Source organism: Erpetoichthys calabaricus, chromosome 9 (assembly GCF_900747795.2).
Source record: "Erpetoichthys calabaricus chromosome 9, fErpCal1.3, whole genome shotgun sequence".
Classification (NCBI taxonomy): domain Eukaryota; kingdom Metazoa; phylum Chordata; class Cladistia; order Polypteriformes; family Polypteridae; genus Erpetoichthys; species Erpetoichthys calabaricus.
In genome coordinates, this window is record NC_041402.2 from 93,164,502 (window position 1) to 93,293,341 (window position 128,840).

A 128,840-nucleotide genomic window follows, 5' to 3' on the forward strand; every position below is an offset into this window, starting at 1 on the left:
TAAAACTTCATATTCCCTAAAAATTAGATGATTTTTATTTAATTGTGCGTTTTTTTCTTTTCACAATTTATTGACTTATTGATTTATATCACTGTGCTGTACATTATTTTAGTAGCCTAGTTAGCTGTGTGTAATTGTAGGCTAAGCTACTGAAGAGTTATTTTGGTGTTTGTATACTTGTATAGTATATTTTTTATTTATTGATCTTTTTAATTTTAGCATCATTTATTGCACAAAATGCAATATTCACTGGTGCATGTTGAATTTTCTGTCTGCATGAGCCCATGTTCTTACGGATACCAACTTACAGATGCTTAATAGCTACCATAGCTCGGCTTAAGGTAAGATTTTTCTCAGGATTTATACATATAAGTTGCCATTTCACACCCATTTGCACACATACCTATTCACACTCCCAGTTATACTAATTTGGACCCGCCAGTTCATCTATTATTTGCTTATTTAATGTGCATGTATTTAGGGATGCAGAAGGAAACCCCATGTTTGCTCTCAGTGAACATAACAATTCAACACAAACAATGACACAAGATTCAAACCCCAGGGCGGTAGATCTGTGATTCTGCAGCACTACTGTGCCTCCTACATAGCAGCTGTTCATCTATACAGGAAAAATGTTGATTACTAGTGAAGTAAATCTTGTAGCTATGTAGGGGGGCACAGTAGTGCTGCTGCTTCACAGTTAGTCAATAAAAGGTGTCATTTTGCTTAACTTCTCATTGCATCATTTCGCTAACACTATTCAGACAAATTTTTCCTCATGCTAAACATACTTCAGATACATGTGGTTTCTTGCTATTTTATTTCCTTATTTAAATGTAAACTCCACCCATGCCACTATCTGTGAGCAGACGACTGAACAATGAGGTTTGCTTAACCCACCAGTAAGTGCCAAGAATCAATAATAAAAGTCATTCCTTTTGTTGTCATACACATACCTCAGAAAAGCAGAAGGCATGTCTCTGAAATCGAAACCCTTGCTGTTTCAAAGTGATTATATTTGGTAACTTTTTGTTTTGTTTTGTTTTTCTATCAAGACCAACATGTTTTGAGCCTACTGCTACTTTATCAGGGCCAGACACAAAATACGTGAATAAAATACTGTCGCCATCCATGAAAGAAAAACACATCCTAAGTTTTGAAATGGGCATGGCTGTGTACCAATGATACAAAGTGTTGTGCTTGTTAAATTATCCACACTTATCAACACGTATGGGCAAGAACTCACTGGACCTGTCTGTCAAGGGTGAGTCCTTTCATTTTTAGAGCGTCTCTTCCAAAGTATTTGCACTCTTGATTACTGTTTCCCTCCTTGACTTTACTTTCAACCTCTTCAAGCATTGGTATCGTCAATTGTCAACCCCCATTAGTTGATTCCAACATGTAATTGGGTAACCCTCTACATTCTCATCAATCACAGCGCTGATTCCCACTACACCAATTTAATTCATTTACCAAAGCCATTTAATTGAATTTTAGGGTTGTAAGAATCTGTTTTGTATTAGTCATTAGTTAATGAGAAAACCTGAATTTTATGGATTTCACACAAGGGGTAAGAAGTTATGAGCGACAAAAGGGGTGAGAAAATGGCACAGAAATAGGAAATAGCCAAGTGGGGCAGATAGGCAGAGGTCACTAGAGGGTGGGTAACCCCGCAACATCAGAAGACAGGCCATATATTAGGATTTATCTGCCATCATCACAGTCAGAGACGGGATATTCTAAAGAGGAACAGAGGGAAGCATCCAAATCCCTACCCTTATACTGTATGTTTACACGAAGATACAGCTGAAATCTGAAGCTCAACATCTCCCATGTTTTATATTTATGACAAAATAACATATTAAAAAAGCAGGAGAGAAGATTTACACTTCCCCATGCACAATATATTAACCTGAGGTTGCTGAGTGTGCCCGAAACAGAAGCAAAGTAAAAATAAGCATGACAAAATAATACCAATACAACCAGCTTGTCTTGCTAGGAGTGTAGGACTCCAATATGTCTTGATCAGGGGTCCTCGATCACAGTCCAAGAGGGCCGCATTGGTTGCAGTTTTTTGTTCTAACCTTGTTGCTTAAACAGAAAGCAATTCTTGCCAATAATTTAATTTCATGGCTTGTTAGTGCTTTAACTCTGCTATGTCAGGCACCGTATATACTGGACTCACGTATAAATCGGGTCTTGAAACCTGAAAACTTGATCAGACCCCGACTTGTACTCCCATTCAAAAATGCGATACTTACATGTTTTTTTAACATCTTCTTGCCTCCTCCAATCTCTCATCAGTTTCTCAGACACATCGAATTTTGTTGCAGCACCGCAGTTACCAATTTCTTTCACTACTTCAACGACGTTTAATTTAAAACCAGCATCATATTTTCTTCTGTTCAAATGCTCCATTGTAGATAAGGGATGCTCTTACAATAAAGGTGTATGAGGGTGTGAGATACCCATCCATCCATCCATTTTCCAACCCGCTGAATCCGAACACAGGGTCACGGGGGTCTGCTGGAGCCAATCCCAGCCAACACAGGGCACAAGGCAGGAACCAATCCTGGGCAGGGTGCCAACCCACCACAGGACACACACAAACACACCCACACACCAAGCACACACTAGGGCCAATTTAGAATCGCCAATCCACCTAACCTGCATGTCTTTGGACTGTGGGAGGAAATCGGAGCGCCCGGAGGAAACCCACGCAGACACGGGGAGAACATGCAAGCTCCACGCAGGGAGGGCCCGGGAAGCGAACCCGGGTCCCCAGGTCTCCCAACTGCGAGGCAGCAGCGCTACCCACTGCGCCACCGTGCCGCCCTGGTGTGAGATACGAAAAACACAAAACAGTGCAAAGTTGCTTCGGAATAGTTTGGGTATTAGCGTGTGGTCACGTAGGCACAATAGAGAAAGAGAAAGGGTTAGGAGCACACACTGATACAGCGCATTACAGCACCCATGTTTACTCTCTCAGGTGGGCGTTAGCACATCATAATCCCTTGTACCAATAGCGTGAGTTTTCCGCATTCAACTTATATGAGCGACATTATAAAATACCAGAAATTATACTGTAAAATCAAGTGCGCACTTATCCGCGGGAGAACTTATCTGCGAGTATATCCGGTAATTCTCATATCCTAGATTTTCTTCCCCTTTCTAAGGATATCATCCAAATGATTTGAAGGCTAAAATGGATGAGCAATTCTCAGTCCTTCACTTTCCTCCCAAGAATTTAAATAAACCCAATAGTGCATGATAAATACACACAGGTGTAAATGGTAACAAGCTAAATGGAGAAATGCTGGTCTCTTTTATCATTTGCAAGTTATTGCTAATTAGGAGCAATTAAAAACTAAGAATACTGTACAGCTAAAATAAGCAATAAGAGTTCAAAATCTTAACGAGCGACACAACTAAAATGAAGTGTTACTTGAGCAACACGTGCTTCTTATTAAGCAGTTGGGTTGGAGCAAAAACCTGCAGCCACTGCAGCCCTCCAGGACCGTGATTGAGGACCCCTGCTCTAGATAATCAGGTGGAGTTTCATCTTGGTTTCTGATCTGGTGTGGTCCCTGGATGGATGGAATGAAAAAGAGAGAAAGACACTGAGGCCTCTCTGTTAGCCTGAATTTAACTTATACCGGTATTGTGCTTCCTTGATGTGCTTCTTCGACCAATGAGACAATAACAGTGTGGAGCCGACTCCCCTTTTATCTTCAGACCTCATGCCCTTTGACCTGTCCTGTTAAGGCCAAGTTTCAACCAAGACAGCGTTTCACTGTACCCTCTGGGCTGGGTCCAATGTGTTTGTAGTCCTTGTATGATTATGTAGATTTCACTAGTTCTTAGTTCATACTGGTTTTGGTCTGGTATTCTCTGAATAGAACAGGGTTTTCGTAAGATCTATTACTGGTTAACAAGATCTTATCTTTATCTGAATGTAAGTTTTTTTTTCTTAGTATATACTTTACCCTATTTTTTTGCGCAAAGTAAGGGAGCAAATCACATCACTCTTATGGTTAACTGTTAACTGGCAACAACATACAGCCCAGAAGTTATGGTTATCCCAAACAGGGAAAGACAAGACCACAAAAACACCCTGCTTAATACGAAACATTTATTAATTTAAATAAGGAGCAAAATAAAAAACATCAGTGTTTAATTTTTTTCTTTCCTCTGTATTTTTCTCATCGTGTGTGCACACACTGTGCCACAGAAAGCATGTAATGCTAAATGTTGATTGGTGTTGCCAACTTAGGAACCACATGCAGGTGGCCAATGACGCTGCAGGCTTTTTTAAAAATTAAAGGTTTTAACTTGAGGTTGCTGCAGGTATTAATGGTACTTGCTTCATGGGACTTCCACTTAACCTGTAAGTGCTTCTGAGGGCCAGTGCTGTGGCACTGGACGTACTCCTGGGTCTTAGGCAAAGAAAGCAGCTGTTTGAGTCAGAGTTGGGAGAGAAGCGGGACGACACTTGATGGAATGGAGGGGAGTTTAGGGGGGATATACCTTGATGATATATATATATATATATACACACACAGAGAGACCTGTCAAAAGTAGTTTATAAAATAAATGTTTGTGTTTGAACCCAGGACTGTGTTTATGAGGTTGTGTTTGGGGTCTGGCATACATTGTTAGGCCCAGTACTGGTCACAGTTGTTAATTGTTATTATTAGAATGCAATTAACAGAGACAAAAAGCTGAACTAATAGGACAATGACAAAACAGAGATAAGTGCTACAGCAAAAATTCTGATGTTTATTATAAATTTGGATCTCATAGCACTGTGGGGGAGTAATGCAAAATAAAAGAAGAAAAAATAAAAGACTAGCTAATAAAACAATAAGATCAATCCAAGGTAAAATGACTGAATAATTGTGAAAACCTTCAGGACTGAAGTTTGGAAACACAACCTTGTAGCAGCACTACAGATATTGGACTCCATTTCCCAGCTGACCCGAGGGTATTTCCCTGATTGGATGTCTTCAACAGGAGCAGTGGCTGCTGGGGACAGGAAGGGCCGGTGGGAACTTTAAAAGGGAGCTGGCTAAGCAGCAAAGGACCCCGTTGTCTGTGTTTGTGTTCACCCGTTTGTCTCATCTGCCATAACCCCTGTGAAAAATCGTTTATATGCTGGATTGTGAACCTGTAAGGATGTAAGGGCTGTCTCATGCCTGCCTGTCGTGTGAGTAGTTTTGGATTGGTCATCAAGCTTCATTGGAGGGAGTGCTCCTCAAAATCTCATCACCCCTCACCACATCAGGACTACAGATAGGACTGTTTATTACATTACTTACGGAAAGCTGTTCGCGGGATCGTCGTCTTTTACTCCATACCACGTCTTCCGTTACTGCTGTATTGGGACTGTATTAAGGACTTTGTCATGAGTGTTTATTGTTAGGTGTTAATTGTTGTGTGTAAGTATTTGCTATCATCATAGGGGAAGGGGAGGGTTACTTGTTTATTAGTTGTATTTATTTCCTTGTCATTCAATATATAGCATAGTTATTTATTCGATTTACTGTTAATTAGTTTCTCTTTGTGTGAGTGGTGTGAGTCAGGCCAAGGCCGGGTGCATTCCTGGAATCCCCACCAAGAAAATAAACAAATCACTGTCCTGTCGACGGTGTAAATCTGAGCAGCACAGGACCGCTACAACCTTAGGAGATGCAATGCAAAAATGACAGGCAAATCTGCTTACCCATGATGCATATTTACTTAACAGGTCCTCTGCCAAAGTCACTCGATATATGGCCAGTCACCTTTCTGTGGTGCTCTTGTGAACCATCTGTTGGGCTGGGATCAGCACACACCAACTAACTTGTGTGGTGCAAGCGAAATTGGATAAGCAGCAGACATTTCTGGGTGGCAGTCGCAGTACATCAGTACTTGTGCCGAGCTCGGCTCGTCATCATTCACCTCAGGTTCCTTGTCCCGGTCACTGCCTACCCAAGTGCTATCACTGCCAGATGAGGTTTTGTTACACAAGCACTCCACTGGCAGACGTTTAGGTCAGCATCTACTGACTGGCTAGCTGATTAACTGAGAAAAATGTGTTCAGTGGCCAGGAGCCAAATGAATCAGAAATCGCAAACCTTTTTGGAAAGCCTGCAAGAGCCTTGGCTGCCTACAGTATCCCAGCCATGAAGTGCAGGTGGGCCTTTAACTGTAGACTGCAGAGCAGCAGTAAACAAATACATTTTACTAAAAGTCTGGTAGATTTATTGGAGGAATTTTATATGGGGATCTTTTTTCATGATTGTTAACTGAAAAAAAAATCCATAAAACATCAGCCCTCTTCCAAATCTGCACTATTTATTGTATCCTGAGCCCATCATTTGGTCTCAGAGCAAACAAATTTGTCAGACGTGAATTCAAAATGTTAAAAGTGCTTGACAGTCCATGTTGACTGCAGTGTCACTGCTATGCCACACACACAGAAAGTGCCAGAACATTGTGTAAATAGCACTGTCAGCTCATGCCATGCGGTCACTGGCTGAGCTGTCATTTCAATGGGAAAAGAGGACAGACTCCTTGGAAAGAGACAAGGCTGCAAGTTCATGGTCATGATTTAGAGCAGTGCTTCTCAAACTGTGGGGCTCGGGAATAAGTTGTTTTGATAATTCTACAAGTTGAAAGCGAGAGTCTTAAGGGATATGAGGATGCGGAGTGCAGACTTCCTAGAAGGCTAGAACAAGCTACCCTTTCTCATCTCCTCTCTTAGTAGTGTCCCCTCTTTACCTCTCTGTGGTTCTCTCACTTGGCCTTTAGTTTTTCATTTTGATTAAAGTAGAGTTTAGTCTCAACACAAAAGTGAATCAGTGTGTTTAAAGCCCGATTCTGATGGGATGAGTGCCTAAGGCTGTTTGACGCTTTACAATCATTTAGTTCCGTTAATTTATTGGGTGGGGAAGGGGGCCATGACGATTTTTTAGGGGACCTTTGAATAAAATAGTTTGAGAAGCACTGAATGAGCTGCCTCCGTGATTACAGACCTACTTCTGTTACGTGAGTTCTAATGAAAACATTTGAAGTCTGTTTACTCGACTCACTCCAGTTTGCAGACAGGGAACACAGATCTGTGGATAATGTCATAAATCTGGGCTACAGCATCTGGACTGTAAAGGAACTTACGCCACACTACTGTTTGTAGACTTCAGTTCGGGTTTTAACACTGAACTAAACTTCTACAAACAGTAAATAGATTTACAGTTTTGTTTCTTTTGACAAACAAGATGGGCTCCCACCTCTCAGACTGTGTCTATAGGTGCTTTCCCACCGCAGAACTTTTTTTCAGGAACCAAAGACTTTTTAGAAACTTAGGGACTACTGTAGGAACTTGGGTCATTTTTAGTTCCTGCTAATTTTGTTAGCTCCTACTTCAGGGTATGTAGTTTTCGTTCAAAAAGCAACTATTGCAGGTTGGGCTTGGGAGATGAATTGTGATGATGGGTTGACCACAATCACTGGTGCCATCTTACAAATGTGTTAGTAGTTTAGACTTTTCAGTGAAGATGGAACGTCGCACTTTGCAAAAAATCACTTTTCATAGCTGCCTCCCTGGTGTGCCACGCCATACAAAGCATCAAAGCAATAATCCCACCCATGAAGTTGTGTTTAATACTGTACCATAAAGCTGGCATCCGTCTGTCCTTTGGGGGATTTCCCCACCCCTGTGAACACTTGAATGTGCCTCACTTCACACCGCATCACTCTTTTTTGCACAAAGATTACAGTTCCTGTTATGTGGTGGGAATACAACACATGAAAGTGGCCAGGGACCACAAGGGGCCGAGAATCTACATTGTAAAGGAACTCAATGACTCCTGAAAACAAAGTTTCCAGTGGGAAAGGGGCTTATATCAGCACAGGTGCCCCCCAACACTGAGGACTTTCATCCTAACTCTATTCATTGTACACCATTGAATGTACGTCTTCTGACCCTCCAGTAGAAATCATTATGTTTGTTGATGACACCACCGTTATTGGACTAATTACTAATGATAATGAAACAGCATATAGAAACGAGGTACACCAACCAATACCTTGGTACCCAATAGCACCAAGATGACGGAAATGGTAAAAGGCTTTTGCAAAGAACAGCTTTTATGTATTTATCTGTTTAAGTATTCACCTATTTAAAGAGCTTCTGCAAAAAAAACTAATTTCCCCCTGTGGACAAATGAAAGTTTTATCTATCTGTCTGTCTGTCTATCTATCTATGCTCTCCCACTAGAAATTCATGATTCTACAGTCAATACAGTTGAATCCTTTAAATTTTTGCTGGGTGCCAAACACTCTCAGTTGGGACATTAATGTCACTTCCATCACTAAGATGGCTCAGCAGTGATTGTACTTTTTTACGGCAAACAAAGAAATTAAATATTTACCGGCCCATCCTGTTACAATTGTACAAAGTGATAAATGGAAGTGGGATCACATACTCCATTGTTGTCTGTTTAATTTCAGCAACGGTCAACTCCAAAAATAAATAGCAGCGTGTTGTGAGGTCTGCTGAGAAAATAATTGGCTGTGCTCTTCCATCTGTTGCAGACCAGTAGGAATCTCACATCACTAACCGTGTCATAAAGATCACCGCAGACTCATCTCACTCTGCTCATCACTTGTTCCAAAAAACTCCCCTCTGGTAAACACTTCAGGCCAATTAAAACTAAAACTAACAGACACCTCAATAGTTTCTTTCCCAGAGCCATAGCCCCCTCAAACCAATAATGTAATCGGTCTTACAACACTTATTAATGTGTCGTTTGATATTCTGTATGACGGTGTATATACAGTATGTGTACAGTACATGTGTGCATGTGCATAAACACACATATTGCCTTTATATTTGCACTATTTCGCAACCGTATATAAGGTCTGCTGTTTGACATATGCTATTTGTATGTGTTATGTTATAAGCAGCTCTGAAGTTACCAAGGTAAACTCCTGTACATTAAGCACTGGCAACTGAAAGTGAACTTGATTCTGATTTAGAGAATTGGGTTTTCACATTGACGAGAACTGATCTAAACAAAATGGAATCCTAGTTAAACACATTATACATCTGCACTGCCACACCACAAGTGGCCAAGCCCAGACACTGGATAAACAACTTCAATTGGCACAGCATCGAAAGAGTGTGCCAAACTTTTTTCATAATTAAGCCTGTCAAGAAAAATTTACAACTGAAATGGTGTCTCATAAATCTAATTTTAATAGGACCAATAAGCAATTTCATAAAGTTTTTTCATGGTTGCTACAATAACACAGGCTGGAAATTAGAGAGGCTTCTTGCATTTTAAAAGCCATCCTTCAATCTGATTCACTTCAGTATCTCTTGTGCAAATCATGCATTTAATTGCTTCTTGTTCTGTTTAGAATTCTCATTTATTACACAATATTAAAATTGTCAAAATAAAGCAAAGCCTCCATTCACGTGAAGTAACACATTACAGGCTTACCCAAAGCTGCCAGGCAGTCATTTAAAAGTAATTCAGGGAAACAATTACAAAAATGAGGATTTCCATAGAGAAAAAAAGACCAGCTCTGTGTAATAGAAAGAACTGACCGTTTAAAATGAATGTACAAAAATATACAGCTCTGTGTTTAACTGGGAATAGTCTGTGAACGGAGTTTACAAAATGACTTGTCATTTCTTACCATCAGCCACAGGGCTTGCAGCTGGCCGGGTCGAAATCTTCTTGAATTCTGGCGTAACAGTTAGGGTCTTGGACTGTAAACCACTATCATCCAGTCATTATGTGACCCTAAACTGGTCACTGTACAAGCTGGTCTCCAGTCGCAATAAACATACAAAGGCCTTTAAGCTGAAATGTCGACATCTTGTACGTAGTTATGCCCTTCCTCACTCTGGTTGAACCACCTGACACAACAATTACAGCAGGTCATCTTTTTGGACCAGTTTTTACTGATTTTCCGTAATATGATGGGACAGGACTTGCTCAGTGCTCAGGTTGTGCCAAGCTAGTTGAGGAGCAGTGGATGACAGCAACTTGTAGGTCTTGTCACAGACGTTTGATGGGATTGTGTTCAGAAGTCTTGCTGGGTCACTTACATTTATCAATCTTGTTTATTTTAAGCCACTGCAGTGTTCCTCAGGCAGCATGCTCTGGGCCATTGTCCTACTGAAAGTCAAATTTTCTCTGCCTGGGGTCTGTCTGTATTGTGCAGCATTCATCTTCCCGTCAGCCCTCATCAGATTGCCAGTCCCTTCAGCCGTAAGGCATCCCAACAAGATGATTCTGTCATCACCACAGGCAAGATGGATTTGCCTTGCTGCTGTACGGTGTTAGATTTACAACTGGTATGCCACTTAAGTGTTCCTGCTGAAAAGTTCCACTTCATTCTCATCAAACCACAAGAATGTGGGCCACATCTCTGTAGCATCTTCCATTTTTTATGTTTCAGTCAGGGCTTTTTCTTGGCCACCCTTCCATGAAAGCATTATTTGTACAGTACCTTGGAGAATGTTGAGCTGTGGCCATCCTCTCCAACCGCAGTCACTGACTTCTACAACTCGGTGCATGTGACAAAAGCTTCTATGAGAAGTGTCATTCTTGTTAGGCAACTAAGTTTAAACGGGTAGTCTGACCTCAGCAGTGTCGTTGTGGCTTCATATTTTTCCTGTTCCGTTTGGTGGACTGACTGCACTGAGCTCAACGGTATACAGTCATATGAAAAAGTTTAAGAACCCCTCTTAATTCTTTGGATTTTTGTTTATCATTGGTTGAGCTTTCAAAGTAGCAACTTCCTTTTAATATATGACATGTCTAATGGAAACAGTAGTATTTCAGCAGTGACATTAAGTTTATTGGATTAACAGAAAATATGCATCATAACAAAATTAGACAGGTGCATAAATTTGGGCACCCCAACAGAGATATTACATCAATACTTAGTTGAGCCTCCTTTTGCAAATATAACAGCCTTTAGACGCCTCCTATAGCCTTTGATGGGTGTCTGGATTCTGGATGGAGGAATTTTTGACCATTCTTCCATACAAAATCTCTCCAGTTAAATTTGATGGCTGCGGGGCATGGACAGCCTGCTTCAAATACCCCATAGATTTTCGATGATATTCAAGTCAGGGGACTGTGACAGCCATTCCAGAACTTTGTACTTCACCCTCTGCATGAATGCCTTTGTAGATTTCGAACTGTGTTTTGGGTTATTGTCTTGTTGGAATATCCAACCCCTGTGTAACTTCAACTTTGTGACTGATGCTTGAACATTATCCTGAAGAATTTGTTGATATTGGGTTGAATTCATCTGACCCTCGACTTTAACAAGGCCCCCAGTCCCTGAACGAGCCTCACAGCCCCACAGCCAGCCTGATAGAACCTCCACCAAATTTGACAGTAGGTAGCAGGTGTTTTACTTGGAATGCGGTGTTCTTCTTCCACCATGCAAAGCACTTTTTGATATGACCAAATAACTCAATTCATGTCTCATCAGTCCAAAGCACTTTGTTCCAAAATGAATCTGGTTTCTCTAAATGAGCATTTGCATACAACAAGTGACTCTGTTTGTGGCGTTAGTGCAGAAAGGGCTTCTTTCTCATCACCATGCCATACAGATGTTCTTTGTGCAAATTGCGCTGAATTGTAGAACGATGTACAGATACACCATCTAAAGATGTTCTTGCAGGTCTTTGGAGGTGATCTATGGGTTGTCTATAACCATTCTCACAATCCTGCGCATATGCCACTCCTGTATTTTTCTTGGCCTGCCAGACCTGCTGGGTTTAACAGCAGCTGTGCCTGTGGCCTTCCATTTCCTGATTACATTCCTTACAGTTGAAACTGACAGTTTAAACCTCTGAGATAGCTTTTTGTAGCCTTCCCGTAAACCGTGAGACTGAACAATCATTGTTTTCAGATCTTTTGAGAGTTGCTTTGATGATCCCATGCTGTCACTTTTCAGAGGAGAGTCAAAGGGAAGCACAATTCGCAACTGACCATCTTAAATACCTTTTCTCTTGATTGGACACACCTGTCTATGAAGTTCAAGGCTTAACGAGCTAATCCAACCAATTTGGTGTTGCAAGTAATCAGTATTGAGCAGTTACACACATTCAAACCAGCAAAATTACAAGGGGACCCAAATTTGTGCACAGCCAGTGTTTCACAATTAATTTCATACAACTAAATACTGCTTCACTAAAAATCTTTGTTCGGAAAACACCCCAGTACTCCGATGTTCCTAGGAAATGAAAGACATACCACTGTTATCTTTTTTTGTTGAAAGTAGAGTCAATTATTATGCAGGCTGAGAGGGGTTGCACTCTGCCCTTGATCTTTACTTCTCTAGATTTATAATGCTGACTTGTTTTGTCTTCATCATGTTCTACTTTGTCAATTAACTAAAAACAGCTGATCCACCAGGTGGAGAACATCAACCAATTGGGTGAGTTGGCGAGTTTGCCTTATATTTACAAAGGGAATTTTGACTTTTCTTTTTCAGCAAATTGTTAAGAGGCTTTCAATTTCTTTCTTTTCATGTGCTATGATGTACACGGTTTTGCAGTTCAGATGGAAATAACATTCTTACTTTAACACTTTAAAAAGTTTAGAATCCGAGACCATAAAATATCTGAATATTTTTTCAAGGCACTAAATATGGCACTTCAGCACAAATAGTATTCTAAAGTGCTGCAACAAAGAATAAAGACAACATAAAATTCTAACAAATGAATAAACATGGGAGCTGGGATTGATTACTAGAAAGGTGGAAGACTCATTATGGCAAACAAACAATGGAAGACCCTAAAGGAGGAATCTTTACTCACAGTCCGTTGGGGGGGTGCTGCAGATTTTCATTTCCAAGCACAAGATTCCTATCTAGAAGACAGTTCTTGCTGATAATTAAACCTGATATTTAACTATACTGCATGTTAGACCAATTTTAAATACATTGTAGAGTTTCCTTTATTGAGAACATTATCTGTATGTTTTACGAATCGGCACAGATTTCCACTTCATAATTCTCCCCTTATCACTCCCATTTTCTATAAAAACAATTTATAAAAACACATACTTTCTGATTTACAATCACATTTATAAATGTATCCAAGTTAGCTAGAGAGCTGGGGTCTGTTCCTAAAAGCAGATTAGGGCGAAATCCAGTTAAAGACAACATTCACTGAAATCGGGCTAAATCCGCTCCAGAAAACCTGGATTTAGCCAAACCTCCATTTCTGGAACAGATTAAGCCAGAATTATGTGATCTGTGAGGCCAAAGATGCAAATAACTGACTAATTCTGCTTTTTGGAACAGGCTCAGGATTTTGCCTGTTAAAGAAAGATTTGATGAAGTTGCTGGGGTGACCAATGCTATGAAACTTACCTGCAAATAGCAGGTTTAATGTGAAGGATTAACACTTTAAGGTCATAATAATTATGGAGTAGAAGATCCAATCCTAAAATTAAAAGTCATAAATGTCTTGTAAGAAATGCTAACTCACGCTGCACTACTTAAGAAGCAGAAAAAGGCGAACAAATGTTGAAAATGTTGTGTTCCTTTCTGAACAATCAACAAATTCTGTCCAAAAAAATAAAATCAGATTGTGATCAGACAATCTGGAATGAGCAACCTCCTACGAGTAAAACATGACGTGGCTTTTAGCCGACATCAATGCAAATCATGGACATTTACCATTGTAAAATGGGGTAGTAAAGGGCAGGGTAGTTTTTTTCTCAACATTAGAGATGCCACACATTGCAAAGAGATCACAAATTGTGCCCAAATTTGAAGTTGGATCCGTTAACACACACGGGCTGCCTTAGAGTGAGAGAAATTAATAACGGCCATTAATGAGGAATCCCACAAGTAGGGTAGTTTAATTTAAACAACTGTAACATTTGTGAGCAGTAATAACTTATGATAGACGTCCTGGTGGAACAAGTTGCCCTCACCTTTTAAAGATACCTGTATCCAACATGGTTATTTGTACAGTTATGATTTGGGGTTTTTAATGCAATACGGCAACAATATCAATTCTGTATTGCATTGTAGTTTATTTGGCTGACTACTTTTATGAATAAAGCGCAAGTACGTATATGAAAAACTCAATACAAATATCAAAGTGTCCCATTATGCATTCTTAAAATAATATGATTATTATATAATTACTGTACCAGGCCAAATATCTGGACGTTTAAACAAGGTAACCATTTAAATAGTGTGCACTGTGAGTCTTCTGTTGCAGATTTGTACATGACAGTAATTAACCTTTGCTTTCTTTTAGATGTAATTACCGGACAGTACAGGGTTTAGTGCAGGCAGGATAACGTTCGACATTTCTCAAAGTAACAACTAGCACAACTCTAAGTATGCTGAACACTTAATGTCATGAGTCTAGACTTTTTCTGAGGAAATCTGAATACAGTGCTTACTTGAGGGCATTATAACCTAAGTAGAGAAATACTGTCAGAGTTACATGTTGCACAGTGCCACAATTTACTACACATAGCTTACATGGATTTCACTGCTTAACTCTTTTACACATTCACTCTGTTAGTGATACTCCTCCACATTATTTCCCTTTCTTTGACAGCTACTGCTGCGGTGTTCCCTCCTCTTTGGAGGATATGCTGGTAATCCTCACGCACTACCGCCAGCAGAGCAAAAGGAGCCGTTATGAAGGTTGTTTAATCACAGACTTGTAGTCCATGATTGATCAGCTGTTAAACACTCGACTCAGAAGGGCTTGCAAATTTTGCCATGAATGTGCGTTAATCAGGATCAACCTATTCAGGACTGTATGAGCCGAACGAAATGTGGTGTTCTGGAACTGGCTAATCTGCTGGTGCAAAAAATGTGCTAAAGCAAGCTGGTCTTCATTCTGAGATCCAGGATTATTAGGTCCAAAAACCACGTTGCTTTATCAGCAAAGAAATGGGTTCTAATTAAGAAAGCAATTGCATTGAGAACCTCCAGCCACTGCTGCCCTCCAGGACTGAGAGTGAAAATCCCTGCTCTACAATGTAATTAAAATTCGTCTTGGATGAATGAATGCACTGACAAGCAATATTGTTAAATACCAAGTTTCATTATCACCAAGGACTGTCTTCTAATTAGGAAACTGCCCACTGGAATGAAAATCTGCAGCCCTCCAGGATTGTGAGAGAAGATCCCTGCCCTATTATGAAGAAGACTTAAATACAACCAGGTTACAAATGGTGTTGGCCAACATGCAAGAGGATACAGACAGATCTCATTGTGAATAACAGAATGGGGAGGTCAGAAAATAAAAACAGGTGTGTGTCCAGCCATGACTTGAATGCTGGGAAAGAACAAGACTGCCTAACATACCAAGGATGGGAAACTGCAGGAGAAGTAACAGTGAAATAGAACAGCTAGGCAAATCACCTCTTTTCACCTTCTGTAGGTATCTGCAGTGCATTTTTGAAATGCGTTTTCTAAATTGGTTACAATGTTGAAGACTGAGGGAAACCCGCTAATGTTAGGTACAGGAGGAATACCAAACAAGAGGTTAACTGAGAAATAATAGAAGGACTGGCTCTGTACATTAGTCAGAACCTGGCTAGGATTTAGGGAAGTCTGTATATTGACTAAATAACCAGACTTGGATGCCATTCTATCACTGGGCTTCATTACTCACACACACGGGTTAATTCTGAGTCATCAGTCAACCTACGTTATACGGAGCAATGCCTCACAGACATATGTACGCTGCGTAAACACCAAACAGGGAGTTCACTGGTTTTGAACCCCAGAATCTGGAGGTATAAAGTAGCAGTACTAACCCATGTGACACTGTATTACTAATTCTTTGCAAAAATGTACAAAATGTTATGTTGAATTTTATGCCTTCATGCCCTCATTTTAAAATAACACCTTTAATTCCCTTTATAATTTTAAATTAATACACTGCTCTCTAAAACTGATCCCACTAAATCAGTCATGCCTTGTACGTCATACATACCCTTCACTCCTAGAATAAGTCTGATAGTTTTTTTATGGAGTTGGTCTAATGCCGTTTTGAGATTAGGGAATGATTAATGATGAACATTAAAAGCTGATTTCCTCCACTTTGACAAAGACTTTAACTCCAAGAAAGGAACAAAACAAACAACAAAATAACTAAATATAACATGACTCAGTGGTGCAGTTCATCTCTCATATTCTTATTTTCTTCAATCTTTTCTTTAACTTGTGGAACAGTGCCATCTTTGAAATGAAGATAAAGAAAGAATGTGACAGCAGGAGATATTAATAACTCTGACTGAGCTGGGGTTTAAAACTATGAGCAGCGTCAACTCAAACCATTTTACTATAAATCCTCTCAGACAGCCGCCTCTTAGGATCATGGAGCAAAATTATCAGCTCTGTATTAGTTATAATGTTAAAATATTTGTATATATTCCCATACTTAATTATATACATTTAACAGAAGTAAAAATAAAAGTTTAAATGTCCTGTAAGGAAAATGTTTCTGTGTATTTTGTATTCTTGAATAAAAATTAATTCTCTCAGATGAAAAAAATCATTCTTCAAACCATGACCTTGTCTGTCTCTGTGCACTCTAAGTCATCAGGTTACGTCACTGCACCAGTAAACCCACAAAGTCAACACTCTGAGCAGGCCTGGCTGAACCAACTGGACCAAATCCTTAAAAAAAAGAAAAAAGAAAAAGAAAGGCACCAAGGACAACAAACTGTTTCTCATTTTTGGCAATAATTATCCTTTAATCACATTTACAAATTAACAAACACTTGTTTTACTTTACATGTCATGAATAACCGTTATATTACAAAGAAATGCGGAAGGACTAATTACAGTGGATTGCAAAGAAAGGATTTGGATTAACTGATGCGTAAGGAGATGAGACTGGTGGGCGGCAGATAAACCCAAAAAAAAAAAAATAATAATAATAAAAAAAAAAAAAACTGTAAAAGAGGAATTGCAAGAGCTTAGTGGTAGGAACTGAATAAAATCACAACTGGGATCACTAGAAAGGTGGAAGACTCGTTCCCGTGATCAGACAATGGAAGACCTTAGTAGGATGAAGACCTGAAAAATGGCCAAGGTACAAAAGAAGCTGATCTTAGTGGTTAAAAATGTAAGGGCAAAAAGAAAAACTGCTAAGCGGAGAACTGGAGCACAGACAAAGAAGGAATAGAATTAATTCAATGCTGCTTCATCCTTTCTTTAATTAGACCAGTAATGGCCCTGCTGTACCTTAGTTCTTAGAGCACCCAGTTTTCCCAAAGAGCACACACTCACAGATTACCTCAGCTCCTTTGCTCCAGTTCCCCTCATCCATTCATTCTGTGTCTCTTTCCAGACCAAATGCATCTAGGAGAGTGTCAAGGTCTCGTTTATCAGCTGCACTGTAAAGGTGACTTTCCCCCATCATGCTAAGTGCCATGCGTAATGTACTCCAAATGTTCTCTGATGTTGTACCTGAAACAGTTGCCCCCTCAGCCTGCAATCCATCCAAACAGGCTGAGCGCTGTAAACGAAGGGCCTCTAGGAAGTGTTCAACTGCTTCCCTACAGAGGACAGAGAGGTGACATTTACACACATGATCACAATGCAGCATTTTTCAATGAGGAAAGTGCAGAAAAGCACATGATGACTGAAGTGCACCACAGATAAATGTGGCATTTTATGCTTATCCTAATCTCCATTTAACTTTTATTACAGATGCCGGGCTAAAAGAATATGTGTTTAGTGTACTACTGCTTAATTTTTTAGTTTTCTTGACCACATAAAGTGAACTGTCCAAAGATGACGTCAATATTACTACATGTACCATTCACTTCTGCACTTGGTGCCACTGCCATGCTGATCAATGCGCTGCTCCCGGCTAGAGGCTGCGAACCTCTGGCTTTAACAGATTCAGACACGACATCAAAATGTCAAATGACTGTACGACTGGTACACTGCAATATTGTTGGATGCCTTGATGCAGGATGGCAGCCAGGTGAGTCACGAGAGGTTTAAGCCAACGCAACATTTCTGTGGCTGATGTTAATTTCTTTATGTACAGTATGTGGCCATATTACTTTTCATGTACTGTATATGCAGTTAACACTGGTTTATTTATATATTTAAAAAAAAACAAAAAAACAACATAAGATGGAAAATCATTATGCTAGATATATGCATCATGTAGATGGGTAAAAATTACTTTTCACCCTGGATGAATTTTTCTAATGTGTGGAAAATGCACTGATAATAATACAGTTCTAAATCTAGCAGGCCCACTATTAATACCATTACCCAATCATGTCTTTGAACACTTAAATTAATCCAATGTCAGCTGTTTGTTTATTATGGCCTTTGTAATATTTCAAAACTAATATTTTTAACCATAAGGACAGACTATTATTTATATATGTGTATCTTAGAGAACTGAATACGTTTTTTTTTATTTCTATACATTTCAAATAATTGTGTATTCAAATTAGATATTTCAAAATGCTTAACATAAAAACATGAAGTTTAATTCCAATTTATTAAACAATTCCCAATAAAAACACAAGTCCCAACAGTATCTACTAATTAAAACTAATGAAAATGACTACAGTTGTTATTAATTACATGCCTCAAATTGGAGAAACAGTGGGAAAATGAAATCTGTCTCTCCCTAAATTCAGAAAAACAGTTCTTTTATTACGGCGAGAATTCTGAAAATACCAAACCCAACATTCAACTTTGAATAGCTTGAAGTTTACTGTGGCTAACTAGTGAGTTTATTCATTTGTACCACACAGAATTGACTACTATTGGGCAGTACACTTAACTTATTCACTTTTTACCGTAGAGATAAATAAAAACATGACAGTAAGGACCCTAACTATAAAAGTATGACCATTCAAGTCCACCTATAAACTGATACTGAATAGTAATGACGGTTTATTCTAGCAAATTTTTCTAAAACCCAAAGATGTGTTACTGAGAGAACATAATTTCTTAGCATGCACACTTTGAAAATGAGGGATGAGGTGGAGAATTTAGGATAAATGACCATAAACCAGCTTGCTGTGTTCTTACCCTGCAATAGGTGGATTTTCTGCTCCAGTTGGTTCAGGAAATGGATGGCTGAATGGATAGTGTGTAGTTCCAGTTATACGTTTTTATAAAGCGATTATTATACAGCTATAAATATGACATCAGAGTAGGATTTGTTTTTCTTCAGGATTTGGGCCATACTGCATTTTTTGTTTTACTCATATCCAAGGTGTTTGTGCTGTACAACTTTTTATTTGTTTGTATATGTATTTGACTTTTTTGACTGGTTCAGCATTTTACCTTCTGAGGCCTGGTAATTGGTCTGAAACATACAACAATAGTAACATTAAAACCACAATATATTTTACTGTATAAAAATACCTGTTTATAAATTCTTCAGACTAAATCATGTGTTGATCAATTTGTGTTTTATTTTCTGTGTATGCTCTTTTCTGTGTGATTTAAAGTATTTTGACATGTTCATAATATTTATTTATGTTTAATATTTCGTAATGATTTAATTTTGTTTCCACATATGGTCACATGTCTTATTATGTCCCTTGTGCTTTGTGGGTGGTCCTCCAAAAAGGCGGGGCCACAAGTCTGCCTACATCTCTGAAACCCCACCAGCCCCATAAAGGCTGAAGAGACCCACTGTTCAACTGTGCTTCACTTTGTACTCTGGATTCAGTATTGGGACTTTGATTGCTTTTGGGCACAACCATTTTGCACTCTTTTGAGCATCCTTCTGTAATGAGCATTTTCTTGGAAAAATTAAGTATTTTTTATTTGTAAAAATGCTTTGCCCATTTTCAGCAGTAAAAGGTTTACAGTAATCCTTTCGCTGTTAAGGGCATTTGCAAGTGCTTTGGGACTTTATAGTTTTCACTTAAAAGGCCAACTCAACTGAGAAGCCAAAAGGAACCAGGCTGAGGTTAAGTGCACTTCTGCAGGGTGCTGCTACAGTCCTGGCATATTCCTCAGCTTGTCTGGAGGCCTTTGTGAAGATTGTGGAGAACTCCCTGATCCAGGACACCATGTCCTAGAATATTCAGTTCATTATATGGCTGTAGTCAAATCAATGACTACTTAGGAGTGCATTTTAGCGAGCTTTGTGTCTATGGCACATCTGACAGCAGATGCCACATGCAGCATTTTTTCCTAAAACCTAATGTGCAGGAAGTGAAATCAAACATTTAGAATGTTTATTTTTTGCTGATATGGTATGTAAATCATTGAAATGAGATGTGAAATATTTAACCAGTTAATGTAATTCTGTCAAATGTTCATTCTCTGAATATGAATAGCATAAATGTAATCTGTCTAATATATTATCAGTTTTTAATGTTTTCAGTTAGATCATACCCTATGCAGTTGTAAAGAAGAGTTTGTGAAATTGATCCTAAAATGCAGTCTGCTCTGCACCCAAGTTATACTAATAGAAAAAGTCTAACTAGGTCAAAGAGCACACACATGGTTGTACATACATTGTCATATCTTTATTGAATCTACTATTCAAATATTCAAAGTCAAGAATAACAACAAATATGAACTTATAAGAAAGAAGGAAATTGCAATCAGATGTTGTAATCAATGAGACAACATTCAGGAGAGCCCTGTGCTATAAATTAAATGCCACAATTTTGGTTTCTGCACTTCATAACAGAGATCTGTTGAAGCACAGCACAGCCACAGGTTTCAGAGGACCTCTGAAGAAAAGCTTTGAATCAAACAAAGATGAAAAGGCTACAATTTTTATAAGATTTTTAAAGACTTGCCTGGGTCACCTTTACCTCACCATCACTAAGAGCATGCCTCCTGAAAAGGTTGTTGGAAACTGAATAACGCTTTAAGGAAGTAGCAAAGAAGCCTAGGGAGACAGCTAAAGATCTATAGGTGAGGTGTGAAAATTCTGGATGTTCCAATACTCCTAATTCTCACTCTGAGCCCCCTCAATGGGCTCAAAATCAAAACTTTGAAGGGAATGGGCTTTTGTGGTTGAAAATACATTTTAAAAACATGCTAGAGTATGATAAATCACGGAGTATAAAATCACTGGGAGTTTTTTTTTTTTTTGCCTGCTTTACTATCAAAATGACCTGCTTGGCTTAGCACACTAGAGCAGAGGTACTAGTCTGTGGCAGGGTGGCATTTATGACATTTGGCCTTTTGGCATTTCTGACATTTCATTTAATCTAACTCCTCTCTGAAATGAGGAAAAGAAAACAAAAGTTCTCTACTTGTTAATTTTATACTAACATATAAAAACGTCAAACAACAAACTGTCTCAGATTTCAAGCGTACATTTTGTTGCACAGCAAATGATTTTTCAGCTTCTGCTGTTCCATAAGGTGGTGTGGCTTTCACATGAAGATTGCATACCCTTGTATAATGTGATTGGCCAGTCTTCTATGCAGCTAATTTTATATTCCACAGTACCAGAGTAAAATTTCAGTGTACTGCCAAAAATAGAGCATACTGTCTGTCTACAGGTGCATTGTACATTTGATAACAGCTCTCCCTAAGAGTATCATCTTCTTCTTCTTTCGGCTGCTCCCGTTAGGGGTTGCCACAGCAGATCATCTTTGTTCGCATATTAATTTGGCAAAATTTTACACCGGCTGCCCTTCCTGATGTAACCCTCCCCATTTATCCAGGCTTGGGACCAGCACAAAGAAGCACACTGGTTTGTGCATCTCCTGTACAATTTAGAAAAAAAAAAAGGCTACCACATAGGAAAGCACAGCTCTCCAAAAGACTTCCCAGGTAGAGAAATGAACCAAAATGAATCTGCAAAGTACATTTTTAAACACTTTAGATAACTACCTGATAAGAAGCTACAGGAGGTGTTTGGTTCCGTGTACTACTACTAAAGGGGGTTCCATTAGTTTCTATTGTAAATGTAAAGGCTGTATGCTTTTTCAGTACTTTGCTTTCAGTATTTATACAAAATGTGTCTTTTTTGTTTAAACAGACTGTCTTCATCAATTGTTATAACTTAAATAGGATTCAGATCATAATTAGGAACCACTGATGGAGTAATTCAGAAAGGACTCAATTTTTTCCTCATAACTGTATGGCACTAAATGTTTCAGTGTTTTAAATGTAAACCATACCATGCATGTAAAAGACAAATGTGGACAATTACATTATTTACATCTAATAAATGTCTGATAAACATGTGATTGAAATGTACTTTTATTTCTTCTGTCCACCCTGGCCGTGCGATCTTATCATCAAACTGTCATTTAGAAACTAAAAAAAAAAACAACCACAACAACATCTCTATTTAGGACTCTACTTCACTTAATTATATATCTTTCTTACGCAAGTGTGCATTATTTATCTATCTTTTGTGTACTATTTATTTGTTATTATCCTTATCTAAATGTTTTTCTTTGCATGTAACTAATTCTTTGACCTTTTGTAAAGTACTTTGAGGTAAACCCTTTTTATGAAAATGTGGAACCCCTATAACCCTACATAACAACCTGCAAAGCATCCTGAAGGGAACAAGTATGTTAATTTCACACTTCCTCTAACTCTGCAGTTTCCTGGACTGAAAGTACCAAGCTTTTTTATCCGCTTAAATAAGAAAACAGGTGTGGTTGCACATTCATCGTTTACAGTTGGTCTTTCAGATAACACACCAACACTGAACTCAAATCTGACAATCCATCTGTTGTCTCATATGTGAATTGTATAGTTTTAGACTAACCCTCCAACTTGCATCCCACAAATCACACTGCAAAATTCATTATCCTATTTACACTTCGTGTCCTCTGTATACACAGCCTACTTGTATATAATGATCATGCCACTGAGACCTTTACATCGAAATTGATATGAAGTACTTAAAAGTTCCAAACACTGCACTATATATGAAATATTTCCCTACCTATAATTTTATGTTCATGTTTGCCTGATAAAATTGTGAAAAATCATTTTTCACATTAATTTGGAATTCCCTTATTATCAAACATACGGAGGTACACTATCACTATACAGACTTGAAAAAATGTTTAATAAAAAGCACAAGATTATGGTTTAATTACTAAACAAAAACTATTTATTCCAAAATGTGTTATACTTGGTCATGTAGTTTACCTTGGAGTGATCTTTAACTAATGCCAAAATAAAAAGCATCTTATTTTCAAACTGACAGGAAAACTACAAGTGCAGTTCTGAAAGTACATCTGCTATAGATCTTCAAATAATAACCTGCTGCTTTAATGGCCATTATTACAGTCAGAAAAAAAAAATGACTTCCTGATCTTTAGACTTGAATGGAATAAACGAGAGGCAGCATTTTGCCCAAGATCCTTTAACCTGCTGCAGTTGAGAACTTCCATGTGTCAAGATTCTGACCAAACTGTACAGTCCTTCAATAAATGCAACAATTTCTTCTACTTGCATAAGACAAGCTTATAAGTCTTCAAAAACCAAGCTACGTGTCTTGACTCAACAAACTGCAAGCAGATTTATGATTTTCAAGACAGTGACTTAATAAATGAAAACTTACGACACTGGCTTTATAGACTAACAATAACTTTTTCATTTTAGAGTTTTAAAAGGAAAGCAAAGATTAAAATAAACATAGATAAAAAAAAATCAGGAAACATTATGTCAAACCAGCAATAAAACTACTTAGTATCTAGCTCTGATTAACAAAGGAAAAAGCTAAATGTTGTTTAAATATAAAGTTAATCCCAGTTTATAAGTGAAAAACTGTTTAACATAACACATATAAAAAACTACTGAGTAGCTACAAAATTAATATGGAACTATAAACAAACACTCAAGTTTAAAGTCTGTTTTCACTCAATAGTGATATTATCCACTGTTATCCTTGTCGTTATTGTTAAAATGAATATAGTGTACCACTACTCAATACTGTCAAATGAAAATTAGACAGGGAAAATGTGCTATCATTTCTTAATTTAATTTGCTAAAAAATGGGGCTTTTTTAAAATTGCTGTAGAGCTGCTAAAATGATTACTTAATAAAGCCTGATTACATGATGGAAGCAATACCTGTGAGCACCAAGGTTAACACAGCTGATCCCAAGATTGTACCGTGACCTAATGAAACCAGGCTGTAATTCCAGGGCACGTCGATAAGCTTCCACTGCTTCCTCAGAACGATTGCCATTTGCAAGAGTGGCTCCCAGTTTATTCCATAAAAGGTAATCCTGTTAAAAAAACAAAAAAACAAAAGGAATTAATTAATATAGTACTGAAACACTGATAAAGACCTTGTAGCTTGTTCTTATCTTTCAAAATTACTTACATCAGGTCGAACACTAAGAGCTGAGTTGAAGCAGTCAATGGCTTTGTCAAATTCACTGCTTAAGTTAAATAAGACCCCTAAACCACATTGCACATCTGGATCAATTTGTGAAGGGTCAGAATGTACTGCCTCCATAAAAAGTGATTGGACCTCTGAAAAAAGAGAGCTATAGGACACAGGATAGCATTTTAGAACTGGATTAGCTCAGTGAAGGACGCTCAAAATGGAGACGCATGCAGACTCTCTTTTGTATTAAATGTACACTTACTCAGGTAGAAGTGTGCCAAATGCTCTCCTGTCTGGTTTGCTATTTGCGGTTTCTCGCTCCTTCTCCTCAACTAGTGTAGAGTATTTGGGGTTATACTTTAGCCAGTCACGCAATGTTTCACAAGCCTGCTTATGAAGGGATTCGTTAGTAAAACTTACTGCCAGGGCCATGAGAGCTATAAGGTTATCTGGCTTTAAGTCCAAACACCTACAAATAAACAGAAAAAAAAATAGTCATCATACTATTTTGTTAAATAATATCAACTTTAAAATGTAGCCTGACATAGAAAATATCCATCCATCCATAAATCAGACCTGGTTAATCTAATCAGGGTCAAGAAGTCCATATTGGCAGCATTAGGGGCAAAGCAGGAGGGCAACAATGAAAACGCATCTTCTTCTTTCGGCTGCTCCTGTTAGGGGTTGCCACAGTGGATCAATTTCTTCCATATCTTTGTTCTCTGCATCATGTTCTGTTACACCCTTCACCTGCATGTCCTCTCTCACCACATCCATAAACCTTCGCTTAGGCCTTCCTCTTTTCCTCTTCCCTGGCAGCTCTATCCTTAGCATCCTTCTCCCAATATACTCGGCATCTCTCCTCTGCACATGTCCAAACCAACGCAATCTCCTCTCTCTGACTTTGTCTCCCAACCGTCCAACTTGAGCTGACCCTCTAATGCACTCATTTCTAATTCTGTCCATCCTTGTCACACCCAATGCAAATCTTAGCATCTTTAACTCTGCTACCTCCAGCTCTGTCTCCTGCTTTCTGGTCAGTACCACCGTCTCCAACCCATATAACATAGCTGGTCTCACTACCGTCCTGTAGACCTTCCCTTTCACTCTTGCTCATACTTGTCTGTCACAAATTACTCCTGACTCTTCTCCACCCATTCTACCCTGCCTGCGCTCTCTTTTTCACCTCTCTTCCACAATCCTCATTACTCTGTACTGATGATCCCAAGTATTTAAACTCATCCACCTTCACCAACTCTACTCCCTGCATCCCCACCATTCCACTGACCTCACTCTCATTTACACACATGTATTCTGTCTTGTTCCTACTGACCTTCATTCCTCTCCTCTCTAGAGTATATCTCCACCTCTCCAGGGTCTCCTCAACCTGCTCCCTACTATCGCTACAGATCACAATGTCATCCACAAACATCATAGTCCATGGGGACTCCTGTCTAATCTCGTCTGTCAACCTGTCCATTACCATTGCAAATAAGAAAGGGCTCAGAGCTGATCCCTGTTGTAATCCTACCTCCACGTTGAATGGATCCGTCGCTCCTACCACAGATCTCACCATGTCACACTTCCCTCGTACATATCCTGTACAACTCTTACAACCATACTGCTGTTCACTAATCATCACCTCACTTCTTAACCTAGCTTCCACTACTCTTTCCCATAACTTCATGCTGTGGCTCATCAATTTTATTCCCCTGTAATTACTGCAGTCCTGCACATCCCCCTTATTCTTAAACATCGGCACCAGTACACTTCTTCTCCACTCCTTAGGCATCCTCTCACTTTCCAAGATTCCACTAAACAATTTGGTTAAAAACTCCACTGCTATCTCTCCTAAACACCTCCATGCTTCCATAGGTATGTCATCTGGACCAACGGCCTTTCCATTTTTCATCCTCTTCATAGCTGTCCTTACTTCCTCCTTGCTAATCCGTTGCACTTCCTGATTCACTGCCTCCACATCATCCAACCTCGTCTCTCTCGTTCTCTTCATTCATCAGCCTCTCAAAGTACTCTTTCCATCTGCTCAACACATTCTCCTCGCTTGTGAGTACGTTTCCATCTTTATCCTTTATTACCCTAACCTGCTGCACATCTTTCCCATCTCGGTCCCTCTGTCTAGCCAATCGGTACAGGTCCTTTTCTCCCTCCTTAGTGTCCAACCTTTCATACAACTCAATCACACGCCTTTTCTTTAGCCTTCGCCACCTCTCTCTTCACCTTGCGCCTTAACTCCTTGTACTCTTGTCTACTTTCTGCATCTCTCTGACTATCCCACTTCTTCTTTGCCATCTTCTTCCCCTGTATACTCTCCTGTATTTCCTCATTCCACCACCAGGTTTCCTTTTCCTCCTTCCTCTTTCCAGATGTCATGCCAAGCACCCTTCTTGCTGTCACCCTTACTGCATCTGCTGTAGTTTCTCAGCTGTCTGGTAACTCTTCACTGCCACCCAGTGTCTGTCTCACCTCCTTCCTAAACTCAACCTTGCAGTCTTCCTTTTTCAACTTCCACCATTTTATCCTTGGCTCTGCCCTCACTCTCTTCCTCTTCTTGATCTCCAACATCATCCTACAGACCACCATCCTATGCTGCTTAACTACACTTTCCCCTGCCACCACTTTGCAATCTTCAATCTCCTTCAGATCAACTCTTCTGCATAGGATGTAATCTACCTGTGTGCATCTTCCTCCACTCTTGTACGTAACCCTATGTTCCTCCCTCTTCTTAAAATACGTATTCACCACAGCCATGTCCATTCTTTTGGCAAAATCCACTATCCTCTGACCCATCACCTCCTCGTCTCCACTGTTCCCTTCACCAACATGCCCACTGAAATCCGCTCCAATCACTACTTTCTGTCCCTTGGGTACACTGTTCACCACTTCATCCAACTCACTCCAAAAATCTTCTTTCTCACCCACTGCAACTTGCGGCGCATATGCACTAACAACAGTCATCATCACACCTCCAATTTCCAGCTTCATAATCATTACTCTGCCTGACACTCTTTTCACCTCTAAATCACTCTTGACATACTGTTCCTTCTGAATAACTCCTACCCCATTTCTCCTCCCATCCACACCATGATAGAACAATTTGAATCCACCTCCAATCCACCTGGCCTTACTCCCCTTCCATTTAGTCTCTTGAACGCACAATATATCAACCTTCCTTTTCTCCATCATATCTGCTAACTCTCTCCCCTTACCAGTCATACTGCCAACATTCAAAGTTCCTACCCTCGTTATTTTCCTCCTCTCCTCCTGCCTCCGGACATGTCCCCCCCCCCCCACTTCTTCGGCCAACAATAGCCCAATTTCCGCCAGCACCCTGTTGGCTAACAGTACTGGTGGCGGTCGTTGTTAACCCAGGGCTTGACCGATCCGGTATGGAAATTTGTATTGTTGTCCGCATATTGATTTGGCAAAATTTGACACAGGATGCCCTTCCTGACGTAACCCTCTCCATTTATCCAGGCTGGGGACCGGCACGAAGAAACACACTGGTTTGTGCATCCCCTAGTGGCTGGGCAATGAAAATGTATACCCCTCCTAAATACCTTTTTTGCTTTCAGTGTGCCTAAGTAAGTTTAAATTACCCTATCAAAATTTACTAAAAGTAATATTTATTAAAACTGGAGAATTAGACAGTCCTGCCTATTTGAACTTTAACCTGTTTAAGAGCTGTGGCATGGTGGGCAAATATGCCACATTAAAATTCTAAAATATACTGAAGGAAAAAAATGCTTTTCTGTTTACATTTTAGCAGTTACACTGCTTACCTGCGGAGAGCACTAATTGCTGCATATTCCTGTTCATTCTCAGCTTGAGATGTTCCCAGGTACTGCCATGCCTTTAAAGAAACAGAGCGAGAAAACAGATTACAGCAAGACCCTAGACTTGCAGCATGAGCAGATTTAACCTAGCTGGCTTAGATGAAGCCAGACACACAGAACTGATGCTTCACTCAGGTTCATTCCATCGGCTTATACTGGCAGGAGGAGAAATATACTGGGAAGGCAGAAAAAATATGCAATTCTCACTTGCAGTCAATGTCACTTTAAGTGGCAATAGAATATTTTTCTCTTTTGCATAAATCAAAGTTTTTATCTTCTGTGACAATGCAGGGGTGGGGGGGGCAGATGCCACCCGAGAGGGATATCCTAGTGTGGAAATTCTTTTCCACCTTTAAGAGGCACGAGAGGCACTGCTGCCTGAACACTGACAACCATTTGTTTGCTTGATTAATCGGCAATACGACAACAAGGACATAAACTATGAATTTATCCAGCTGGGTTGAAAATGGCATGCCAAGTGAAGCTTTCAGACAGACTGTCCACTTTTCTTTTTCATCTAGTCACAAGCTAAATAAATAATAAAATTCAGACCTAAAAATCTGTACTAACCTCCATATGCTGAGAGTCTTTATGTACTGCACTCTCAAATGCTAGCACAGCATTGGGAATGTCTCCACGCTCCAGCCTCAAAAGGCCCTCTTGAAAAGGCTCTGGGTGATCAAGGAAAGGATTTTTTTCTTCAAAGTGGTATCCCTATTACAAAAAAAATTAAAGTAGTAATAATGCCTATTATTTTTTTTGTATTTATTGCCAATCTGTCAATTTGACCTTAACTTACTTTGTCATAAGATGAAGTCATAATCTCATCAAACTCTGATAACCACGGATGAGATTCTGCATCCCTTTTTGCCATCTCCTCCCATTCAGCCTGAAGTTTATCCCAGAAATCAACATCTGACTAGCAAACAAAATATGAAAATTATGTAAACATATAAATTGCACTGGATATTTGACAAAAATCCTTACAGCAAGGTACAGTAATGCTTAACACTAGAATCCCCGAAGTCTATGAAAAAAACTGCAATCCCAGGCCTCCTTAAATTCCTTCACACTGCTTCATCAGCATCTTTGTTTTGCAAATGTGTCAATCAGCACAATCAGCCTGCTATCCCATCCAACCCACCGATGCAGATGAAGTTCTCCCACCTCATTTAATGTGTGTTCCGTGTCTACAATGATCTGGGTAACTGTAAGATGACAGGAAATGTGAGGCAACAAATGCTGAACACATACCTAAAACAGAAACTGTTTTCCATGTTTATAGTAAAAATTAATAAAATGATGACGTGAAATGTATAATGTGTGAAGACTGAAGTCCAAATAAAATGCTTTCACAAAAAGGTAAAACAAACCAAGTGTGCTTTTATTCAAAAATATAGCCAAAGAAAAAGAAATTATTCAATTTACATGTTGCAGCCAACGTATAGAAACCAAAAAAAAACATACATTTGTTTTGAATCTGTAACAGCCGGTGAAAAGTTTTGCTACTTGTAAAAGATATCGCAGAAGCAATATAAGCAGACACACAAGCACTGGTGAATCATGTCTTTTTGATATCTACCTGTTACTTGAATTTTTTGTTATTCAGTTTTGTTCTTGAATAAAATCACACTTGTTTAGTTATACCTTTGTGAAAGTGTTTGTTTTACATTCCAGTAACCACTTGAATGATATCAAATCTGTCTCTGCCTCTCTCAAGCACGCATGCACACACACATTCATGCATGATAACGCAATTATTTGAAAACACTATGTCATTTGAACATGGTTTGTCATTTGAACATTGGACAATTGATCTTCACGTTATGGTTCATGGTACTGGGAATGCAGACAGACAACTTCTTTTTGGATGCATACATTCTCAGCATGGCATTGGCAGATCTAAACACCAGCATGGAGAATTGCACGCATACCGAAGTGAGTTTAATTGTAGGTGGAAATTCCTGTCCCACTTTATGGTGCCAAGCAGAGTTGTGTTGCAGTGCAGCAGTTTATTAGCCAGCGAAAGTGACGTGAAGAAGTTGTCAGTTGTTACGGTTCTTCCTTTTTCCAAAAATGGTTTAATGACCACAGTCTCAGAAAGTTATTCTCCTGTGGGATGACTGGGATCATTTATAAAGAGTGGCACTGCACATTTGTTGTTTTTACACACGTTCTGCATGGGTGTCTTTGTTGTCAAAGTGCAAATGCCGCAGGATAGTCTGATAGTGGTCACAGGGAATCATATCTTTGATTGCTGGTACAACAAATAGTTGGTGCTGTGAATGATGCCTGTTCAAAACTGTGTTCATTGCTGCTCTTATGAAAGGAATGTAGATAAACGCCATCAACTCAGAGAGGGAGAGGCAAGTTCGTTGTACCACGTGAACGTGACTGAGAGAATAAAACTGAATAAAAAACACCAGCTTTTACAAGTAGCAAAAATGTATAAAAATGTGTGTAAAACAGGTGTTACAGACTCAAATCAAATGCTTGTTTTTATTAAATAATAGTAATAATAATAGCAGCTCACTACTCAAAACGGAAAATGTAGGAAAGACCCGGGCTTGAACCTGCAACCACTTGGTTTAGAAGCAGCTATTCTTACCTTTAATCCACCCATGCAATTGATAAATGAGCCTTGGTTTTAACATATTGACAGCAACATGTAAATTGAATAAATTTGGTGTTAAAGCAGGCTGCTTGACACATTTGCAAAACAAAGACGCTGATGAAGAGGTACAAAGGAATTTAACGTTGGCCTGGATTACGACTATTTTCGTAGGCTTCAGGGATTCTAGTGTTAATATTATATGTGCCCTTGATCCCCAAAAGAGCTACAATTTGGTGTACAACTTTTGATAACCTTGAACTAAAACCTTTTCCACATCTAATGCCTTCAGAGACAGCAAAAATATATACCTATAAGAATATGGTGGCTAGGCTTACTATGCCTACCTGAGAACAGATATAGGTGTGAATTAAGTTTATGATAATAATGTTTTATAATTTATACTTGTGTCAGAATATGTCTACTTAAAACAAAACAAACAAAAAAAAACCTATTCCTGGCAATCTGCTGATCTTATGCAACTATTCTAGACTGGAGTACCACTTCAATCACCAACACACATACAAATACAAAGTTCTATTCACATTACTTCAATACACGTACCCTGATCATCACATAACATGGGAGGAAATGAGAGTCACAGAGAACCCACATGAATATTGAAAGTACAGTGGAACCTCGGTTCACGACCATAATTGGTTCCAAAACTCTGGTCGTAAACTGATTTGGTCGTGAACCGAAGAAATTTCCCCCCATAGGATTGTATGTAAATACAATTAATCTGTTCCAGACCATACGAACTGTATGTAAATATATATATTTAAGTTTTTAAGTACAAATATAGTTAATTAAACCATAGAATGCACAGCGTAACAGTAAACTAAATGTAAAAACATTGAATAACACTGAGAAAACCTTGAACAACAGAGAAAACTAACACTGCAATAGTTCGCGCTATAGCGCTACCACCCTCTGGCTAAAAACACTTTTTTTTTTTTTAATGAGTTTTAAGCACAGGGAAAAAAAATGAACATTTGAAAAAATCCGTAATTTAATAAACCACCAAGAAAAGTAGCATTGCAACAATGCACGCTATGAACCGATTGCTGTAAACAGAAGTGAAAACAAAAATCAAGCCCAGTGCATTCTTTAACTGCCTTCCTACCTGCGTCTCTCTCTCGCTGCCTGTGTGTGTGTGTGTTGCGCTCTCTCTCTCTTGCTCGCTGCACAGGAAATGCACAGGGAGAGACTGAACATGTACAAACCGAAAGGGAAACTGGCTTGTTTGCATACCGAGTGTGTGGTTGTGAACCGAGGCAAAAATTTGGCAAACTTTTTGGTCGTAAACCGATTTGTACGTGTGCCGAGACGTTTGTGAACCGAGGTTCCACTGTACATGCTAACTCAACAGAAAGAAGCGCGCAGTAAACACTAACCTGGAGCCAACGTCTGATGAAGCAGTGATACCATGCAACTTTTTTACTATATTCTTGGTCAGTCAACACCACTTGCATACTCAGAAAGGCCCAGCAAAGGCTCTCTTTCCCCGCCGAGGAGACTAAAGAACTTTGGGGTGGTAACCACAAAACACTAGTGACCTTTTACCACTGCACTACTGAAAGTATCCTGACCAGATGCATCATGGTGTGGTTCGGTAACCTGATTTGCCAGGATCACAAACTCCTATAAAGGATAGCTTCTAAAGTCATTGGGGCTGACATTCCACAGCTTCATATCATATACTCAACCAGATGTCTGAGAAGCTCATCCTCTGTTTTCACTTTTTCACTCACTCTACCCACTTTAGGAACAGCTTCTTCTACCAGGCCATAAGGTCACAGAACTCCTGGAACCCAATCCTACTTGCCCTAAACCATGTAATGTACCCACCTGCTGGTTTATACAGTATGTAATTGTACTGCATGTAACTTTTTACACTCTTATTTACTACATTTATTCATTTACTTTCTGCTACTCCTATGTATTTATTGTACTTATTTATACATCCCCTTCTCAAACCGCCACCTTATCGTGGTGGAGGGGTTTGCGTGTCCCAATGATCTTAGGAGCTCTGTTGTCCAGGGCTTTATGCCCCTGGTAGGGCCACCCAAGGCAAACTGGTCCTAGGTGAGGGATGAGACAAAGTGCGGTTCAACAGACCTTCTATGATGAATAAAAAATTTGGATGCCGTTTTCCCTCGCCTGGATGCGGGTCACCAGAGGGGGCCAGGCCTGGAGGTGGGGCTCGATGGCGAGCGCCTGGTGGCCATACTTGCACCCATGGGGCTCGGCCGGGGACAGCCCAAAGAGGCAACGTGGGTCCCCCTTCCCAAGGGCTCACCACCTATGGGAGGGGCCAAGGAGGTCGGGTGCAGTGCGAGTTGGGTGGTGGCCGAAGGCGGGGACGTTGGTGCTCCGATCTTCGGCTACAGAAGCTGGCTCTTGGGACGTGAAATATCACCTCTCTGAAGGGGAAGGAGCCTGAGCTAGTGTGCGAGGTCGAGAGGTTCCGGCTAGATATAGTCGGGCTCACCTCGACACACAGCTTGAACTCTGGAACCAATCTCCTTGAGAGGGGCTGGACTCTCTACTACTCTGGAGTTGCCCCCGGTGAGAGGCTTACTTATTGCCCCCCGACTTGGAGCCTGTACATTGGGGTTTACCCTGGTGGACGAGAGGGTAGCCTCCCTCCGCCTTCGGGTGGGGGGACAGGTCCTAACTGTTGTTTGTGCGTATGCACCGAACAGCAGTTTGGAGTACCCACCCTTTTTGGAATCCCTGGAGGGGGTGCTAGAGGGCATACCTTCTGGAGACTCCCTCGTACTGCTGGGAGACTTCAATGCTCACATGGGCAATGACAGCGAGACCTGGAAGGACGTGATTGGGAGGAATGGTCCCCCCGATCTGTACCCGAGTGGTGTTTTGTTATTGGACTTCTGTGCTCGTCACGGATTGTCCATAACAAACACAATGTTCAAGCATAGGGATGTTCATATGTGCACTTGGCACCAGGACACCCTAGGCCTCAGTTTGATGATCGACTTTGTGGTCGTGTCGTCGGACTTGCGGCCACATGTCTTGGACACTCGGGTGAAGAGAGGGGCGGAGCTGTCAACTGATCACCACCTGGTGGTGAGTTGGCGTCGATGGTGGGGGAGGATGCCAGTCAGGCCTGGTAGGCCCAAACGTATTGTGAGGGTCTGCTGGGAACGTCTGGCAGGGCCCCCTGTCAGAAGTAGCTTCAACTCCCACCTCCGGCAGAACGTCGACCACGTCCCGAGGGAGGTGGGGGACATTGAGTCCGAATGGGCAATTTTCCGTGCCTCTATTGTTGAGGCGGCTGACCAGAGCTGTGGCCGTAAGGTGGTCAGTGCCTGTCGTGGCGGCAATCCCCGAACCCGTTGGTGGACACCGGCGGTAAGGGATGCTGTCAAGCTGAAGAAGGAGTCCTACAGGACCCTTTTGTCCTGTGGGACTCTGGAGGCAGCTAATAGGTACAGGCAGGCCAAGCAGAATGCGATTTTGGTAGTTGCTGAGGCAAAAACTAGGGCATGGGAGGAGTTTGGGGAGGTCATGGAGAACAACTTTCGGATGGCTTCGAGGAGATTCTGGTCCACCATCCAGCGTCTCAGGAGGGGGAAGCAGTGCATTGTCAACACTGTATATGGTGGGGATGATGCGCTGCTGACCTCGACACGGGACATTGAGGGTCAGTGGGGGGAGTACTTCGAAGACCTCCTCAATCACACTAACATGCCTTCCAGTGAGGAAGCAGAGCCTGGGGACTCAGAGGTGGGCTCCCCCATCTCTTGGACTGAGGTCACCAAGGTGGTCAAAAAACTCCTTGGTGGCAGGCCCCCGGGGGTGGATGAGATACGCCCGGAGTTCCTCAAGGCTCTGGATGTTGTAGGGCTGTCTTGGTTGACACGACTCTGCAACATCGTATGGACATTAGGGACAGGTCCTCTGGATTGGCAGAACGGGGTGGTGGTCCCCCTCTTTAAGAAGGGGACTGGAGTGTTCCAACTACAGAGGGATCACACTCCTCAGCCTCCCTGGAAAAGTCTATTAGGGTGTTCTGGAGAGGAGCATCCGTCGGATAGTCGAACCTCGGATTCATGAGGAACAGTGTGGTTTTCGTCCTGGTCGAGGAACAGTGGACCAGCGGACCAGCTTTTACCCTTAGCAGAGTCCTGGAGGATGCATGGGAGTTCGCCCAACCAGTCTACATGTATTTTGTGGACTTGGAAAAGGTGTTCCGACTGTGTCCCTCAGGGAATCCTGTGGAGGGTGCTCTGGGAGTATGGGGTACCGGACCCCCTGATAAGGGCTGTTCGGTCCCTGTACAACCGGTGTCAGAGCTTGGTCCGCATTGCCGGCAGTAAGTCGAACCTGTTTCCAGTGAGAGTTGGACTCTGCCAGGGCTGCCCTTTGTCACAGATCATGTTCATAACTTTTATGGACAGAATTTCTAGGCGCCACGGTGGCGCAGTGGGTAGCGCTGCTGCCTCGCAGTTGGGAGATCTGGGGACCTGGGTTCGCTTCTCGGGTCCTCCCTGTGTGGAGTTTGCATGTTCTCCCCGTGTCTGCGTGGGTTTCCTCCGGGCACTCCGGTTTCCTCCCACAGTCCAAAGACATGCAGGTTAGGTGGATTGGCGGTTCTAAATTGGCCCTAGTGTGTGCTTGGTGTGTTTGTGTGTGTCCTGCGGTGGGTTGGCACCCTGCCCAGGATTGGTTCCTGCCTTGTGCCCTGTGTTGGCTGGGATTGGCTCCAGCGGACCCCCGTGACCCTGTGTTCGGATTCAGCGGGTTGGAAAATGGATGGATGGATGGATTTCTAGGCACAGCCTGGCTGTTGAGGGGTTCCGGTTTGGTGGACGCAGGATTGGGTCACTGCTTTTTGCAGATGATGTTGTCCTGTTTGCTTCATCAGGCCATGATCTTCAGCTCTCTCTGGATCACTTCGCAGCTGAGTGTGAAGCGGCTGGGATGGGAATCAGCACCTCCAAATCCGAGACCATGGTCCTCAGCCGACAAAGGGTGGAGTGCCCTCTCAGGGTTGGGAGCGAGATCCTGCCCCAAGTGGAGGAGTTCAAGTATCTCGGGGTCTTGTTCACGAGTGTGGGAAGAATGGAGCGTGAGATCGACAGGCGGATCAGTGTGGCGTCCGCAGTGATGCAGGCTCTGCATCGGTCTGTCGTGGTGAAAAAGGAGCTGAGCCGAAAGGTGAAGCTCTCAATTTACCAGTCGATCTATGTTCCTACCCTCACCTATGGTCATGAGCTATGGGTAGTGACCGAAAGAACGAGATCGCGAATACAAGCGGCTGAAATAAGTTTCCTCCGCAGGGTGTGTGGGCTCTCCCTTAAAGATAGGGTGAGAAGCTTGGTCATCCGGGAGGGGCTCAGAGTAGAGCTGCTGCTCCTCCGCATTGAGAGAAGTAAGATGAGGTGGCTCGGGCATCTGATCAGGATGTCTCCTGGATGCCTCCCTGGTGAGATGTTCCGGGCACGTACAACCGGGAGGAGGCCCTGGGGAAGACCCAGGACACGCTGGAGGGACTATGTCTCCCGGCTGGCCTGTGAACGCCACGGGATTCTCCCGGAAGAGCTAGAAGAAGTGGCCGGGGAGAGGGAAGTCTGGGTATCTCTGCTCAAGCTGCTGCCCCCACGACCCGACCTCGGATAAGCGGAAGAGGATGGATGGATGGATTATTTATACATCACTACAACTGTGGCACACGGGTTTCTCTTTGGTTTGCACTGTATGTGACAATAAAGATCTCTAGTCTCTAACCTAATGTAATATTGCATTGTTATCAAAGCGCAATAAATTTTGAATTGCTTATTGCCAAGTACCTCATTTTCTTTCTCTTGTTGCTGTCTACGAGGGCCTCTGGCCACCCATGTAGAGGATTTGTTGTTGCAAATGGAAAATAAAGTAAACTTCTTATTCAAACATTTAATTTTACAGCATTTCCTACAGATGCCCTTGATCTGCTAGGTAATTTCCACCATCCCACTGAGTATCTCCAAACCAGATCTGCATTGTCAGATATATTGTATTAAACTGAAATTGTCATTGTTTAACTGTGGATGGTCCATTTGACAATGTAGTTAACCAAGGACACCCTGCATATGGGTAATATACTGTACATACATGTATCCATCTACATACAGTGCATCCAGAAAGTATTCACAGTGCATCACTTTTTCCACCTTTTGTTATGTTACAGCCTTATTCCAAAATTGATTAAATTCATTTTTTTCCTCAGAATTCTGCACACAACACCCCATAATGACAACGTCAAAAAAGTTTACTTCAGGTTTTTGCAAATTTATTAAAAATAAACTGAGAAATCACATGTACATAAGTATTCACAGCCTTTGCTCAATACTTTGTCGATGCACCTTTGGCAGCAATTACAGCCTCAAGTCTTGTTGAATATGATGCCACAAGCTTGGCACACCTAAACTTGGCCAGTTTCGCCCATTCCTCTTTGCAGCACCTCTCAAGCTCCATCAGGTTGGATGGGAAGCGTCGGTGCACAGCCATTTTAAGATCTCTCCAGAGATGTTCAATCAGATTGAAGTCTGGGCTCTGGCTGGGCCACTCAAGGACATTCACAGAGTTGCCCTGAAGCCACTCTTTTGATATCTTGGCTGTGTGCTTAGGGTTGTTGTCCTGCTGAAAGATGAACCGTCGCCCCAGTCTGAGGTCAAGAGTGCTCTGGAGCAGGTTTTCATCCAGGATGTCTCTGTACATTGCTGCAGTCATCTTTTCCTTTATCCTGACTAGTCTCCCAGTTCCTGCCGCTGAAAAACATCCCCACAGCATGATGCTGCCACCACCATGCTTCACTGTAGGGATGGTGCCAGGTTTACTCCAAACGTGATGCCTGGCATTCACACCAAAGAGTTCAATCTTTGTCTCATCAGACCAGAGAATTTTCTTTCTCATGGTCTGAGAGTCCTTCAGGTGCCTTTTGGCAAACTCCAGGCGGGCTGCCATGTGCCTTTTACTAAGGAGTGGCTTCCGTCTGGCCACTGTACCATACAGGCCTGATTGGTGGATTGCTGCAGAGATGGTTGTCCTTCTGGAAGGTTCTCCTCTCTCTACAGAGGACCTCTGGAGCTCTGACAGAGTGACCATCGGGTTCTTGGTCACCTCCCTGACTAAGGCCCTTCTCCACCGATCGCTCAGTTTAGATGGCCGGCCAGCTCTAGGAAGAGTCTTGGTGGTTTCAAACTTCTTCCACTTACGGATGATGGAGGCCACTGTGCTCATTGGGACCTGCAGAGCAGCAGAAACTTTTCTGTAACCTTCCCCAGATATGTGCCTTGAGACAATTCTGTCTCGGTGGTCTACAGACAATTCCTTTGACTTCATGCTTGGTTTGTGCTCTGACATGAACTGTCAACTGTGGGACCTTATATAGACAGGTGTGTGCCTTTCCAAATCATGTCCAGTCAAATGAATTTACCACAGGTGAACTCCAATTAAGCTGCTTTCTCGATTTTTTTATTTTTAATAAATTTGCAAAAACTTCAAGTAAACTTTTTTCATGTCATTATAATGAATTTAATCCATTTTGGAATAAGGCTGTAACATAACAAAATGTGGAAAAAGTGATGCGCTGTGAATACTTTCCAGATGCACTGTATGAACGTGTTACATTCCTGCACTGGGTTTATCTTGATAATTATAAATGAGCTATCAGATTTACTGTACAGAAAAAGATAGAATATTATTTAAATAAATCTCACATGCAATAACTTTCACTGCTTTGCCACTTTAATATTGTTTAATGTCTTTTAACTTTGTTTAGTGACTTGTGTAGTGACTTGTGAAAGAACAGACAGGTGAGTCTTCACAGGGTGGAGTTGTGTGCACTGAAGGAGCTTAAAAAGAGGTGTGCTGAACAGTGCGGGTAAGTCAGAAAATCCAATTTGGACCTAGAAAAGGAAAGAAGGCAGCTGGTATGGTGTGAAGATTCTCTACTATACCCCTTGAAGAGGATGAGCAGCAAACTGACACTCTGACATAAGCAGCTGTTTAATGATCTTTGAAAGGACCGTTTATTTCACTTTAAGAATGGACCCTGAACAGTTTCAGCTGTTGTCTTTGAGAGCCCAATTCTCCCTCTTCCTCTTCATGGGGGAACACTGTCCTCTCGAATCTTCACACCGCACCAGATGCCTTCTTTCCTTTGCCAGGTCTAAGTTGATCTGTCTGATCTGCTGTGCTGATAATTGTACCTCTTTTAAATCTTGTCCCGTTTAAGGGCTATTATGATTATATGAAAATACAGAAGTTATGAAATGCACACGAGAGACACCGACAAACGAGATGCAAGGAGCTATGCTAATAAGCTATGAGACTATTAGAAAAACATTATACAGTACTGCGTTTTTTTTTCTTACCATATAATAATAAAGAGTACATACATATATCTGTAATGCATCTGTTTATCATAGCTTTTAAGTACATATAATGCTTACATGTACTGTACCCATACTTGGTGGGCAGTATAATCCATACTGTTTAAAACGCATGTGGTGTGGGAAGACAGACACGTGCACTACGGACATCGGACATAAGTTTGATCTGACTTTAGATCAGATATAAGATAGATACCTGCTACCGACCTCAGACGTAAGTACGACTGGACGTTACTAGACAGGATGATCGCCGATGGATACCTGTTAATTTCTTTGTAGATCTTGAAAGATGTTTGCTTAAGTTTTAGTATTATGCGTATATGTTCCTGTTCATCAACACAAACTACATTTGAAATTCTAGAGTGTGCATAGTAATAAAATACATTGAAATATTATTGTAATAATATTTTTAAGAGTCATGGCTTCCAAATTTTAATTTGCAAATGCAATGATCCATTGACTCCCAAATACAGACACCTTCTTAAAAGAAAAATCTGTTAATTAAGTGGAAGTAGCCTAGAGAGGAAAAATTGTGCTTTCACTGGCTCATGAACAAGACACAACATGCAGGACCACATTCAAGTTATTGATGGGAGCAAAACAACTCAAATCTTAAAAAAACAGTCACAAGAACTCACTGATAATATTGTACTTAATAATACAAGATTGCAAAACAGAGTGATGCTAGAATGAATTACTGTATGTAGGCAGTTCCTCAGATGAAAAAAAGAGTTTTCCTTTAATTTGACAGAATAATTTTAACACAAGGAATTCATTTTTCACAACCTGTAGGCTTTCCTGCAGCAAGTAGCACTTTTACACCTAAACTATCTACTGATGCACTCTGTTTTTCCTGAAACTAAATAAAAATTATTTTAATATGCAAATGCATGACTGATTATATAATCAGAAATTAATTACAAGGCATCTGTCCAATATGTAAAAAGAAAAAGAAGAACTGTGGGAAGATTTAATTTATGACTTGGCTATGAGAAACTATTACTAACAATACAGATCACCAAAAATATTCTGGTTTTCCCTAAGGTAAGTGATACATGACAAATGTCATCAAAATGAACATTATACCTCAAATTACAGATTTTATACGTGGGTACAGCTGTTTACTGTGTCTGTTAGTATTAACTGGCGTGCTGTGGGAAGGATGTATTGCATGTAGAAGATGATACAACCATCATTGGCTAGAGACATGGAACAAGCAAAATCATGAATTACCAGCTACAGATCAACAAAGTTTTGCTAAGAGATGGGAAAACCTTTACCAAGTCTTTTAACTTGTTTCCTCTGTTTGCACTGAATGAATTGTGTCTATAAAAAAGTTTTTACTCCTTATACCCAATTTGTGTTTTTGACACTGATCAAAAGAAAAAGACCATTTAAAGTTAAAGTGAAAACAGGTCTCAAAAGTGACCTAAATCAAGTACAAATATAAAACAAAAAATATCTGAACACATAAGTATTAACCACCTTTAACATGACACACGTAAATTATAACTGGTGCAGCCAATTAGTCTCAGGAGTCATCTAATTAGTTAAATGGAGACTATCTGTAGTCATGGGGTATCATTTGATTGTAGTATAAATGCACCTAATCTGGAGGGGTCAAGTTGTGGTGGGTCACTATTATGGCCTAACCTACAAAGTGCAGACAAAAGAACACACCAAGCAACTCAGTCAAAAGCACAAATCATGGGTTGGAGACAAGAAAATGTCCAAGTCACAGAACAGAACTGCAGAAAAAAAAAGTGATACAATCATGCCATTTAGCCCAACAAAGTTCACCAATCTTATCCACCTTATTTCTCCAAAATAACATTAAGTCAAGATTTGATGGTTTCTAAAGTCCCACACTCTCTCATACTACTTGGTAACTTATTCCATTTGTCTATGATTCACTTTGTGAAAAAAAACTTTCTAATGTTTGTGAAATATTCAACTGTGTCCCCATGTTCTTGAACTCATTTTAAAGTAACAGTCTTGAGTCACTGTACAAATTAATTCCCTACAGAATTGTAAACACTTCAATCATGTCACCTCTTAATCTTTTGTTTCTTAAATTGAAAAAGGTTCAACTCCTTTAATCTTCCCTCATAACTCATACCATGCAGTCCTTGAAAGAGCCTAGTCATTCTTCTTTGGTCTTTTTCTAAAGCTGCTGTGTCTTTTTTGTTGCCTGGAGACCAAAACTGCACACAGACTCCATCTAAGGCCTCATCAGTGTGTTACAAAGCTTGAGCAAAACTTGTACTCTACACATCAAGCTATATATCCTAACATTCTATTAGCCTTCTTAAAGCCTTCTGTACACTGCCTGGATAATAGCGACAAGTCTACTATGACTCCCAGTTCTTTCTCATTATGGGTACTTTGAAATTGCAGACCTCCTATTGTGTACTCAAATCTACCATTTCTACTTACTACGTGTAACACCTTAAATTAACTTACATTAAATGTAATCTGCTAAAAACCTGGGCAATTCTGTTTGCTGTCTAAGTCCCTCTGTAATGACACAGCGGATTCTTGATCAGCTGCCATTTCACCTAGTTTAGTATTATTTTCAAAGTTAACCAGATTGCTATTTATGTTCCTGTCCTGATCATTTACATATACTGAAAGCGGCAGCAGCCGCACCACTGACCCTTGTGGTACACCACTTTTAATATCACCGTGTCTCAATCCCCCTAATGACTAAGTCCCCGACTATAGGGTGGTCACAATACAAATATTTCAAACTTTGATACGATACTAAGTATTGAAATTCAATACCATTTTTAAGACCAAATACAGTAAATTAAGTAACTCAATAAAAACAACATTTAAATAAATTGCAATTCCATATGCATTAAAATCTTTACATTAATGAAAAATTATAGAAATTGTAGTCATTAAATTTTAATACTTCAAGTAGTGCAGTCTTTCATAGAAGGAAAAAGTTCAGTAAACAACAAAAAATAGAGAAGTTTAAATCCAGTCAACAATTTTTGTAAATCGATGAAAACAAAAACTGGTAGTACAATGAAATTTTTCAAATGTCATTAAATGTTAATTGCATAAATAGTATAGAAACCTTTTCTAAACAATACAAAAAATTTTTGAATCAAACATTAAACATTCAAGTGTAAAAGAATATTATAGTAATACGGACTTTTGTAAACAATTGTTCAGAAAATTAACAGACTACTAATGCACTTAAAGGTTTTACATAAATGCTGACAGTGCACCCTGCTTTTTTATATAAATAAACTATGATGTCTTTGCAACTTCCACATTTTTTGCAAAAAGACTAGCATCTCAACATGCTCTTTCATGAGACATGCTTTTGTTGGGCTACAAATGAGCCCTGACTTACTAAATACACGCTATGAAACATATTAAGTATATGAAAACATGAAGGAGTCATGCCACTGTTTACACAAGGAACACTAAAAAGTTGTAGCACCTTGCATTATATAATAAATGTGATGAAGAATAATTTTAAAATTGCATGTAATAAAATAAAAGAGTAACACGCTGTGGAACAACAGTTTAAAAATCGAGGGAACAAAGGTGCTCTAGTTATACAGACTGTTAGCTATTAATGAACAGCATAAAAAAGAAAAAAAAAACAAAAAAAACCAGAATAAAACTGGCCTGCAAGTAACTAACTGTAACTGCATACTCCTGTCTTAATGAGTTAAATGTTTATTAATTTTTATTTTTTTTTTATTTTATTTTTTTATTTAAAGTTTATTTAATATTTAACCTTAAAAAAAATTGACGTTACATTCCTACTTCAAATGCAGCAGATTAAAGTTTTACATTTATTAATATTTCTAAAATTTAGAAATAAGAGTTACCTCTAAAAATTTTTGCATTGACTTGCGTGTTATTCCTTTAAGCAGAACTGGTCAACCCATTAAGTGACAGAGGTGGTGGCCTAGGACAGTGTCTTCCGAGGGGGGCCATATAGGCAAGTTAAGGGGTGCACACCCTGGACACCAAGGGAAACCACTAACCCACCCCCTGCATAGAGCTCCACATTTCCTTCAATGTGCTTGTGTCTGACTGTAAACCACCTATCTATAGCTCTCTGGTCTGAAGTCTCTCCCCTGGCAACATAAGGAGTGCACATTATCTCCCAAAAAGATACCTGGGCTACATCCACCAATATTCTACTACAGAGCAGGCTAGTCACCACCTTCTCAAGTTCAAACAACCCTGAGCTCGAGACGGTGGATCGTCATATATCTTCTGCAACAGTAGGTTTTAAGAAGGCCCAACTCATCCAAGCTATGCTCCAGTTAGCCCAACATTTAACAAGATTTGCATTGCATTGGCCTCTATTAAAATTTGGATTTGGATTAGTTAAGTGCTCAACCCTTTTTTTATTAAAATGTAAATGACTTAACTATTATAACTGAGAAATTAAATATCAGTTTAAAGAACTTGCCGCAGTTATTTAACACCTGCTAGACCCTTATCTCCTATAATACTCCCACACCCTACTGTCTCTTTCTTTGAAGTTTCTAAACTTTACTTTTTCTCTGCTTGCTTACGTCCTCTGCTCACCTCTTATTGCTTTTTTATTTTCAAGCTCTGTCCCTGCGCTCACACTGTTTGTACTTAAAATGTGTTCCTCTCTATTTGTGAGCACTTGTGCACTTGCTAGAGCCAGCACAACTTGATATGAGTCCTGGTAATTCTTTTAACACACTAATTTCTGCTCACCAAAAATGTACTTACTGAATACTCTGCTGCTCCAGTTATTTACTTATTGACTTGATGGTTTCTACTACTGCTTGCCCTTCTCCATGCCCCTCTAATGTTGTGTTTTTCTTATGTTCTTGCTCTCTACTAGGTTCATCTGATTATTCTTTTTACATTTTAATATCCTTTTAAGAAGTAATCATGGCTACTTTTATCTATAAGTCGCTGGGTATTAGTCACTTTTCTGCTGGTTTATGCCTCTGCTTTTGGTATTCTGTGACCTTCCCACACTACAAGTTTGAACAAAAGCATCTTTTCAAACAGCTACCTTGGCTTCAATATGAATGAAAAGGAAAAACAGCAAAAAAAATCCTTCTAAAGGTAAAGCAGCTGTAAAATGTCCTGCATGGCCCCTTACTTGCAACTAACAACAAAATGTTTTGGAGCAAAAGATACATTTTAATTAACTCCCACACAGAAGCAGCACTCAACACTTCTACTTTAACACGCAAGAATGACATCAGTACATCAGTCTCAGTTAATGCTGTCTCCAGCAATATCCCTTAGAGTACAGTAAAGAAATCATTAAGTAATGGAAAATGTATGAAACAGCTATAAATCTGCTTAATGGCTGTCCACAAAAAAATACCGTGGAAGAAGAGGACTAGTGAGGGAGGCCACCAAGAGTCTTGTGCCAACTCTGAAGTAGTCACTTGCTACAATGGCTGATATTGGAAAAACTATGCAGACAACTACTGCCCAAGTGCTTCACCAACTGCAGCTTTATGGGCAAGTATAAAAAAGAGAAAACCACTGTTAAAAAAGCAATGAGAAAAGTGGGAGAAAATTTGTTTTCCAAAATTAAGAATTTGTTGTTGAATGCAAAATAGTTTACTCACAAACTCCATGTAGCCTGATACAGCTTAAGCCGTTTCCAAACCAAGAATGTAGAAAGCTGACAGAGACATGCGCACACAGACTCCAATATAAAACTGCTATAAGAAGTGCATCAAAAAATACTGACTTGAAAGGGTTGAATATTTGGGCAATCAGATATTTTATAATTAATTTAGATCAGTTTGCAGAGATCTGTTTTCATTTTAACATTAAAAAGTATTTTTTCTGTTGATCAATATCAAAAAAACAAACACATATTAAATACAATGTAATTGAACGTTGAATAAATTTACAATGTAAAAACTTCCAAGGGGTGAATACTTTTTAGAGGCACTGTATGCATCTTAGCTAGAGACTGATGTTCAAACCCTCCAGCTGTTTAACAAAGCTAGGCATGTACACCAAGATTCCACAATCAATAGGTATGTATGTACTGGATGCAAATTTTATTAAGAAAGATTATTATTAATACTGACAATACTCTGTTTACAGAACTACTTCTGTTATTGGAAATTCTTTTGGCTTTTGACCATGTATGACTATTTATTGGTCAGTAGGTATTGTAACCTCTTAGCTACCCTTTGTGGCCTTCCCCTCTCTCTTTTCCCTTTCGCTCCCTCTCAGTACGCAGAGCCTTAGTACCTTAAGAGAACCTCTGCATCTTCTTCAGAGGGTGTGAGGTATTCTTACTTCCAGGTCAACTACTATCACTACAGAATTTACCATACCCTGGCTGTGTCCTCCTTCCCACCCTTGTAAGGCAGATTTGCATTGTCTCTGCAAGGGAAGAGTATTTCTTTTTTTCCCATTGCAGGCAATCACATCTAACTGCTTGTGTATATTAGACAAATATAAAAATACAGCATATTTATAAAATTATGATCTCAACCTTCATTATAACCCCTCATAAAACTGCATTACAAAAGTAAATTACAGTATAAACAAGTAAAACAGAGTTGTTACTGACATAACCACTTATATGAAAAATTAATAATTTTAAATAAGTTGTACTAAATAAATGTGTTTGAAAAGATGCAAGCAAAATACATTTTGTAGAGTATATCTTATTTCGGAAAAATAAGGTTTAATACTTGTAAAAATGACTGCAAGAACAGCACTGCAGTACATGACATTTTATATGTGCTCTTTCAATGAAAATATAGTACCCTCTTGTGGTCAGATAATAAAGTGATGCATGACAATGTATTAGAAATAACAGAATAAAAAAAATTAATTTTAAAAAAGAACTAGAACGTTTTGTACTTAAAATATGCTGATAAAAATATCTGGGATATATAACCCTATATTTGTCAGTGGTGCAATCATGATCATTATTAAAAACATAGTCATTACCTTAGCAGTGAAAGTTAAATAAATGTTCATCTCATCAGGCTCATCAGCTTTTCTCTGCTCATAAACAGGGTATGTTCCCAAATTTAAAGGAGAAGTCTAACATTTTTGACATATGTGCATTGCAAGCCTTTTTAAATGTTATTTGAAACCCCCAACACACCCTCTATGCCCAAAACACTTTTATATATTTATCTTGGCTTTTTAGTAAATGCACTAAAATCTCATGTATTTAAAGTTGTACTAATAGTATATACATGTTGGTATAAAATTTTCAAAAACACACTAAGACATCAAAGGATACAAAAGTAATAAAATAAAATGCCATATGCTTTTGGTCTTCAAGGCATGAAGCTGTGTAGAGGCAACCTGACAAGTTTGTCACTTCCAAATGACTTTCCAACATTTAAAGTCATTCAATACTTATTTAATATTATTAAATAAGCATTAATAAATATATATTTATTTTCTACTTTAAAGGTTAAATATGAAAATAATAATTCTAACTGCAACAAGTAAGAAAAATAAATTGTGCCAATATTTAATTTACTAGGAAAACTGCAGCAACAGGAAGAAGTGTTGTGTTTTAATACAGTAATATACACAAAATGGTTTTCCCATTAAATGTTTTTGTTAGTGAAGAAATGGCTAGAAAAGTATCTTAAGCTTATTAAATTTGATCTTCTTTTAAAAACAACAGATATAAAAATAGTTTGAGGTATTCAAACTGACCCTGACAAGTGTTTTATTGAGCCCATACATTAAAAAGGGGAATTCTCCATTTTATAGGCCTGTGCTTTATAGCAAGTGCATTTGGAAGCATCTCTAAAAATTGGTACAGAGAACTAATAAATAAATAAATAAACAAATGGACACAAGCAATAACGATTTAAGATACAAATAAACTGAAATAGTGGAAGTCACAAGTTTGAAAACAGAATAATTTTTGTGCTACACTTAAGAGACATGACAAATTAAAAAAATTACACAAGATGTCTTCTTACACTATATGGTCAAAAGTTCATGGACACCTGACCATCACACCTATACGATCATGATGGCCATCCCATTCCAAAAATATTGCCATTATAATGTAGTTCACCTCCTATCTACAGTTGTAACAGACTCTACTTTTCTGGAAAGGCTTTCCAAAAGGTTTTGGAGCATGTCTATTGGAATTTGTGCCCATTTACCAAAAAATCATTTGCGAGGTCAGGTACTGATGTTGGATAAGAAGACCTAGATTGCAACCAGGGTTCCAATTTATTCTAAAAGTGTTCCGTAGGACTGAGGTCAAGGCTCAGTGCAGGCCACTCAATTTCCTCCACACTAAACCTGTTAAACCATGTTTTTATAGACCTGGCTTTGTAAACAGGGCACAATCATGCTAGAACAGAAAAGCGCCTTCCCCAAACTCTTGCCACAAGCCGTGCACAGTTGGATGAATATAAAGACATTTTAGACATCAGACTGTCAGATAGTGAAGCGTGATTTGTTAGTCCAGAGAACATGTTCATACTGCTTCAGAGTACTGTATAATGGCAGCATGTTTCATACCAATCTAGCTGATGGCACAAAGACCCTAAGCTTGTGTGCTGCTGTTTGGCCACGGAATTCATGAAGCTCCTGACAAAATGCTCTTGTGCTGATGTTACTACCAGAGGCAGCTTGAAACTCTGTTATGAGTGATGCAACTGTGGATACTCGATTTTTACATGCTATGAGCTTCAGCACTTGGCAGATCCACTCTGAGTTTATGTGATCTACTATTTTGTAGCTAAGCTGTTGTTGCTTATAGACACTTCTAACTCACATAAATTGCACTTATAGTTGACTGGGACAAATCTAACAGAGCAAAAATATCATGTATATTGCTTTCAAGGCAGGCGGCGCCACGCAGGCTGCGGCTGCACGGGCTCGTGATAAAAACACGTTCTTTATAGTGATTTAATATCACTCAACATGGAAATTCAGACATATACTCGTCTAAACCTTCTGTCATTGGTTATGGAACAGGATAAAGGACTAGTAAATCCAAATACCATGGTTCTACTGAAAGAATTTGGACTGCTGCGGACAAGCGGTGAGGCCAGTCTATCACCCATATTATCTACCTGTGCTATCCGCGCCTCGAGAACAAGACAGCGGCGGTGTACGCGTAAACAAAAGCGAGGTGTCCGCGGTGGGCTCAGCGTTAAGGCTAAAGCTAATCCATGCAGAACGCCACTACCATCGATATTGGTGGCAAATATCCGCTCACTGGAGAATAAATTGGACTACATTCGGTTGGATTTAACATCGAAGCGGGAGATTAAGGATTGCTGTGCTTTTGTCTTTATGGAGTCCTGGCTCACCGACTCCACAACCGACACTGCTATTAGCCTGGAGGGGCTAACGATTCATCGGGCAGACAGGAGCAGCAGTCTCAGCGGCAAAACACGGGGCGGAGGTATCATCGTCTACATAAACAACAGATGGTGTGTTGACTCAAAAATAATCCACACATGTTGCTCTCCGGACACTGAGTTTTTGGTAGTTAAATAACGGCCTTTTTATTTGCCACGGGAATTTTCCGTTGTACTTATAGTAGCTGTTTATATTCCCCCTGACGCTGACACCAAGGCAGCCATTGACACACTCTGCCACTATATCAACGATTTGCAAACCACACATCCAGAGGGAGTAGTCATCGTTGCTGGGGATTTTAACCAGGCAAACATGAAGAGAGGTTTACCCAATTTTTACCAACATGTGGATTTTGCAACTCGAGGAACCAATATATTGGATCATGTCTACACCAACATTAAAGGAGCATTCAAAGCATCCCCACGTCCCCATCTTGGCTCATCAGACCACATCTCTATTATGCTAATCCCAGCATATAGACCTGTGCTCATCAGATCAAAACCATCACTCAAACAGGTGAGAGTTTGGCCAGGAGAAGCCATGAATGCACTACAGGAATGTTTTGAATGCACTGACTAGTCTGTGTTCAGTGAGGCAGCTACCACAGATCAAAGGATAGACATAAATGAATATGCAGAGGCTGTGTTTGGCTACATAAATAAGTGCATGAAGGATGTCTGCGTCACCAAAAACATCATTGTCAGGGCAAACGATAAACCGTGGGTGACTGCTGAGGTGCGAGTTTTGCTGAAAGTGAGAAACTGTGCTTTTAAATCTGGAGATATAGCTGCCCTTAGAACAGCAAGAGCCAACCTAAATAAAGCTATTAGAAGAGCTACAAGGGCTCATGGAAAGAAAATAGAGAGTCATTTTCAAGATCACAGGAACAGCAGAAGATTGTGGCAGGGGATTAAATCTGTGACAGATTACAAAACAGTTTCTTACCCCTGTGATGATAGCTTCAACTTTCTGAATCACCTAAATAAGTACTTTGGACGGTTTGAAGCATTGAATGATACATCACCAGTGAAGGCCACCCCTCATCCTGATGAGAAGGCACTGTGTCTGGAACCGGATGATGTTCTACGGACTTTGAGGAGAATTAATCCAAGGAAAGCTGCGGGACCAGACCAGATACCAGGTTGTGTACTCAAAGGATGTGCGGAGCAGCTGACACATGTCCTTACGGATATATTTAACATCTCTCTGTGTCAAGCTGTTGTGCCATCTTGCTTTAAAACCTCAGAAATCATCCCAGTTCCGAAAAAACCCACAGTCACAACCATGAATGACTATCGCCCTGTAGCCTTAACATCAATAGTGATGAAATGTTTCGAGAGGCTGATCAAGGACCACATTACTTCTGTCCTACCCTCCTCTTTTGACCCACTCCAATTCGTCTACCGCTCCAACCGTGCCACAGAGGATGCCATATCTATTGCACTCCATTTTTCATTGGAACATCTGCAGAATAGAGACGCTATGGTCCGCATGCTGTTTGTTGATTTTAGTTCGGCTTTTAATACCATCATCCCTCAGAATTTGATCAGCAAACTGGGCCCATTGGGACTGGGCATACCTCTGCAAAACTGGATATTGGACTTTCTAATGGATAGGCCACAGTACGTACGGGTAGGAAAAAATAAATCAGATACCATCTCCTTGAGCACAGGTTCTCCACAGGGGTGTGTTCTAAGTCCCCTCCTCTTCACGCTCATGACCCACGATTGTTGTGCCAAGTTCAGCACAAACCAAATTATTAAGTATGCGGACGACACAACAGTGGTGGGTCTCATTCGAGGTGACGGGGAGGGGGATTACAGAGAGGAGGTGAAGTCATTTGTGGAATGGTGTGATAAAAAACAATCTGATACTGAATGTCGAAAAAAACAAAAGAACTGGTGATCGACTTCAGGAAGAAATAGCTGATACACATCCCGGTCTACATTAAGAACACTGCTGTGGAAATTGTGCAGTCTACTAAGTTCCTGGGAGTTAATGTGACGAACAACCTCACCTGGTCCCTGCACACCTCCTCCGTCATCAAGAAAGCTCACCAGCGCTTGATCTTTCTGCGGAGGCTAAAGAGGGCCCATCTCAGTAAGTCAGTCCTCACCACTTTTTACAGAGGGACCATAGAGAGCGTGCTAACCAGCAGCAGCTCTCTGTGGCAGGAGAGCTGCAGCGCTTCGGACTGGAAAGCACTGAGGAAAGTGGTGAGGGCTGCGGAGAGGATCATTGGAGCCCCGTTGCCAAATGTACAAGATTTGGCAAAACAACGCTGTCTGGCCAGAGCTGTGCGGATTTCTAGAGACCCTACTTATCCTGCCTCTGAACTCTTTTCCCTCATGCCCTCAAGCAGAAGGTACCGCAGCCTGAAATGTAGAACTACCAGGTTTAAAAACATTTTTTTTCCTACTGCCGTTCGTCTTTTAAATGAAGCATTTTATTGTAGGCTGATTTTAACTATGTGTTTTTATTAATGTCTTGTGCATTGTATTTTCGTTCTGCAGCACATCTTGGATGTTCTGCTGAATGACAAATAAAATTGAATTGAATTGAATTGAATGTACTGACTTGTGGAAAAGATAGCATTGTGGAAAACTCTGGGAAGGTTTAAAATCATGGAGCTCGTTAGTACAACCCATTCTACTGCCAATGTTTGTCAATGTAGTGTGAGAGACGGCTGAGACGCCTCTGCAATAGAAGGACAGGGGGAGACAGTGTGCACAGGGCATTACTTCCCCCAGATCCCTAGATGGCAGCCCCCATTGCAGAGGTGCTGTGCATTCCCACAGGGCATCATGGGACTTGGGGGTTTGCCAACTCAGTCCTGTTGGTTTCCATTGGAGTTGACTGGAGAGCCCTACTTCGTGGGGCTTCTGCCTTACTTGGAAGTGCTTTCAGACAATGCTTAAGGGACACAGAAGTACTCCTGGGTGTTACATAAAAGGAGCCATTTGCCTCAACTCCGAGAGCCAGAGTTGGGAGGAAGGAGGAGGCAGCAACTGAGAGAGAGAGAGAAGACAAAAGTATTGCTGTGTGCTTGCTGTTGTGCTTACCAATATTTGTAGCCGTGGTGGGAAATTCTTGGGGAAGAGTTTTCCAGAATAAAAACTCTTTGTGCTTTTACACTTGTGTTGGGTGTTTGCAGAGCTGGAATGCCCTCTGCTGGCCAAAGGAGACTACATGGTTAGGTGCTAGATTTCATGCTTCTGTTAACAATGAGTGTGGCTGAAACATCAGAACTCAAGTATGTGGGTTGTCCACATACTGTTGGCCATATAGTGTACTTATCCTTGTTACTGTTGGCATATAGAGTTAACAACAATGATGTATAGGAAATGTACTCCTTCCTCACTCACCTCAACAGCAGCACAGGTTTTTTCAAATTCTGGATCAGTAGAACCCCTTGTAGTGAACTCATCAACCCAGGCTTCTAAAGATGACTAGAAAGAGATTTAAAAAAATATCATAGTAATGTTAAGGAATAATCAATGACAAAGCAAAGGAATCAGAGAGAGAGAGAGAGAGAAGGGGAACTGCGGTGTCTTATACTGAACCTGAACATTCATGGTCCCTTAATCCCTGCTTATTAATTCTCTACATATGCCTGTACTCTGTTTCCTCAAGGGTCCTACCTCATTAGTCTGAGCTGCCCAGCACTCTCCCTGCACAGCTTGGCGCACTTCATTGTTCTCTATTGTCACATCGCCATCTCCGATCTGTCTAATGAACTTGAGGAACTACAAAATGAAATTGAATTAAAATTATTGTCTGTGTAGTAGTGGTGGATGCCTGTAAAATCTGGAATACTCAAGGTGGAAAATTTTTACTTTCTGAATAAAATGAGAAAGTTAAAACATTTCTCAGACTGGCCTCAGTTTACTTTGTTATCCAGGAACCACAAACACATAACTAGAAATGCTCTTTAACTGTCTGACAGTTCAGCTTGTACTGATGCTGTACATATTAAAAAAGTAGGACAGGTCTATATATACACATATATACATATACGCATACACACAACTCAATTGTTTTTGTGTTGAAAGGTGGCAAAATTAGAGAAACTGCATTAATCACCACAAAAAAACAGATATATTGAAAAACCAAAATATGGAAAATCCTAATTGGGAAGAAAAAAAAAACCACAGAAATTTAAGTAAAGAAATAGAGTAATCCTGAGAATCCATCCACAATCTAAAGCTGTGATTTTCACTACAGGACTAAGAACATGGAGCACATTAAACAGGTGCAATGCAGGATCTTTCCTGGACTGGATGATAGTCATATCATAGGATAAATCCCCTCACAAAAACACACTTCCTCTTTGACTAATTTCAAGTAACTAATTATCATAACATGCATGTTATGCTGTGAAACGAGGAGTTACTAAGTAAATTAAATATTTATAACACATCAGCATTTAAATCAAAGATTTTTGTAAAATGAAATGGTTAATTCTGTAGTTTTGAAGGTGAAGTTATTTTTGCACTATGATAGCTTCAACCTATTGGCCTCAGAAACCTGATGTTAACTGAGGCTCTGTTTATAAATTTATAAAGTCTTTCCCACCGTCTTACAATTATGAATAAAAATGTGTCAACTTCAAAGTCAAGAATGTTCTGGTGTGTTAATTGAAACACTGTATATGTATCTATACAGTGGGGGAAATACATATTTGATCCCCTGCTGAATTTATAATATTGCTCACTTACAAAAAAATGGTCTCCAATTTTTATGGTAGTTTCATTTCAATGATGAGAGACAGAATATCAACCATAAATTAAAAAACACCACATTACATAAAAATTATACATTGGTTTGCATTTCATTGAGAGAAACAAATATTTGATCCTCTACAACCCATCCAGAATTCTGGTTCCCACAGATTGGCTGTGTGCCCATGTGATTACACTCAATTAATCAATCAATTACAGATACTCATGATCTCAACTCCAGGGACTGAGATATTTGTGCATACAGTAAGTCTGTGAAAATAAAGAAATGTTCTGTGTTCTCATCTGGTCTCTACGACTGCCTTATTTGAAGATGGAGTAAAGTTTTTTCCACAACATAAATTTTGTGACCCCAACAAGATTAGAAAAAAGGCTATGCAGCTCCAGAGGACAAGACAAATATCCAGGAAATTGGCACAAAGTGACGTTGTACAAGGTAAGTGATTTTTCGCTATGAAATTGTTTATTGTCAGTTTCACAGGGGTTTTATCCTGCCAAAAGAGATGCTGTAGTTAACAAAATTTTTCTCAATAAAACAAAAGGGCAGGATATAATAGAAAATGTAAATGTGGAAATGTTACTTTTTGTAAATGTTAGTGTTCTAAGTGGATTGGTTTAAGTACTTTGGTGAAGTGATTGCCTGTTTTACATGTATTAAACCAATAACCAAATTGTTCAGAAAACGTGTAAGTTCATATTATCTGTATTACGTTTGTATATTCATTCTGGGCAGGATAGTGGTGCAGTGGTAGCACTGCTGCCTCACAGTAAGGAGTAAGTGACCCAGTAAGTTTGTTACCCAGACCCTCCCTATGTAGAGTTTGCATGTTCTCCCTGTGTCTGTGCAAGTTTCCTCCCACAGTTCAAAGACTGTTCAAATGTTTGGTGTATTCGTCCTTCAACGGATGAGCACCCTGTCCAGGGTTTACTCCTGCCTTGCACCCTAAGGCAGCTGGGATAGGCTCCGGCACACACAACAACCACCCTGGTTTGCAGTAAGCGGGTTAGAAAAATTACATGACTTGTTCATTCTCTTAATATATATTTTGTAATAAATTTGTTAATGTGACCCTGATACTGTGTCTTCATATTAGTTAATATAAAAACAGACTAACCCATTAATATTAGCAATTCTAAAACACTATGATTTGAAAACAAATTCCTAATCTCTTTAAAAAATACTCAGTATCGGTATCAGAAATCTGATACATAAAATACTTGAACTGGTATCGATTTCAAAAATAGTGGTATTATCCATCCCTACTATTAACACCCTGTAATGAGGGTATTGACTATTTAGACACATATAATAAACAGATCTAGAGTGAGCTGTGAAGTTACACAAGTGAGAAAGAGTGAGAGAGACTGCATCTGAAAATAATGAAAGATGAAAATGCTGCTGAAAGGTGTAAAAATTCAACTTTAGTTGTTTTACAGGGCAACATATTTGAGGAAAAATGTTGTGTGTGATTAAACTTGTTAAAAGAATGCTTAGTGTGTTTGAATATATATTATTAAGAAATGACATGTGAATGGGACTTTTGTCTGAAATATACTAGTGATAAACTGATTGTTCAAGCGTTTGCTGAATATATATATACAGTTCACACAAAATTAGAAATGTCCGATATAAATTTCCAGAGCTCTGAATCAATTTGGGTTAAAATATTTTTGAATAAGTGTAATATTTGGTATAATGAAAACATCTCCACTTTTGCTTACAAAAATGTTCATAAATGTGCAAAACATCTTTCCTTCAAACCCTGACTAAGCTTTAAGAAAAAATGTTCTTTTGAAAATTATAAAATACAAAGGAGACCATTTCTTTAACGAATAAAAATGCTACTGGAGTGTGTTTGTGTGCGAGTTTGAGTACACTGTGATGCTTTTGGGAAGTGCAGAATGTGTATTGTGCAAAGATAATACTAATTATGTGTGTCACCTGATTAATTAAATAGGATCCAAAAGTAAAGGACAGTTCAAGTGCATACATAGGATATTGATATTGTTTTAAACAGTTTGAACATGAGTCATTAGGTAATTTAAGAACTACTGGGGGGGGGGGGGGTGGTATGGTGGCACAGTGAATAGCACTGCTGCCTGGCAATACAAAATGAAGGTTCAAGCTTGGATGTTTTCTGTGTAGAGTTTGTATGTTCTCCCTTTATCTGTGTAGTTTTTCCTGTGACTGCTAACTTACTGTGGTTTCTTGCAAAATCATTACCTAGTTGTTAGATTTGTTCCTTTTTCCTGCTAACCCAGTTTGCCAGCGGAGTCTCCTTGACCCGGAGGCCAGTGGCGTGTGGAGATGAGCTGGATTGTATTGCATTTCATTAGGTTTTTGGAGTTTATTTCTTTGTTTCTTTTTGTGCACCAATTTGTTTCTTAACACAATGTGAAAATAAATACGTCTTATCATGCAGAGAATTAATGTAAAGTAAATGTAAGCATGAGAGACAATGTGTGTGTAAATGCTACAAAAAATAAAACTTGATTGAGTTTAAGTATGTTAAAGACGGTTTAAGTGACTGAGTATGTTATGCTGTATGTGAAAGATCTCTGTGACTGAAATATGCTGCTCAAAAAAATAAAAGGAACACTTTTTAATCAGAGTATAGCATCAAGTTAATGAAACTTCTGGGATATTGATCTGGTCAGTTAAGTAGCAGAGGGGATTGTTAATCAGTTTCAGCTGCTTTAGTGTTAATGGAATTAACAACAGAAGCACTAGAGGAGCAACAGTGAGACAATCCCCAGAACAGGAATGGTTTAACAGGTGGAGGCCACTGACATTTTTTCCCTCCTCATCTTCTCACTGTTTTTTTCACTAGTTTTACATTTGACTACGGTCAGTGTCACTACTGGTAGCATGAGGTGATACCTGAACCCTATAGATGTTGCACAGGTTGTCCAACTTCTCCAGGATGGCACATCAATCAATACATGCCATTGCCAGAAGGTTTGCTGTGTCTCCCAGCATAGTCTCAAGGGCATGGAGGAGATTCCAGGAGACAAGTAGTTACTCTAGGAGAGCTGTCCAGGGCTGCAGAAGGTTCTTAACCCATCAGTGGGACCAGTATCTGCTCCTTTGGGCAAGGAGGAAAAGGATGAGCACTGCCAGAGCCCTACAAAATGACCTCCAGCAGGCAGGTCACTGATGTGAATGTCTCTGACCAAACAATCAGAAGCAGACTTCACAAGGGTGGCCCGACGTCTTCTAGTGGGCCCTGTGCTCACTGCCCGGCACCGTGGAGCTCGACTGGCATTTGCCATAGAATACCAGAATTGGTATGTCCACTACTGGTGCCCTGTGCTTTTCACAGATGAGATCAGTTTCACCCTGAGCACATGTGACAGATGTGGAAGGGTCTGGAGAAGCCGTGGAGAACGTTATCCTGCCTGTAACATCGTTCAGCATGACCAGTTTGGTGGTAGGTCAGTGACGGTCTGACGGAGGTATATCCATGGAGGGACGCACAGACCTCTACTGGCTAGACAACGGAACCTTGACTGCCATTAGGTATCAGGATGAAATCCTTGGACCCATTGTCAGACCCTATGTTGGTGCAGTGGGTCCTGGGTTCCTCCTGCTGCATGACAATGCCTGGTCTCATATAGCGAGAGTATGCAGGCAGTTTCAGGTGGATGAACGAAGTGATACCATTGGCTGGCACCCACGCTTGCCTGACCTAAATCCAACAGAACACCTCTGGGACATTGTTTCGGTCCATCCGACGCTGCCAGGTTGCACCTCAGACTGTCCAGGAGCTCAGTGATGCCCTGGTCCAGATCTGGGAGGAGATCCCCCAGGACACCATCCGTCGACTCATTAGGAGCATGCCACAATGTTGTCAGGCATGCATACAAGCATGTCAGGGCCATAGAAACTACTGAGTACGATCCTGAGTTGCTGCAATGCAATTTTGTCAAAATGGGCCTGCCGCATCATCTTTTCACTTTGATTTTCATTCCCAAACAACGATGTGGCATCCTTTCATTCCTAACACATTACCTAGTCCATATTAGTATAGTTGTCCAGAATGATTATTTTCCCCCCATTGAGATGTGATATGTTTTCAGTATTCCTTTTTTTGAGCAGTTTACATTTGAAAAGAAGTTTAAGAGAGTCTGAGAATATGTTTGGATAATGTGTGAAAATATGTGGTGGTGTTTGAAAGGATGAAGCAGTTCATAAGGATGCATAAAACTGGGAACATGTACAGTAAAACCTTGGATTGCGAGTAACTTGGTTTGTGAGGGTTTTGCAAGACGAGCTAAAATTTTTAATACATTTTAACTTGATAAACGAGCGAGGTCTTGCTATACGAGTAGTAAGTCTACACTTTGTCCTGCAAGTGTCATGTGATCACAACTGAGCTGATGGTTGTTCTCTCTCTCTGGCTGTGGGATTGTGGGCAATTGTCTCCCATGCTCTGTCTCAGTCGACGTGCCTCACTCATATAGTCAACATCCATGCGCACATATACTGTTTACTATAGCATTGTGACCACGTGTGTGCTGTGACGTGTGAGTCCCTGTCTTGCACCCCAAAACACGAAGCGGAGTCTCAGTACTTTAGCAAAACCAGGTTTTAGGTTATCTATTGTAGCGGGATCTAAAACTCTCCTATACACAGACACAGCAATCAGTAAGGGTCGGGCCAAGTTAATGGCCAAGTAATTCTGTGCCCTTGCATTTATAATGTTCCGTGCATCACCCATGGATGGCAGGCGTTTATAGCATGACCGCAATCTTTTTGGATTCGCTTCTGTGGCGAACTGCAACAGCGCTGGGAGCCTTGCGGTTGCTTTGGGACGCTCTGCTGCGTGTTGTCCTGTTGGGGTGAATCCCAAAAGAGTTTAGAAACCTTACATTGCGTAAAGTATTTTTTTTATTTTGTGTCCAAGTGTAGTGACTCTTCAGACAAATGCAACTGTCACCTGATAGGTTCCTTGTTAAAGTCACATAAAAAGAAAAAAAGATTCCAGTGAGCCGACAGATAGCTGTGATTCCGTTAGAGTGAAAGTCGTCCTACACAATAACCCTCCTCCTCCTCTCCTCTCCTCTCCCTCACACCAGCCACGATTCTTTTCAAAGGCAAAGTGCAGGTTAATTTGTTTTATGTATTTTTACTTTATATTTTGTATTACTCATTTTCATATGAATATGTTTGGGTTGTGGAACGAATCATCTGAGTTTCCATTATTTCTTATGGAGAAATTCCCTTTGATATACGAGTGTTTTGAATTAAAAGCACGTTTCCGGAACGAATTATGCTCAGAAACCAAGGCACCACTGTATATGTTTGAATTAAAAGAGCCCTGAATTCAAACTGAAAATGATATGATTGGGTGCAATGAAAAAGTCTCCAGATTTGGTATAATGTGTGTACCATCTTCCTTTTGAGTACTGGCCATGCTTTACATGGAAGGTAGTTCTTTTAGTAATTTAAAGTAAAAGGAAACATTCTGTAAGATAGCAAGGACGTTGGTGATAAGCATTTGCCTCCAGTCCAGGTATTGTTCCATCCTAAGATATGCTGTATCAATAAGTGTAGTGTATAAATAATGCAAGAGAAAACTTTATCTAAAGTTGACTGCGCCTTTTCTACAGACCCAACACTCAATGTTGTTAAGCATAAATAAATTGTATATATTAGAATATTTTCTTGTTAGTTTAAATAACTGTAATGTTTCAGTGACAAAAAAAGAGCAGAACCTCCAATCTCAATATGAAATAGCATAATACACTAACTACTCTAAAGGCATTTTAAATACAAAGAAGAGTTTAAATTGTAAGGCATTGGATGCATGTAATATATTGATTTCTTATACCATCCACTCCTTGGGTTATAACTAATTTGTATACTTTAAATGTGAAATAGAACAGAATGTTATTGTTTGCATGACTACATAGCTGATGGAAGATTTATTTGTATTTTCCATAATTTGTTCTAATGAAACTTTCCACACACTTTGCTAAAATTCTAAAGCCTAAGTTAGAAATGCATGTGTTAATTTGATTAGTAGTTAAATACTTGCTTAACTCTTTCAGAACGGATTTCGACATGAACAATTGAGGGTGGAGATCAACATTAGTTAACATTCACGGGTAGGGGGCAATAACCAGCTGTAAACATCAACAAAGCCTGTTACATTAAAGTTTGACTCTCTTCGCTAGGTGGCAAGTTGGCCTTGTTGATTTGACCTAGATTCCCTGAGCTAACCTTAGTATCAAAGAGCAAACAACTGCAAAAATGGTATCAACATCTGGAGTGAGAGCAAAGCGAATGCGCAAAGCAAAACACTCAGCAGGTGTCATTTTGGGTATCATTGCTGGATCGGATCCTGATTCTGATAACAGGAATCTGGAGATTGAGATTGACAAGGGAAGCAATGTACTGGCATCAGATGACTGCTCCCCAGTTGATCGGCCCATAGTTGATTGCGGCGCTGAACACGATTGTGTAGCTGATGTGTCTACTGCAGCTGCGCCTGGCAGAACTTCACAAGATAACACGCCGTGCTAGTGAACACAACGAGTTACCAGCCGATCAAGTACTTCAGGCTTTTTTTTCCCCAGAGGATGCCTTTTATGATGTGAATTTCCCATTGGGATTAATAAAGTATCTATCTATCTATCTATCTATCTATCTATCTATCTATCTATCTATCTATCTATCTATCTATCTATCTATCTATCTATCTATCTATCTATCTATCTATCTATCTATCTATCTATCTATCTATCTATCTATCTATCTATCTAAGTTCATGAGTGACAAGATAAATAGGTACACTGAACAATTGTTTGATTTCCCAGCTCGTTACTCAAAGTGGAAGCTCATAAGCAAAGATGACATGAAGGACTATATGGCACTGCCGATCGAGATGGGATTGGACTAGTGCTATAACTACAGGGAGCACTGGTCTACACATGTGCTGTATCCTGGTGGTTTTGGAAAAGTAATGCCACATGACATTTATGTGATTCTGCAAAGTTTCATTCACTTTTGCGACAAAGAGAAGCACGTCCCAAGGGGAGTGCCCGTGTATACACCCTGCATAAAATTCAGCCACTGCTAGACCTTACTGTGCTGATGTACAAACAAGTTTATCAGCCTGGCCATGATCCAAGTGTGGACGAGTCCATGATCAAGGACAAGGGGCGCCTGTTTTTCCTTCAGCATATGCTGGACAAACTGACAATGTATGGCATAAAGCAGGCCTATTCAAATGGCAGCCTGCTTGCCACATGTGGCCCAGAAGCAACCTCTGAGTGGCTCAGCCCGTGGTCCTGCCAGGGCTCTGGACTGCAGGTAAAATGGTCTTAAATGCAGCTAAAAGCACTCTTTGGTGATTATCATTTCTATTTAGTTCAACAATGGCAAATGAAATCATCGAAACTTTAATTATATTGTAACAGATGCAAAAGTCCATTTTTTTATTGTTAAGCAGATGTGCTGTTAACATATGTGTCAGTTCAGGGTCCTCCTTGCAAATCCCTGAGCCACATAATGGCTGATTTATATCCCGTGCTAGGTGCGAGGGACTTGCGACGAAAATAACGTCAGACTTGGAGACACGCATGAGAACATATTTCTAAGTACACAGCACTGTAATTGGACAGCTGTGTATTCCAAATGGTGAATTTCAATGAGAGGCTAATTACGCTTATGCCAGAATAATGAACGAAAGGCTGAATATGACACAACCAGTCATCAAAACAAAAGTTAGGCATGCAAAACATTTGTAATTTAACTGCCCATCATATAGTTCCTCTGTTATGAATATATCTGTGCCCTGTGGAATTCAGCTGTCCCTTCTGATTTGGCATGGCACACTAAGGTGTGATTTTCACCAGCCTCCTTGTGTTCACACATCTTTGCATACCGTTTCTCTTTTGATTTAATGCATACTCCATGCAGAATGCCTGCCTGTCTGTCAGCAAACAAGTATGAGCAGTCGCCTGCCCGCTGTTTTGTCACACACAGTGATGTGATGGTCTGTGGAATTGGAAGGTGAAACTCACATTTTATACTTTTCTTGGATTCTGATCAGAAAATGTCCATCAGAATTTAGAGTTAACTCAGCCTGCAGACTTCAGTCAAGCATTTCCCCTTCCATTCGTTAATTTTCTTCAAAATACAGGCATTTCCTTCCTAGGCCCTTTTCTATCAATGAGAGTTCTGTTAAAAGGTGTAGTTTCCATTCCTTCAGCACAATGGCAGCGCATATATGTCACTGTTGCAGATATATTTAAGAACTATTATTAAGGAGTTTATAATTAGTTGCTAAAAGAAAAAAAGTGTCGCAGTCGTGGTTAACAAACACTAAATTGTTTATGTTTTTAGGAATGATATTGTCAAAGTCAATATTTACTTTGAAGATTTGAATTACAGAACCTTTGGAGAATCACTAGCTTTCACTGTGAGTTAATAATTAAGTTCACATAAAGTTTTTAATATGGTTGAATTGCTTTGTTTTCTGGAAACAGTATAAATGGCAATACATTCCTTACTTTATCATACTTTTTCCCTGTTACTGTGCAACTTCTTAACGAGAGTACTTTTTGCTTTTTTGTAGTTGTTCTGTGTCATATCTTTAAATTACATTATTAATAAATGTTAACATTAATGAATGTTTTTTTAAAAAGTGAAAGTAAATATAGATAAATACATTCTACTTGTTTTTTCTGCTTCTGCTGTAAAACTGTATTAAAACTGTAATACTCAAGTAGAGATTGACAAATATCCATAAAATGCAGGATTCTGCTGATATTAAATGACACTATCCATTAAACTGTTACATCCTTCGTCCTTTCAGTCATAATGCTCTGAATTAAGCTGGCTGTGCATTCTGTATAAACAAAGTAAACTGCATACTTGTTACACTAATGATGTGCCACTTTACTTTTTCTTGGCTACAAGTCCTTTTTCCTCCATGTGAGAATGCAACCATCCATCCATCCATCCTCTTCCGCTTATCCGAGGTCGGGTCGCGGGGGCAGCAGCTTGAGAAGAGATGCCCAGACTTCCCTCTCCCCGGCCACTTATTCTAGCTCCTCCGGAGGAATCCCAAGATGTTCCCAGGCCAGCCGGGAGACATAGTCCCTCCAGCGTGTCCTGGGTCTTCCCCGGGGCCTCCTCCCGGTTGGACGTGCCCGGAACACCTCACCAGGGAGGCGTCCAGGAGGCATCCTGATCAGATGCCCGAGCCACCTCATCTGACTCCTCTCGATGCGGAGGAGCAGCGGCTCTACTCTGAGACCCTCCCGGATGATCGAGCTTCTCACCCTATCTTTAAGGGAGAGCCCAGACACCCTGCGGAGAAAACTCATTTCAGCCGCTTGTATTCGCGATCTCGTTCTTTCGGTCACTACCCATAGCTCATGACCATAGGTGAGGGTAGGAACATAGATCGACTGGTAAATTGAGAGCTTTGCCTTATGGCTCAGCTCCTTTTTCACCACGACAGACCGATGCAGAGCCCGCATCACTGCGGACGCCGCACCGATCCGCCTGTCGATCTCACGCTCCATTCTTCCCTCACTCGTGAACAAGACCCCGAGATACTTGAACTCCTCCACTTGGGGCAGGATCTCGCTCCCAACCCTGAGAGGGCACTCCACCCTTTTCCGGCTGAGGACCATGGTCTCGGATGCAACCACACGGCTATTTCTAATTTTGTAAACCACCACATTGTGTATTGTTCAGATACCGGATCTGATGTTGTTTGGATTCAAGTATGTTTTAGCCATCTATACATTTTATGAAGCTGGCCCAAATGTACTATAATTACAACAAATCATTCCTTTCTCAACTCTCATCTCTCTCTGTTTTTCATTCTTGCTCTCATTATCTCTTGTTAATTTAATTCCACTTATTGCCAATTACCCTTAACTCTTCTTTGACACAAAGCAAATAATGGCCCTGGCCAGAGGTAACTTTAAACCTTATCCCGGGGTCAGTTCTGAGCCACGCTGTGGAATTACTTTTGTTTTCTTGTGTTCCCAAAGCTTTGTGTGTAGCATTTTAAAAGGCTCAGGTCTCTTAACCATTCTTCACCCTGCCTATTTCCCTAAATATATAACAATGCCCCACACACACGGGACAACTGACCTATGACCCAGAGACCCGACAGTCAACCGTCTGATATTATTTGTTGATTGCACACCCACCTACTTAGTTTACCATCACGGGGTACCGAGATTTTCCTAATCACACTTTGTTCAAGCCAGTAAGGAGTTCTGGATGATGCACCAGGACATCACAGGGCACACTTGCATATACACCAACACATTTTCATTATATAGCTTTATTTGTAGATACTGAATTGTAAAAAAATAATGTATGTATGTATAGTACATTCATTTCAAATACATGGAGCAAGATTTCTAATGGGTATATAGTAGCTGATAAAACTAAAGTGTCAATATTGAATTTTGTAAACTACAAAGTATTGAAAAGGATACCTTCTCCACATAACCATAATAAAAGGTTAATGATAAATGACTTGGAAAATGGATGAAAGCATGAAATGTTAATACTTTTTCTATTTTTTGTTTCCAATTAGGCAGTGATACAGTTATCTAATCTTGGAGTTTATGGTTTGGATCATCAGTGATGTCAGTAATAGAGCTTGCTAGGTTGGAGTCTGATTTAGTAGCCATTACTCTTATATTTTCTGCACAAAAATACATTCAATGGAAAAATAAAGAGTAACGTAAATACAGATGGACACCATGAGCCTAATGTTCATAATGCAGTTTCCAATGAAAATCACCAAGAGTTTGGTTGTTTGGGAGTAAACTTTGGATTTGAGGTAATCCTTGATATTTTTAATGAACACTGCTTTTCTCTGCAAAAATCAGCCTATGGAGGATTATCCATGCCAAAATCAAATGCAACCCAGCATGTAAAATATACTGAAAAGTATATTTGTGTCATGCCTGTAATTTTCACATACTTTTTTCACAGTTAAAACAAAACAAATGTAATACATTGCTTTTTAAAATGGCAAGCAAGGAAGTATAATGCAATTCGTTCCTTGACCGTGCATGATTAATTCTAAAACTAAATGAAATCAAATGACTACTCGGCACAAAGGAATAAGGGAAGGGGTTTCAACAGCAGAACTGTTTGTAGCACCTTGTTGAATTCATGGCATACAGGCAAATAGCCAGTACCAGAGAGGTGAACCTAATGAAGTGGTCACTAAGCATTGCTTATATTTTGTTTATATTACTTGGGGAAAATGCTTCAACAAGAGGTCTGTAACTGAAATTCAGTATTATTATAACTAAGATAAAAAAAAAAAAATTATTTAAGCATTTTTTTTCTACATTTTATTTGTAAGCTGAAGATGAAACCCAAAACATATAGTCAATTCCTACAGCTTCACCGAATGTTGAGATGACCAAGAAGCTTTCAGTTTGATGTTGTGACAGACATCAGCCCACCACCAGCATATGATTAATTAAATCTAGAATGCTCCTCATTGTCACAAACAATAAAAGGCTGTAATGCAGAGTGCCAGTGGTTTTACCGGGGTGCTCTGTGATTGACGGCGGACAGTAAACTTTGTTAACATGGTATCAAAAATGCCACTTGGTTAGTTGTTACTTCAGTCGTTTTGGCGTGTGCACTATATGTTAAATGTTAATAGATATATTTCAAGATAAGCAGAAATTATCTAAATAATCTTTGAAACAATTTAAGGGACTTTATGTAGGAAACAATAAAATATATTTTATATGAATTACCCTGTTAGCCTTTGAGTAGTGAGAAAAGCACTATATAAATGTAAAGATGTGAATGCAAGCATGGTTACAAAGACTATCTCTGGTCAATGTTGTATACGTCATTTACAACATAAATTAATAACTTTTGAAGTCTGATATTTTTGTGAACTAACATACAGTAGTTAGTATTTATTTGATAAGTAGTACTAGAGTGTTGAACCGTGTTAGCCATTATGAATGTAGAGAAAAGCCAAGCAAAATGACACCTTTTATTGGCTAACTAAAAAGATTACAATATGCAAGCTTTGGTGACATTTTATGAAAATCATAGCATTCTGGAGACATTTTCCATTTATCCAAATTAAACTGTAAGAAACAACAAAAGCTGGAAGGATCAAGTGAACAACTTTCATGAGAACAGGCTTGTTTTTTGTGAGCTGCAAAAAACAAATTGCTTTGTGCCAATTATACACATCTACTATAGTGTATAAGTTGGGTCTTGAAACCCGAAAAAAATCGATCATAAAATCAGACCTCGACTTATATGGCATTGAAAAAATGCGAGACTTAAATTTATTTATTTATTTTGTTTTTACATCTTCTTGCCTCCTCCAATCTCGTATCAGTTTCTCAGACACATCAAATTTTGTTGCAGCAGTGCAGTTACCAATTTCTCTCACCACTTCAACGACTTTTAATTTAAAACCAACTTCATATTTTCTTCTGATCGAATGCTGCATCGTACTTAAGGGATGCTCTTACGATAAAGGTGTATGAGGGTGTGAGATACAAAAAAAAAAAATACAAAACAGTGCAAATGTTGCTTCAGGAATAGTTTGGGTATTGTTGTGTGTTCATGTAGGCACCATACATAGAATAAAAAAAAAAGGCAGTGTGCTCAGTGGTTACTCTCTAAGGTGGGCGTTAGCATATAACAATCACTTGGACCAATAGCGTGAGTTTTCTGCATTCGACTTATACAACCAACATTATAAAATACCAGAAACTATATGGTAAAATCAAGCCCTGACTTATCCACGGGAGAACTTTCCACAAGTACAGTTAGGTCCATAAATATTTGGACAGAGACAACTTTTTTCTAATTTTGGTTCTGTACATTACCACAATGAATTTTAAATGAAACAACTCAGATGCAGTTGAAGTGCAGACTTTCAGCTTTAATTCAGTGGGGTGAACAAAACGACTGCATAAAAATGTGAGGCAACTAAAGCATTTTTTTTAACACAATCCCTTCATTTCAGGGGCTCAAAAGTAATTGGACAAATTAAATAACTGGAAATAAAATGTTCATTTTTAATACTTGGTTGAAAACCCTTTGCTGTCAATGACAGCCTGAAGTCTTGAACTCATGGACATCACCACATGCTGGGTTTCCTCCTTTTTAATGCTCTGCCAGGCCTTAACTGCAGCGGCTTTTAGTTGCTGTTAGTTTGTGGGCCTTTCTGTCCGAAGTTTAGTCTTCAACAAGTGAAATGCATGCTCAATTTGGTTAAGATCAGGTGACTGACTTGGCCATTCAAGAATTTTTCACTTCTTTGCTTTAATAAACTTCTGGGTTGCTTTGGCTGTATGTTTTGGGTCATTGTCCATCTGTATCATGAAAAGCTGCCCAATCAGTTTGACTGCATTTAGCTGGATTTGAGCAGACAGTATGTCTCTGAACACCTCAGAATTCATTCGGCTGCTTCTGTCCTGGGTCACATCATCAATAAACACTAGTGTCCCAGTGCCACTGGCAGACATTCACACCCAAGCCATCACACTGCCTCCATCGTGTTTTACAGATGATGTGATATGCTGCTGTGATAATTGACAAAATGTTGACATGAAGTGTATAAGGTGTGAAGCCTGAAGTTCAAATATCAAAAAAACACTTTCACAAAAGATACAAATATAACAGAACAAGTGCACTTCTATTCAAGACTATAACTGCAGAAAGCTAACCTTTACAAGTATCATAAATTTACACTGGCTATTACAGACTGAAGTCAAATGTATGTTTTTATTCTAAGATAGCAGAAATAAGAGCAGCTCACTTCTCAAAACGGACTCATCCGAGGTCGAACCCGTGAAGCTTTGATTACCAGTCAATAGCTGATACCGTTGTGCCACCGAAGCGGTCGTAGCAAATGCGTGTCAATATCGCACCATAACGTGGGCTCTTTTTCTGCAGTTATAGTCTTGAATAGAAGAGCACTTGTTCTGTTATATTTGTATCATTTGTGAAAGTGCTTAGTTGATATTTGGACTTCAGGCTTCACACATTATGCACTTCATGTCTAGATTTTGTCAATTATTACTAAAACATGAAAAACGTTTCTGTTTTAACGATGTGTTTACATAAACATGAAATGCATGTGTTCCAAATAACGATATAGTATTTATAAAAGGTGTCATTTTGCTTGACTTCTCACTCTATACAACTCTAAGCAACTGACACGCAGGTAAACAGACTTGAGCTGAGAAAACTGTGTGGCGGTGGGGGGGGATGTGATAGGCTGCTTGCTGCTTATCGACACATTTACAGGACAAAAGACGCTGACTGAGAGGTGTGAAGCGATTTAAGGTGGGACGGATCTATGAGTTTTTTCGTAGGCTTTGGTAATTCTAGTGTTAATGGGAGTAATGACATCTTTTACATGTTTTTTAACTCTGTGAAAGCCAGTGCAATTTGCTAAGATATAGTGTGTTGGACATGTAACATCACTTCAATAGAGGCCCAATGACTCAACAAGCTGATTTAAGAAGGTAGGCTCATTTATGGGATGTACTCTTGACCTGCTGAAGATAGTAGTGGGAGAGTGACTGAAAACAAAATCAAGGGCCTTTATGAACAATGCTACACATCCTTTCTTTGACACACTAACACTAAGGACTTTCAGCCAACACATTATTCAGCAGAAGTGTCTGAAGAAATGCTACTGTGGCTCCTTCATATCAATAGCAATAAATCTGCATAACACCTCACTGCAACTGCCTCTAATCATTAGATAAGTCATACATTTAGTTTAGTTTTTTTTTTTGCATTGCATTGTGTGTATTTGAGTGGTTTGTGGCTTTTTTATAATAATATTTTTTGAGCGTCAGTAAAACTTTAAATTTCCTGGGACATACTATCTATGTGTACATCTATCATACATTTGAAGTAATACTGCCAAGAATCAGTGATAAAAGTTAATTACTACTGACTTTGTTTTGTTGTCATAAAAGTACTTTCAAAATTCAGAAGGCATGCTTTCTAAACATGAAAACTGTGGCACTTTAAAGAGGATGTCATTTATTAAGTTTCTATTTCACATTTCTTCTGGTGGCCCACTGTTCACAACTGTAATTTGCAGGGGAAATTGCTTTAATTTATAGGTACAATTGTACTTAACTGAAAAGGTTTCTGGAGCAAACAAATGTGCTTTGATTGTGAAAAAATAACTGACTTCAAAAATACTACTTATCCTTCAGCTTACCTTGGAATTGTGGAGTTTTGGATCGTCTACTTTCTCAAGTAGTTCATTGGCTGTCTCACGAAGTTCATCAGATGCATGATATTCTTCTGTCCTTAAAGTGGAGAGAAAAAAAATAAACTGAGACAAAACAAAAATATCCACTGAACAAACAGGTCTTTAATAAATCAATGTGATTATTTACCAAGCTTTATCAGCTGTCTCATCTTCTTTCTCAAAACCACCCAGCCACAGCTTTTCTTCAGATTGTTCCAGATACTCTTCTGCCCAGCGTACAGGAGCAGCTGGATCAGCAGGATCTGCAATGAACTCTCTTGTCCAGTCTGCCTCTGTTGGATCCAAGATTGGTTGACCAGTTGTAGGCGATTCTGCTGTAAGAAATTCTTTAACCCAGTCTCCTGAGAGAGCAAGAGCTGCTACACCTGGTGCTGTAGGGATAGTTGGAAACAATGGAAAAAAATAAACTTTCATACACCAGTTACTCAAAGAACATTCAACAATAAATTCCTGCAATCTGCCAACCTATCTGCATTATATTTAATCTAGGGTTGCATCTAACAATTACTTTTGATTATTGATTAATATGACAATTATTTTGTTGATTAATCAGTTAGTTTGAATTTTAAAAAAAGTACAGATTTTAATTTGAAATTAAATAAATGCAGTGCATGAAATGGAACTTTTCACCACAAAATAAGTTTGTAAAAATTGTTTTAAAGTATTTAAAAAAATGACCTACTTATAGAAATTTTAAACAGTTTATTTTAAAAATTTATATAGCAAAAACAACAATTTAAATGGGCAAATTCATACTCAACTTGTTCTAAGGTTATGTTCATTGTTTCTTTGAGTTACCAATTGATAACTGCTTCCACAAAATACTGCATGATTCAACACAAATTAATAATTACAACCCTCTACAGAGACACTAAAGACAGAATCGCCACTGGCGAGTATAATTTTAATGTTACTCCCCAATCTTCTGATCATTAAAGAGCTGGGAAAAACAGAACATACAATTTTTGGCTATTCTAATCAATCTCAGTACTTATCACAATATAGAACTACATATTACTGTTTCAGTTTTTAAAGATGATCTATTCCAGTGTTACAGATTTAATAAACAGGATATTTGTTACACCCAAAATATAAATTTGTTATCCACAAATAACACACATGCAAACTGTATACAAAATTAAAAGAAAAATCCAATAGTTAAATAAACTTATAATTTGTATTCAGAATCACATTGAACCAACTTCAAAATTAAACATAAGTTTTAATATATATGTATATATATACTAGCAAAATACCCACGCTTCGCAGCGGAGAAGTAGTGTGTTAACGAGGTTATGTAAACATATATATACATATACATATATACATACATACATAGTGCGTTGTAACACGGGCTGTGATTGTTACATGGGAGGGAGACGACAAATCACAGCTTCCCGCTTTCTAATCGGGCCTGTGATTGGTGATTTGACTGATGCCCAGATCCCACAGTATCTCCCCTTAGGAGAGGCGTTAGGCAAGTGTAATTGAATAGCGGTGCTGCAAGTTTAGCTTTACACCTGTTTTTAAGACTTATTGACTGAAAGGGGCTTTCATGAAAAAAGTTAGGGCTTTGCTACAGGATACACCCTCCACAAGTTAAGGAAGTAAAAATAAAGGTATATATTTCTGTTTTATTTAAACCTTTTAAGTTTGTATGCGGGCGGTATGGTGGCGCAGTGAAAGGTGCCAGATAGGAGACCCGGGTTCGCTTCCCTGCGTGGAGTTTGAATGTTCTCCCTGTGTCTGTCTGGGTTTCCTCCGGGTACTCCGGTTTCCTCCCACAGTCCAAAGACATGCAGGTTAGGTGCATTGACGATTCTAAATTGTCCCGTGTGTGTGGGTGTGTACGCCCTGCGGTGGGCTGGCACCTTGCCCGGGGTTTGTTTCCTGCCTTGTGCCCTGTGTTGGCAGGGATTGGCTCCTGTATTTAGGATATAGCGGGTTGGATAATGGATGGATGGACATTTGTATGCATAGCCCCATTTGCCTGTTTTCGTTTTTTTTTCTTTCTTCAGTAATATTTCAGCAAACCCGGAACTTGTCAGTTCAAATCCTGGTACCTGACACCACTGTGTGACCCTGAGGAAGTCACTTCACCTGCCTGTGCTGCAAAAAACAAAAGTAATGTAACAAATTGTACCTCAGATGTTGCAAGTTGATGGAATAAACGCATAAGTCAAATAGATAAATATGTATTATACACATAGGAACTATTAATTTATTTTCAGTTAAGTCATCTGCAGCAAACCTTTATAAATGAGGGTTTCTTCTTCATTGAGGTTTTCTCTTGGAGAGCTTTTTTCATTTCATTGAAAATTAAAGCAGCAGCTGCCAAAATATGTAGCTTTCTTATTAATTTTTCAACATCGTGTAAAATAACTTTATAAAGTAACATAAAAGGTTTAAATACTGGTTATCCTTTTACACTAAAATATTGCTAAAGAGATACCAAAAAAAGTAAAATGCATATGTTGTTTTTCTTTAAGGAGATTAAATATTACTAAAGAAAGAAAAAAAAACTAAAACAGCCAAATGGTGCTATGCATACGAACTTAAAAGGTTTAAATAAAACAGAAATACAGTGGTGTGAAAAACTATTTGCCCCCTTCCTGATTTCTTATTCTTTTGCATGTTTGTCACACAAAATGTTTCTGATCATCAAACACATTTAACCATTAGTCAAATATAACACAAGAAAACACAAAATGCAGTTTTTAAATGATGGTGTTTATTATTTAGGGAGAAAAAAAATCCAAACCTACACGGCCCTGTGTGAAAAAGTAATTGCCCCCTTGTTAAAAAATAACCTAACTGTGGTGTATCACACCTGAGTTCAATTTCCGTAGCCACCCCCAGGCCTGATTACTGCCACACCTGTTTCAATCAAGAAATCACTTAAATAGGAGCTGCCTGACACAGAGAAGTAGACCAAAAGCACCTCAAAAGATAGACATCATGCCAAGATCCAAAGAATTCAGGAACAAATGAGAACAGAAGTAATTGAGATCTATCAGTCTGGTAAAGGTTATAAAGCCATTTCTAAAGCTTTGGGACTCCAGCGAACCACAGTGAGAGCCATTATCCACAAATGGCAAAAACATGGAACAGTGGTGAACCTTCCCAGGAGTGGCCGGCCGACCAAAATTACCCCAAGAGCGCAGAGACGACTCATCCGAGAGGTCACAAAAGACCCCAGGACAACGTCTAAAGAACTGCAGGCCTCACTTGCCTCAATTAAGGTCAGTGTTCACGACTCCACCATAAGAAAGAGACTGGGCAAAAACGGCCTGCATGGCAGATTTCCAAGACGCAAACCACTGTTAAGCAAAAAGAACATTAGGGCTCGTCTCAATTTTGCTAAGAAACATCTCAATGATTGCCAAGACTTTTGGGAAAATACCTTGTGGACTGATGAGTCAAAAGTTGAACTTTTTGGAAGGCAAATGTCCCGTTACATCTGCCGTAAAAGGAACACAGCATTTCAGAAAAAGAACATCATACCAACAGTAAAATATGGTGGTGGTAGTGTGATGGTCTGGGGTTGTTTTGCTGCTTCAGGACCTGGAAGGCTTGCTGTGATAGATGGAACCATGAATTCTACTGTCTACCAAAAAATCCTGAAGGAGAATGTCCGGCCATCTGTTCGTCAACTCAAGCTGAAGCGATCTTGGGTGCTGCAACAGGACAATGACCCAAAACACACCAGCAAATCCACCTCTGAATGGCTGAAGAAAAACAAAATGAAGACTTTGGAGTGGCCTAGTCAAAGTCCTGACCTGAATCCAATTGAGATGCTATGGCATGACCTTAAAAAGGCGGTTCATGCTAGAAAACCCTCAAATAAAGCTGAATTACAACAATTTTGCAAAGATGAGTGGGCCAAAATTCCTCCAGAGCGCTGTAAAAGACTCATTGCAAGTTATCGCAAACGCTTGATTGCAGTTATTGCTGCTAAGGGTGGCCCAACCAGTTATTAGGTTCAGGGGGCAATTACTTTTTCACACAGGGCCATGTAGGTTTGGATTTTTTTTTCTCCCTAAATAATAACAACCATCATTTAAAAACTGCATTTTGTGTTTACTTGTGTTATATTTGACTAATGGTTAAATGTGTTTGATGATCAGAAACATTTTGTGTGACAAACATGCAAAAGAATAAGAAATCAGGAAGGGGGCAAATAGTTTTTCACACCACTGTATATACCTTTATTTTTACTTCCTTAACTTGTGGAGGGTGTATCCTGTAGCAAAGCCCTAACTTTTTTCGTGAAAGCCTGTTTCAATCAATAAGTCTTAAAAACAGGTGTAAAGATATTGACAATAAGCTACGCAAACCCACCAAGACATGCAATCGTTTAAATCAAGGCGCGAGTCGAAAAACACCATCCCATACTATTAGTTAACGATTAACACATTTCTGTATGTATTGTAAGCATACAATACAACTGATAATATGTTGCGCTTATTTATCTGGTGTACCGACATTTTTGCGCGTTTAATGGCTGAAATCCAACGTGGTTTGTGCCCTTCAGAATGAAAACAGTTTGCATTTACCTTTTTAATAAAAGGCGAGCTTTTAAGCCTGAGAAATCACCCCGTAAATGCACACGTTTAATTGCACATGTGTTAATATGTATGCTTACACACTGTTTCTTCTTCATTGAGGTTTTCTCTAGTATGTAGATCGGGGTAATTACATTCATGGCATTCGTAGTCTGAATCACAATCTGATTGTATGGGTGGTTACCTACCAGGTAACGCTTATGGTTGGCCAGCAAGTCAGCTAACATCAGCCACGGTGCCTTCAGTTGTGAGAAGCAGATCATAGAATGGTTGAAAATAGTTTACTGTCAAATAATGCTAAGAGTACGCGACACGTGTTTCGCCCTAATTCTTGGCTCATCAGGCGTAAGCGGCGTGTCATTGAATAGCGGCACTGCAAGATTAGTTTCTTTTCAATAAAGTCAGGCGTTAGGCAAGTGTCATTGAATAGCGGCACGTCAGTGAAGAGCGGCACTGCAGGTTTAGTTTCTTTTCAATAAAGTCAGGCGTTAGGCAAGTGTCATAGAATAGTGGCGGCGCTGCAAGTTTGGTTTCTTTTCAATAAAGTCAGGCATTAGGCAAGTGTCATTGAATAGCGGCGCGTGATTGAATAGTGGCGCTGCAAGATTAGTTTCTTTTCAATAAAGTCAGGCGTTAGGCAAGTGTCATTGAATAGCGGCGGCGCTGCAAGTTTAGTTTCTTTTCAATAAAGTCAGGCGCGCTTTGCAGCGGCGAAGTTCTGCTTTTAAATTTTTATTAAGAAGAAAAGAAAACCTTTAAACTGAGGGAAAATATACCAATAACAATTTGTTAAGGATCTGTTTTTTTGTGAAGCTGCCTTTACACAGCCTGTCCGCTGTTTTATAAACGAACGCCATATAAGGCCGTCCTTTCTCCTTCACAGTCAGTTCACGTGATTATGTGTGAGGCGCGATACGCAACCCCGCCTCCCACGGCCAGCGAGCTGCCGTCCATTACTGTATATAGACAAAAAAAGAGGTTCCAGTTATGACCGTTACGCTTTGAATTTTGAAATGAATGCCTAACTGTTGTAAGTAAGCTGTAAGGAATGAGCCTGCCAAATTTCAGCCTTCCACCTACACAGGAAGTTGGAGAATTAGTGATGAGTGAGTGAGTGAGTGAGTCAGTCAGTGAGGGCTTTGCCTTTTATTAGTATAGACATATATTTTATATAATATATATTATTCTTAACCCTATGAAAGGGATAGTTTACTGACAAAGCAGCATGCAAATATCCGAAAACCAAAATATTCCACCACAGAAGAGTCTCTTGTAACATCATGACTTTATTAGTTTCTTTTTCTTGTTAAGTCTGCAGCAATGTTTGAAATTAGTTTTGCACAACAGACATCATTGTTATATGTTGGAGAAATATAAAGACTATTCTGCTTTTGCAACAAAACAAGTACTTTCCTTTGTGTGAAGCTTGGTTTTTCCTTTGCTATGCAATATGCTGTGCTTATTTTACCTGAAAGTCCATATTTTTTTGCATGATAATTACTTTGTTTTCGCATATTTAGGTCTGGAAGTCTATTACCACTGCAGATTCTTTGGCATGTTTTCTTGCAGCCAACACACTATGCCTGCATGCTGCATATCATTTGCTGTTGCGAGTGAGCGGTTAGATTTTCACATTTGAAACTGTATGATCCTGCCGCAAAATCTGTTTTACCTGCTAAACTAGGTTTGCTGCAGCAGTCCTTCTGCATCACAACATCTTCCTCTTGATTGTATAAAAAGTAGTTGAAGTCAAATAGTTAACTATTCTGGCACTTTTACGCATCCACCCGGATGGGTATTATATGCTTTTCAGTCGCAGTTGATGTGCTTCAGGATTCACCACTGCACTCACTGCTTTGTTCTGTCTGTACTGTGCCAACTTCTTTAATTTTCTTTGCATCCGAGAGTGAAGAATACAGTTTTCTGCTCAGACAGGGACTTTCATTTCTTTACAAGCAGTTTTTGTAAACACGCACATGCTAACATTATATTTGTTTGCAAGGATGTAATGCAGCACCATAATTTAGCAAAGTGACCACGTCAAAAAAGCTAATATGGCAAGTGAATGTTTACAAGCTAGTAGCTAAAGACACAATTTTTGATCGCCTACAATCAAATTGTGTCACATTAGTAGTTTTATTCGCATTGTAGAGGGTGAAGTTTGACTCAGATTATTCCTTACTACAAAACAAAAGTCAAGTCATTATACCTAGCAAACATTGTGGTCATATATCTACAGTATCTATCTATACTAATAAAAGGCAAATCTCTCACTGACTCACTCATCACTAATTCTCCAACTTCCCGTGTAGGCAGAAGGCTGAAATTTGACAGGCTCATTCCTTACAGCTTACTTACAAAAGTTAAGCAGGTTTCATTTTGAAATTCTATGCGTAACGATCATAACGGTCGACAACGTCCGCCATGTTAAACTTTATTAATGGCCTCATCTTCACGAAATTTGGTAGGCGGCTTCCCTGCGCTAACCGAAACCGAAGTATGTACTTATTTCGGTGGTATGACGCCATTGTCAGCTGCCATATTGAACTTACCAACGGTCTTTGTTAGTTATGGGCCCATCTTCAAGAAATTTGGTACGCGGGTTCCCAACGCTAACTGAATCCTAGTTACTTACATATATACGTCCATAGCCTGCAGCTCAGTCGCCGTGTGAGGCGGCGTTGGGTCCCCCATCCCCATGCCTCCCACGTAGTTGGCTGGCTGCCTGCCTATATAAGGCCTTCCGTTGCTCTGGTCTCTTCATTCCCTTCCTTGCTTCGCCACGGTATTCACGTCTCCCTGCTGATAACTGCAGCCTTTTTATTTAATCCACGGCTTCTCCGCTGTTTTATTGTTCGTTTATTATGATTATAGTTATTGTGTAGTTATTTTAGACTTAGTTTACATTGTTCAGGTACCCATTTCCTTTATTGTTCCAACCGTACCCCCATTAACATGTCCAACGGGGTGATCACCATCGATCAAAGAACTGTCACTTACCGAGTGGTTTCCATGCCCAGAGATGGCGACTGCCTTTTCCATTCTCTGTGTTACATATCGCACGGCCATATCAGGCTCACTCTTGATATCCGGAGGAACATTGTGTCTTATGTATTGAATGACTAGGACAGGTTCAAGGTGTGGACTGATGACGGTACAGGAGATAATTATACTACACAGGAGCACCATAAAAGTGAAATGCTTAAGCCCTTCACCTATGGTTCTGCATGTGAGTTGATGGCTGCCGCTGAATTGTTTGGTTGTCGCTTTCAGGTGTACTGAAATGGCCAAATATTTTACACCTTTGGACAACCGCCAATGCCTGTTAAACATCTTAGATTCACAGTGACGATTGGTGTAGTGGACACTTTGATGTTTATGAATGTTTAAACTCTCAAAAGCTGGATGCAAAGTTATCAATGAAACCCATTTCAATTCAAACGCCTCCAATTTCCAGCAAGGCTCTGCTTCGCAATGACAATTAATAAGTCTCGGGGACAGACCCTACAAAAGGCTGGCATTGATTTCAGGCAAGATTGCTTTTCATATGGCCAACTATACGTTGCATGCTCAGGAGTAAGTTCAGCACACAGCTTCGTCATATTACAACCGGAGGGCCGAACTAACAATGTGGTATACAAAGAGATTCTTAACAAATAATTATTGGTATATTTAAAATGGTTTACTTTTCTTCTTAATAAAAATTTTAAAGCAGTACTTCGCTGCTGCGAAGCACAGGTATTTTGCTACCCCCTCCGAAACCCCCCAGTTAAGAGTAAAGTGCTTTCAAACTCTGGAAGTCTTAGGCCATCCTCTCTTCCCTGTCACTTGCTTACAATTGCCATTTTCCAAATGCACAGAAAATTAAATGAAGACTGTGATGTGCCACAATTGACATAACCAACTATTTGATGAAAGCGATTCATTGCCAACATTTTTAATAATCGATTATCACTGATTGTAACAAATAGTTGTTGCAGCCCTAATGTAATCTTACAGTATGCACTCAGAAATGGCTCAGCACCAGAAGTAGCAGTATTAGAAGGATTGGGAGATTATAGACATTCTTCAGAGAACCTTTTTATGAAATCAACAACTAAAGTTTGTTCCTTTATGTTTAATTTTTTTTTTATTCACCCTACTTAAAGTACAACTGTATGACCAAACTGTGGACACTCTCTCATATGACGACAGGGCTTAAAGCACTAATTAAAAATGTTTAACTTGGCTTTGCCAAAAATAACATTTTCTGTAAATCTTCGGTTTTGGTCTCTACTAACAACACTTTAATTTCAAAGCAGAAACTAGCTCTCAATAGGGCACTCTACTCTCAGACTAAGCAATAAACTCAATAAATTAAACAATGTAGGACTTCAACTAAAGCTGAAATAAGTTTATCTGCAACAGAAGGTGGTTCAATATATAGGCTTTCAGGATGATGAGCTCTTCTGGCTGATTTAAAAAAAAAAAAAGTAATTAAAAGTAAACTTGTGAAATTATAACTGTACATTATACTAAGCCAAAAAAAGAAATTTAGTTACACTGTAGATTTTTATCAAAACAGCTGAAGAAAATGAATATGCTCCTTGTATATTTGCAAATAAACACATACAAACTAAGCAACAGTGGGTCCTATGATGTACAACTTAATGATCCTATATATTATTTAGTGTACTGGCTTAAAACATATTTCAAAACAAATCTACATTACTTCTTTCAACATTATTTAAACAAAGGGTATTACTCATTATTCTGAACATAATTTTTAATTACCAATATATAGTTAGGTCTAGTACAGTATATTTTAAGTCCTGATTGTAGTTTTTAACAACCTATATTATTATAGAGGAGTTTCCTTTAGCCATAGATTTCATTGAATGAGAATAAAAAAGGAATGATGTTAAGTTAAAGCTACTAGTAATTGGCCAAGGAGAAATTGTGTGGAAATAATAACTTTGTAAAACCCATAGATATTCTTAAAGGAGATTCCTATGCAGAAGCCTTCGTTAACTTAACAAGTTATGGAGGAAAACCAAAAATAAACATGAAAGGAAAGACAAAAGTCAGAGGACTTCACTTTAATTGCTTCAGTGTTCCACAGACTTTGCAATACCAGAATGAAAATTGTTAATGCGTCTACCAAAATGCTGGGCTGCTTCTTAATAGAAGTGTCAGATATCCTAAAGATGTAAAATGAGCTGAAGTAGTGTAAATGTACCTCGTTGAGGAGCCTGTCGGAAATTTGCTTGTTCAATCTCCTGCATCTCTGCCAACAAGTCATCCATTTTAAAAGTGTGAGGGGCACGGATAAGGGATGCATCTTGCAGAAATTCACTAACAAGCTGAGAACAGAAATAAATTAATAACTAGGGGAAAAAGCTAAAAAAAAAAAAAAAACCCAAAAAACTGATGATCAAACAGAGAAGGAATTACTGCTTACCTCATCGTCTGTGGCTACTTCAACTGGCTTTGCTATCTGAAGCAAGAAAAGTATATTTACCCATTTAAAACTAGAAAAAAAAGATTTTAAATTCCAATTTCATTGTGAAAAAACTCACACTTGGAGATGCCCCAGCTCTTTGATCCCACACAGCACCCTCTGGCAGTAGACCTCTGTCCTGGGTCATATGACTGGTCAGCTTCATTAGGGGGTTCACCCCCCCACACTCAGAATCAAAGAGCTCACGCATTGCCATGGCCACACTACTGCTATCAGCCAGTCACACACCTGTAATATTAAAAGCAAAAACCATTAGCAACTTCAACAAATTTCATAGATAGTAAAAAAACATCCCTATGCCCCAGCACAAACTTTAAAAAAAAAAACTTATTTTTAAAAGGAAAGCTCCTGAACCATTATTTTACACATATGCTGCAAAACAATACACATATCCATTTATCTGTTCATTTTTGTTACAGTTTTTTTCAGTTCAGCCAGAGAAACTACATTTAACTTGTAGGTGCTATGTTGTCAGCCACAATTGTTTCCATAGCATTATTCACTTTTCCCATTTTTAATTCTTACACTGTTTTAAACACTTATTCAACACTACAAGGTTTAACACATGATACTAACATAAAATGTTATAGTCAGTTGTACATACTTCTTTATTATCTCATGACACTTTTATACTTTTAGATTTATGATGGCTATGTGAAATTTTTCTACCGTATGGCACATGCTATTGTATTTATTTCACACACTTTAATGAATTTAAAAAAAAAAAAAAAAAAAAAAAAACCTTTTTCTTAGATGACATGTTAATGCCTGCTGTACATTCACCAAACTCATATAGTTAGTTGATTCATTTTTCCTTGAGAATGAGGCAATTATTCAACCCATCAATAATTATAATATCACATTTTCCAGATAAGGATAACACTGGTTTATACTACTGTTAATCTGAGTCTATGCATAATTTGTTACTATATATTAAATCTATGATCATTTGTATTATTTCCTTAAGCCAGAAACAGAATTAAAAAAAAAAATGTGTTCCTTAAACATCTGCCTTTCCTTTTTCATCATCCATCACATCTTGTTTGCCTTTATCCTTCTATTTAAAAAAAAGATGTTCAGTATGACCCATTAAAAAATGATAAAATGAAAAGGCATGCAGAGCTTGACCATCATAAGTTTCAAGGTAGAGACTAACACCACCAAGATAAATGAATTACCTTGTCCCAAAAAAAAAACAAAAAAAAAAAAACACACAACTGGCCATTTGACAGTTTTCTGGAGTGTAGCCAGATAGAAGTGGATAATCCATTTAATTAACCTATACCATTTGTTGCGTTTGTCATGCCTGTGCTTTACGGAATGTGCTGGAGGATCAGTTAAGCAGGTGAAAGGGGGGGGAATTGGGCAAGATGCAGATTCTAACCTCTCCTCCTCTTCCAAAAATAGAAGTGGAGGAGGAGCCCACAGAAGGGCACTGACTGTACAGTAATCCCTCCTCCATCGCGGGGGTTGCGTTCCAGAGCCACCGGCGAAATAAGAAAATCCGCGAAGTAGAAACCATATGTTTATATGGTTATTTTTATATTGTCATGCTTGGGTCACAGATTTGCGCAGAAACACAGGAGGTTGTAGAGAGACAGGAACGTTATTCAAACACTGCAAACAAACATTTGCAAACAAATTCAAAAATTTAAACTGTGCTCCATGACAAGAAAGAGATGACAGTTCCGTCTCACAATTAAAAAAATGCAAACATATCTTCCTCTTCAAAGGAGTGCGTGTCAGGAGCAGTGACTGTCACAGAGATAGAGAAAAGCAAACAAATCAATAGGGCTGTTTGGCTTAAGTATGCGAAGCACCGCGGCACAAAGCTGTTGAAGGCGGCAGCTCACACCCCGTCCGTCAGAAGCAGAGAGAGAGAGAGAGAGAGAGAGAGAGAGAGAGAGAGAGAGAGAGAGAGAGAGAGAGAGAGATTGTTTTTCAAGCACAAATCAATACGTGCCCTTCGAGCTTTTAAGTATGCGAAGCACCGTGCAGCATGTCGTTTCAGGAAGCAGCTGCACAAAAGATAGCAACGTGAAGATAATCTTTCAGCATTTTTAGACGAGCATCCATATCGTCTAGGTGTGTGAACAGCCCCCCTGCTCAATCCCCCTACATCAGGATCAGAGAAAGTCAGCGCAAGAGAAAAGTAAGCTGGGTAGCTTCTCAGCCATCTGCCAATAGCGTCCCTTGTATGAAATCAACTGGGAAAACCAACTGAGGAAGCATGTACCAGAAATTAAAAGACCCATTGTCCGCAGAAACCCGTGAAGCAGCGAAAAATCCGCGATATATATTTAAATATGCTTACATATAAAATCCACGATGGAGTGAAGCCGCGAAAGGCGAAGCGCGATATAGCAAGGGATTACTGTACTTCTGAGCATTCATGGAAGCCCCACCCCTTCTGGTACCAACCCAATAAAAGAACTGAAAATGGCTAGAAGTCTGTGTTCTTTGGATCCACTTCCGCTGGAGCCACATTAGCCAAACGGAACAACTATTTGAAGATGGCACAGAATTACCTATTTTTGTTCCTTATGTTTTTTTTTTTTTTGCTTTGTTTATTCATAGTATTGTTGCTATTAAATGTGGAAATCTATGAGAACCCCAATTCTTCATCTTGTTCTGTTTTCTTTACATCTTGTTGAAAAAATAATTGCTTTGAAAGATAAAAATCCAACTAAACTATGTTCAGAGTTCTGATTCAAACATTTATCACTCCATTTTTGTATTTTTCCAATAATAAAGACAATCATTACAGAAAAGTCTCTCTCGGGTATGTGCAAATGACCCTATCTACCTTTACTTACAGCATATGGTCATTGCCAGATCAACAAAGTATAAACATGACAATGCAAGACAGAGCTGAGAATGTACAAAGAGGGCTGAACGTTTCCAAACAAAACAAGGCTGACAAAAAAAATGCATGCAAAGAAATGTTGCACACCTTTGATCAAAATTATGATATTGCAGGGAGAAAATATTTCTCTAAAACTGCATAATGTAGCTCTACGATAATATATTGGGAGTGAAGTGGCTAACCTGGTGAAGATGGGGAAATAGTGAAGTAGATCCAGTTTGCCAACTTCTCCCAAGACAGTTGTGGGCACTTCTATATACAATCATAAATTATTTTGAAATCTCTTGCATGGAATAACCTTCACTTTCCAAAACAGGGAACAAACATCCTATTTGAAAAGGAAGTTTTGTTTTGGCCATTTTTGAAGCCAGAACTGAACCTTAAGAATGTCCGTACTTTACAACTCAAGGAAAGACAATTTACTTGCTTTATTAAACAGAATAATGGGCTTCAGCTGTGCTAACATGACCACAAAGGGTTCTCTAATAACCAAGAGCATTTAAATAGGATATCAATGAGCTAACAGGGTTTACCATTAGGGCACTGGGGTAATTGCTGCAGAAAATAGGACTTTGCAGTAATATGGGAATAACAAATTATAAAATCAGTTATGTCAAGCAGTTACAGACATTTGCAACATTAGGAATGTTTTGGCTATCTGTTTTTTCAAGAACATAACATTCCATACAATCAAGTCTAGCTTAAACAATGGAGAAAATATCATTAAATACCAATTCAAGTTTAACTTAAAAAAACAAAAAACAAAATTCAACTCCTACCTGAGAGAAAGACAAGACAGCCAACAGCAAGGGCAAAAATTTACAACAAAGACAAAGAATAAACAAAGTAAGGAGAATGTTCTTGTCCCCGATATAATTGTTTATTGTAAAATATTATTAATTAGATCTTTCCATTTTTTAAAATGTTAACGGATCCTCTAGGCGCAAATTTGATTTTTTTTCCAATTTCAAATAGTTCAGAACATCTTTTACCCACCAAGTTATAAAAAGTAGGCTGGGGTTATTCCAAAGGAGCAAGACAAGTCTATGGGCTACTAGTGAGGTATATGAAATTACAATCAATTTGTCCTACTCCACTTTAAGCTCATCTAGACACAGCTATTAATAGGTTTGGAATGATTGTGACACCAAGGCTGTCAGATAATTTTGAACAAAAGTAGTTAATGTTAATTTGGTGCACTTCCAAAACATGTGGCCAGGTAAGGTGTTTTGGCTATATTTTTTAATTAATTAAATGGTACAGTAACAAAAAAGTATCAATTTTGATCAAAAACCATGCAGAGGTTTGGGTGATTACAGATATTTGAAAATTACTGTATATGTGGCATAACAAAACAAAAAGATGTATTTTTTTGTTTAACTTGCATCCACAGCCACTTCCAACAGCATCAAACATAAAGCAAAGTTAGACAAGAATGGGACATCACTCTGTTACAGGACATACAGATTCTCACACAGAACAGTCCAGTTTGTTTTATTAATTTTACAAAGGAACTTATTTCAAATCCAGCCACAGGGGATGCACAAACCAGTGTGTTTCTTCGTGCCTGTCCCAAGCCCGGATAAATGGGGAGGGTTATGTCAGGAAGGGCAACCCGGTGTAAAATTTTGCCAAATCAATATGCGGACAACAATACATATTTCCATACCGGATTGGTCGAGTCCCGAGTTAACAACGACCGCCACAAGTACTGTTAGCCAACAAGGTGCTGGCGGAAATTGGGCTATTGTTGGCCGAAGAAGAAGAAGGAGAAGAGGGGGGAGACATGTCTGGAGGCAGGAGGAGAGGAGGAAAGTAAAGAGAGTGGAACAGAGGGTAGGAACTTTGAATGTTGGCAGTATGATTGGTAAGGGGAGAGAGTTAGCAGATATGATGGAGTGAAGGAAGGTTGATATATTGTGCGTGCAAGAGACCAAATGGAAGGGGAGTAAGGCCAGGTGGATTGGAGGTGGGTTCAAATTGTTCTATCATGGTGTGGATGGGAGGAGAAATGGGGTAGGAGTTATTCTGAAGGAACAATATGTCAAGAGTGTTTTGGAGGTGAAAAGAGTGTCAGGCAGAGTAATGATTATGAAGCTGGAAATTGGAGGTGTGATGATGAATGTTGTTAGTGCATATGCGCCGCAAGTTGGGTGTGCAATGGGTGAGAAAGAAGATTTTTGGAGTGAGTTGGATGAAGTGATGAACAGTGTACCCAAGGGACAAAAAGTGGTGATTGGAGCGGATTTCAATGGGCATGTTGGTGAAGGGAACAGAGGAGACGAGGAGGTGATGGGTAGGTATGGTGTAAAGGAGAGAAATGAAGAAGGTCAGAGGATAGTGGATTTTGCCAAAAGGATGGACATGGCTGTGGTGAATACGTATTTTAAGAAGAGGGAGGAACATAGGGATACGTACAAGAGTGGAGGAAGATGCACACAGGTAGATTACATCCTATGCAGAAGAGTTGATCTGAAGGAGATTGAAGACTGCAAAGTGGTGGCAGGGGAAAGTATAGTTAAGCAGCATAGAATGCTGGTCTGTAGGATGACGCTGGAGATCAAGAAGAGGAAGAGAGTGAGGGCAGAGCCAAGGATCAAATGGTGGAAGTTGAAAAAGGAAGACTGCAAGGTTGAGTTTAGGGAGGAGGTGAGACAAGAACTGGGTGGCAGTGAAGAATTACCAGACAGCTGGGAAACTAAAGCAGATGTAGTAAGAGTGACAGGAAGAAGGGTGCTTGGTGTGACATCTGGAAAGAGGAAGGAGGAAAAGTAAGCCTGGTGGTGGAATGAGGAAATACAGGAGAGTATACAGAGGAAGAAGATGGCAAAGAAGAAGTGGGATAGTCCGAGAGATGCAGAAAGAGTACAAGGAGATAAGGCGCAAGGTGAAGAGAGAGGTGGCAAAGGCTAAAGAAAAGGCGTATGATGAGTTGTATGAGAGGTTGGGCACTAAGGAGGGAGAAAAGGACCTGTACCGATTGGCTAGACAGAGGGACCGAGCTGGGAAAGATGTACAGCTGGTTAGGGTGATAAAGGATAAAGATATAAACATACTCACAAGCGAGGAGAGTGTGTTGAGCAGATGGAAAGAGTACTTTGAGAGGCTGATGAATGAAGAGAACGAGAGAAGGAAGAGGTTGGATGATGTGGAGATAGTGAATCAGGAAGTGCAACAGATTAGCAAGGAGGAAGTAAGGACAGGTAAGAAGAGGATGAAAAATGGAAAGGCCATTGGTCCAGATGACATACCTATTATGGAAGCATGGAGGTGTTTAGGCGAGATGGCAGTGGAGTTTTTAACCAGATTGTTTAATGGAATCTTGGAAAGTGAGAAGATGCCTGAGGAGTGGAGAAGTGTACTGGTGCCGATATTTAAGAATAAGGGGGATGTGTAGGACTACAGGAGAATAAAATTGATGAGCCACAGCATGAAGTTATGGGAAAGAATAGTGGAAGCTAGGTTAAGAAGTGAGGTGATGATTAGTGAGCAGCAGTATGGTTTCATGCCAAGAAAGAGCACCACAGATGCAATGTTTGCTCTGAGGATGTTGATGGAGAAGTTTAGAGAAGGCCAGAAGGAGTTGCATTGCATCTTTGAGGACCTGGAGAAAGCATATGACAGGGTGCCTCGTGAGGAGCTGTGGTATTGTGTGAGGAAGTCGGGAGTGGCAGAGAAGTATGTAAGAGTTGTACAGGATATGTACGAGGGAAGTGTGACAGTGGTGAGGTCTGCGGCAGGAGTGACGGATGCATTCAAGTTGGAGGTGGGATTACATCAGGGATTGGCTCTGAGCCCCTTCTTATTTGCAATGGTGATGGACAAGTTGACAGACGAGATTAAACAGGAGTCTCCGTGGACTATGATGTTTGCTGATGACATTGTGATCTGTAGCGATAGTAGGGAGCAGGTTGAGGAAACCTGAAGAGGTGGAGATATGCTCTAGAGAGGAGAGGAATGAAGGTCAGTGGGAACAAGACAGAATACATGTGTGTAAATGAGAGTGAGGTCAGTGGAATGGCGGGGATGTAGGGAGTAGAGTTGGCGAAGGTGGATGGGTTTAAATACTTGGGATCAACAGTACAGAGTAATGGGGATTGTGGAAGAGAGGTGAAAAAGAGAGTGCAGGCAGGATGGAATGGGTGGAGAAGAGTGGCAGGAGTAATTTGTGACAGACGGGTATCAGCAAGAGTGAAAGGGAAGGTCTACAGGACGGTAGTGAGACCAGCTATGTTATCTGGGTTGGAGACGGTGGCACTGACCAGAAAGCAGGAGACAGAGCTGGAGGTAGCAGAGTTAAAGATGCTAAGATTTGCACTGGGTGTGACAAGGATGAATAGGATTAGAAATGAGTACATTGAAGGGTCAGCTCAAGTTGGACGGTTGGGAGACAAAGTCAGAGAGGCGAGATTGCGTTGGTTTGGACATGTGCCAAGGAGAAATGCTGGGTATATTGGGAGAAGGATGCTAATGACAGAGCTGGCGGGGAAGAGGAAAAGAGGAAGGACTAAGTGAAGGTTTATAGATGTGGTGATAGAGGACATGCAGGTGATGGCTGTAACAGAACAAGATGCAGAGGACAGAAAGATATGGAAGAAGATGATCCACTGTGGCAACCCCTAACGGGAGCAGCCATAAGATGAAGACAAAGGAGCTTAATTTCACTACATAGCATTAACTCTGTTATTTACTGTATATCAGATTAATTGAGTTTAGCCAATAGGGTTGCTCTGACCATGTTTTTTTTTTTTTTGTTGAAGACGGCCACTGACTTCATGTTTCTGTACTGGCCTATTCCAGGGGTCGGCAACCCGCGGCTCTGGAGCCACATGCGGCTCTTCAGCCTCCTTGTAGTGGCTCCCTTTGGCCTTGACAAAAAAATAAAAACCATGAAAATGAATAATGGCAATTTCTTAATTTAACTTGTATTTATATATATATATATATATATATATATATATATATATATATATATATATATATATATATATATATATATATGTTTATTTACTACTACTATTACTGTTATACATTTTAACATCTAATTTAGAGAGTTTAATTCTGCGTGGACAGAAGCATTTGCCTTCACCGACAACGACGCTGGCTTACCGGTGTGCTTAATATGTGGCGATAAATTATCGAACAACAAAAAATGTAACGTTGAAAGACATTTTCAAAACAAGCCCTCAGCATTCACTGAAAAATACCTAAGTGAAGATAAGCGAAAGAGAGCAATTTTGGAACTGCAACGGAAAGCTGAACAGAGCAAACATACTTTCAAAAAGTGGATCACTTCTACACAGTCAACTACAGCCGCTAGTTTTGTGGCAGCTCAAGAGATCGTAAGGAGGGGTAAGCCGTTCACAGATGGAGAATACATGAAAGAATCGTTCATAAAAATATCAGAGCATCTATTCTCCGACTTTAAAAACAAATGGGAAATTGTTCAGAAAATGCAAGCTGCATTTAGAGAAAGATTCAGTGAGTTCAGAAAGGAAAAAACACACACTCTCTCCTTCCCTGTCACACCCCTGGACATCGACCCATCCCTGCTGAACACATCCGCATTCACAGGAGTAAGCCCGATCTAGAAATTGAACTGGACGACATAGCAGATAAAGATTTATGGGTGTCCAAGTTCAAATGCCTGACAGCGGATCTTGAAGAAGTCACCCGTCAGAAGGCTACTCTCACTAAAGAGCACAAATGGAGTGATATTTAAAACCTCCCCAAACCCGACAAATTTGTTTTCGACACATGGAATGCCATTCCCGAAACGTATATGAACATGAAAAAATATGCATTTGGAGTCCTGTCCATCTTTGGCTCAACATACTTAAGTGAGCAAGTTTTCTCAAGCATGAACTTCATAAAGTCCAAATATCGCTCCCGCCTCACACATGAGAGCCTGCAGTCCTGTGTGAAGGTCAAAGTCACATCGTACAGCCCCGACATAGAGATGATCAGCAGCGAACTTCAGAAACAGAAGTCACTTTAAACAGGTGACAACAATAGCATTTAATAAGCTATTATTTTTCAGAAAAACAAAACACATTCATTTCGGACCCGGAGCTGATGTAGGTTTTTTTGTATGTTCAGGTGCTTCAGTTGATTCAGCACACTGAAATGGAATTTAATGTTTACTTTTTTAAAGCTGCTAAGCTACAGCTAAATGTTTTATTTATATTAAAGTGGGCTAGTTTTTATTTTAATTTTACACAGGTATAGGAAGGACCCAAATAGGCCTGCATAGTTCAGTTTAATTTATTTCAAAGTAGCCCTACACATGCACACTGCACTTCTGTTTGTTGTATTCCGTGGTTGTAACATGTAAAATCTTAAAAAAGATTAAAACTTTTAAAAGTTTATCAGCTGTGTTATGTTTTGCGGCTCCAGACTATTTTTCTTTGGAGGAAGAGGGGGCAAAATGGCTCTTTTCATAGTGAAGGTTGCAGACCCCTGGCCTATTCCAATATCGATTTCCTTTTTTTTCCTTCATCCCTTTAAAAAACATTACACACTAACCTGCATATCTAGACATGTAGAAGCCTTATGGTATTTATTAAAGTGTTAACTTTGGTATTTTTATAATTAAACAACAGACCACAGGTGTTATGTTCTTTTCTATTAACAAAATTAAATTCTTTAGGCTTATTGTTCAGAGACTATAAAATACTAAAATAAATAGCTTTTTTTGCTGTTAAAATATATATTTACTTTACAGTTATGCCAACTTACTGCACCATTTAAGACTGGTGATTTGTCCATATGTTGTCCCAAAGTGTACAGGTCATTGCAACTGAGGCTCTGTGAGTCCAAATAGGCTCTGGTGTGGGTTATTGGTATACATACTTTTAAATGCCAGTACAATGTAGTACAAACCTATCTTCTCTGTGTAAGCACACTGGATTTGTGTAAGGTGGGGTTTCTCAACCACTAGGTCTCACTGCCAGTGGGTCACGGGTCGCTGTTGGTTCACAAGTGGGTGACATAAGCCAGTGTTTCTCAACCTCTGGCTTGAAACCTGGATGACATAAGCGATTGGCAGCACTTTGCAATATGTTTCCTATTTCTAAGTGAGCTTGTTTCACCAAGGGGGCAGTTTGTAATTGCTGCTAGTGGGTTGTCAATGAATTTTAAAAATGCAAAACTAGGTTGCAAGACCATAAAAGTTGAGAAAAACTGGTGTAAGGTAGGTGGCATGCGCTGAATGTGTAAGAATTAGCCAAGTGGAGCAGTGCTGATCTAAACAAACCTCAAAGGGCCAAACAAGAGTCAGAAAACATGATACCCTGTGAAATAGTGATAGCAACAACAAAAGATTTATTAATGGGGTTAGTTTTGGCAATTTATATAACATTACCCCTATTGTTTTCTTGTGGCCCTTGGCTGCAAGTACAAATCACATCAACTCAGTTGGCCTTAAATCAGCACATGACTGTATTATCCACATCCTTAGCTGCTGTACTAAACACAAGTTCATTCACCATCCAAACTCAGACAGAAAATAAAAAGATCTAAATTAATTAGCATAACATTTTTTGCTGTTTGTCTAATTCCACAGGATGACCCCTCTGATTCTTTGTTCTCAGTATATTATTCCACTTTCTTTAATGTAAAGGCTAATATTTGGTCTTCTCTCTCTCTCTCTCTCTCTCTCTGGTACAACCATGGATAGGTAAATGCATGTTGACTTAAATCAGAGACTCACCTTCCCATCTGAAATCACATGCACCACCCAGATTTGGTCCTTTGGGCTTACTCCTGCCATTGTGTCTTCATCGTTGAGCTGATAGTCCCTTGGGTGGATGCTACTGATGAGGCATATGAAAGAAAAAAGTTGCAGTATGCCAGTCTCACAACTGAGGCAGAGGAGCGAGACTGGAAAGTGACGGTGGATCCAGTGGAGGTGGGCTGCAGAGATTTTGTAGCCTGTTCCATTACAAGGATGATAAAAGGAAGTGGACATCAGAGGGCAGGCCCAGTGGAATGCAATTAAGAAACTTGCCACTGCTACTGAAAGAAGCAGTCACTGGCTGTAGCTGAAGCAAAAGCAGACAGCATGGGCTGCCAAATGACCATCTTGTAACCATGCAACACACACCCAGGTCTGATCAGTCTGTGGTGGGTCTGCCTTGGCTGAGGGTGTTTTGTGGTTAAGGCTGAAACACCTTACGAGGCCAGGTACACAACTGATGATGTGTCGCACTGGTGGAAACAACAACAAGTGGTCATTAGTAATGTCATCCCAACAAAGAAGACATCTCCAACCCCACTCAAGGCAAGTGTTATGCTGAATCATCAGAGACTAACACCTAGTCCTATTAAACTGAATTATCTGGGTCAAACCAGCAACTGTGCTGAAAGGGCAGCTGACAAGCAGGGAAGGACATGGTGACAGCCTGGAGAGACTGCTGGCAGGAAGGGATAGACCCCATTGGGGCTGGCATGAGTTAGCTACTCATGTCAGCTAGATCCATGACTGCACACTGTTTTGGGCCCACCCACGGATGGGTGCAAAAAACTTCAAGAAGAATACCACTTGAGTCTGCAAGAGTTCAAGATGACTCTTCGACAGACCACATCATAAAAGCCTTAGAACGGAGACGACAATGGACCAAACACTTAGCCTGGCAGTTGATGGAGCAATAGCATTGGCAGGATACAAATTACAAAGTTACATGTGTTGCAGGAAAAAGAGAACATCAGTGAAGGGTTTTCAGATCCATCGGGGCTGGAAGAGGTGCCTGAGAGAGTTTAGAGAGAGGCCTCGCATTGACCGCCACTTCCTCAATGGTAGGGCAAATCAGTCAGGTGAAGTCCAGTTGTAGGACACGCACCACAGTCCACAGGGTATCAGAACCCCAGACAAAGCTCAAACAGGTACAATGTGATGTGTGCTAGCTCAGCTTCTGTAATACCTCCCATAAAGGAGGATTACAACTAAATTAAATGTAAAGTTTTTTTTTAAAAAAAAAGGATGCTGATAAAAAAAAAAAAATTTTTGTGAGTGGCCAATAAAACAATCATCGATCAAGTCTTCTGTAGTGAGATTGGTCAATTTAAATCAGTGGGCGATCGATTGGAGCTTATATATATACAGTAATCCCTCGCTACTTCGCGGTTCACTTTTCGCGGATTCACGACTTCGCGGGTTTTTAAATACAAGTGATTGCCCGCCTATCGTGGAAGTTATGTTCCAGACCCATCAGCAACAGGAGAAAATCTGCGATATAGAAAGACCATATAAATAAACATTTTTATAGTTTAAGCCTTAAAATACCCATCCCACATGTAAACTTATAAAACACACTTTGTTAACACATATGATATGTGGATGTCGGGCTAAGCATATGAGTAACATCTCACTATTATAAAACATTTTAACTTCACGCAAGACAAGACAGTGAGACAGGAAAATTGGTGATGTACAGGCTTTTAAATTATTGACACGCAGAGCGACAAGCAGCACAAAGCCAGCGCAAAGTCCACTTCTCCTTAGCGTTCATTCAGCTCCCCACCCCCTTGACAATACGAAGTGGCAGGAGCGTACTGCGCTTCCGGGGAGAGGGGGTTTGAGCGAAGGTGCGTTCAGCTCTCACACACCCACACCCACACCCACACCCACACCCACACACTCCTCGCGCAGAGCGACAAGCAGGCATTTTGGCAGAAGCAGCACAAAGTCCATTTCTGCTCAGCGTGAGTTCAGCTGCCCCCCTTCACAAAGCGAGTGCAGACACATTGACGTCTGATCGCTGTGTGCAGTGTTGGTCTGCGGTGTTTAAGAATGTAGAAAGTGTTTAAGAGCATATGAAGTGTTTATAAGAGCATGGGAAAGGTTAACAAGAGAGTGAGAAAGGTTTATAAGAGTGTGGGAAGGGTTTATAAAGCCTTAAAATATGTATAAATAATAAAATAAATATAGGTCGCTACTTCGCGGATTTTCACCTATCGCGGGGGGCTCTGGAACGTAACCCCCGCGATAGGTGAGGGATTACTGTATATCAACCAAGCCAAAATAAAAATTGGCAGCAAGGTGGCAAAGTACTAAGTGGTTCTGCCTAATAACTGTTGAGTTCCAAGCTCAAATGCTTGCCTGATCACAATGGGTAATGTGCATATCTTCCCTATGCCTATTAAGGTTACTGGTCAGGGCTTCCAGTTTTCTTTCTGTATCACTAAAGATGTGTGTGGTAGGCTAACTGGTTACTCCAAACTGGCTCTGTATCAAAAAATGTTAGTGTTTATGAGTGTGCCAATGTGATGGGATTATTGTGCCATGTAGGAATCATTTCTGCTTACTTCCCAATGTTTTAAAAAATGCTCAAGTTTTCACATCCCTAAACTGGACTGAACAGGTTCCATAGCAGATGGAAATGATAGATGCAATAACTGGGGAGGTTTCAACTGTAGGTTAGTACGTTAGATGCCTCAAAACTCTGTTTGCAGCTTTTTGCTATTTCAAATTTCAGTCCACAGAAATACATTCCAATGTGTATACATTTTTGTGTAAATGCAGATTCTTGAAGGAAAATAAACAAGGACATGTGTATACAATAACGATGTATATCGTTATTTCTCTAAATAAACTCTGAAATGCAAACACAGGTCCATGAAGTAATTTTACCTAGCTCATCAGTAGTTTCTACTCTTCATAGTTGGCTAACATAAATATAGGCTGCAAGACTCAATTATATGTATCCTGTAATTGTGGAATGGCTCAGTAAGTTACACAGATTTAGAAGTTGTTTTGTTTTACTGTTAATATTTTTAGATAAAAAAAAAAAAAAGCCCTACCGCAAAAATAAACCCAGTTAAGATCGTCAGCTGAAAAGTAAGGTACCTAAGGCCAGGTATATACTTCACGCGATGCGACACGTGTGCCCAAAACATCCATTAAATTCCGAGGACACCTTGCCACAATATCTCTGAAAAGGATGTTTAATGATTACATCCATCAATTTGGGGATGCACCCATTCCAGCAGCATCGATGCAAGACAGAAACAAAATCCCTGGACAAGGCATCAGCTCATCGCAAGGTGAACACAAACACTCACATACACTGGCGTCATTGTAGCTTCACCAAATCCCCAAACTTTCATGTCTTTGGATGGAAAACTGAGTACACTGTGGAAACCCACCAGGAATACATGCAAACTCCAGGCAGGAATCACAAGGGACATGACTCCCTGAGAGAAAACAGCACTACCGCTCTGCCACTTGGCCACCCTTATATGTGTAACTATTAACAGTATTCATTATTTAAACAAAGTTAACGATTTATCTGTAAAATGTAACTTACATATTTTAAAGCATCTCATCAAGAAAGTGATATGAAGTATATAAATAAGAATTCTAAATGTGCAGAGAGCTGGAATATCATAAATGTAACATGTTTTGTGGGGTGATTGCTGCTGTCAGTTCAGGAAGAAGCTCCAGAAGCGCGTAGCGATTTAACAACTGAGTCACTTTTAAGATGACATATAGGACGGTCTGCTTTAATGATAAAGTAAACTACAAGGTCAAAGTGGACATTTCGAGGTTAAAGCCGAAATTTTTACTTTAATCACAAAATAGACATTTTCATTATGTCCTTATTTTTTTTTTCTCTGTGGCTCAAACACGCTGCCGTACATTCTGATGGTATTGTAAAGGTACAAAAAAAAAAAAAAAAAGACGGCACAGAAGATGGTATGCGAGACTTTTAAAATATATTGTGTTCCCTCCAGCTACACATTTCTTTTACTATCTTCAAATTAGAAATTTTGTTAAACAGAAATTGCCCGATTTCCCCCACCTTACACCCTCCACAATGCTGGAAAAAATACTGCTCAATTTCAATGAAATGAACACTATTTCCGCAATATATAAAATCTTATTAGAGTCCCTACCTTTCAAAGATCCAAGAGGACATTGGGAAGAAGATCTCTTAATCAATATATCAGAAAAGCAGTGGAAGGTAGCAAAGCAGAGAATTCACTCGAGCTCTATATGCGCAAAGCATAGAATTATTCAACTAAAAATTATATATCGAGCCCATCTGTCTCGCTTAAAACTGTCCAAAATGTTTCCAGGGCAGGATCCAACCTGCGAGCGCTGCAACCAAGCTCCTGCCTCACTGGGTCACATGTTTTGGGCCTGCACTAAACTAACATCATTTTGGACAAAAATTTTTAAGTGCCTCTCAGACAGCCTTGGTATCACAATCCCTCCTAACCCATTAACAGCTGTGTTCGGTGTTCTTCCAGATGGACTTGAATTGGAGAAGGACAAGCAAACTGTGATTGCATTCACTACACTTTTGGCACGCAGACTTATTTTGTTAAATTGGAAGAATCCTAATTCTCCTCTTATAAGTCAGTGGGAAACCGATGTTTTATATTATTTGAAATTGGAAAAAATCAAATTTTCAGTTAGAGGATCTGTACAACATTTTTTCAAAACATGGCAGGATTTAATCAATATTATTTTAGAATAAGAGAAATAACTATTATCGAATTTAACTCCCTTCTCCATCTCTTATTTACATAGATATTTACTTCTCCCTTTCTTTTGTTTAATGTTGCCTTATTAAAAAGCCTAAAGCAATTTTCCTTTAGCTAAGCTCTCCTTCTCAGGGGTGGGGTTTGATTAGTCTTCAAATTTGTTGGGTTATAAATTGATCTGTTTGTATAGAATGATTACAATGAAAATTAATAAAATAAAAATATAAAATAAATAAATAAATAAATAAAATATATTGTGTCATTACTTTGGGGAATATGCGACGCTTGAATATAAAAGCACCGTGATTGCATTTGTATGTCAGCATTTTGCTTCACCACATCGAATCATTCATCAAATGCACAACGATCCTGGAGGATCCTAAAAGCGGCTGGAGTAGCAAGAAATTCAAGCTGGAAATCAGGGGTTGAATGTGGAGAATTATGACGATATTCCAGAAGAAGATGATATGACTGTATTTGGATAAATATATATTGTTGTACATGAATAAATATAAGACATCCCCTGAAAATAAGCCCTAGTGCATCTTTTGGAACAAAAATTAATATAAGACCCTGTCTTATTTTCGGGGAAACACTGTACCTCAAAGACAGAGATGAAAAATCTACAGAGACCAAAAACAAAATCAGAAAAGAACCCTCCACTGAAGCAAAACTAAAACCCCCACACCCCTTCTCTACTTCAAACTACACACAACATAATTTTACGTAGAGGCACTTTCTTTTCTCTACTTGAACAAACATAACATTAGAGACCATCTCTAAAAATCATTAGCTTTGCAGACTAGTGGGATCATGTTGCTTATAGCTTTACTGGTCATAGCTAACAAAATTAAAGGACATTGAAATATTCTGTGCTAGACAGAGTCTCTTCCTCTCAACACTCACTTAACTGTCCCCAGGGCAGGAGAATGTAAAGGAAAAAAAATCATGTGTTTTGTTTGCCTGAAGACTTTCTCCTTCCTGCTTAGAGTAGGAGCGCAAGTTTCAATTCTGTCGCAGTAACCTGGAGCTAGCACATTACCTTCATATTCAGGTTTTGTCTTTTTCTCTAGGTACTTTAGCTTTTTTCCCCACATCTAGGACAAAATGTAGGTTGCTTTTGAACTGAATCAGTCCACAATCTAGGCATTATTTCTGACACTAGCGTGCCATTTAACAAAGTTGTCCAAAACCTCTTTTTCCCCTTCTTAAAAATGTTGGAAAATTAAGTTGTTTTCTAAATATCTAGGATACTAAAAAATTACTTAATACATTTATTTCTAGTAGGACTGACTACTGCTATGCAGTGTTTAAATGGTTCTTTACACAGCTTTCAGTAAATTCAAAATGTTGCTGCAAGAATTACTACAAGAACAAGAACATATGAACACATAACTCCGGTTCTTAAATCCTTACACTGGCTACTGGTTAACTCCTTTTAACACATGAAGTCTTAAATGGCCAAAGTTCTGCTTACTTATTACTTACAAACCAGAGTGTATACTAAGATCTCAAGATGCCGGTCTGCTTATGATTCCAAGGAGATTAAGCTTTTATTTACAGGGCCCTGAAGCTGTGGAATGGTCTGCCTGCTCCTATAAGAGGCACCCCTTCAGCCTCAACTTTTAAATCCAGGCTGAAGACTCACTACTTTAATTTAGCATACCCTGAGTAGAGCTGCTGATTAGCTGTGCATACTGCATCTCTGTGGTTAGTCATTAGTACTAAAACAAGGGGGCTCCGCCCCCTGCTTGCTTCGCTTGCCTACCCCCGGTGTTGGGTAACCCGAAACACATTGATAAATGTATGAGATATATTGGAGTGTAACAAAGGAAGTATATTCATTAATCCTAATGAATGTCCACTAATAGTGGACTCATAACAGAATGCGTTGTCAGCTAATTGGCGGAATTGTTTATCGGCCGTCAGTCGTTCCTTTCTTTGCCGTTTATCTATTCACTCTGCTGTTTGAGGGGCGCGTTGTAGGCGCCTACGCCTACATTAATTGTATTCAGGCGGGCTCGCTTCTGTATGTATCTCCGTCAGTTGTGGTCGTTCGTTTTGAACCCGTGCCTGCTTTGCTTCCGCAGTTTCAGACGCGCGTTGTAGGCGTCTATGTACATTGTATTTGTCCATGCGGGCTCGTTTTTGTAGCTCCGTTAGTTGAGCTGTTTGGTTTTGGAGCCGAGACAGTTTTGCTTCCGCGGTTTCAGTCGCGCGTTGTAGGCGCCCACGTCTATTGTTTTTATTCATGCGGGCTAGCATCTTTGTGAACCTGCTGGGCCTCCGTAGGTGTGTAAGAAGCGCGTGGGCCATGCTGTGTAGCGTGGCCGTTTAGTTCAGAAGCGCGTTGTAGGCGCATGCGCCTTTCGTACTTTCACGCGCCTTCCGTACTATCTTTGTGGACCTGTGGGGCCTCCGTAGCCTCTTCCGTTTGACTCTGGGGTGCAGCGCGGAATCCTCTTTTTTGTGTGGCTGTGTCGTCACCTATGGGCGCGTTGCCTCATTTCTTATTTACGTTAGTTGAGCTCCTTCGTTTTTGAGCTGTGACTCCTTCGTTCTCAGTGGATCGGACTTCGCTCGCTGTCGGCGCCTGCGCACTATGTCTCCTGCGTCCATGGGCATGCCATGTATCGGCGCCTGCGCACTATGTCTCCTGCGTCCATGGGCATGCCATGTACCTGCGTCCATATCCGGTTTATCATTCTCAGTTAGTAATATGGATAGTAATATATTTATAAGCTTTACTAATGCTTGACTATTCTGTTTCTCTTCTCGGTATCATATGTGGCACATGATGATACTGGATTGCCAAGTTGTTTGCATGCCTATGGAAAAATCTTCTCTGATAAAGGACCACTGGAATTATCAGGTAAAAAGGTCCTTTCATCAGATTGGCTGGCCCAGCAGTGACTCAGCTGTGGAATGGCCAGTAGGAGGATGGAGGTTTGTTGGCAGTGCCATGCTAACGGTGTATGTGCCCAAACAAAGAAATCTGACTGCATTCTCTGTACCACTGCTCGCGTACTTAAGTGTCAGCATGGCACTTCCAGATCTATATACTTGAGTGGAGAGTTCCTCACGTACAGAAGTGTCTATAGCTCCAGGTGGAAGCTGCCATCACAATTTTCGTAACTGATCTTTACCTAAATAAGGAAGGGCATTGCACATGCACTTTGTCAGCATGCCTATGTTGATAAAACACAGGAAGCTCTGCAGGCTACTTGTGACTTTACATCATAGGAAAATAAGTACCTAAATAAATATAGATAAACAACATTCGATGTGGCATTTATATAAGTAACATATAAATGTTTTTCATATAAAAGACCATCAAGACACATAATCTCAAACGAAACTTTGCACAATACCTTGGAGAACTCTGTAAGCCTTGCTGTTTCGTTAAAGGACATGCATGTGTCAGACTCACTGGCAGGATGACGCCCAACCTGTTGCTGCATCCAAACGGTGCCATCTTTCGGCTTTATGCCTGGTGCAGCTGCGTTGTTCTTATATGTGAGTGGATGTTTCTTGTGGGGAGGCCTTCTGTTCTCTTTCTCCCATGTAGAACCCTCATCCAAGTTCACCTCTGTTATAGCACATCTTTATTTGAAAACAGCAGTGACAGATTGGGGAAAGTGTGAATGTGACTGAGAGAATAAAACTGAATTTAAAATAAATAAATAAATAAATAAATAAATAAATAAATAAATAAAATCTAACCTTCACAAGTACCATAAATTTACACCAGCTGTTACAGACTCAAATCAAATGTATGTTTTTATGCTATAATGGTAACAATAAGAGCAGCTCACTACTCAAAACTGTAAATCTAGGAAGCGCCCGGAATCGAACATGCAACCTCTTGATTATGAGTCAGCAGTTCTTACTGTTGCACCACCCAAGCGGTCATGTCAGTGTCGTACCCTAACCCGATTTCTTTTTCTTCGGTTATACTGTATTCTTGAATAAAAGTGCACTTGGTTTGGTATACTTGTACCTTTTGTGAAAGTGTTTGATATTTGGACTTCAGTCTTAACAAATTATACACTTCATGACAAAATTTTGTCATTAGTATTATAGCATGAAAAAAGTTTCTGTTTTAGGTATGTGGTCAACATTTCTTGCCTCGCATTTCCTGTCATCCTACATTTACTCAGATCATTGTAGACATGGAACACACATGAAATGCATGTGTTCCAAATAACGATATATTATTTACCCTATACAACTCCAGGCACCTCACACCCAGATAAACAGACTTAAGCTGGGAGAACTTCTTGTCCAACTAGAGCTGCGGCAGTGAGGAGGATGGGATAGCAGGCTGCTTGCAACTTGTGCTAATCGACACATTTGCTAAACAAAAGATGGTAATGGAGAGGTGCGAAGGAATTTAAGATGGTCCAGGATTACTAGTCTTTTCGTAGGCTTCAGGGATTCTAGTGTTAATGTTTAAACTCTTCCTTCCACAAATGGGGACTTAGAAATGGAAATGATTCATTCTGTCACGAACACTTTAATGATGATTCACTCCAACCATGCAGTTATAATATGTGGTGACTTCAACCATGTGACTTTGGAAAGAGCTTTAACAAATTTCTATCAGTTTGTGACACATTCCACTGAAGGAAGTAACAAGATGGACCTGTTGTATTCAAATGGTAAGAAGATGCCTTTAAATGTAAAGTACTTGCACCACAACCTGATTCGTCTTATTCCCAGCTCCAAGCTTGTTATTAAACAGCAACCTGTTACCACTAGGACAGTGAGGAAGTGGGGCCTGGAGTTTGAAATGGCTCTGAATGACTGCTTCAAAATGACAGACTGGGAAATGACGTGCGAGTCACACGAGGACAAATATTGAGGCACTCAGTCACTACATCACAAACTTGTGTTGACACAGTGGTTCCCACAAAGACCGTGTGTTGCTCTTCAAACAATAAATCCTGGATTACGAAGGAGCTAAAAGGTCTCATGAATAAAGAAAAAGAGAGCATTCAAATCCGGTGACAAAGAGCCTCTGAAGGATGTACAGTGTGTGCTAAAGAAAAAGCTGAGTGAAGGAAAGAATGCTTACAAAGCATTAACAGAAAAGAAACTCATTCAGAATAACACAAGGGGGGCTTCGCCCCCTGCTCGCTTCGCTCGCCTACCCCTGGCGTTGGGTATCCTGAAATACATTAGTCGAGCTCGTTCGTCTTGGAGCCGTGCCCGCTGTGCTTGCGGCATTTCAGACGTGCGTTGTAGGCGCCTGTGTTCATTGATTTTATTCAGCCGGGCTCGTGTTTGTATATCCGTCAGTCGAGCTCGTTCGTTTTGAACCCGTGCCTGCTTTGCTTTCGCAGTTTCAGACGCGCGTTGTAGGCGCCTGCGTTCATTGATGTTATCTAGGTGGGCTCGTGTTTGTATCGTTGAGCTGTATTGTGTTTGAATTCGGTGTAAAGCGTTCAGCGGTCTGTACAGTCCCAAGCAGCACATTATTCCTAACTTCACTCCGCAGTAGTCCCACTCACAATATGGCGGTGACGCCTGTGCCTTCACTCCGCAGTAGTGCCACTCACAATATGGCGGTGACGCCTGCGCCTTCTGTACTTTATGGACCCGTGGGGTCTCCGTAGCCTCTTCTGTTTGAATCTGGGCTGCAGCGCAGAGTCCTCTTTTTTGTGTGGCTGGGTCTTTAGTCATTAGCCATGGGCGCGTTGTTGCTTCATTTCTCATTCACGTCAGTTGAGCTGTTTCGTTTTTGGGCCGTGACTCCTTCGTGCGCGGTTTATGAGATGCGCTCTGTACGCGCCTGCGCAGTACGTCTCATGGTCCCATCGTCGTGTACCTGCGTCCATGCCATCCGGTTTACCATTCTCGGTTAGTAATATGGATAAAAATGTCAGGAATGGACTAGGTATAATTACGGAACAAGCAATCTGGGGCTCAGGTCCTTGAAGGGGTTGTGGACAAAGCAAATGCACTGAACCTTTTCCCTCCCACTGTCACCTTCCAATGACCAGTTACCCACACCATCGCTAATAAATCAACAACTCCTACCACATCTACTTGAATGACCAGTGACAAGTCCATCTCTGACCATAAGTGTGGACTGCCCATAACTGAAGACCAGTAAAGGAGACAACTGAGAAAGCTATACACAGGAAAAGCTGCGGGACCAGATGGAGTCAGTTCTTAAGGCATGTGCTGACCAACTCTGTGGTGTTCTCTGTTACCTTAGTTTGTCCTTAAGGCTTCAGAAAGTGCCGCTGCTGTGGAAAACATTTTTCATTGTTCTTATTCCAAAGAAGGCAGGGCCCTTTTCACCTAATGAGTACAGAATAGTGACACATTTCATATCATTAGAACCTTAGAGAGACTGGTCCTGTACTATTCGAGTCCATTTGTGGTAGACCACCTGGACCAACTGCACTTTGCCTATCAGACAAAGACTGGAGTGGAGGATGCTCCATAAAGCTGGCAGCACAGTGACAATTATGTATTTTTATTTCCCCAGTGTCATCAATATCATCCAGCCATCCCTGTTAAGTGGTAAACACGAGAAATATGCAGGTGGATAACTCTCTGCTGTCCTGGATAATGGTCTACCTGTCAGGCAGACCGCAATTTGAGAGACTCAAGTGAGCAACACTGGAACACCACAACGAACAGTCCTTTTTCCTTTTCTCTTTACCCTGTTACACTTCTGGCTATAAATGTAATACTAAGTCATGTGACATGCAGAAATTCTCAGATGATTCAGCACTTATGGGGTGTATTGATAAAGAGGATGGGACAAAGAATAGGAATCATGTGGAGAACATTGTTTCTTAGTACAAAGAGAACTGTCTGCATCTTAACATCAGGAAAACCAAAGAACTAGTTATTGACTTTTTGCTGCACCAGAAAGTCTATACAGTATGTGCGGTCACTATTCAAGGAGTGGATGAAGAGGTGGCCCACTCCTACAACTACATGGGGGGGGGGGGGCCACATTAAAGACAGGCTGGACTGGTCTTGGAATATAGAGAATCTATATAAGAAAAGGCAGAGCAGGCTCTTTTTCCTTAGGAGACCAAGTTCCTTTATGTGAGAGGCAACATTCTTCACATCGTCTATAATTCTGTGATCGCATTGTGAAATTCCTATGTTGTGGTGTGCTGGACTGGTAACATCTTCAAGAGAGGCCCACCAAATCAAAAAGTTAATTAAAAGGGCACGCTCAGTTATAGAACACACTCTGGACCTCCTAGAGATAGTAGTAAAAGAGAGAGATAAAACCAACCTGTGTGGCATTATGAACAATGCTGCACATCCTCTCTCTAAAACACTAACACTGAGGACTTTCAGCCAACAAATTATTCAACTTAAGTGTCAAGAAATGCTACTTGGGCTCCTTTATCCTAACGGCAGTGCTTCCGCATAATGCCTCACTGCGACAGTCAGAAGTTTTCTTTCTTTATAATCATTCTGGTGTGTGTTCAAACCAAAGTGTGTGTGTATATTTATTTACCTCTTAGCTACAGATGAATATATTTATTTAAAGAGCTTCAATAAAAAGCAAACTTTTTCCCTGACGTCAAATAAATTTCTATCTCTCTCTCTTAGCTTATAGGTGGCATAAGTAGTACAGACTGACTAGCACTGCCACTTTACTGATCCAGCATTCTGAGTTCAATTCCAGCACCTTATTGTCTGTGTGGAGTTCACGTCCTCCTTGTGCCTCTCTGCTTTTTTTCCTGAATTTGGAGCAAGTCGGTTTGAGAATGACAATAACTATTACTAGTTTGCCAGCCAATTTATTTGCTTTGAGATTACCATGAACTGTTGCCAAATCTGGATGACATTTCTGAAAGACCATAAGAGAATGTAAAACCTAATTGTGGAATCTTAGAGAAAGGCGTGCAACAAAGTCCATATTTTTCTGCTGGATCGTCCTTCTTGTCAAAGTTAGAGAGGTGGCAGTCTTCTATGGCCAATTTTCATAATGCTTAAGCTACCCTTGACCATTGTTTGTATTCTGTTTGTGTTTATCATTGACTTATACTATTCTGATTTACCTTTAAAGGCAGTCAGTCCACTATAAACATTTTAAAGAACTGATGATTGTTACTTTAAATTTCTCAACACAGACATGAATTAGCAGCTGTCAGATTGTCAAATAAAAACAAACCAGAATACATATTAACTAAACAAACATCAAGCAAAGACTGATCCCATTGTATTCCCAATCATAACATATGGTTGCAAGTCATGCACACTGATAAAAGCAGATAAAAGATGTGGTGCTGGACTTGTACGAATCCCATGGACAGCTAGAATCACCAACAAAGATGTTCTTGATCATATAAACCCAGAGTTGTCCCTGGAAGGAAAGTTCAGTAGTCACAAACTTATGTATTTTGGACATTTGATGAGTGCAAATTCCCTAGAAAAGGAGGTGCTACTCGGAATCGTCAGTGGAAAAAGGAAGCAAGGGACACCAAAGTCCTGTTGCATGGATACCATCAAGAATGAGACAGGAATAAACATCAAGCAACTGAAAGAAGCCGTGGAAAACAGGGAAGCATGGCATGGACTGGCATACACAGTATCCAAGGGTCGGACATGACTGAATGGTTAATAGTAGTAAACAATCCAAGTCATTTTCTTGAATTTCTGTATTACTGGCATACAAAAATATACTTATGCATGTTTTTAGTCTTCAATTTAAGAAAGTTTAGTTTCAACCCTATTCGGATGTGATTACTTTTACACCAAGAGGTGTACGTTACCAGCGGACCTCTGTAATTTTAGTCCTACTTGAATGAATCATGTCAGTAACTTTTCATGGACTGCATCATCACATCTCAGTAACAACTGCAGAGATGTTCACCTTGTATAAAAAGTATAAAATAACCCCTGGTTAACTAGTCCTGTGTGAATAGACAATAAACATGACATCTGTGGGATTTTAATGGGACTAAAATTAGAGAGGTTGTCCGATAATAAGAATTTTACCCGGTGCTGAATAACAATTTAAGAGTTATATCAGGTTATACCCCCTTGGCGGATCGAATGAACACGGATACATCAATTTAGATAGAAAAGTGGGTATGTGCAGGACTGTCTTCCTTGAAGGTGCCAAGTGATATACTGGTCTAATAGATAGGAGTTGTTAATGTGGTCTGAATGGACACTATTCATACATTAACTATGGGGGATGGGGAAATGCAGGTGCAGAGTGCCAATGTGTCACTATCCCATATTAAGCACTAACTTTACACCCATCCCCTGGTGTAAATGTCTGAATTACACCACCTCCTGCTGTACCTCTTCCAAATAAAGTGCTTACCAATAGGGCTGGGCGATGTGACCTCAAATCAATATCACAATCAATGGAACATTTTACCTCAATTACAATTAATGAAAAACTATTTTGTTGTTTTTTCTTTATTTTTTGCCCTCACAGTTCATTGATAATGTTTGTACTGTAAATAAGTTCAACTATAAAACCTGGGATTTTTCCCTCATGAAAGAGTGCATATAGCAGCTAGCCACTAACCAGATATCCCCATTTAGATTACTGAATAATATAGTGTTATGTTTGTTAAGCTGATGTGCACTTACCGATTGCCCAGTTCAGCCTGTGTCTAAAACATTGCTGCCTTGTCAATCCATTGAGCTCTGCAGCTTTGACAACATTATCAGCACTGTCTGTTATAATGGCCACAAGATTCTTTTCCGTGAGGTCCCATGCAGAAAGCATATTTCTCAGGCCCTGTGCAATCATCTCTGATGTGTAATCAACTAGAAAATATGATGTCTCAAGGCATATGTTGCACAGCTTCCATTCATCGTCAGTGTAGTGCAAAGTAGAGGACCAAAAAAAGAGTACTGTATGTGTCCAAACGATGGTCACAGCATTTTTCTTTGGTTAAAGTTGTTCTCCTCCATGTTGCATTCGTGTTGCAGACTGGACAGGGCACAGTCAAGCGACAACACAAGCGGTAGTATGTTTTTAAGGGGACAGTACATGAGCACACACTGGGGAAAGTATTAACAGAATTAAAAAAAAAAAAAACTGAGCAGAATAAAAAAAATGAAAACAAAAAATAATTAACCGACAAGCAAGATTGGGGAAGATTATGCCGATTAGTTTGTGAATGTTGATTTCCATTAATTTTAAGTTAATTGCCCAGCTCTTTACCAAACAAATATGTGCAAGAAAGTTGCACATTAAAATTTAGAATTTGTGGGAATTACTAACTTTAAGCAGGATATGCACAATCCCTCTCGGAATTTCAAACCCTGATAACCAATAACAAAAGAAGAGATACCTCGAAAAATATAACTAAAGACGTTTCAACCATCAAGTGAGATGTTTTATTTCAAAAAAGCTTTAAACAGAGGACCAGTTATAAAAAGGTTACTAATTTGTTACTTTAGGAAATTTATTTAATGTGACCTTTCCATTAAATAGAACTTTATAGTAATTATTACTACCCAGTTACTGTTTTCTGAATGTACAGATGCATACAAAAACAGTAAAGGTCCTAAACCTTAGAAAATGACTTGTTGATAAAACAGAGTCTTTGTAACCATGATACTCTACAAGAAAATGTCATGAACAATCTCATTATTGACCGATTCATGTGGCAATGGTATTTTCATTTAATGGATTTTCAAGTTTTAGTATTGATTTAAGCAGTATTGATTTTTCAAATATTAAACAGAAAACATTAATTAATAAGTTTGGTATGTGCACATGGTATGATAAATTATGTGATGACAATATGGTTCTTTCTGAAACCCACCCTGAACTCACCTCCCATTTGTTTTTACTGGGGGCTTCTCCACCATCAAAAATGAAATTTAGGTCTTAATTTTTGCCATATTTACACATAGATTAGTCTGCTTTAAGACACATGCATATATAAGTTGCTAGCTTATACTAGGAACATTAGACATCTTATGAGCTGCAAGACAAGTTCTTTTTTGAAATACAAATTTCAAAGTATAAAATAAGATAATGCTTACATTCAAAAACAAGATTATTTAACAACCGAAACATGTCAGAACATTCTAACTACATGCAGAACTAGCGAAAGAAGAGGCATTTGAGACAATTGCATCACTGATTACACCAATTCTAGTAAACAATATTTGAATAAGATTACAAACAGAGAATCTAATAAACCTTGAGGTTGCTGGCTGGTGGTCAATCATGATAGTTTAATCTGTAGGTGCTACCCATGAGGGAATTCTTCAAGCCGACTAGACTATTGAACTTTTCTTCAAACCAAGTCTCCTGAACATGGCTCATGAGAAATGAACTTAACAATGGGCACAAGAGGGCCAATATTTTGTTTTTAATTGTTCAAGTTGAGCTTCTTGCTCTACTGATGTGCAGTGTGTTTCAGTAAGTTGATCCAGCACTAAATCTCAAGCTACTGTATGTTCCATTTTTCTAACGTTCAAGTAATTTATTACTTTGAAGCTTCTGAGTGTGTATGAGCAGGCAACTGGGTAAAAAAAAAAAAATAAGAAAAAAAAAAAGATCATGTGCCCTCCTGAAAAAACAGGTCTTGGGGTAATGCAGAAAAAAATTTCTCAAGACCATGTGACACGCAACCTGCATTTTTATTATGATATACTAAGAAAGTACACTCAAAGGCATCTCGTTGATGGACTGGCGGAAAAAAGCCATAAGTATTTTGTTCGACGATGAGAGGCTGTATTCTTAGTTCTCACGTTTGCAGACAAAAGTGTAGAAACAATCAAAGAAATTACAATCTTTTGGTAGGCTCGTTTACTTTTCAGTACAGTACAGATACATGCACAGCAACTGCACAAAAAAATAAATGCTGACCTAAGCGCTAGATGTAGTAAGCATGAATGCGCATTAAGTACGCGTCTTTGAACACTGTTCGGGTATACTAAGTGACAGATGAAGGTAGAGTCTGTCAGACAGTCATTTAAGTCCACGGCCACCCAGGACTGTTAAATTTTGCAATTTGTCACCCCTGTCAAAATTACAGTTGTACAAGTCGTGCCACCACATTCCACTGTTACATAGGTCATCCGCATTGGACAAAAAGCAAGCAGCACGAAACTCTCTGCATAATGAACAGTTTCTCGATCAACGGAGATCACTGCATACGCAGGTCAAGGCCAGTGTAGCTCACGCAACTGGAGACTGACCGATGTGTGCAAAGGACACGAACCTGTTAAACGAATACTCAAGTGCAGCAAGGTTCACAACACGAAATACCAGTAGGTGCGGGAGGCCGCTGCACAAAAGAGACTGTCAAACGATGACACACGCGAGCACACTCGGCAGAATGTGGAAGACATGCAGCAAGGCAACTAACGCTTAGAAGGAAAAACAGACAGACGTCACGGAGACAGCTACGTGGAACTTACCTTTATAATCCAGCAAGACAATGAATGTCGCTTATTTACTTTTCTCTCACGTACTCATCTCCACTCCATATGCCGCTTGTGTTGTTTCTAGACTCTACAGCTTCCTGCAGCGTCCTTGGGGCATGAGCGCAGGCGCTGCTTCAGATAGACAATACGCATGCGTACTTTACTGACGAAGGGGGGCGGCCTTCTAGCGTGACGACGGTGGCGCGCTTGGTTAGCAACTTGTTGATGGGTTTGAGCTTCAGCGGTATTAACGTTATACAGTTAAGTGACGATGGAAATATGGTCGACATTATACTGCCATTCCATTGTTGCTACACGTGTAAGTAATTTTATCAGCAATAAATTGCAGCCCCCACCCCGACACACTGAATTGGATAAGCGCTTAAGAATATTAAGTTGTATTTATAGCCCGTTCAACATAATCGAATGCATTGTTTTTATTTTACGGCCTCATTGTAATACCGACGAGGATGTATTTAATAATTCAGGGAAAGCAGTGATATACAGTGAAAAATAGTAGACTCTCATGAAATTCCGTTACCTGATTTTAGCAAATACCACTCCCAATATATAGACATATCCATTTGCTCCTTATATTAATTCATAATTCTTCTATAGTTTGTTCAATTAGCCGACTGTTGTACATGCCCTTAAGGGTGTACTCAACCCAAAAATTATTTTTTTTATATGGTATTTACCCCATGTACTTTGTAGTGGTTGTTCAGATAAAATTTTAATCTCATGATTTCATGCAGAATGAAGAGAAAAAAAGTTTATGACATAAAAGAAGTCAAGTTTTGGTCTTGTTCATCATCATAGAAAAGGCAGAGACCAGCAGTCGTATAATTTCTCTCCAAAGTCTCAACACATTAGGCTCTCAATGCCCTGACAACCAGAGTTTCAAACACGTTGTAGCTGTAAATCATATATGTAAAACAACGCTTTGGCCTTAAAGGGAACACTGTGGCTCCAGTCTTACCTTCACAAAAATGTACTCAGGCCCGGTCTTAGGTATTATGGGGCCCTAGGTGAAAGGGGGGTCCAGGGGCCCCCTGAGGGGGCTGGAAGCTCTGTGAAATGCGTGAAAATTAGACCAAGGAGTCGATCCGGGGCCCCCCAGACGCCGGGGCCCTAGGCGGTCGCCTACTTCGCCTATGCCTAAGGCCGGGCCTGATTGGGACAAATAATGCTGTAGTATATTTAATATATATGACAATTGCTCACTCAGACAATTTGTTTTGGGGGCCCCCAAGAAGGCGGGGGCCCTAAGCTATAGCTTGTGTAGCTTATACGTAAATCCTGCACTGAATGTACTTATCACAGGCTCATTCTTCATTGAATTGAATTTCTAGTTTGATTAGATTTGTTTCAGCTTCTGGTTTTTTTTTCTTTTTATGGATCCTCATCAACTCTGACTAGCAGCATCAGCTGTGAATAACTTCATCGTTGAGTTAGCAGCAAATATGGAAAATGACATGGCATGCCCATCATTTGGATAAGCTTCAACTTCAGTATCAGGAAGCCTATAAACAGGGTGATCCTGGTACAACCCCATGATCTCCAACTAGTGCAGTTTAAGCAAGGCGTCTTTCTAACAATGGCAAGTTATCTAAGTTATGTAATGAGCATAAATCTATTGGGTCGACTCTGGCAAGCACTACACAACCCAACAGCATTTTTTTCAGATGATGTTTCTGTCATAATTGTATCCTTTACACTTCACTGTAACAAATAGCAGGATAAAGGTAGGCACAACACAAATACAAAGGAGGATGGTATAGTTTAGTATTATTCCTTGGCTCTGTGCAAGGACTGATCAGAGCACCATCTCACTCTAAAAGTAAGTGCCCCCAGTTTCCTTGATTTTCTGCTCTGTGGCTGATCTACTCAGAATGTTGTCATAGTTTCAAGTCTGCAGCAGCACTAGTACACACTTGTCAATATAAAGTGTACACTATTGTGTACACACTTCCAAAAATAATGCAATATTATCAAAAACATATAATGCAGTGGCAGAGTCTATCCTAGAAGTAACAGGGTAATGCAGAAAGGTATTCAACTCCTCCCTGTTTACGATTTGCCTTTAGAAAAAAAATCATTGTTATCTAAAAAACATACAAAAATATTGTCTGCAGCCTTTTAAATTTCAATTAAATGTGCAGGCCATCAGTCTGAGCCTATTTTAAGTGCTCTTTGAAAGGAAAACAAGCAAACATGCCATTTCTTGTTTTAGGAGAGAGCTGCAGAATATTACAACAGTCTTTCAGATGCTGGTAGGACAGAATTCCTCATATGTGCTTAGGAGTTTACCCATGATTAGGAAATTAATCTTTTGTGTTCCCCGTGTCTGCGTGGGTTTCCTCCGGGTGCTCCGGTTTCCTACCACAGTCCAACGATATGCAGGTTAGGTGCATTGGCGATTCTAAATTGTCCCTAGTGTGTGCTTGGTGTGTGTGTGCCCTGTGGTGGGCTGGCGCCCTACCCAGGGTTTGTGTCCTGCCTTGCGCCCTGTGTTGGCTGGGATTGGCTCCAGCAGACCCCTGTGACGCTGTAGTTAGTTTATAGCGGGTTGGATAATGGATAGATGGATCTTTTGTGTTTTCCACCATGTGGATGATTTTTTTTTGCCAGTATGTACTAACTTTAGGCATGAGTTTCTCCTTGAGAGATTGTGATGTTGATGTTGCTTCCTTACTTTTTCATGAGCAAACTCCTCAATGACATCTTCAGGGGTTTGGGGTTGCAGCTATTCCCAGGGAATATCTCAGATATCTGCATATTCTTGATAAAGAAGAGTAATTTGTCCATTGAGCAGATAGTGTTATAATGAGGTTGCTGTGTGCACGTAACATCATTTTTACAACCTTCTTTTCTTAGATAAAAAAGGAAAAATAGCTGTATAACGTAATTGCATCATATTAAATTGTCATATCAAACAAATAAAGCAGCTACTGTGAATGTAAAGATCCACAAATGTTACAGTGTGGTTTAGCAGCCACTAGGGGGCTGTCTGCCTCCTATAATAATACAGGAACCCATGAGAGAGGGAAAGTGAGTAAGCAGCCATTAGAGGGTTTTGTACCTTCAGAGTTTAAATGCTGAGAAAGTAATTACTCCTTAGGCACATAGATGGCAGAGGCATTATAGGGATGGGCAGAAGCCTATTAGAGCTCCTCAAAATTCAAGGTAGTGGCATAGGGCTCCTGAGTGGTACAGGTGGAGTCCTGTTCCCTATTATATTGAACAAGTTATGCTAATATCAGTAAAGGAGCTTGGACATTTAATTGTATAGGTGGGGTCAGAAGTGCAGGATGTCCTGAGACTGACAAGTAGCTATGTGGAGACAGTTATATGACTTTCTAGGGGGGTATTCCTAACCCTGGAAGTTACTCCAGAGTAGGGTATACTTCCACCTCAATGACAGTTGCTTTTTGAGCTTAAAATGAAAAGGAGAGATTGTACAAGCACACAGAGAGATAAAGCCTCTGAATCTGTAGTTGTGGAAACACATTCTATTACTGCGGAAGGGTCCCATGAAGTTTGTAATGGTCTGGGTTGGCTCCATACTCCCTGTTGCATCTGGGAGCCTTTTGAACCCGAACCATTGGTAGTAATGTACTGAGATGAACCAGTCAAATGAGGATACACTTTCAGCAAGGGGTAGGTGCAAAGGTGACAAGTGCTTTTATTTAACACCAATCAAAAAACAGTGTTCAAAAGTGCAGTGTAACAAAATCCTCTTCAATAAATAACCAACTAAAAAAATCATCCAATAAAACCAAAGTGAATGTGGAAGTTAAAACTCATTAAATAATTCCATGAAAATGAAGTTTAAAATCACAGCAGGAAAGTATTCTATAAAACACACAAGCCCTGGTGCGTCCTTCTAAAAACTGATGTCTCGTCTGCTTTTCCCGACAGGGATCCTGCATCCAGAAGATACGTCCTCCCAACAGGTGCACTTCTACTCGTTCTGCATTTCCTCAGCCTTACACAAGAGTCTTCCTCAGCATTGGGTTACTCCAGCTCCCTCAAACATCTCAGCCGAAGTGACCCTCTTCAGCCCCATCGAGTGTTGGCTGCATGCTCCTTCTTTGGGTTGTCTACCCAGATGCCTGCCTACTTTCTAGTACATGCTGATGTCTCCCGATCCTGCAGTCTTTGTCATCCGTCCTTAACCTCCATGTCTCTTTTCTATTCTCCTTTCTATTTCTGTTTCCCCTCTGCTGTTCAGGCCCCTGTTATTTTGGCTTGATTGGGCGCAATGTGATATGCCGCTACCTTCATGGTATGAATGAGACACCTGACTAATCTGTTGGCCTTTACTATGGTAGGCGAGATCAGCCAAGCACCCCAGTCATCCCTGGAGCAAAGTGTGCTTGTGCACACCCACACCTTATTGGATCCTGCACCCTGGGACATGATTATTTATTTTAAACCTGCAGAACACAACAGACCACTTCTCACAAAACTGAAGGCCAATTTACAAGTAGAGGGTCATAGACAATGCAATCCCAATAGTGCTTTGTGGGAGGTAAGGCTAGGAGAGAAATTAAGACACGGCAGCATCTGTACACCATCATTAATCCCTCAGGTTGGTCAGTTGTGACCACAGCAGCTGCTTCTGCTGTAGAGTCAGGCCATATGGTTAGTGTAAGTAGAGCATCCTGAGAGGTCACTTTATTCTAAGGCCAGCATCATGGAGCCTAGTCCCTCACTGCTCTGTCACAGACATGGGCATTGTAGCTACCAATAGTACCAGCAGCAGTGTCAGTGGCAGATTGATGTCTCAGATGGACCAGTCTAATGTGTTGGTTCTGCTTGTGTGAGGTCACTTGAGTGCAAGAAGATCTTAGAGAGTTATCTGCCCTGCTGGTCTGTTGAATCGCTGACTGCATTGCAGTGGCTTAATCCACGATGTCTGGCAACACTGGTACATAACTTGCTTGCCTGCAACATGGCAATGACACCCTCTCTCCTAATTCTGGTGACATTCAAGGCATTATAGAATGCACAGAAAACTGACCAAGTGTGACCTTCATTCTGCTGTGACCTGAGCTTTGAGTTAAGACCTTTTAAAATGTAATTCATCAGGTTCTCTTTGACCTGGATCTCACTGGGTTAAAGCACACCTAATCAACTTTTTACATGTCTGGCAAACTGAAGTGTCTAACCACAAAAGCTAGATTGTCAGTCATAGGACTAAAACCAATTGTTCACTTTTTGTGAAAGTGCACAAGGTATAAGTATAGTTTTCTCATTCCAAAGAATGTTGCCTTTTCCAATACTATTCATATACAGTACATAGTTGTGAAAAAAGATTATGAACGTTTGGAAAATGTGGAATGCATACATAATTAATTCCTAAAATGTTCATTTAAGGTGGCATAGTGGTGTGGTGGTTCACATCCCTGTTCCTCCTTGTGTGGAGTTCTCCTGTGTCCACATGAGTTTTCTCTGGGTGCTCCAGCTTCCTCCCAAAAACATGCAGGTTAGGTGAGTGGTGATGCTAAATTGTTCCTAGTGTATAGGTGTGGGTGCATGTGTGTGTTCATCCTGCAATGGACTAATGCCCTGTCTGGGTATTGTTCCTGCCTTGCACCCTATGCTTGTTGAGATAGACTCCAGTTTCCCCACAAACCCACTCAGGATAAAGCAGGTTTGGAAGGTGGATGGATAGATGTTCATCTAAGTTTTTATATTAAATACAGCCTGTTGAAACAACTAACACATACAGAGTTGTACATTATATTAACTTTTGAACTGTTTTAGACACACACACAACAGCAACCTGTTTTATTCATAAGACTAACAGTCGTTGCAAAAAATTTGAGTAAACCTTGGTACACCATTCTAGTAAGAGGTATACAATAATTTTCAAAGTAAGTGCAGCCCAGTGCTTTAATCCCTGTTTATTTAAAATGTTTCCCTTTTTCTTTATTTTCCTTGTGATCTTCAACATCTTGTTGTCTGGCAGTCAAGTGTATTTCCACTTCTTTTTCTCTAGCCTGTAATAACTCATGATTACTTCATCTGTCATCTGTGCCTGAGCTGATCACACCTTTCTCACTAGTTTTTTCTTTGTCTGTAGGACCAGGAAGTAATACAGATGCACTGCAGCCTTCCTTCTTGTCTCTATTGGCTGACTGCAGCAGTGATGACTGGCTGCTCATGCTGCAAGGGGTCTTCCACTTTTCACTTGTGACTTGTATAACTAAAGAAATTGCTTTTATGTATCAAATCCAATGTACAAATTTGTCATTACGTAAGGCTGATCACATAATTAATTTTCCTCCAGCACCAGGAACCAAGAGCAACAAGGTTCATGTTTTGTTTTAATTGATTTCTTCTGAAATTTCCTAGTACTAACTGAAGAATTTCACTGCATGGTTGGTTCCTGCTCAGTGTTTGGAATCTGTAACATAGCATTCATCTTATAAAAAATATCATTAAGGGTTAATATATGTCAGAAATATGTTCAATTATATCCGGTAACCAGATTAAGGTCAAGTGAACAACAAACTCAAAAATGTAATACACAAAATTTAGTAAAAGATTACTAAGAGATCATCAGATGTGGGATGATCTCTTCCTGTAAGCAAGATTGGACAGTTGTCATATACACAGAAATTTCAAGGATAATAGCTAAACTTAAATATATTGGAAGAATAAGAGTATAGTAAAATATACTTTTATTTTATATAAGAAAATAGACTCTTATTTCATATGTTATTTGGGTGTAAACCAATGAACCAACCAGAGTAAATGTATGCATTGATTGACACTGTATGTAAATTCAATAGTTTATAATATGAATCTCTACCCTCTTTGATCATTTTGACCATGCGGTAACAGACTGCTGTGATGGATGTTCCCTCTTCATCCTGGTGCTGCAAGAGTAATAACTGACACAGATGGACAAGCTTTTCTCCTGCCTGATTATTGACTTAAAAAGGTTTTATCAAACTTGTCCTGGTAGAGGATACATTTCTTTCTTCAATTAAGATGTTGATTTTTACCACAGCTTGCTTTAACTGTCTGGAGTTCTTTTATTTTCTTCAGTTATACTTCATTTTGCATGAAAAGTGAACAAGTGTACTGGGAAAAAAAATTAAAGTTTAACTATGTATATAGACAGTGTGCAATGCACTGTGGAAACTTTGATCCACAATTAAATGATATGCAAGAATGGATATCAAAGAAGTTGCTGGATGTAAGTTTACTGTTTAGAATAAAATGGTGTGAAAAAAACTCAAGAAAGCATTTATGCAAGCTGCAGAAAGAACTAAGAGCACCACAATAAATTAGACCACATCTGATATGTTGGTAAATGTCCATAACTTTTGTTTTATGTATTCAGTGCACATGTATCTTCTCTTTCGAAAATCACCTGGAACTAGACTTTCAGCCTCATTCTGGTTCTTGAATTTAGTAGAAAAGTGGCATTTGTAATGTGTGATAAAAAAGACAAAAACAGAGTATCACAAAGTAAATATCACAATCTAAACAGTTAATCTTGTGGTTCTGGGATGCATTGTTCATTTGCTAGGGGCATGTCCACTATGGTAGAGCTCAGTATTCACTTCAAAAGTCTCCTATTTTATTGTTCTTGTTCTGCTGGTTTCCTTAATGTATTGCTTGTGTCTTCTGACTACTATTCAACAAAGGCAAATTTATTTCTTTTATAACCCTAAATCATACAAGGAATCAGTAGCATAGCTAGGGGCGGGTGGAGGGGGGTGGTCCGTCCTGGGCGGCACATTTTTGGGGGCAACACTATTGGACAAAAGACTCAGTACAATTCATGTGTAAGGGATTGGAAAAATATCACTCATGAATAAAAAAAAGTAAAATTCTCTGATTTTTATGCACAAATGCTTCAAAAATAATTTTCAGACTGTCCTTCTGTGATGGCACAGCAATTGAAATTTATGAGGCAATAACAAAATATACATAAACATTACACCGATAATAATTTCTAGGAACATAAACAAGTAATTTACAATTTATAACTTCGTTTCATAATCAATCTAAATGCGTTCTTGCTCTGCGCAGAAAACATCCCCACCTATCACTTGTACACTACACTGGTTCTGGTTTTCACCGCGTAATTATATTAAACTAATAATTAGAACACGGCTTATCAGTGTGTCTATACTATATTCTTTTCTGGTTAATGCTTATAAATAATTATATGTGAAAAATTCTTGCTGTTTCTCTATATATGAATAAATCTATGCAAAATGTATCTTAATTTTTCTCTATACGTCATTTTAATTTTCTATTTAAATAGGTTAACATATTCAGATATTTTGGAAGGCAGCAAATTGAAGCACCGCCCCAAATCCCCCCCCCCCCCCCCCCGAGTGGCAGGAACTGCCCAGACTTGACTTCCTAAGAAAATAAGAACCCCCCCCCACAAAAATATGGAAGAAATCTTGGGAAAGGCAATTCAGAGAGAGACCCCCTTCCAGGTAGATTGGGTGTACATTGTGTCAAAAAATGGCATAAATACAATACACACAACAGAACAAATACTTCTGAGAGCTAGATAGTCACTCTGTCAATGCCAACTCAGAAAAACAATACAATAGTACAAATTACAAGGCAAAATACAAGAACAGATTATAACACTCACTAAATACAGAACTATTACATATGAGGATACAGATTTGTTTAAATTCATCAAAAACAAAGCAGAAAGTAATTAACATAAATTTAAAACTACAATATATGACCATCAGCTAATTGTAAAATAACTGCCAGATTGTAGAAAAAGAGTCAGACAAGACAGACATAATCAGAGTCCTGGAGACCTCAGCCAACTAGCCACCTCCCCTCTACTAGCCATTCTACAGCTGAGTCAGTGTTGGGCCGGGAAGTCTGATAAAGGAACCCTTCTATCCCATGATCCAGTGCTCCTTATTGTGAGATGATTTTTCCATAGGCAGGCAAAGAACGTGGCAGTAGAGCAGTGGCACATGAGAATACAGAGGAGAGAAACAGAATAGGCGATTGTTAGTTAACAGTTTATAAATATCATATTACTTATATTTTAGTATTAATAACTATAAACTACAGAGGTGCAGCATGCACAGCAGTTCTACTCAAAGTATACTAAACTGAAGTAGTGAGTCTTCAGCCTGGATTTAAATGCCGAGACTGAAGGGGCATCTCTTAAAGTAGCAGGCAGACCATTCCACAGCTTTGGGGCCCTGTACTTTAACTAAAAGCTTGACCTCCCACTGTTATTTTATTAAACATTTGGAATTATAAGCAGACTGGCATCTTGAGATCTTAAAGTGCTCTCTGGTTTTTAAGGAATGATAGATTTAGATAAGTAAGCCATTGTCCATTTAAGACTTTATATGTTGAAAGGAGGGCTTTGTAATATGCTCTAAACTTAACTGGGAAACAGTGTGAGGACTTAATAATTAAAGTGTGTTTGTATTTTCTTATTCTTGTGATAGTTCTTGCAGCAGCATTTTGAATTAATTGAAAGCTGTATAAAACATGATTTGAGCAGCCAGTAAACACCACATTGCAGTAGTCAATACTACTAGAAATAAATGCATGAATTAATTTCATCCATTCATCCATTTTCCAGTGTTGAATGTAAGGTGTGACGGGGTTTTCCAAGCCAGTATGTGGTTTGCACTGTAATGCAGAGACCTGATGTTGTGGGGTACAAAATATGTACATTTTGGTTTATATTTCCATTATATTTTGTTCAAGACAAGACAACAGATAAACTACATTCATGACAAATCAAAGCATGTCTTCTTCCCAGTTATACCTCACTTTTAAAACAGCTGTTACAACAAAGAAAAGAAGACATGCTGGTGGCTCAAGCTATTAATTACTTTATAACCTGAGAAAGCATGGACATCTAATTATTTTACAGCCTGGGAAAGGAAGACATAGAGATACCTCAGAGAACATAAAAAGTTTTATTGTTTGGGAAAATGGACAGTGAATTCATTCATCATATTGACAGCCAGCCGATCAGAATATCTAACAATCACATCTTGCAAAAATTCATGGCTGATAAATGGCCTATAGTCAAGAGTGCTGAGCCTTTGTATGTTTAAATGTATTCTTGTAGACCAAAAGTAATATTTAGGTCTGAGATATCATTAAAACATCATATGTTGTTTGCGCCGATAATAAGTAAGTCTCTTGAAGTGCTGAGAGAGTGGCAGGCTGTGTTATTCCTAAGGTGCTTGTATGGTTTAAAGTGTTAGAGGTTAACCAGCTGTGTGTTTGTCATTCATGGGGCACTATTGTGGTTAGGGTCAGTGTGTATGTAAGTCTTATGAAGTCCTAGGAGAGTGATAAGTTGTGTTATTCATAAGGCACTTGTGTGGTTTAAAGTGCTTAAAGATTAACCAGCTGTGTGTTGGTCATTCATAGGGCAATGTTGAGTTTCTGTGTGTATGCGTATAGCTATGTTTGTGTGTGTTAATCTTAAAGTGCAACAGTAGACCAACCCAGTAACGAACTTGATGAGTACACTTACCCTTGAAGAAAACATGTAAAGGGTAAGTGTTTCCTTAGGAGGCATTAGGTCTCTGGAAATGTGTTCTTTTCAATTGCGGCATTTTAATTAACCTGAATTTAAATAATTATAAATAAAAAAGGTATTATCCCCCCCACCATGCAATATGACGGTTACAAGATTACACGAGAAGTATAGAGGATAATTTAGCTCTTTACGGACGGTTTCACGCGGATATCACAAATGGGAAGCTTATGACAGACTCTCAAGCATGTGGGTGTCTTGACCTACACAGTCTGCCATCTTTCGTTTGCCACGCTGAAAGGATTTTCAGCGGACAGAAGACATAATCTTCCGCCCGGCAGCTTCAAAGTGTTGGCCGTAGGTCCATCCTTATATTCTGGTTGCTCCATGTGCAGGCTCCTTCGCTGGATCCAAACAAGGACAGGAAAGGACTCAAACCCCACCTTCAAAAATACAGGAATAGCACAATGCCTACATACAGTTCTCATTCTCCCAACAAGGATAGTGTGCTGACAGAAGACAGAAATATACTAGTCTGTCTTTAGGCTGACTATTCAATTCTCCAGTTGTCTTTGGTCTCTGCTCCTGTGCTTGGCTCGGCAATTCTAAATGCTGATGCTGTGCCCCTGTGTACCATACTTGGTTTGCCTGTATGAATGAGTTCATAACAGTGGGCACAGAGAACAGTGACATTAAACTTAATAACAAAACATATTATAACAGTAAGCAAAGGGAAATATCATGATAATACATTTTAGTGTTGTGATGTGAAATTTTGCATACAAGTTGATAAATATTTTGTATATCTTTATTTGTAACTTAGACAAAGCAATGTAATATTAGTGTTACATTATTGATAATAGTCTGCGTGGATTTCCTCCCACAGTCCAAAGACATGCAGGTTAGGTGGATTGGTGATTCTGAATTGTCCCTAGTGTTTGTGTGTGTCCTGCGGTGGGTTGGCACCCTGCCCAGGATTGGTTCCTGCCTTGTGCCCTTTGTTGGCTGGGATTGGCTCCAGCAGACCCCCGTGACCCTGTGTTCACATTCAGTGGGTTGGAAGATGGATGGATTATTGATAATAACAGCAATGGTTTGATGGTTAAGAACCCCTTCCCCCCTTTTAGGAATGAGTCTCTTTGTAATTTTCGACAGGGTTGGGATAAGTGCCTCAAACAAGTTTGGCCAATGTTTCTCTGCTGGAGTCTCTCAGTCAATCCCCACAGGAAAGCCAGACTGCATAGCCGGCAAGCTTCATGGGGGCAGGTGTGAAGGTGTTCTATGCCTCATAGGTCTGAAGTATGGCTGTTTGGAATTGGCTTGTATCAAAAGCCTTTAAGTACCATGACACCCTATTGGCTCTAGGGGTTGGACAGAAAACCTATAAATGTGGTTGCATGTACCCAACTCCCTCTCTCTTACTAACCTAATGAAAGACCATCTCACACACCATGAACTGAAAAGGACAACACAATGAAGCGCACAGCTCAGCAGCCATATTGAGACAGGCATGCAGCCTGTTCTGAAGAAAGCTGACCACAAATTATGCCTTAACTAGAGACATTTTAAGTAACTAACAAGTCTGTGTGCCGCCTGAAACTACACACCAAACATTTATCAGGTTGAATGATTGCCAATATTCAAATGTATTTTGCATTTTGTTATTATTTATGAATATTATCAATAATACATTCTTTAAATTGTAACTTAACTCCTTTTTGTCTTTTACTACACCTAATTGCCTGAGGTTATAAATGTAGAAGGGAAGGTGGAGAGAGGTTATATGGTACAATACCTTATAAAAAGTGTTAAGTCTGTGAGATTTGAGGCATTCTGACAAATGCTTCATATTAATAATACAAAAGGGGATGGTAGAGTTAAATATTACTCTACCAAGACAAAACACCTGGGATCTTATATTTTTAATTTTCTCATTAAAGAAGTTCATACAGTCTGTACTGCTAATGTCTGTTTGTATTTTACACTTTAGATCTGAATTCCCATTTGTTAAATTAGCCACTTTTCTAAACAGTACATGAGGATTATTATTATTGTTATCTGTTATTTTAGAATAGCACCTTTAAAAACAGCTTTTTTATATTTTTTAACACACTCTGTCCATGCCATTTGAAAGACCTGCAGCTTTGTTGTTCTTCATCTGTGATCCAATTTTCAACACTCTAATTTAAGAGCTCAAGTGTTCCCCTTAAACCAGGGAGTATTTCTATGTGCTTTGATCACTTTTGTTTTAAGAGCAGCCACTGTGTCCAAAGCAAGGTTATTATAGTTTTGACTTTTTAAATTAGTTTTTATTTCTATATTTTTTCTGACCTTACTTGAAAATTCAGCTTAGTTTTAGTTTTCCTTCATCATATATTTTTAGTTTTAATTTACTTTTTATTTCACAAAGACATTTCTATTTTATTTTTATATCTATTTGTTTCTATTACTAAAATATTTAATTTTAGTAATTATGGCATGGAACTACTATGGAGTTTAGTTTTGTGTCACAATCAGATAGAACTGTACACTTATCAGATTTGGATATAATATGAGTTTAATGTTAGTGGAAGCTTACTGCACTACATGGTTTACTATCTGGTTTTGTTTTTGCCTGATAAAAACAAGCATAATCAAAACCAGATATTCTATATTATTTGTGCTGAACAAATGTGCTGTTGGCACTTTTCATCTTTTCCTTATATTGCCCAGAATGGGCCAATTTGTAATGAAATTCAGGTGAATTTTAAGGTTTGAGGTTTTTTTTTTTACACTGAATGTCTACAGCACACAACATATCTTGCTCCAAGACATTGTGCTTATAATGAATGCCTTCAACATTGCATTCAAAAATCTCTCATACCGTGCTTTGTTATTTCTCAGGCACATACAATTTATAGACAGAATTTTGCCACCTGCAGGCCTGAAAAGATATCAAAAATCAGAAAATAGATTCTACTGTGCTCTGACAAGTGTGATCATGAAAATCATTGGGGTTTATGTAAGAACAGGGCTTTTAGGCTTGAATGAGTGTGCAGACCCCACCTAGCTGTATTGAAGGAAACAAAGAAAAACATGCATTTAGTGTCAAAGTTAGGGGGAGCGAGACTTGAATAGCCCATGCATAAGAACTGTAAACCTTTAATGAGCAGAGCAAGAGTAGGTAATAGGTGTATGGACAGGCACAAAACGACAGAGACAGCATCTGCGATTAAGAACAATATATACATTATCTAAACCTGTTTATCCAGAGCAGGATCACAGGAAACCTGGAGCCTACCCCAGCAGGTTTGGATGCAAGGCAGAAAAATGCCTGACATGTAATATCTATGATATGGCTGATGTTGAGAACAAAAAGAATATGATATTTCAACTATCTATTTTGAGAGAGAGAGAAAAATTGAAAAAATGGGGATAAATATTTTAAAACATAATTCTGTTACTGGGTTATTTTCAGATATCAGATATTTTGAGCTGTGAATATAAACTAAAAAAAGATCAATTTAATAAATATTGAATAAATACAAAAACGCATTAATATGTTTACTTTTTCACCAGTTGGTAGACTCTCTTCACCTACCTACCTGTAGTCCAGCAGAGACATTACCAGCTCAGGAATTTTACAAGGCTTGTATCGCTTTGTTGTCAAATGACATTTTTAAAGCAAAAGTGATTGGTCAGTAACAATATGCTGATCTTGTATGATGACCTAGTAAATCTCTCGATCAGTATCATTTTATTTTCAAAAAGGATTTCTCCTGTGCGAAGTGACAGGTGAATTATTGTCAACAAAAAGCAGCCACCTGGGAAATAAACTGAAACATTACACACTTGTGATTTTTCTGTCCATAGGTAAAGTTTTGTAGACCAGCACATTCCATTCTATTCTTCCATTTTTCCCCCGTGCTTTTTGCCATTGCTTTTTTCACAGAACTCTGAGCTTAAGGGCTATTTATATTGGTTTGTATATTCAAAGAGGCGTAATTCTGGGAGGAGTTTGGGGAGTGGCAGCTGGTGTGTGCACATGCGTTACTTTTCACGCTGACCGGGATTTATGGAGTGGAAGAATGTGGAAGTTGGCGAACGCACAGATTTATGTATCTGGATTTTTTTGTGCGTACGCACATTTCTGCTTTTGTCCTTACGTCATGTTTTAGTGTGAATTCTACGCATGGCATTATGCATGAAGCCCCTGGCCTTTCCAAAAAGCATCCCAATTGTTCACAAAAGCCATGCTTTTATTTGCACATCAGGTCTCTAACCAACAGTAAAGGGAACACACTCTGCTATAAATCACATCCTCTCTATATAATCTTGAGGGGGCAGGCACAATTAAATTCCATTTTCTTTTTGCTTTGGTGCATAGAGAGATGAAGTTCACTTTTAATACTTCAGATTGCTGTAAATAAATATTGTTAGTGCCGACATGCAGCAATAAGGTAGATACTTCATTGTTGGTCAGAAGATCCAATTTAGCCTCAATGCCAGATACCTTTGCCTCGGGAGGCATTTAACATTAACTGCTGGATTAACATAGTTCGGAATTCTAACATTCCACACTATGGAGTCACCAAATACGAGCACTTTATTGTTCTCAGAATCCAAAGGTGTGCTGCAGAAAGCTGTTCTGGGTCCGAATTGATGACTTGGGTGATGAGGGTAAAACATTTGACTTCTTAGACCCCCTGTCTTACTGTTACCCACTCTCCCTGTGACTGAATTGGTGCAGCTGATTTTGGCCATGCACTGACTACAATGAGACCTGGAGACACTGAAGCCAAATCAGAGGTAGCCGAATTGTCTAAACAAAGCAAGTCAATACAATTTTCAATATCCCTAATTGCTATCAATTTCCTAATTCAGTCCTCCAGATCACATATTTTCCCTACCAATTCTAAGTTAACTAAGCATTTTTGTTAAATGAAACTGTTTGTATTGTCAGCTGGAAAACTTGAACTGTACATGCTGCAGGACACACAACATCTAAACACATCCTTGACATTCAGAGAATAGAAGCAACTTACATTCAGTGCTGAGATCATCTTTAACCCTTACTGCTGCAACACTGGGTATAAGATATGAGGCAATGTACCAGGTACACCCCACTTTGCATAGCTGAATTGAACAGCCAGCTGGTAACTGAAACATATTACTAAAGTGTCAGTTTAACTAAACATTTTTATAAAACACAAGAAAATTATCACAGTCATCGTTCTTGTTTTTGGAGTAACAGTGGCTGATGAGGACAGTTTTTGCACAGTTTAATGTTGTTGGAGTGTTTTGACAAAGGAGAACTCCAGAAGATTACTTACCCACGTAAACATGGATTTTTAAGAACCTAAGTTTATGCCTTAACCGGGTTGCTCACCTTATCCTAGTTATGTGTGTGCATATAAACGCAGTAAATGAGATTCCAATAAGGGCTTTGACAATTTGTAACCCTCCACTTCTTTTTGAGCCATTCCTTGGTGGATTTACATAGTGTGCTTTGGCTATGTATTGTGTTGAAAAGCCCATTTCTGGTTCAGCTTCAACTTTTGGACAGATGGCCTCACATCCACCTTAATCACACTTTGATATGATACATAATTTATAATTGACTGCCCAGGCACTGAGGGAGCAAAGTAACCCCAAACCAAAACATTTCCACCACCATGCTTCACAGTTGGTATGTGGGTCATTTCCTGAAATGCTGTCTTCATTTGTGCCAAATATATCTACTGTTACTGTGACCAAAGAACCTTATCTTTGATTCATCTGTCCAGACCACATTTTTCCATAAAGCCTGAATTTTGCTGGTATGTTTTCACATATGTGCGCATGAGGGACAGTTTACAGGTTCAAATAATGTTTTTTTTTACCTTTCTCTCCTCTTACCTGTAAACATCAACTTTCTTTCAGAAACCTCAAAAATATCTGTCCCTCTATCCTTGCTACTTCCATTTCTGATTTTGTTTTGTCTTTTCCTAGATAGACTTGTTGACCACTGTAACACAGCCCTTCTTTTAGCACTAAACAAAACAGCTCCTTTAAAGCATAAGGGGGTTTCCTTTAAGCATTCAGCTCCATAGTACAATTCAGAGTTATTGCCTGTGAAGCAACTAGGTGGCACCTTGAGAGACTGTCACGTAAGACTGGCCTCACCCTGCACATCTAGCTTTTCTATGACCATCAAAGAGCTTATAGGGATGCACAAACTGCAGCCAAGAGCACACATTATGACTGAATAATAGAAAGTTGGCAGGATAACCCAAGGATTTTGTTCTCTGTAGTTAATAAAGTACTTCAACCTGCATCTGGCCCAATTACCTCCTCTATAGAAGTCTGTGAAAAAATTTCTCCACTTTTTCCACAATAAAATTAAAGATCTAAATTTTTCAGTTAATGTAAATCCATCATCCATTTATATATTTCCCTGTCTTCCCACACCATCCAGTTTTTTTTTTTTTTTTAATTTTCACCAGTCACATCTGCGTCTGTTAATGACCTGCTTTGTAAGATGAGTCCAACTACTGTACTTTTGTATTGGACCCCATTATCACCACACTTCTTAAATCCTGCCTTCATGCCATAATCATGTGTGAATTTCCCCTTGGGATTAATAAAGTATCTATCTATCTATCTATCTATCTATCTATCTATCTATCTATCTATCTATCTATCTATCTATCTATCTATCTATCTATCTATCTATCTATCTATCTATCTACCTAATCCCGACTGTTACGACAATAATAAATATATCCCTTGACACTGGGTTTGTGCCAGCCACATTTAAAATCGCTTCTGTAACTCCAATGTTAAAAAGATCTGGTCTTGATGCTGACAATCTTAACAATTTTCGGTGTATTTCTCACTTACCTTTTCTGTCAAAAGTTCTTGAGCATGTTGTAGCCTCCCAAACTCACCAATTACTTAACTACTAATAATTTGATGAAACCCTTTCAGTCTGGCTTCAGGGTGCAGCACAGCTGTGAAACTGCTCTGCTTTGGGTAACCAATGATTTGCTTATTTCATCAGACTTTGGACAAACTAACATATTAATTTTGTTAGATCTTAGTGCAGCATCTGACACTGTCACACATGACATTCTACTGTCCAGAATGGAGAACATGCTGCATATGTCCAGTGGTTTAAGTCCTATCTGACAGACAGGCAAGAGTTTGTAAGTGTTGGCCACAGCAGATCCAGCTCAATGCCAGTCACACAAGGAGTTCCTCAGGGCTCTGTCCTTGGCCCTCTGCTCCACTGTATCTATATGCTTCCCCTTGGCCATATTATTCGTAGCTATAGACTGGGTTATAATTTTTATGCAGATGATACTCAACTTTATTTCAATGTTAAAAGTGAAACTTCATCAGGGCTTTGTCAGCTCACAACTTGCCTCAGTGAAATTAAAACCTGGATGGAGCAGAACTCTTTAAAATTACATTGCAACAAAACTGAACTCCTGCAAACTGGCACTAAAGCACAAATTAAGAAGATGAGCTTTTGTATATCCTGTATCTATCTGTTTTAGTGTTCTATTCAGGAAACATTTGTATTCAATGTTACATATACTGTACCTGCTGCTTCATTCTGAGACTCTGTGAAGTGCCTTGAGCATGGGAAAGGTGCTATATAAATAACCATCCATCCATCCATTTTCCAACCCGCTGAATCCGAACACAGGGTCACGGGAGTCTGCTGGAGCCAATCCCAGCCAACACAGGGCACAAGGCAGGAACCAATCCCGGGCAGGGTGCCAACCCACCGCAGTATATAAATAACATGTATTATTATTATTATTATTATTATTATTATGAATACCTAATGGTTGCCAGATCAAATATGTTGAAAAAATCACATACAGTATATAGGAAGAGAACAGTTCTGCAACTGTGTTGCCTGGCCACCTAAAACACTATACAAAGTATACAGGGCAAATACCTAAATACATAAATACAAAATAAAAATAATACATGCATACTAGATAAGTAATAAAACGATATTCATAAGAAAATTTACAAAAGGACAAAAAACATAATTAGTGACATACACAATAACAATCTCTCTCTATATAATGCAATGTTGACTGACTGGCTGAGTCACTGACTCATCAAAAACACTTTCCCATTTAGTTAAAAAAATGAAATTTGGAAGGATGGTACATCTATGCCAGTAGGTATCCACTAAGAATGGATATTTCGATTTATCAATATTTAGGGGTGGAAAAACCTCCCCACAATAGAAAACTTAAATACCCCAAAATCTCAAAAAAGGACTTGATGGATATGATTGAAATTTAATAACGTTATAGAAAAAGAAAATTAACTGATGAAAATTTTTTTATTTGTTGATATGCTCTTGGCTACATTGAGAGTGTGCTTAAATGAAGGACACAGTAGAAGTGATTAATGGGCCATGGGAATAGCACCAGTAACCAATAAGGCCGGACAGATGACTGAACATGGGGTGGTATCCTGGATAGGAAAAAAGTGTTGTGATCTTGATGAGGAAAGGTAAAAGGAAGTTCATCAAAGGTCAAGAGAAAAGTAGTAAGAAGTAAAGCTCAATGGTTAACAAGCACTGTTTTTTTGCCATTGACCTAAATGCTTAATGGCTGTCATCATGGTTATCCTTTCCACTTTGTTGACCCCCAGCCTCTGGCTGTGGCACTAAAAACCAATACATCCTCCCGGCCATGCTCTTCAATTGCCATGCTGTAAACTAAAAGGGAGAAATGATTGTCTTAGATCAGGTGTGTGTATTTCTAATGGAGAAGCCACAGAAACTGTGTTGCAGTGATTTAATCTGCAGCTGTGTGCTACTTGCTCTTCACATTAATACATCAGTGTAATGTATAAGATACCTGCACTTATGTATATCCACTTCAAGCACTGCTTTGCATATGCACTGGTACTCACATCATAGGGTTGACTACATGGTAAATGGTAAACCAAATAACTTTTAAAAACTATGAATCTGTTTCTTTTCGTTTTGCAGCAGCTTTTAGAAAGCCTAGATCACCTGATACTTTTTAGATATTTAAGTACCAAAATGAAAAGACTCATTCGTAATTTGGAAATATTTTGTTTTCCAAAGTTTACAGCGCAACCCATGAAACCATTGCAGGGAAACATTTACACAGCCATTTGAAATTCAATCACATAGTCCATTATGAAGAGTGCATATAAGCTAAGCAAGCAGCACCACATCCCAGTAACGTTGGGCCCACACCACAAATCACCATTAATTACCTATTTACACTAATGTATGTCTGCATACAGCAGGCTATCGTAGAAAATAAAAGTACACTTAAGCCAGGGTTGACACTCTGGCTAAAATATGATACTCTTACCACATCTTTTTTGTAATGTGTCTGCCTTCTTTTTTAACCTAAATTATTAAACATCAACATCTATCTATCTATCTATCTATCTATCTATCTATCTATTTCTGGTCATCCCACTAGCAAAGTAAAGCCAGGTGCATGAATGTGAAATAGGGGTGTAGCCATTGAGTGGTCGTCCTGGTTACAAGCTTTTCAGTTGTGTTATGGTACTTTACTCCAAAGGATCCCTGACAATCAGATTTGGGATTAGTACAAGGACTCCATACCTCCATAACTGTGGAAGCCAGTCCAAGTCAGAAAACACTCATAAACACACCCACAACTACTCATCAGTTAACCTAACCTATACAACTTTGGCATCAAGAAAGCAAACTGAAGTAACCTGGAGAAAAACCATTACAAGCATGACACAGAAAGTCCGCCAGTGTCCCCTCCCAAAAACAAACCACTCAACACTCAAGTGTTAAACTTTTGTCTTTTACTACCTTTGGATTTCAAAATAGAAAGAAATGGGATATGAACCAAACTCATTAGAACTGTGAGGCAGATGTACATCACCACTGCACCACCATGTTTTCTAGTGATTCCTTAATGGCTTGGTGGCTTGAGTTGTTACATCGCTTTGCAGTCAGTTCCACTGATGATCCTTTGAAAGGTTTTTTTGTGTTTACTAAGATCTCAGCTAAGTTTGAAGATGAAACAAACAAAAATTAGTTTGAAAATCAAAAGCACAGAAATTTAAAAAAATAAACTGCCAAAAAACTTATAACAATAAATTGAGCTATGAAGTGAGGGTACAAATGAATTCACTCCTAATTCAAGGAAAAGTTTCTCATCACTAAAAAAGGTTAATCTGTAACTTTAATAATACATAATTTAAGATTTGTGAAAACTGTCCACAGCCCACGCCATTAGGCATTCGCCTAGTGCGCAGATCATAAGGGGGGAACCCAGATGCACAGTTTAGCTACCGAACAGTCAGTTGGTGCACTAATAAGTTGGCCTAGGGTGCAAAATAACCTAGCACTGGTACTGGCCACAGCATCACTCATATGATGTTGCAAGAAATGCAAATGAATAAATCAGAATGAAATCTTATATTCATAAATACTATGCAAAAAGAGACAAATACATTGCAAACCACAAATGAAAAAAAGTTTTGCTAATTTAATATGACACAATGCACAGCAAATAGTACAACATTTACTACAAACTGTATACAGTTCCTGCAACGGTCTGAATTGTCAGTTAAAGTCATATTTCACTTTTTACATATCAAATGGAAGACCAATGAAATAAGGCCCATAAATATGGAAAAGATACAGTACACCAGACCTATAGTCTAACCAAGGCTAGGCCTTCACTTGAAGGTTAGGGCTCTGATGTTTGCTTTAAGTGATGAATGCAAGTAAAGGGGATGAAATATCTCCTTTGCTACTCGGTTTATGCACCAAAAATGATCTTTCTTGTCTTTAAATTGTAGCGACACTCCAAGATTCCAAGACCTTAACTCTAAATTTTCAGATGTTGTTTCTGTGTTACATTTGAAAAGTTTCAAGAATCCATCCATCATTTATGAGCGCCCCATAGTGCTAAAAGTCTCATAACAGCATCTCTACCAAGTGGACTGAAGAATACAGCCCTCTGTTTTCTATTCCTTTCTTTAAATTTCATTCAGGAGTGTAGAAGTTCTACAACTCCATTCTCATGCATGCTTTTGTCTCCTCCTGTTTTTTTCTCTTAGGATTCTGACCAATCCCCAAAGTACAATTGTCACAGCAAGCGATTGGATGTGACTACCCCACTGCCCCATCAAAGACAATTTATTCTCTTGGATGACATTAACCTACACACCTTCACTAGCTAAAGGTCTCTCATCCATGTATATACAGATCTGTTAAAGGGACAATGGTCAATTAATTGTGGCATTCCTCCAATTCAACTGGGCTACAAAAACTATTGCTGTCCAACAACTGCAAGTGAGAAGTAAAGCTAGGGACCAATAGGAACTCAGGGGTGTGGTCAAGGATGTGTCAAAGGGTGAAGCACCACAAGGGTAGCTAGAAACACACAAAAAAGGGCAGACAGCAACAGAGAGAAGGGATATTTTTGTTTTGCTACACTACACTATGGTTACTTTTATGTGTATGTGTAAAACAGCTGTTTTTTATTCTTATTGTGTCAATGTTACAGCATTTATTTTTGAAAAAATAGATCCAGGGGTCACATCATGACAAACTATATGTCACTAAATAACTTGACAAATTAAAAAAAAAATTCAGAAACGCTGCATTTAAGAGTTGAATGGAAATTAAAATTAACCAGCATAAACCGACGTGCTGTTTGTATTTGTACTTTCCATTTCCCTATCCTGTTTCTACGTCACTCATTGTTGTGAATGGAATTTTTTTTTTTTAATTTTCTTGACTTTGATTCTACTCATTTTTTTTTGTTTGTTTCCTATCAATATGAAAAATTAATATAACTAGTTTGATGATTTACATTCTTTTTGAATGTACTAAAATTATTGCATATGGTTTCTTGGTAGTATTTTTTGGTCATATTTGCCTATCACTATCCATTTCTACCACATGACAACCAAAGTCAC

At 39.5% G+C, this 128,840-nt stretch overlaps 1 protein-coding gene across 3 annotated transcripts; it reads right to left on the reverse strand.

Moving 5' to 3' along the window:
- Positions 1 to 16,724: 16,724 nt before the first annotated feature.
- On the reverse strand, positions 16,725 to 106,535 carry pex5 (peroxisomal biogenesis factor 5). 3 transcript variants are annotated; one of them, XM_028809928.2, is made up of 15 exons: positions 106,370 to 106,535; positions 78,686 to 78,855; positions 78,568 to 78,603; positions 78,346 to 78,469; positions 68,690 to 68,933; positions 68,509 to 68,599; positions 52,187 to 52,291; positions 51,911 to 51,994; positions 28,975 to 29,094; positions 28,746 to 28,889; positions 28,122 to 28,192; positions 24,584 to 24,790; positions 24,316 to 24,481; positions 24,060 to 24,217; positions 16,725 to 17,561 (listed from the first exon to the last, which is right to left on the reverse strand). In XM_028809928.2, exons 2-15 carry the CDS (start codon positions 78,821 to 78,823, stop codon positions 17,333 to 17,335), a joined length of 1,917 nt encoding a protein of 638 aa, XP_028665761.1. In that variant the 5' UTR covers positions 78,824 to 78,855; positions 106,370 to 106,535; the 3' UTR covers positions 16,725 to 17,332. The 3 variants fall into 3 exon arrangements, with proteins under 3 accessions (XP_028665761.1, XP_028665762.1, XP_051788086.1); XM_028809929.2 differs by lacking the exon at positions 52,187 to 52,291; XM_051932126.1 differs by lacking the exon at positions 106,370 to 106,535 and having other exon boundaries at positions 78,568 to 78,599; positions 78,686 to 78,822.
- Positions 106,536 to 128,840: the final 22,305 nt, after the last annotated feature.

Excerpts from the sequence above, each read along its gene's own strand:
- pex5 (XM_028809928.2), bottom strand. The coding sequence starts at position 78,823 with ATGGCAATGCGTGAGCTCTTTGATTCTGAGTGTGGGGGGGTGAACCCC. Across the intron at positions 68,600-68,689 it reads GAGACAGCTGATAAAGCTTG|GACAGAAGAATATCATGCAT; the intron begins GTAAATAATCAC and ends CTCCACTTTAAG. Across the intron at positions 24,218-24,315 it reads CTCTTAGTGTTCGACCTGAT|GATTACCTTTTATGGAATAA; the intron begins GTAAGTAATTTT and ends TTTTTTTAACAG.